At 40.8% G+C, this 144,179-nt stretch overlaps 1 protein-coding gene across 3 annotated transcripts; it reads right to left on the bottom strand.

The window, feature by feature from the left end:
* Positions 1-2,048: 2,048 nt before the first annotated feature.
* Positions 2,049-67,210, bottom strand: IMP4 (Ribosomal RNA processing Brix domain protein). 3 transcript variants are annotated; one of them, XM_086786377.1, is made up of 10 exons: positions 67,132-67,210; positions 66,909-67,028; positions 66,726-66,809; positions 48,078-48,187; positions 31,002-31,052; positions 21,126-21,269; positions 4,707-4,796; positions 4,494-4,600; positions 4,134-4,218; positions 2,049-2,467 (listed from the first exon to the last, which is right to left on the bottom strand). In XM_086786377.1, exons 1-10 carry the CDS (start codon positions 67,139-67,141, stop codon positions 2,375-2,377), a joined length of 894 nt encoding a protein of 297 aa, XP_086642503.1. In that variant the 5' UTR covers positions 67,142-67,210; the 3' UTR covers positions 2,049-2,374. The 3 variants fall into 3 exon arrangements, with proteins under 3 accessions (XP_086642503.1, XP_086642504.1, XP_086642505.1); XM_086786378.1 differs by lacking the exon at positions 67,132-67,210 and adding an exon at positions 67,112-67,130; XM_086786379.1 differs by lacking the exon at positions 4,134-4,218.
* Between the last annotated feature and the right edge of the window lie 76,969 nt (positions 67,211-144,179).

Here is a 144,179-nt window from a genome sequence, read left to right on the forward strand (position 1 = left end):
AAGGTTTTCTTAACTTGATAAGAGCGTGATTAAGAGACCTAGTGTTAGCTAATGGTAATTATATAAGTAATTAAAATTTTTGATTGTTTTTTTGTTGGTTTTGTATGCTACTAAGCTACTAATTCAAACAATGGATGAAAAAATATAAAATGTATGAATAAAAATTAGCTAGCGCACTCTAATCTACATCTAATGAAGCTTAATGTTTATGTTTTTGGACTGAATTCCGCGTCTAATCACAATTGCTAAGCTATTTATTGACTCAAAGCAATGAAATAAGCCTCTTTTAGCTCCAATTTCAGACTCAAAGCAATGAACTAAGATTTTACCCATCAAATATATGAAACTAGAATACTCTAATGCAATTAAACTTTAAATTAAATCAAAACCAACAAATAAACACATCTAATGACTAAAATCACATGTTCTTTGGAGTGTGCTCTCCTAATCAACATTGAGTAATATTGGTTGATCCCAATAACCTAGAATGTATGGATGGGCGTCGCTCATTCTTAGGCTAGTTCCTAATTGCAATGCCAAAATATGTTCAAGTCAAGATCTACCCTTAACCTTGTCGAAGCATATGTCATTGGATCTTCTCTTAGAGCTATTTGCTTGCACTAGTTTGTCAATTGTGTCCTCACTCTGTTGTCACAATGGAATGCTCCTTCGCCAAAGAGGTAAAGGTAAAACTCTCTATGTCTCTCTCTTACAAAAGGTGGAGGAAGCTAATATGAGAAGACAACATACAATCAAACGTATCTAGCATACATCCATTAAGCAAGAAATCTTTAATGATATACAAGCAAGTACCCTTTTGCCCCTAAATTAACCTAATTTTAGACTCATGTTCAAAGCAACTAAAATGCTATGGTTCATGCCTTGTTCCATTACCACCAATTTTTAAAGTTACAATATTTGGCACTCACAAGTATGTTTTATCTTTTGTAATTACCCTAGAGTAATTGGATTGATAATTTCTCTATACTTTTGAATATATGCCTAAAGGTTTTTAGTCAAGTGTATTTCATAAGCCTCAATAATTTTAAAATTACGTGCAAACATTGGACCTACAACTAAATTAAGGTCTTTCGAAGTTTTAAACTTACGTCAATTTTTTTTTCAATGATCAATTAATTGCATGTACTTTATTAATGCATCAATTGCTATTATTAGTATATAATATAATATTATATTGATTATTATTATAACATATAGAAGTTATCCATATAAAAGTGATTTTCTTTGACCAAACAATATTATTTCATTTATTATTACAATTGTATTAGTAACATACTACAATGCATTGACATTGATAACACATATTATAAATCTAAAACATATTAATATACTTAATCATATTGGTATATAATAAGCTATAATAATCAATTAATATATAAAACATATTAATATGCTTAATCATATTGGTATATAATAAGTGATAATAATCAATTTTCACCATTTATCAAAAAATTTATTAACCAATAATATTATAGCTATTTCTGATTTCAACTCCATTGATTACCTTAGGCTTATCTTTGTTGGACTCTAGATGTATTCTTCTTCGATGACAATGATCATTTTTACCTCGAGCACTTCCACATCATCCTGATGTGTTTGTACTACCAAAATCCCTTTCATCCTAATGTTTAGAGTGATCTATATCAAGGTAGCAAATAATGAAATTTGTTTCGTTATTGCTGGACTCCACTACTCCACTTCCATCTCCACTGTTTTAACAATCCTCACCCACTTCTTGACCTTTTTCTACTGTCCTCCCTTGATATAGCTTTTCTTCTCTCTTATCAAGGCACAAATTAGGAGTCAAGATAAAGACAGCTTTCCACAGCAACCGGTATTTTGCAAATCCAACCCTTTACATAAACAGAGAATAGAAATTGCATTTCTCTCTGTCTCACACAGAGGTTCATGCGCACCAAGAGTGAAGAGAAAGCTTTGAAAAAGGTTGGGGAAGTCAAGATATAAGTTGTAGGTGGGGGTAGCAATGAGAGAGGGCCCTTCTCTCAGGAAAATTGCTATATGTTGTATGTAAATAAGGTTGAGGAGTTGATGATTGCACCTCTAGGTTGTTTTAACTGTAGAGATTAGGGCTGAGCTTCGAGAATAGTGTTAACAACTCCAAGACAGAAAAGTAGACTATGCTGAGTACCAAAGGGCACACCTTTTACAAGTCATCTAGACCTGAGACTAACACACACATGCTGTGGCACCAACAGTAAATAACATCAAATCACAAACAAAAATTTTGCCTGAAAGCAAATACAGAGATCCAGAGCAGTGTCTATAACTGAATTTTCATTCTCCATACTTGAGAGTAGCAACGCCTCTTGGTATGTCTATCGACAAGCATCGTCTACAGTGTTGTGCGCTTTCGGGCAGTGTTCATGTATGGCCGTATCACCCACTCATTTTGGGCTTCTGTTTGATCCATAGTCCCTAATTTTATCTGCACTCAAAAAGAAACTAAGTGTAAGCCAACTCCAGCAGGCATGTCCCACACATGGAAAGCAAGACCTTTCCGTACAAGAAAATGAATAATAGCCAGCACATAGGGTGCTAGAGACTATGTGAGAATCTTTCATATATTAACAACTGGACTAATAGCTCATTGAAATACCAAATATGAAGTGTGCAATCAGTTTTTAATAGCATGAATATTGAGTAGTTTGGCTGTGGATCTATTAACATGGGGAAATACCTTTTAAGTAGCATTTCAAGGATCAGACAAGGTAAAGGGTTCTGGTTTCAAAGTGGGAAGGCATTGTCCACAGTACAGAGAGCATTAAGCAGGTGATCATGAAAGATGTCTTTGAGAGTAAGATTTGTCTCTAGTGATCAGTGGGGAGATGGGAGCACAAAGAAGGCTAACAAAGATGGGGACATTATCAGCAAAAAAAAAGAGCTGGGAATCGCAAGACATAAGGTCTAGTGTGACCTCTCAACACTCTAGAATAGCCAATGTCATATGTGAAAATGACCGTCTTAAAAGAACCATCACCAGCTGGCCACAATACTTGACCAAGGATTAGCATCTACCCTTAACCAACCATTAGTTGGCAGGCTGCAGCAGCTCTAATGAATATGGGTCTGCAGTCATCAGAAGGACTTGTTGGCCTATTCTAGGGTGCTCGTGGTCCCATGCCCCATCCTATTTGGGAACCTGTCTTTAGAGGTGTGAGCTACCAATGGGAGCTACCGGGGGACCTGTCTTCGGAGTTATAGTGCCATGCATGGAGCCCTTACAGATGTGTGCCACCAATGGGAGATCGACTATTTGAGACAAGCAAGTGTGGGACGTTCTTAAATCTCACTTCAGGTTCAACTCCATGCTGAAAAAATGGAATGATCTATATTCGGGGAAAAAAAAACTGGAAAAATATGAACTTTCAACAACTTGTAGCTTTTCAATCTGAAATGTGCTTGTACAAATGCTAAAAAAAGCAAAGAAACTTCTTTCATCAAAGGGAACTTGCTCTCTTGGTATTGACAGAGCAGCCTAGCAGCCACACTATGCAGAGAAGACAACACAAGACTTACTCAAAACGCAAGCCTAGCCTGCCCATCCAGCCAATAACGACCTCTTTTTGGGGCTGTTCCAGCAAGCTGCCTTGTCAAGCCAGCCTTGTTTGTGTACCTTGCCTTCAACCCCATCTTGCATTCAACCCCTATCTCCGCTGCCCCCCCCCCCCCCCACAACACGGCACCCACAATGCTGTGTTTTTTTAATTTAAAGGTGTGCGCACAATGGCTGGTGTGTGCACATGCTGCTGGCCTGTCTGCCATGGTGACCTCCCACTTGGGTGAACATTTGGCAGCCCGCCCCTAGCAGAGACTGACCACCACCTCCATTCTTCCTGCCATCTAATCTCATCCACCTGCCTGACAACAAATGTCTGATTTTGCACTCTGAGAGGTGATGTGTTCAATAGACATTTACTCTTTGCGTGCGTTTATCTTCTGCCCTGGTTCTCCTTGTAGGTAATGTGTGATATTCCTTACCAATCTCTTTTTGGCCACTTTACTCACTTCATCCCCCAAAAGTATCATCAATTCCTCTACTCCTCTAAACCATACTAACTACATAGCTTCTAAATGAGGAGAACTTGCAATACCTGATAAAGCCGGAGTTCAAACCTAGGGCCCACTTCTTTCAACTCTATTGACTTAACCCCTGCCGGCTTCTCATAAACATGGTGCCTGCAAAACATAAATTAATTTTCTTCGAAAACTCTAAAAAAAACCCTATACCACTGTATTATCCAGCACACAAGGGAACAAGTAAAGCTTCAAGCATCTATCACCCGTAAGTAGTGAGGCGAAATCAACCAGCTTTCACACCAATTGGAAACAAGTGTATGTAAGCATAATGGCAAATGGACCTATTAACAAAACTCGTAAAAAAGCAGGAGCCGCCCCCGCCCCGCCCCCCCCCCCCCCCCCCCCCCCCCCCCAACCCAAACCCACAATGCTACCTGAATGAGATGTAATCTGCCTGATTCGCAAACGTTATGATTCGCTTTGAATCGGGCTTTGGAACTGGAAATAAATGTTTTAATATGTTTGCTGTCCTTGAACCTAGCTAGAAAGTCAAATACATTGGATAAAATCAATAATGATTAAGCTTAAATACATACATATATTCTTGGTGTAAAGAGAAATGTATACTCTAGGATAGATGTCCTTACCTTGGTATTAAAATTGTTCAAGATAAGATGTGGATATGCCTCTGACATAGTTCCAAGTGCCTTCTTATCCTTTATGTCATGTCTTGTGACCTGCAAAGATCATCAGCACATACACTATACACAAGGGACCTGCCTTTGTTGGCAGAAAGAGAGGAAACATGAACGTCCTACAAAAGACCATAAAGGTCTATGAGACCAGCGTGAAACAGCAAGAGGGTATCTATCATGCAAATTTATGACATGTAAAGAAAAAAAAAACTAATTGACTTTTACTTAGTACAAGCTGAAAATGGTTGACTATAAAAGCTAGATTTAAAGATGGCATGAAACAAATGCACATGGCTTTGTGAGAGAAGACCTAAAAATACCCATGTAGCAATTCATGTGCACGAACATTTCCGTGCAAGGACAGCTTCAAGTCATCCACAAAAATGCTCCACCTGCTCCGAAGACTCAAGAGTCTTATGGAGAACAAGTAGCACATTACAGAGGCTGATTGGCACTTGGGGACTTGTACCTAGTGGTAAGGCCAAATAAAAAGTTTATAGAATTCTGGTGGACTATTCTTCTTCTCGAGTTTTGGTGAAAGACCCAAAACATAGACAAATACAAGAGGACTTGATCCCGACTGTCCTCCATGATGTGTGATCTGAGTATCCACCGAGAGTGCACCTAGTAGAGTCTGCAATTGTTGAGTGTTACCAATGGAGCTCTAGGGCATCAAATGAGGGAGAGATGCTTTCTTCACTGTTGGATATGCCTAATAGTGAAATAACTACCAATATCTATTCAGAGTTACACAGTTCCTAGATTTTTTGATTATGAATCTAAATAGGGTCGATGTTATACTCGGTAAAGCATGGTTTTACATCCATCAAATCCATGTAGATTGGAAGGGTCATATTTTGTCTTTGTAATGGAAGATGCTCTAGTCTATTTGAAGGGCGATTTTACGGTCCCATCCTATATTTTGTAAACTTGGCAAGATGTTTTGGGAACATTGGATTAGGAAGCATCAGTGCAAGGTTTCATAGACGTTTTCTTGTTGAGTTAGTTTGTGGTCTTCTAGCTGGATGGTTGGTTGATCAGAGGATTGTTTGGATCCCAAGGTCTCATCTTGTGAGTATTGCATCTTATAGGATGAGCCATTTGGGGGAGGACAGATTGCCTAACAGTAGTCGGACTAGAATTGGGACAAACCACATGGTATATTTCCCTATGGAAGCTCCATTAGGACAAGAGTTATTGAATGTGTGGACATGTGTGAATTATTTCAATGTTTCTTCTAGTGGTTTACATGTAGGGTGAACCATGACATGGGGTGGAGCTGTAGTGCACCAAGAATTAGTTGGGAAAGGATCACCCTGACCTGGCTTTTGAAGTCTCAAGGAAATTTTACATGGTGTGTATCCTAATGGTATGGGACACTAGGTCTGCAGCATTTACAATTTCTCGGTGTATCTATATTTTCTAACCTGGCTATGTCCTATCCTTATGGGGGTTAGTTAGCCTACGGGGTAGACAGAGTTTATACAAGACTTGACAAGAAAATCAGAAGGAAAATTTGGATGGGGTTGCTAGGATTGGGAGGGTGAATCTTTCACCTAGTTTAGTCTTGACTTATATGATTCCGTGAGAGGGCTATGTCGGGCAAATGGGCATTTCATTCGGTATTGGCAGTAGGTCTAAACGGGGAGCTCCATTGATTTAGACTAGGCCTTAGTGATTATTCCACTTGTTAGGGTGGAAAGTAGTTAGTACCTTTTTCAGAATTGGTTGTTGTTCCGTAAGGACACAGTTTGTATTGTGCTAAGATTAGGGGAGGAATCTCATATGATTGTTGCAACATTGCTTCAGCAAGGTCATCCGGAGATTCGACGAGCTTATGTTTTTCTCATCATCCTGAGTCTGATAAAGAGTGGAATCAAGTTGGCTATGCTTTGTGGATACGGCTCCAGGTGTACCATCCCTATGGCCAAGTTCTAGCATAGCTAGATTGTGTTTGGTAGTAATTGGGTAAAAACCCACATTCCTTGAGACTTTGATAGCTTGAAGGAGACACAATTGTGGTGCCTGATAGTTTTAAGAGTTTTTGAGAGGGAGGTATGATATCCCCTAGGTATGAGGATTTACCATATCTTGAAAAGGATGGGTATTATGTTACAGCTAGTAGATAGTTGTCTCGACGATTTCACGCTTCAAGGACATGAGAAGGTTCTGTTGTTTGGTCTTGTTTCCACGGTCATATGCCAGAGGAACAACAACCTCAATTGAGTTGGTTCCTTGATACGTTGCTATGTGGATTTGATAGCTAGGTATAAACCTGATTTCGGAGACAATTGATGCAGCTAGCTAGATTAACCCTCATTTATTTCAAAGTCCTAAGTGGGGAGAAATGTTATGAACCTAGCACTAACCCTTGGGGTTAGGGACTCATCTAGCACGATTAGAGGAGCCCTGGGATTAGGAAAAGCAGATGGATTCAAGTGGCTAAGGTTCAGATTTAATAAATCTAAGGTTATTGGCTATTTATGATTGGATTGTTATTTATAGCAACAACAAGCACTATATAAGTGAGTCTTGGATTATTATTGAATCATTGTGGGTAGAACCTCGATCAAGAGGCTTACTCCTCCCATGGACATGGTGGATCATGATTAATCATGCCGAGGGCCCTTGTGGACAGATGGTATGGGATGCCAGGGCTGACTGGCATGGACTGGTGGGAGTGGGACCTTAGTCCCTAGCTCACGGGAGGTTTGCGAACGTGAACCTACAGTTGGGTGGTGAGCTTGCCTACACCCTTCGTTGTTTGTACGAATCTTGTTAATGCATGTGTATTAGGTGAACCTTGGGAGGAGTCTCTTACAATTGAAGCGACCTAGAGGGAGGCGATATATACCTAGATGAATCCAGGAACATGCCCAAATTCACCTTATAAGAAAGTGCAATTTATAAAACCATGTTAGTCATCCACAAGACAATAAACCATCAACTCCATTATGCATAGTATGGACTGGTACTACGACATCCCCACAACATCATCAGTGCCCAATAGTGGGTGTAGAATTTGGTATCAATATATGCTCCCACACACACACCCCCCACGCGCGCACACACACACACACACATGCACATAAGAGCATACATTCATACAAAGGCTTGTGTACTGAGTTTCTATCAGAGCTCCGGAGATACATGGCAGACTCAACCATGATGAAACCTAGAACTAAGGATCATAACAAATAGAAAGAATTATTACAACAAAAAGGTAATTGATAGGGCATATGCACCACTAAAGATAGAAAGAATTAACACAATATCACCTGGCTACAACTTAGATGAAAAGTTCACAATGTGAAATTACATGTCTGCTAATTCAGCATAAAGATATACCTAGATGAATCCAAGAACATGCCCAAATGCACCTTATAAGAAAGTGCAATTTATAATCTCATGGTAGTACAATAAAACATCAACTCCATCATGCATAGTATAGACTAGATACTACGACATCCACACTAACGTCCTCAGTGCCAATCGTGGGTGTTGAACTACCAATAGAGGGAGGCGAGGCTACTAGAGTATGAGTGGTGCCGAGTCAATGTCGCAGCTAATCTGATAGTCTGGCCAGCCTCTCCTAATGTGGGGGGGAGAGAGGCAACTCACGAAAGTCTAACCCTAGGCTATGATTTTGATTGTAAAACTACTAGTCCAATGAAGATGTAAATAGAGATGGGTGCACATAGGAAGACTTACAACACACACTAGTATCCTACCTTGAAACTTTTTATTAGAGCAAATAATAAATGTATGACTGAATGTTGATCAATCTCTGCTAATATCAACCCAAGTTACAGTAGGCCGGCTGGTCCTAAGCAAACATTGGTTGTAGATCTTTTCCCTTGCTCTTCCAATCGCCTATGGTCTCCTCGTTGAAGAGGTAAGGGGTCTGGGGCGCCTATTTTAAGGGTCCCATGGAGCTGGTTGGCCTGTTTATTGGGATCATTCTATTGCCAAGCGGCCTACCCCACAAGCTGGCCCTATCCGACCTGCCCATCCTGCCCAACTGGTGTACACTCAGCCCTGTCCATCCTGGGCTCCCTAACCTGTATAGCTTGGCTACCCATGTGGCTGCCTGCACCTTGGGTTGATTTGCACCTTGTGCCTGCATGTGGAACCGAGAGTTTGCTACAGAGTAGGAGTGTATTGTGTGTCGTCCAAGGAAGCCTAGCAAGCGCTAGGTGTCACGTGCCCAGGCATGGCACCACGTCAACGTGCTTTCCCATTCCAATAGGTGTCTTGGCAAGATAAGAGGCCAGATATGGGAAAATTGGATTGGTTTTGGCGGCCCAAATGGTCCCTGGATGTGCCCTGGACTGCCCATGGATGGGACAGATTTGGGACTCAATATGAACATGTTTTATGAAGTTTTTGATGATGTTTTTTCGACTTACAAGTGCTGGCCGACCTGAAAATGACCAGCAATCAGCCAAGTATGAACCCTAAATAAAGCAGGTTAGACATCTCTCACGTGTTGGCAAGAACCTCCGCATAGAGGCAGCCCGAGGGAAGAACGCAAGCATTTAGAGAGTACGACTAAGCTTTGGACACAACAAGACATTTTTTATATGCACAATAGGATTACCATGCATGAACCCGATCTAAGTCTAGATCCAAGAACCATTGTATATATGAGCATTCAGCAATATACATTAGATTAGGGTTAGATCTCTCGTCTTCTGTGTGTTTCCAATTTAAGTAGGATTAGAGTTGCTTATGCACAAGACAGTGGGCTCTCACTTAACCTTGGTAAGACCAAGGTTATGGTGTTTAACACTACAGCTCAGTGGGTCTGGAGATCAACGCCTATTTTCACATATGGGCAGGAGACAGTGGAGTATGTTGACTCATACACATATCTTGGAGTGGTGTTCACTGGGCCCACATTTTCCATGAGGGGGGCAGCAGAGGCCAGATTGACTAGAGGATGTGCTCACAGGTACAGTTTTAGGAGCCACGCACTAAGCTGTGGCTTTTTGACACGCTGGTCACAGCGGCTATGCTATATGGAGTACAGATCTGGCGGCCTAGCCTAGATCGTCACAGTCGATCAGGACACACATACGATGGATGGAGATCGATGGAGAGACCACTTGTGTCCATGATCTCCAAGATGATTCGGGCTAAGGCCTCGGTACCCCATGAGATTATCAGAGCCGAGATGGGAGCACCACCGATCGTAGTCAATGCCAGATCAGTGTACCTTCGTTCATAGCACCTGGGAACTTCCCTGACACCGGTATGCACGACTTGCTTTAGAGTCCTCTCATCAGCTAGCCATGGAGGGAGACACTTCATGTTGGTATGCGCAAATAGCATCCTTGTTTGAGCTCCACGGGTTCAGTTTAGACAGACTTCCACCCTTCCAGTACTCTCTGGAGGCACCCTCTCTCACCTTGACACATTCTGAGACTAGTAGAGTCATTAGACAGGACCTCATTCAATTGGACACTAGGAGGACATGGCTAGAGCCCTCACAGGAGTTGGGGACGAAGATGGCTTTCTATAGAGACCATCTTCTCCGCACCACTGAGGATGGCTTTATACTTAGACCGAGCTACATGGATACCCATCTGACTCATGGATTGAGGTGCGCCATTGGGCAGATCCGCACCTCTTCACATCTGTTAGAGATAGAGACAGGCAGATTTAGAGGCATACCTCCAGGGGACACGATTTGTCAGATTTGTTGGATAGAGCCAGAGACGGAGGAGCACTACATCTGTCGCTGCACAGCATATTGTGAGATTCGAGGGCGCTACCATTGCATTTTCAGAGAGGGATTTGGACCACTGGCTAGAGTCATGCTATTGTGATCAGCGATGCTTGGGTTTTTATCTCCTGGAGATCCGCAGGCTCAGAGAGTCCATTATCAGGGGCAGACGCCCCACTAGCAGGGAGTCCACACAGAGATAGATTACTGACTTCTTTAGAGAGACTACCCGAGAGGGGACACAGCTGACAGCCCACCAGTGGGCACCCCATGGGACTCTAGTTGAGAGAGCTATCTTGGCAGATCCAAACGCCCAAGGGTTCGCGGATCCTCACATCGGAGACGGTGCCTACACCAGAGGATTCAGAGCATCATTGCGAGGCATCGGGCTCATCCGACCAGGCATCTCACTATGGCAGATATCCAGGCCATCCGGCAGAGACCCATGCTAGAGCTCCTAGGATGATTACGACTCTAGCCATATACTGTTGTACTCACTGCCACTTTTGTACTCCCCCATATTCATGTATTCATGTATCCATGTACTCATGTACCCCATTTTGACTAGTAGCATTAGCTTCCCACTCTCCCTTTGCTGCTTCAGGATGCTCCCTCCTAAGTATTGTAGGGCTAGATACTTACCTTCAGTTCTTTCTTTTCTTTTCCAGACAGTGTATCAAATGTCACATGGTTGTAACTTTGGTCTCATAGGTCACTTTGGCCTTTTGAAGACATTAATATAACATTTCATTTCATTTCTTGCTTAGTGTTAATCAAGATCACGCTTCTGCAATGCATGTAACAATGGTATCACAACATAGGTCAACCTGTTACCTAGGGCAATCTTCAGGTAGAGGTGGTGCATGCTGAATGAGGGTTTTTGAAACTAGGGTTTGCGGTTTACGCTTTGCATGTAGCATATATTGCATGCAGACTAGGACCAACAAAGGTCTTAGCCTAGGTCTAACCTAGGTAGGAAATAGCTTCTTTCGGATACTTCCTCGACAAGAACCTCAACCCGTGTAACATGCACTTGATTGCAGAAGTGTTTTATTGATAGAGAATGATGCATAAACACTACTGAGTTTAGGGTTGAGAGAAGTACACAAGAACACCAAATTGAGTCCCAACTAATCCTCTCAAGGGCCCCCACTATATTGGAAAGATGAATGCGATACAAAGACTTACTTGATGTCCACTGTATGGGAAAAATTCTGGACCTGTTGTAGGTTGATTTGGGCCAAAGAGGTGTGTTTGCTGTCCAAACAGCCGCCCTACCGCCCTGCATTTGGCCGCCTATGAGTGATACATTAACATGCACACGAGCTGCCCCTTGATGCATTCACAGGCTAGCTGCAAACTGGTTGTGTTTGATGCCCTTATGGACACCTTTCGCTGTGCATTAACCTCTCCTTGGCTGCCCTTGACTTGCTGACCTGGTTGCCCTTATGCAATGTGTTTCCTCTCCTTGATGCCCTATGGCTGAGAGTATATGCACCACAGATTGGCTATGACAAGATGGAGACCTCAACCCCCCAAGCCCCTTATATATAGGCTACATGGATGGCAAGGGTTGGCAACAAGCACCCTCATGAGAAAGGTGTGCCAAGGGCACACTTTCACATGGCACTTTATGCCCCCTAGAGATGGGTACCCACTTTTGATAACCCCAAATCCCAACTTGTCTGGACATTACCCAATGCCCCTTTTTTTGTCCTTGACTCACAGGTGCCCATGGGCTGTCCACAACCACCATGGCTCCAAACTGACCATTACTAGTGACCGCAGGACAATGAGGATTTCCCACATCGCATGACACATTTTCCTGAGACTTGGACAAAGACTTGACACTAGATTGTCCCATACACTCCACCATAGTTCTAATACGACTCGGACCCACTGCGTGAGGGGACCCGCTTTGGGGGGGGGGGGGGCAACACCATCTTCGAGTGTCCACTTAAAACGGGTGGGCTGTCCATTGGGGCCCACCTCCAATGTGAGTACCATGAAGCTGCATGACAAGCCAAAGACTACTATTGGTACTCTTGTCCTGGAGAATAAAGCCATCCAAGCAGCATTGGGGGAGCCTTCAACTGAAGAGAATCTTGATGATCGAGTGCTAAAAAAAACCATCTAAGAAGGGAAAATGGTGCCAAGTGAGGAAAGGCTAAATTGATGTCTAGGCTCATGGATGAGGCTCCCCTCAAGCCCTGCAGGTGCACCGATTGGATCTGCTTTGGAAGTCAGCAAAAGCTCTACTGGCAGTAGCTTTGAAACCCGTTTCAGACCGCACGTACGAAATGGACCGAAACGTTTCGTTTATTGAAAAACGTTTTTTTATCAAAATCCCCCCCCCCAAAAAAAAACGTTTTTTTATCAAAATCCCCCCCCCCCAAAATAAAAAATAAAAAAAAATAAATCCATCTTATGGCTATGCTTATTTTCCGTTTTGTGGCACACATTTCGAGGCACTCCTTTTGCATGAGGATGAGGCATTTGAGGACTTAGCCAGTGGTAGTGAGAGTGAGGATGAGCGTGATGGAGAGGATGATGAGGATGATGGGCAGGAGGATGAGTCTTGAACTCAATGAGCCTTGATTCATTTACCTATGTACTTTTTTGGATTTGGCGGGACATTGTGCGATTGTCATGACTCTTGGCAGTCATCATGATTTATCTTTATTAAAATGTTTGTTATCTTTGTGTTATGTGAAGTACCAGACTCTTGGCTGCCCAGTATCATGTATGGAATGTGGATTCTAGAGAGATGAATATGGGAATCATTGTTTACTTTGAATAATAATGAATCCAATGTGTTTTCTCATGAGTCACGTTTTTCAAGTATTCTTCTTGCAAAAATAGGCCAAGGCCTAAACACTTATTTCTTGTCCTCTTGTACATTCTATATTAAATACATACATACATGTGTATATATATATATATATATATATATAGCATTTTTGTTGGATTTTTTTTTGTCATTTCAAAAAAATATGAAACTTTTGAAATGTTTTTGAAACCCGTTTCAAATCAGGCGTTTTTGAAACTCTTGGTAACTATGATGGGCAGGTCCGGCACAGAGCATGCCCCAGGGGAAATGAGATCGGGCCCCCACCAAGTATCCTAACAGTTTGTGAAAAGCCAGGCTTGCCACTCATGATCCTCCTCCAATGTTGGGCAGGGTTGAATCAGGGCTGGTGAGGCATCCTCAAAGTGCGAAAATGGCTGGCGACAAACATGTCCTCAAGAGAGGGGCTGAACTCATGGACGAGAGCCTCAGAGAAGATCCAGTGTATGTTAGGGGATCCAAGGGCCACGACGGGAAGGCGGCCTCAAGGAGATGCGGCTGATGAGGAAATCCTTCCAGTGCTCTACTCCTTGCTGAAGACTGCGCACTATCAGCTTGCCCATAAGGGCTCTGCTCTGCCAAGTCAATCAAGTTAAGGCCTTCTTCATGTCAAGTCTAAATAAGCACACACCACGCTACCTTTGCCCGTGTATGTCAACCATCTCCTCCTGACCAAAGAATGTTCCGGATCAGCCTCTAGACCTATCCAATACAAGAGCAGTAGAAGGCCCACCAAGAAGCAATGTACCACCCGCTAGGGAAAGCCGAGTTGTGCTTCATTAAAGGAGCTTCCTACGAATGCTGATGAGGAGAGGGGCTATATGTACTAATATGTCAACACCCACATCGCATTCAAGGTATCGCACCAATGTGCCCACTGGAATCAATTGAAAATCATGTGTGGGCTGCCAACCCAGAAGCGGATATGGCTGGTTTTCCAAGCTAATCCTTGATTAGGCAGCACATGAACATAGGGTTTGGGTAATAGCAACCTTAGGAGCAAGCCAAGAACCTGTCGTCAGTAGGGGATGCTCATATGTGTAAAGGTGCCTCATTAAATGCTGATTATGCAAGTCATAAGCAGTCCGACAGCCTGAAGGGAAGACCGACCAGCATATGTTGGGCCTATAAAAGGCAAGGTTTTGTCCATTGGTAGTTCATCTTACCCCCTTTTGAGGAAAGTCAAGAGTTAGGGCTTTCAGGTCTCAGTTTACCTCTTTTGGAAGGCCAAAGGCCAAAGAGATTTGTGCAGTCCTATGGACAGTTTTACGTACTCTGTAACATACTGAAAATACAGCTCTCTCTCTCTCTTCTCTCTGTGTCTTTGTTGGTGATTTGCATCAAGGTTCCTATTCAGTTACTTAGGGCTGAAAGAAGACACACAGAGCTTCCAAACATGTGACATTGGTATCAGAGCATCCAGCTCAGCAAGGCTAAGTGCTGAGAGTGTCCTAGGAAGGTGCACAGGTCCAAGGAGAGTAACACAGCCAAGGTAGAAATCCCATGGGGCTGGTTAGTGTCAGCAAAACCCAAGCGAATGGGAGCCTTCAGGGTTGGATGCCGTTTGGGGCATACCAAGGAAGGCTTTCAAGAAAACGGTTCCAAGGGGGTGCATCAAGGATGCCATGATCAACCTCCAGATAGAGATGCACATAGCTTACGCACATGTGACAAGATGTTCCAATCTTGGATAAAGCGACCGTCTGGGTTGCAAACTTGCATGGATCAAGTCAAAGAGAGGGCTGGCAAAGACTGAAATCCACTTGGCATGGATCTTATAGGCCGTGCCCTATGAGGGGTGATGGATCTCCAAGCGATCACCACCCTCTTTCTGGATGAGGCAAATGAGACCCTCTTCCAGGCACTTGGGAAGGGAGCCAGTCCCCATGATCATCTTGTCACAGCCCAGCGGCGGCTGGTGCACCCAGCTGTGAGATGGTGCTCCTAGATCATGAGAGCTTCTATGTCACCCCCAACAAGGGCATGCTCTTGAACACCTAGCAACCCCATCTGGTTGTTATTGTATCACTTTGGTCTCATAGGCCCATTGGGTCTTTAGTAGACGCTTAATATATCTTTCTTTCTTTTTACATAGGCTTCTTGAAGACCACAGACATTCCATGAGACAATCCTCATGGTTGGAAGGTGGGGAGATGGGCCACGGCGAGACTCTACCATAGTTGTCTGCAGGACGCGTACCGTAGCACCGGTATGTAAAGTACGGGACGGGGAGAAACAACCGGAGTGAAACGCTGGCGAAACGATTTTCTGGCTGACGGATGTTTCGCTGAACCGAAACGAAACGAAATGGTCGTTTCGTACCGTACGGTACAGTACGGATGCAAAATGGTCCTGAAAACAAACCCGACCATTTATGACCGTTTTTTATCGTTTTTTTTTGCACTTGTTTTTTCTCTTGTTTCTTTCGCCCGTTTGTTGGCCCTTGGGCATGTGCCATGGCCTTGGATCCCTTTAGGCTTTCACCTCCATGCTTGTAAGTTGTATAAGAGCTCTCAAGGTCTCTCCCTCTCTCATCATTCAAGCTCAAGCTCTCTCTCTCTCTCTCTCTCTCAAGGCTCAAGCTCTCTATCTCTCTCTCTCAAGGCTTAAGCCTTAAAGGCTCAAGCCTCAAGCTCTCTCTCTCTCTCTCGAGGCTCAAGGCTCAAGCTCAAGAGTCAAGGCTCAAGCTCTCTCGCTCTCTCTCTCTCTCTCTCTCTCTCCTACCTCTCCCTCTCCCGAGCCCCGCTCTCTAGGGCCTACTACCTAGTACCTAGAGGCTAGGCTCTAGCCTCTCTCCCTCTAGGCTCTCTCTCTCTCTCTCTCTCTCTCTCTCTCTCTCTCTCTCAAGCTCTCTACCTATCGGTAATTTGGGGTCATGGAAATGGACGTGTAACTTTTGCGGGAATGGTTACACAAGTAGCGTCACAAGGCTCCTTGCACATGTGTCTAAGCTTGGTGGGGAAGTGATGCCGTGCAAGGAGATTCCCCAAGAAACTGCGGATGGTATAGTGAAGAAGTACTCGCTCATCCGCAACCAAGGCAAAGGTGGACGTGGGGGAGCTTCCATGTCCAGTACCTCCGCATCCGTGACTCCTTCGCCCGTCCCATCCGGCTCTAGCTCCGCCTCGGGCGGTTCCAACTTCCAACCAAAGAGGCCAAGGAAGGAGAGCTCTCCGGTAATGAGGCAAACCGCCATCGGTGCAAACATTAACAACCTCACCTATGTGAAGGCAAAGATGAAAGCTACAAATCAGGATATTGCATGCATGGTGTTAGACTGCAATCTTTCCTTCCATGTGCTCAAGGTTTCACAATGGCACAAAATAGTGAAGGCCATTGCGGAGGTGGGGCCATCCCATGCTGAATGGCATGGTATCACCTACCATTAGATGTGTACCACCCCGCTTGATGACGAGAGGCAAAGGATCAATGACAAACTCACACCCGTGCGGGAAGGATGGGTGAAGTATGGTTGCTCTATCCTCTCCGATGGATGGAGTGATCGAAATAAGAGAGGTATCATGAACATCCTTGTTTCATGCGCTCTCGGCGCATACTTCTTACGCACCGTGGATACCGGAAAGGCAAGGCAAAAAACATCGGGGGACTATCTATCGTCACATCTGGCAAGCCATCATAGAGGTTTTCGTCGCATGGCTAAGAGAGGAGTTGGTGACTAGTGCAGACGAGGCCCGAGCCGTTCAACGGCTATGCATGAGAGAGTCCTTTTGGCGTGAGGTGCGTGCCATTGTCATTGCGGTGACTCTCTTCTATAGGGTTTTGTGCATGGCCGACATGGAGGGCTCCACATTAGGGCTACTCACCCACTTCATGCGAGAGGCTCTAGCAGAGATTCGTGCGACCACCGTGCTTGATGAGGAGGACCCGACATTCCTATGGAGGGGATTAGGTAAACCCATGTCCCATGTTTTCACATCTCTCTCTCTTCCTTAAAGACTTAACCTTAAAGTGAAATTTTTGCATTCTAGGGATCCCACCGAGCCTCCACCCACTTCGCGACGCGATTCGATTGTGGCGCTTGTGGAGAGGAGGTGGCGATGGATGCATAGACCTATCCATGGTCTTGCGGCCTTGTTGCATCCCGCCTACAAAGTACCAAGGCTCTTCGCCGATGAGGAGCTACTTTTCGATCGGGAAAGAGACTTCCTCCAAGAGCTCATTCGGTATAATGATCAGAGGGGAGCGGCTTTCACGAACCCACTTTGCTCGAGTAAGGAGTCAATGGTCCGGCCACTTTTTTGGTGGGAGTCATTTGGTTATCAAATGGCTCACGTACAAAAAGTGGCTTTGAGAGTCTTGTCACAGGTGACTATTAAATATAGAGTGTATACTCTAGAGTCGTAACTACTAAGTTACTAACTAGTTCTTACATTCTAATTTAGTGGCTTTGAGAGTCTTGTTACACGTGACTATTAAATATAGAGTGTATACTCTAGAGTCGTAACTACTAAGTTACTAACTAGTTCTTACATTCTAATTTCTAACTCTTATTTTTCATAGGATTGCTCTTCGGGGGCATGTGAGAGGAATTGGAGTTCCTACTCACCCATACACACAGATACGAAACCGTCTCAGCACCATGCAGCTAGATGTCTAGAGTTCTAACATGCGCTAACATGCTAACATGCACATGGTGGAGAAGATGTATGACATGGAGATCTCCAAATAGGTAGAGATCTCTAGAGTTCAAAGGTCAACTCATAAATAATGATTTATAAATGCATGACTAAAGTCTAATAATTTATAAATGTTTGAACTTTGCTTTCAGGTGAATGTCGACAAGTTCAAGTTGACAGCAGACACTCTTAAGAGTGTCCACAAGGAGCGAGATCCAGATGAGGAGGCCATATATGCCGATCTCTATAGGGAGCTAGAGGAGATTGACCATTAAGTTTCTCATACTCGTAGAGGTTGCGCAGCTAGAGGTGGCACATGAGGAGGAGGCCGCGGATGCACTGTTTGGTGCCCTACTTCGACCCCGGTGGCTACATATGTGAGGCGTGGCTCCGGCTCGACTTCGAGGAGCACTTTAGCACCTGTTGTTCAAGAAGAGGATGCTCCTATTGCAAGCATCAGAGAACCTGAGTACGATGACAAGAGCAATGTCCTTAGCGAGGGCAGTTTTGGGTTGGCCTCTGATGATGGAAGCACCTCTAGCGAGGGCATTCTTTCCCCTAGTGATTTTTCTGGGAGGAGGACTAGAGTCTAGACTTTGGACATTTTTGTACTTAGTGTTGTGACTAGTCACAACACACTTTTTTGTATTTCCTATTGTAGGCCGTGGGCCACGACTCTTATTTATGGCATGTTCAGTGATCATTGTTCATGACTCTTGAGTTTTTGTACTAGTTTATGACAAATTACAACCTCTCTAGACTTTGCATCTCTAAATGTGTACAAATATCTTTTTTTCAAGTGTTTTTTAAAGCGGATCGTACCTCAATCAGACTTATTTTCAAAATTTAAAAGTCCTGTACCGGTACCGTTTTTTCGTACCTTTGTTTCGTACTTGACAACTATGGACTCTACATGGGAAGATTCTGGTCTTTCTACCTTATTTCAACTCACACGCGTGGGCGGGCTCTCCCTCCATCCCCTTACAATATTTGCGGCCAAGCCAATTGATGTCATGCTCAAAGGAGGCTCCTCTGCCAAGGGCTACCATTTGCACTACGGAGCTGGGTCAGCCAATTGTGCTCTTAATTGGGCTTGGGCTCTCAAAATTAATACTAGATTAGCATAGACTTCTAGGGTATGATTATGTTGTGCACTTCTACCACTGTTCATTTTTCTGTTTTCACACCAGCAGTCTTACATAAGATCAATCTGCACATTTTCTATGCATTTCTGTACTACCGATTTTTCCATGTGCATAGTTGTTACATTGGCTTTCGACTCTGTGATCTTTCTACATATTTTAGAAAACTATTTTTAAGCATAAGGAGAATATCCCTCCCTGCAATACCAAAGCTGGTTTCTAATTTTGTTCCCCCCAATTTCTTGAAGGCATCTTGTGTGTGTGTGTGTGTGTGTGTGTGTGTGTGTGTGTGTGTGAGAGAGAGAGAGAGAGAGAGAGAGATGTTATTAACTGAGCATCAAAGAGGACAGCATTCCTCATCGTCTAGTTATGCCATAAACCCCAGAATCTCATGAAATCAAAGAGCATGCCGAAGTGTTGAGGATGGTGGCCGTTTTGCTCCCCAAAAACCCACTGATGTGGAGTCAGTGTAGAAGATCTCATGGATCTCAATACTCACTGACGTGGAGTCAGTGTAGTAGATCTCATAGATCTCCAGATAGCTGAAAGATATGCCCGGCCACTGAACACACAAGGAACCTATGGCGACTATTCTCCGGGGCGGTAGTGCAGAAGAAGCATGTACCATCAGAGATGTGTTGCTTTCCTCTTTGATGCCCAGCATGGAGTTCATGGCCATGTAGTCCGTCTGCGAGTGCTGCTTTTATGGCAGATTTCATCTTTGGTGTCGGCCGGTCATCTCACTCATCCAAAGAGGCCCATTAAGTGTTGGATACACTCTTCGGAGCTCAGGGTAAGAACTCTAAAGTTTCATCATAGATAGAGTTCTAAGTTCTATGGTCTCATCTTGCAACCACATGAAATGCTCATGTGAACAAAATGAAGTCTCGCATGAACCAGCTTGTTGCACTCAAAGCGAAAGTGAAGGAAGATATGATATGGACATAGTTGTGCTGATAAAGTCAATGCCAGACAAGCTTTACGGGAACCTCATCACCACCTTGAAGAACTTGCCCAGTCTTACCTTGGAAGGGGTCATAACCTCCTTCAAGGAAGAGGAGAAGAAGATGAAGAACAGAGAAGCAGGGGAGGCATCTCCTTCTTCACCAAGAAGAACTACAAAGGTATCAAATGTTCCCTTTGTGGTAAGAACAACCACGAAGAGAAGGACAATTACTCAAAGAAGCCATACAAACATTGTGGGAAAAACAACCACGATGAAAAGTATTGCTTAAGAGGCCAACACCATTGAAAAGATAGAGCTTTCCATAGAGGAAGCAAACTATTGTTTGGCATGAGAAACCTTGAGCCTAGATTTATCCTAGACATAGTATGAGGTAATCCTTTGAGGGGTAGATTGTTGGAAATCAAGGTCTTACCTATGCATGTGAACCACCTCTTAGAGTGGTCACAATAGTATCTAGATGTTTGTGTGTGATGTGACATAGGAAATGATGTCAAGAGAAGAACCTTTGGGCCTATAAAGGTCTTGTAATTTCATTGAAATAAACACACAACTATCCCATCATTGACACGTGCAAGTCTCTCTCTCTAGAGTGTATTCTAACACTCCGTCTCTTTAAGCTTTCACTGTCTATGCTTTAGCTTCAACCATGTTTGTTTATCAACCTCCATAGTCTGCAACTCAAGCTCCACCATATTAAACAACTATAGGATGTCACTGATCTAGAGCTAGAGGGAGGAGGGTCCATATTTAAGGCTCTCTCTCTCTCTCTCTCTCTCTCTCTCTCTCTCTCTCTCTCAAAAATTCATTATTTATAAATCTTCTAAGACTTTACCTTGTACCAAGGGAAAGGAAAAGGTAGAAAAAACAAAGGAGATAAAAAAGAGCAAGGAAGAGTAACTCGCAAAAATTCCTATTTCCAACACATTACTAAGGCCTTCCTTTTACAAATGCGGGCCAAAAGATGTGGCCATTACTTTTTGTAGAAGAACCCAAATAGAGAAAATCACAATTAGCAAGAAAATAATGGCAGAAGATTAGTGGGTAATTACCACATTGAGAAGTCCAAAGTAAGCAGTAGGTCCAAATGGCAAGTGACAAACAATCAAGCCATCTGGCTCACCACGATGCTCATGCACCATCACAATGTCAGTGAAGTCATTGGCCCGACATGCCTCAACAATCTCTGATATGACCTGAAACACAAGTAAATAAACACCTGAATTCCAAATGCTTAACAATTGTATGCTGCATACATTAACTATTGAAGCTACAGACACATGCATAAAAAGAGAGCCGAAGTATGGCTATAATGCCAAAAGAAAGACTGAGAGGAGTAAAGAAGAGCTTTAATATAAGTGAATGGTGGGAGCCAGAAGCAAGAAAGTTTTCCTGTTAAGATGGTACATAGATGTCTTACAATGAAAAAGAGAGGTAGAATCCAAAAGCTTGCAATCCAACATGCAGATCGGGATGAGGAGAAGCAACATTTTTTGTTGTCATAGACTCCATAGGTATAAAGGATTGTGCACATGACATATCCAGTGTCGTACAAAATTGGCCCTTGCCCCTACCATATCGAGCATCATACAAATTTTCATTTCCGTACTTGACAAGAAACCATTTTTCACCATCTTGCTTTCACCCAAACTATATTCTGTTTCTAGTAGCCTTTGGAGAGAAAAATGGAATGTATGGGGGTAGCTACATCTTTGAAATACTTGCCCAGAAGCTCTTATAGCCTTTGGAAATAAGTGCCCATGTGCCATCACGAGAGAGAGAGAGAGAGAGAGAGAGAGAGAGAGAGAGAGAGAGAGAAATGAAATGAAATGTTATATTAACGTCTTCAAAAGGCCATAATGACCTATGAGACCAAAAGTTACATCATGGTGGATCTGATACAATGTCTGGATTAAAAAAACCCAGAAAATGAAAAATAAAGATGATACTACTGGCACCTAGAAAATGAAACTGGAACTGGAATATAGTGAGGGGGGGGTACGCTATGGAGGTGAGTGGAATATAGTGAGAGGATACAATATCATGTGGGACGGAGGGGTACACTATGGAGGTGCCTCCATCTCATAATATGTGCCACATCGGACACTGGCGGATCTCCTAAATATCCTCTGTGGTCAGCACCCTGACTGGGTGTCCCGCATGCCTCGCAAGAATAATCCGAATCTGCCGCTGCAACCTCCGTCTATGCTGGGATGCCCCCCTCCGTAGTCGTGGGCGTCTGGACCACCCAGGCTCAATCGCCCGATCAATCAGTGTACCCCTGGTGTGGGCGGTATCCATGTCCTGCTGCTGCTGTGGTCCCTCTGGCGCAGTGATGGCTGGACTAAAGAAATCTGTAATGTGCCTCTGAGTCTGGCTCTCTGTGCGCCTAAGCAGGCTATCTCTATGTCTCCGCAGCTCAAGCAAGAACAATCCCAAACACCTCTGGTCCTGGTATCCCATGACTCTGGAAAGTGGTCCAAAACCCTCTCTGAATAAACAGTGGAAACGACCACGTATCTCATAGTATGCAGTACAATGGCATATATAATGCAGCTCTGTCTCTGGCTCCCCATGGCATACTCGGCATATCCTGGCCTCAGCTGGTATACCTCTATATCGGCCAATCTCAATCTCAAGCTGGTGTGAGGATGTGCGAATCTGACCAATAGCACATCGTACTGCATGAGACAAGTGTACATCCATGTAACTGGGTCTGATCACAAAACCATCTGCTGTGAGCTGAAGAAAATGCTCTCTGTAGAAAGCCATCTTCGTGCCCAGCTCCTCAGTCGGCTGTATCCATGTCCTCCTAATGTCCAGCTGAACTAAATCCTGACAGATGAGTCTGGTAATCTCTGTCCGTGTGAGAGTGAGAGAGGGTGCCTCCAGAGAATACTGGAAGGGAGGCAATCTGTCCATGCTAAAACCATGTGCCTGGAACCAAGATGTCATCTGTCCATACCAACAAGCCGTGTCTCCCTGTAAAGCTAACTGTCGGGAGGACTCCAGGGCGAGGCGTGCATATCTGTCTCGGGGGAGATCCCACAAGCCATGTATGTAGGAGACTGATCTCGTAAGAGCCTCAATCACCAGAGGGGCAGCCGCCAGCTCTGCTCGAATAATCTCATGAGGTACCACGGCCTTGGCTCTAATAATCCTAGCAATCATAGATACCAAAGGCCTCTCCATACCTCTCCACCCGCCTGCGCTGTGATGGCCCACTGAAGGTCCCCATATCTGCACTCCATAAAGCATAGCTGATGTCACTAGAGTGTCAAAAAGCCAAAGTTTCGTTCGAGGTTCCTGAAACTAAACCTGCGAACACATCCTCTCCAAACCACCCAGGGCTGCATGTGCTCTAGTCAATCTAGTCTCTGCTGCTCTCCTCATCGAAAACACTGGCCCACTGAATACTACCCCAAGATATGTATATGCATCTGTATACTCCACAATCTCTTGCCCATATGTAAATGTGGAAGCTGATCGCCTAACCCACTGTGGCGTGGTGTTAAACACCATAACCTTGGTTTTGCCAAGGTTGACAGACAATCCACTATCATGTGCAAACTCATGTAAAGCATCCAGATGACGCTGCATACCCTCAGGGGAATCAGAGATCAACACAATATCATCAGCATATAACAATAGTGGGATCCATGTACCTGCTAGCTGGGCTCCTCTGTCCCCCAATCTCTCAATGTAGTCAGAAGCCTCATCCACATACATACCAAAGAGAGAGAGAGAGAGAGTACAAAAAATAAAAGAAAGGAACAAGACTTGAAATGCCAAAGCTGATCCCAATTCAAAGAGCATTAAGCTCTCACATCACCCTAAAATATCTTGCATAGGGCGCTACATCATGGTACCCAATGTTGTAGAGTTGAGCCGGCAGGAGAAAGCCCTATGGTGGTGGGAAATGATGCTTTGATCCTCTTGTGGTAACGCGAGTGTGGGCGCGGGGCATGGGGTTGCGAGCGTTAGGCTCTGCATAGCTCGATGGCTTTGTCTAGTGTCACTCCTCTCGACCAGGCTCCTGCATCAACTTGGACGTCGAGTGGGTGGATCTGCTCTCCGAGCTCTAGTATGGCAGAAGTCAGCGAGAGCTCTCTGTGCTGGTTTGGGCCGCAATAAGGACTCCCTATGTTTGCAAAGCTCCAAAATGAAGAGCCCCAAGCATCTTTGGTCTAGAAAATTCATGATCCTCGGGCAGGTGTAGCTAGTCTAGGCCGCAATAAGGACTCCTTGTGCCTGCGGAGCTCCAAAAGGAAGATCCTTAAGCATCTCTGGTTTGGTAAATCCATGATCCTGGAAAGTGGTCCAAATCCGTCTCGAAAGATGCAATAAGCTGGCATATCTTGCCCTCTGGGTAGCTCCCCCCGGCCCATATCTAGCTCAACTGATGAGATGAGGTGCGGATCTATCCAATCGCACATCGCACCCCAAATGACAGATGTGTGTCCATGTAGCATGGGCGTATGATGAAACTGTAGTTTGTCAAGTGAAGAAGATGATCTTTGTAGAAGGCCACCTTCGTCCCCAGGGGCTGAAGGGGTGAATGCCAAGTCCTCTAAGTATCCAGTCTCACAATGTCCTCCTGATGACCCTATTCAGCTCTATGCGGTTGAGAGCAAAGGAGGGGGCCTCTATGTTGTACTCAAATGAGGGGAGCTCCCCCATCTGCATGCCATGTATACCAAACCAAGTGCTCACAACCTCTGCATACTAGCATTGCGTGTCTCCATCTAGTGCAAGCTATCTCGAGGACTCTAGGGCGAGCCGCAGGTATCTATCTGGTAAGAGCTACCATAATTTGTGCCAGCATGTCACTGTCTAGAATAGAGCCTCTGTCACGGTCGGTACAGCCCCCATCTCCACTCGCACAATCTCATGTGGCACTAAAGGCTTACTCCTAATCATGTGCGAGATCATCGTCCTAAAGGGCCTCTCCATCGGCTTCCACCCATCATATTCCTCTTCTGTGTCTCTCAACTGGCTCCCCCCTTCATCTCTCCTCATGGTACAAATTGGGACCCCAAATGGGAGCTCCATACAATAGTGCAACTGTGACTAGTGTGTCAAATAGCCAGAGCTTTGTCCTCGGCTCATGAAACTGCTCAGACCATGTGAGGTCTTGGGCTCCTATCGGCCAGGAGAGGCAGCCAGCCAACCAGCCAATTAATCAAACAACAGCCAAGCAAATGATTGCAGCAGCCGACTAGCATTAAATGCTAGTCGTGAGCAGTTTGCTGCAGCCGACTGGCATTTAACACTAGTCATGAGCATTTTCTGCCAGCCGACCAGCAGTTGGAGCAGCCGACTGGCTTCCCTTGGTCATATAAAAAGGCAGGTACAGTTCAGTCCCAAAATATTCAGTCAGAAAATTCAGAGATCAACATCAGCACTCAAGCATGTATGCTTAGGCTTGTGCCTGTGCATACTTTCAGCCTACTTGTGCTCTCAGCCCAAGGCATAGAAGCTCATTCTCTTCAGGAGTTTGCAGCACACCTTCCATTAGTCCTCGGGCAGGTGTTTTACTCTCGAAGATAGCTTCACAGACGCCTAAAGCCTATGCACAGTTCTACCCAGCGTTTGGTCGCTTTGTCCTTGCGTTTGGCGGTCAGTCAGTCAGTTTGTCCTCTTAGTCTTGTGGACACAGTTCAGCTTGTTTACAGTTCTCCAGAAGAAGAAATAAAGCAAATACTTTTGCTTGCCCCGCCGCGGGGGGGGGGGGGGGGGGGGGGGGGGGGGGTGCATTCGGGACCCCATCTGGTGTCGACTCTACTACATCTATTTTCAGTTTCATGTATGTTATTTTAAAGGATTGCTAAACTCACTAAACTCAGGTTTAAAGAAAAGGCCCCGTTGTTTCACATGGTCCTAGCTCAACGCATGCTACAAGATGGTTATTTAAGGCGACAGTTCTCATTATATAAGTGAGGCCATGGGTTACTATTGTTATTGACTACTGTTCGTTTGAGCCTGGACCAAAGTACTTACTCCTGTCATGGACATGGCGAATCACAAGCAGTCTTGCCGGGGGTCCTTTGGTGGTATGGGACACTAGGGCTGATTGGCTTGGCTTGTGGGAGTGGAACTTTAGCCCTTGGCTCAAGGGTGATTGTAGATGGGACTAGTGAGCTTGCTTGCACCCTTCTTTGTTGTTTGTACTAACCTTGTTTATGCATGTGTATTAGGTGATCCTTCTAGAGGAGTCCTTACAATTGGTATTAGAGCTAACATAATCGCAGGAGCAGAGAAAGCAAGGTTTGTGTGTGTCTAGCAAAAGAATGTAGCAAGGTAGCAAATGGAGTGGTCTACAATAGGCGAAGCTAGAGGAAGCATTCCTAAGGGTATGTACACATAACCAGTACATCATTGAGCTCTCATATCAGTTCCAAAAGCCAAGCAACAAGCATGATCAGTTCCGGCAGGTAACCCACCCTTGTGTTCAGAGTAAAGGAAAAGCACGCATGGGGACAATAGTGGAACAGATGCTCAGTTCTTAAGCAAGACTTGGAAGTGAAGATCAGAAGTGAAAGGTGTTCAGACCAAAAATATCAAAGTCAGTGTCAAAGTAGAAGTTTAAGGTTAGTGGCATTAGTCCAGGGAGGAAGGATGACAGAGTGTCCACCCCATCATTAAGTTTAGCAAGAGGGGATGTTATGTGCACGCTTGTGCCATGGCTAAACTCCAGCATGAACAACCTTAATCCCTAATTAATCATCAATTAGGACAACAATTAGGTCATTGCCACCATCTTCATCACGATCATCGTCAACAGTAGCAGCATTAACATCAGTAGCATCAGCATCATCATTAGCCTCATCATAATCATCATCACCATCTTCATCATCACCACCAAAGGGGTATGGTCTCTCTTCTCTCTCCTCCGTCGTAATCATGTTTATTTAACATCTTGTTCTTAATCAGGCTTAGGGCTATGGATCAGTACAGCAAGACTTCCACACATGCAACATTGGTATCAGAGCATTCAGGCTCAGCCCACTAAGCATGGTCCCAAGAAAGGTGCACAGATCTAGCAGAAGAATGCAACAGGGTAGCAGGTGGCGTGGTCTGCAACTAGAGGAAGCATTCCCAAGGGTATGTACGCATAAGCAGTACATCATTAAGCTATCAGATCAATTCCAAAAGCCTTGCAATAGGCATGATCAGTTTCGGCAGATGACCCACCCCTGTGTTAAGGGTAAGGGAAAAGCACACAAGGGGACAATAGTGGAACAGATGCTCAGTTCAGCTGCAAGACTTGGAAGTGGAGATCACAAGTGGAAGGTGTGCAGACCAAAAATATCAAAGTCAATGTCAAAGTAGAAGTTTAAATTCAGTAGCAATAGTCGAGGGAGGAAGAATGACATAGTGTCCACCTCGTCATCAAGTTTAGCAAGAGGGGATGTCACATGCACACCCATGCAATGGCTAACCTCTAGCATGAACAACCTTAATCCTTGATTAATAATCAATTAGGACAGTAGTTAGGTCATCACGATCAACATCGACAGTAGCAACATTAACATCAATAGCATCAGCATCATCATTAGCCTCATAATCATCACCATCATCATCATCAACAACATCAACATCACCACCATACGGGGTTTGGATGACCTGTCGGCAACTGGCAGCACTTAGTCGGTAGCCAGTGTCATGGCCCTGTGAAAATGGAGCAGGACAAGTGTGTGCATGGTGGTTGCAAAGTCAGAATATTTTATGATTCACATGGGGGGTGCCCGGACAGAGTTTATGATGTGTGGATATCCCTAGGTGTGAAGGGGGGAACTAGAAACATTAAGTTTTAATGTTTATTGGAGTTTGCCCCTAGGCCTTAGTGGCCCTAGGAACTTATTAAAGTTTGGGGCCCTAGGGATTAAATTGGGGAGGAGTTTTCTCTCTCCTCTCTCTCTCTCTTCCCTTTTTGGGGAATCGTGTAGCAAAAGTGGGGGTTCCCTCATGCGCATGAGATACTAGCGTGGAAAAGCTCAAGAGGAGGAAAGGCGGCTGTTTTTCTGTGTGCTGCAGGCTGCAGCTGATTTTCTGAGTGTAGATCAGCCGTACAGCACTGTACGGCCAGATCTGTGTAAGCACTCTCTTTCTCTCTCTAGTACAGGCGGCGGGTTTTCTTCTCTCTGCTGGATTCTCTGCGCACAGGGTCTGGACAGACTGTACCAGCAGGTACAACAGCCAGTACAACACTGTACGGCTGCCGTACAGTGTACGGACAGCCAGGTACAGCAGGTACACTTGCTGCAGGCTGCTGCAGGTGGTGCAAACAGGTGCTGGACAGACTGTTTACTCTGATTCAGGCAGGTACAAGAGTGGACAGCCGGCTGTTTGTGCAAGTACAACTCCTGGCACGTATCCCGAGGCGGTACAGACGGGTACTGTGCTGATTTTCAGATCTGTACTTTCAAGGACAGCATAGGAGTGAGCATCAGGAGGAGGATACAGGCAAGTGCAAGCACACGTGTGAAGCAGGGTTGTGGATTCAAGTGCCTGCAAGCACAGATTGGTGCTGTTGCTTCCTCCAGTGTTGTTTTACGAGCTGAACTTGGTAAGCTCTGTTTCTGTTCATCTATCTCTCTTTCTACTGCTTGATGTCTGTTGCAGATATGTGTTATCTGGCCCCTTGTGAGAGGAGGGGTATGGCAGATTGACAAGGGATTAAGACAGAGATTGGACAGCACATGTATGTTTGAGCTGAGAAGATGTATCATGCACTTGAGTTATGCCAGATGTATGCCCATGGCTGGCCTGCTTAGTGATATTGGCTGATCAGAGGGAGGCACAGTGTGTTGTTTGAAGACACAGATCTGTGTGCATAGATCCTCTGTGCTGAGAAGGATTTGTGGGCCGTCGGATTGGACTTACAGGTGTAAACTCTTGGCTGGTCTTTGTGTTGTACTCAGCCATACATATTATTTTTAATTGAATAAAGAAATACCGCAAGGGGCGCCAAGCTTTGGGGCCAACAGGTGTCGCTGTGTTTTCAGATTTGGGCACTCTAGCTCCAATCTGTGTTTTGTTTCTCATCTAGACTACAAGTGGACGGGTGATTGCTCCTACCGCACTCTGGTTTTTCTATCAGAGGCCGGTTTCAGCCAGCAATAAGTCTAGATTGCAGGCGGTTGGGCATTAGCATGAAGGACAGCACGTCTGGGCATAAAGGGAAGTAAGCGCAACAAAGAAGGGATTTATTCCTTATTTTATGCCCAAGAGCAGGCCGACCGGCAACCTTTGCAAGCATATAAGCCAATAGCCATCAGTTGCAAGAATCAAGTAGTTCATTCATCAATTCAGTCATTCAATAGTTTCATCATTATAGAAAGTCTAGCCATCAGTAAAAGTCATGTAAGGGGCTAGAGATCACTCCTTCGGGACTTACCAAGGACCTAATCATGTACATACATTCAACAATCTTTTTGTACCATGTAATACAAAGAAAACCCTAACACTAATCTCTCTCTCTTCTTCTCTCTCCTTTGTCTTAATGATGTTTATTCAACATCTTGTTCTTAATCAAGCTTAGAGAGAGATGTGGATCAGTACAGCAAGACTTCCGCGCATGCAACAATTGCTTTCTATTAATTAATAATCTAATAGCCAATTTGAACTTCTAGATGATAATCTGGAGTGATGGTGTTTAGTGATGGTCCAGACATATGAATACATTGTTGATTCCCTAGCAAAGTTGTAGAGACTAGGCACTTTTCATCTTTTAGCATGTTGTTGACTGTGGATGGCTCTTGACATCGATTATGGCTGATTTATTATCCATTATTTCCTTTGGATTTTGTATTAGAGCTTTGTACGCTTTGTACGCCATTTTATGTTGATTGCAAAGGATAGGCCAATGGGCCATATGTGGAAATGTAATGTCATGCTCCTTTTTCTTGATATTTGTAAACGTAGATCAGGAATGATAAATCTTCCAATGTTATATGTTTAAAAAAACATGAACGTACTTAATGTACCTTATCTTGATACCTGCTTATGTACCCTACATACCGTACCTAAAGTTTCTATCCACCTTGTCTCTTTTTCCCTTCGCGCCTCTTAGTAGACAAATGTTCATAGGTAAACCATCAAATTGAGTTTCTATAACTTCTCCACAAGTGAAGGGCATACTTAGTCAAGATGAAGGCTAGCAATAAAGAGAACAGGCACACACACACGTACACGATAGCTGGTTGGGTGATTTCCCCACTTTGGATATAAGGAAATAATAAAAACCAAATGGTTGCAACTTGAGCGAAGAGTTCAAAGGAAAATTGTATGCCCGCTAATAAGGCGGGAAGATATACCAATACCCACATGAAAGAGCCTTGTCTACTTTCAAATCAACCTTGAGAAGAAGAATGAATTTTCCCAATCTTACCCCTCATATTGAAATTTTTCTTTAAGAAATAGTTTAACTAACCTACTTTCACACAAATTGTGAGATTAAAGAAGTGCAAGCACCAAAAAGAATCCCATTAGAGAAAAAGAAAAACATCAACAATAGAAAATAGCTTCTTTAACAACAAAGAAATCTAATAAAAGTTTCGAAGTAAGGCACATCCTGTTGGATTAGGGTTGCACATAAAACAGAGACAAAGAGATGCACACAGCAACAAGACACTCAAGAGTGAGTGAGATGGTGATAGATGCTCAAAGAAAGATGAGATACAAATGTGTGGAGCAAAGAGAGTCGACTCCACAATATCAAAAGACCATACATGTGGTGTCCTTTCACACCTAATATCCAAGGGGAAAAACCCAAAGGGAGAAAAGTGCCCTTGGTTAGCCCATGTTCACATGTGGCACTACTTATATCATATGTGGCATAACTCATGTGTACGAAAAAAAAAAAAAAGGTGCTTGTTTCTCAAATGAACATGGAAATGAACTATAAGTTGTAATCCTAAAAGTACCTGGCCACCTCGATTGATCCTTTGTGCATTTGGAAAAACAATCTTCAGCTCCTGAAACATACATGAAAGCATACTCACATAAAAGGTGGTTTGACAACAGTCAACAAACCCTCGATAGCATAAACGTTTAATCTCTAATCCAACCACATAAAATTTCACAGAATACATTGTTTAGTTTAAGTGCTTGTCGCCAGTGGGTGTGGGTTGGCAGCTATTGAACCCCAAGTCCTTACCCTAAAAGGCAAAACCCTTTACAACCAAGCTACACCCCTCATGAATCCTACTAGCCTAATGGTAGAGTCACTAGCAACTGAGATCAAGGTCACAGGTTCAATCTCTTCCTAAAGCTATCAAGTAAAAAATATTGACACTTACAAACAATAAAAACAAATAACTTCAAACTTGGTTTCTATTCTTTCGCCTGATGTTTCCTAGCTCCACTAGACTATAGTTTGAAGACAGCCTTAGGTTATATTGCACCAGTCTGACCCATACATTTTTGCCAAGCTTGTCCTAGCGGAATAAAGAAAGCTTTCCAGTGTGTTAACGAAAAATAGACAGAAATTGGCGCTCCAAAGAAAGCACTACATGGGGAGTTTCCACACCCAAATCAGCACAATTAGGGGACTGCAACTAGCAATGCAAGTGAACTAAGACACAAGTACAATTTTTTAGTGCAAGAAGAGTCCTTAACTCGCTATCAGATGAGGCTTCCCAAAAACATTTTTTTTTTAATCAAATGGAAAAAATTAGTTTGAAATGAAATGTTTCATATATTTCAAAACTCGGAAGCATGCCTAGCAAACTCCAAGAATTTGAAGAGGAGTTTGGCACAAAAACAAGCTCTTTTTTTTGGCTGTGACACTCAATTATATTATGGGTGAGAAGGTTATTAGTTCCACACCTCGTATTTAAAGGATTACACTCTTTTAAAAAATGGCCATCCAATTTCTAATGTGATGTCAAACAAATTACACAAGAAGGTGGACATTTTGAATATTTTGCACACAACTGGGGCAAGTGTGTATGCATTAGCTTAACAAGTGGCATAATGAGGTGTGGACACACATTTGGGGCAAGTGTGTGTAACCCCTATATTTGGCAACTCCTCCTTTAGGAAAAGCTCTCTCTCCATGGATGGGCCCTCTACACACTCCTACAGTCTGAACACTAAAAACCAGCCCTCTAACTATCACCATTTGACCACCCAAATGATCCTCTCAAGTTTCATGTCATTTTGAGGGGGCCAGACAAACTTGGCGCCATCTATATTGAGGAAAACATGGGTTTGAAATTTGAAATTTGAAATTACCTCTACACACTCCTACAGGTTGAACACTAAAAATCAGCCCTCTACCTATCACCATTTGACCACCCAAATGATCCTCTCAAGTTTCATGCCATTTTGCGCACATGGCGCCACCTATATTGAGGAAAACATGGATTTGAAATTTGAAATTACCTCGGAGTTCTTCAAGGTTCACCACAAATCTTTTTTGTAGTGTAGATTCAAGTGTTTGGAATCCCAGTTTTTGATCTTGTTTTGTGGCCAATATGAGGACTGAGTGCTCGAGATCCCAATTCCCCGCTTTCTCATGTGCCAAACTTGTGCTCGGAATTGCAAGAAGTATACATGTTTCATAACTGGTAGATTTGCTCATAACAAAGTGCACATACACAAATGTTAGCATGCTTGAAATCGTTTTCATAATTGCTTGCTATGAATGTCGAGTTCACACGCCTGGAATGCCTACCCGTGAACTGTGTGAATGCCTTGTAGTCTAATGTGTTTTGTGGCATGTGAATAAGTGGTAAGTGCACTCTAAACCTTTATTTTAATTTGTTATCGCTGCCGTCTGCCTCCCATTGTTGCCGTTTGAGAGCCCGCCACTGCCGGCCAAACGGGTGGTGCTACTTCCTAGCGAACCTCACTGCCGGCCAGCGCGACCGGAGCAACTGCAGCCAGCGCCGTTGCCACCTCTCTATCTAGTGCCTACGGCCACCGCCGCCTCTCAGTCTATGCCCACCGCCGTCGCTGCGCTGCTCAACTCCATCCTCGTGCGCCGCCTCTAAAGACCAACGCAGCTCACTCAACCCACTGTCTTGGGTATCTGCCTTGCCCACGGGTTCTCCTCGGCTCTCAGCTTCGGCTTGGCTTGATTGTCCCTTGTGTGTTTAAGGGAAAAAGGGAAGAAGAGGATCAACTCCAACAACATCTTGTTCACAAAGGTACACGCAATTTTTTGGGGCTTTCTTTTTCATATGCTTTTTGTCAAGGTCAAAGCCTCTGCGCTACATATTTGGGGATTCTTAGGGGAAGTTGTGTAAAGTGGAAGCTTCCGTAGGCACTCTTGCTCCTGTACAATATTCCTAGAGTCTTGTGTTGGCTCATTCAAGTATACACCTTGTTTTTGGTATACTTCAACAATCGCACCTTCAATCCCGTCATATCCTGGTGCCTTGTGTGCACACTCCCGTAACTCTCTTTTTCTTGTATTTTCCCAAGAGCTCACATCACCGCGGGGCGGGGGGGGGGGGGGGATTTCTAGTTTCTAATTGTGATATGCAGCGGAAGTCTTTGTGTTGGAAGGATCCTGTTACACAAATGCTCACACCGTCTTCTGTATCCTGAGTTTTGCGTGAGTTTAGCAATCCACTTTAATACTTCAAACTTTAAAGAGATATGAGAGAGAGAGATATGAGAACTGTACACCAGATTGGGTCCTGAATTACCCACTAAAGGGCCCTCTATCCCGATAACGAGCTAGTATTTGCTTTATTACTTTAGAGAGAATGACTGTGGACTATAGATAAGCCAAATGCAAGATCTCGGAGGATCTGAAGCCTGGCTGAACTGTACACGGCTATAGAAACACCTCAATGAATTGATCTCGAGCCTATGCACTCTTCCCAAGGACATGAGGAAGGGCTGCACACCTGAGGCTGAGAAAAGAAGGCGGTGGACTGTTCTAAGCTATGTTAGAATGCTGTAAATGCTTATGAATGATAGAATACCTTTACCAGATGACTCGTGTATGCCTGGATGATGCACTGAATGCTGGATACTGATGTAGACTGATGAATCAAAGCTGAAACTGCTGGGAATCTGCAAACGCAGGTCTGTAGGGCTGTTGTAGGGCTGTAATGCAGATCTACACCTGTTGTATGACTGAAACGCAAGTAAACAAGGCTGGATATCTGCAAACGCAGGGCTGTACTGGTCTGTGTACCTGCTGGTTATGCTGTATGCACAAACGCAGAGGTTGATGCTGATCTGAGGCCTGCAAGAGTGCTGACTGCAGGCGCCTATGGACTGTATGCTGCGCCTAGGTCTGCAGGGGATTGAAGAGCTGAACTACTGCGTTAAAAGGACTGTTGGCTGCTGGCTGAAGGGGTCTGATGGCTGTGCCTAGGGCTACTAGATGGGCTTCAAGAAGGGCTGCAAGAAGACACCAACTACCAAGGAGCAGGAGTTCAATCTAGGCTGAAGGCAAGGGTACTCCTAGGGCTGAGGAGGAAAGCTCTTAGCACACTAAAGACTGAATGAAGAACTAAGCCCTATGCAAGCCTATTTATACTAGATAGGGGTTGGTCAAGTTGGCTGGTCATAATTTAATAAACTTTATGTTTATAAATGACAATAAATGCTTAAATAAATGCCATAAAATATGGAAAAAATACCAAATAAATCCTAGTAAATTTCCTAAGGCTTCTGGGATGTTCTAAATGATGCACAGGCATATGAATGCATATTATGCAAGATGCAGAGTGCTTTCTGATGCAAATCCTAAGGCTTCTACTGACTCTACATGTATGAATGATTCTCTTCAAGTGGGTTAAGGGACTTGACTAACTGACTGACCTACTAAGGTTGAGGAATGACCTACGTAGCTCGTGCCTGACTTATCCTGGACTGAGGATATACAATGGGGTCACGGCGTACGACAAATATCATCCTACTGGGTTCTAATAATGTACAAATGTTGCACTGCTGATGATGAGCCAGTTTGTCACCATGCACTGAGTGCAGAGTGCATGTGACACTAATTGTCTCTCTAGCTTTGGGAAATTTTGTACTAGTGTGAGGATGTCTCAAAGAGCTGCTTCCACTAAACTTTCCGGGTTTGGTGCATTCACAACAACTGAAGATCGACTTGACGGTCCCAACTACTCATTATGGAGTTTCATGCTGAAGAGTCTGTTAATTGCCAACGGGCTATGGGAGATTGTCACGGGGCAAGAACCTCATCCTGCTACACCGACCCTTGGCACCTCAACACAAAGGGCGACTCAAACTATGATACAAGTTGTGTCACGCATTACACCACCGCCTCCTGGATCCACTGAAGATCAAAGACAATGGGATGCCCGTGATACTCAAGCAATGGCCATGATTGCTCTTTCAGCCAAGCGCTCAATTGTACCTCACATCCAATCCTACAGCTCTGCAAGGACTGCCTGGGTGGTCCTCGTGACCATGTTCCAGTCCCGAAATGAAGCACGAGTCATCTACGAGTTGGAACAATACATTTAAGCATAAGAGATTAACATTAATTCATCAAAACAACATAAATCAATAAGGGCATGGTTTTAAGAAGAAACCATGAATTAGAATGCTTCCCAAGCATATAGAGAGGTTGGGAAGAAGATTACCATATCCAAGAAGAGAGTAAAACATCATTGTTTTAGGCTTACCCTTGGTTTTTGGCTTGATTCTTTAAGGAGATGTGTAGCCCTCAAAGAAGAAGCTTGGCCACCAAGAAGAAGAGGGTAATCTCCAAGAGAAGAAGAGGATTAGTGAAGCTCCAAAGCTTCACAATGGAGAGGCAAGGTAGAGGGATAATGGAATTACACTAAATTGAAAATTACACTAGCATGTAAATACTCTAAGATGAAAATCAAGGAATGGTGTTCTATTTATAGAAGAGGGAGGCTACTACCCAAGTCCAACCCTTCACTATGAACGAAGGTGATTCCATTGCAGATCATCTTACCAAGGTAACAGACCTAAAAGAACAGCTATAGAATATAGATGAGATAGTTGATAACAGAAAATTGGTCACCACCATTCTTAACTCCTTACTTGAGTCTTATCAGAGTTTCCATACTTCTCTGAATCTCTCTATGAGAGAAGGAGGAAATCCTATATCCTTTGAGGAGCTAGTTGGATTACTTCTCCAAGAGGAATAGACAAGGAAGAACAAATCCAGGGCTGATACAAGCAAAGGAGACCGAGCTTTACTTCTCCAGGGACAAAGGCAAAGTGAACTCGTCACAGGGTGACACCAAGAAGAAGAAAGGAAAGTGTCACTACTGCCACAAGCCAAGCCACTACATCGAAGAGTGTCAGAAGAGACTTACAAAGCTGAAAGGTGATGAAAACTGCAAATTCCACTTCTTCTACCTCCGACAACAAGAAGCAGCAGCCAGAAACATAGTCCAAGATGATTGGGCTTTCCAGCCACATTATCACCTATGGGGGGGAATGTTAAATATTAATAGTGATTAATGTGGAAATAAACAAGTGCTAGGTGATAAGAGTGAACTAGCACTGAATGTAGACCTTAAATAAAGTGGTTCCAATGTGTGTGAACATTTGCTTGTCTGTACAAGTCTCTTGTGTGGGAACAGCCTCTTAAAAGGCATATGTGGTGGCATCATATTTGGAATATGTAGTAGCATCATACTGTGGAATTATATTCACATCTAGCATATGCTTTAGAATATGTAATGAGGGCTCTCCTATAAAAAGGACCTACTTCTATAATGAATTCATGCTTTCCACTACATCTTGTACTCCCACAATCCCTTTAATATTGTGTTGATTAGCTTGTTGATCATCGTCTCTCTCTCCTCCCCACTAGTGTGTGGTTGCACTCAAAGCACTAGTCAACATGGAATAATAGACCTTTTGATAGAAAGGGCTATCAAGGACATGGCATGTGCATCCTTGGAATCCCATCTGAAGGGATGGATATGGGATGGGGGTTACCCCGCTTTCAATGTTGCGGGCCTCCCCCCCTATCCTATTAGGTTAGGGAGGCCCGCATGACGGGCTATTAGCTCAGCGGTAGAGCGCGCCCCTGATAATCGTGCCGTTGCGCCTGGGCTGTGAAGGCTTTTATACACACGGGTAGTCTAATGTGCCCATCGGCGCCTGACCCGAAGATGCGTATCATCCAAGGAACGTTAGCATGGCGTACTCTTTCCATTCTTGACTAGACTGGGTCTCAGGACCAAACTACTCTTCAAGGGTGGCCAAATGGTGACATCCCCCCTCCCCAGCTTCTAAACAGTTGTCCGCAAAACTGAAAAGCATCCAAATATGTTTGAAGCACATGCAGGCAATCTCTGAAGAACTCTTCATCTACCATCAATGGGACGATAGTTCTTAAACTTCACAAGGTAATGCCTGACAACTTTGCCTGCAGCAAGCTTGCGTTCCTTGTGATACACAATTTGCTCTGGCTACAAGATCTCCTCAAGCTCATCCACTTCTGGTGGATCCTCAATGACCGTCTCACTGGGCTCCAGCCCTACATACTTGCGAAGGAGACTCACATGAAAAGCATTGTGTATGTGTCAATGACTAGGTAATGCCAATCTGAAAGCCACTTCATTGATCTTCTCGATCACTTGAAAAGGCCCATAGTACCTGGTTGCAAGCTTAGGATATGCACCCTCTTTGCCATGCCTCTTTGCAAGTCTTGCTTTCTCAAATTTCAGCAATACCCAATCATTCTCTATAACATCCAACTGGCTTCTATGCTTGTCGGCAGCCTTTTTATACTTGCGAAGGAGACTCACATGAAAAGCATTGTGTATGTGTCAATGACTAGGTAATGCCAATCTGAAAGCCACTTCATTGATCTTCTTGATCACTTGAAAAGGCCCATAGTACCTGGTTGCAAGCTTAGGATATGTACCCTCTTTGCTAGGCCTCTTTGCAAGTCTTGCTTTCTCAAATTTCAGCAATACCCAATCATTCTCTATAACATCCAACTGCCTTCTATGCTTGTCGGCAGCCTTTTTATACTTGTCTTGTGACCTTGCAATGGCTGTCCGTACCTGAGCAAAAGCAATATCCAAGTCTCTTACATACTCATCAGCTGCAAATATCTGATCCTTTGTGCGAAGGTGGCAAAAACACCTTACCATAAACAATCTCAAACGGGGCCTTTCCCGTAGATGCATGCACCGTGTTGTTGTATGCAAATTCCACAAGTACTTCTCCCACGAAGACTTCTGATCCGCCACATAACATTTCAAGAGATCCAACACGGCTGAATTTGCAGCCTCACTTTGCCCATCCGTTTGAGGGTGATAAGCTGATGAGAAGTCCAATTTGGTGCCCATATTATCAAATAAGGCCCGCCAAAAGAGACTTGTAGTCCTCGGATCTCTATCTCCCACAATGGACTTCAGCATTCCATGATGCTTGAACACTTGTGCAAGATATATTTTAACCATATGCTCAACTTTGATAGTCTTTTTGACCGGCAAGAAATGAGCTTGCTTACTAAACCTGTCCACAATTGTCCAAATTGCATCATTACCCCGTTGGGTGATGGCAAGTCCATAATGAAACCCATTGTAATACTTTCCCATGGCTGCGTGGGAATAAGCAATGGCTGAAGCAAACCTAGTGCCTTTTGCCTATCAAATTTCACCTTTTGACAGGTGATACATGCACGTACATGTGCCTCTATGTCCTTCCGCATACCTGGCCAAAAGAAATACCGCTCAATCATGTGCGTAGTAGGCATTATGCCTCTATGACCAGCATATGGAGGAGCATGGCACATAACCGGTAGTAGACTTCCGGTTATCTGGATGACCGGCATAATCCGAATCCGTGTAACCATGCACTAATGCATCCTGTTTGCCAAAACAAATGCACATATCCTGTGTGCCCTTCAGGTATCTCATGACACCTTTCACTGCTTCCCAATGCTTCTTGCCAAGGTTGGCCATGTATCTAGAAACCACTCCCACTGCAAATGCAATGTCCGGCCTAGTAGCAACCATGGCATACATGAGACTGCCACAAGCTGAAGCATACGGAATCTTGGCCATATCAGCCCTGCCACTATCTGACTGTGGGCTGTCCATAGCACTGAGTTTCACATATGGAGGCAAAGGAGTACTAGTCTTCTTCCCCCCGTCCATATTGAACCTCTGCAAAACTTTGCCAATGTATTCCTTCTGAGACAAATACAACACATGCTGATTTCTGTCCCGAAGTATCCGCATACCCAAAATGTGATTTGCATCACCCAAATCCTTCATATCAAAGGTTTGATGCAGCCTCTTCTTCAAGGCATCCATCTCTTTACGAGATTTCCCGGCAATCAACATATCATCAACATACAAGATGAGGATCAATAGACTGCCATCCAAAGCTTTCTTGGTGCATAAGCAGTGATCTATGTCACTCCTCCTGAAATTCTGTGATTTCATGAATGTATCAAATTTGTGATACCATTCCCTTGGTGTCTGTTTGAGTCCATAAAGACTCTTTTTCAGCTTACATACAAGCTTCTCCTTTCCATTCACTGCATAACCCTCTGGCTGTTGCATATATATCTCCTCATGGAGATCACCGTGAAAAAAAGCAGTCTTCACATCCATCTGAATCAAATCCAGATCATCATGAGCAACCAAAGCTAATACAGCTCTAAGTGTGGTCATTTTGACCACTGGAGAGAAGATCTCATCAAAGTCCACACCATATTCCTGCTTGAAGCCCTTAGCCACTAACCTGGCTTTGTATCTTGGCTTTGCATCTGGTGCAACTTTGAGCCTGTAAACCCACTTGCATGGCAAAACCTTCTTGCCTGCAGGTAAATGCACCAACTTCCATGTTCCATTTTTGTGAAGAGAATCCATCTCTGACTTCATGGCACGCTCCCAAAGAGCCTTGTCTAACCTCTGTAAAGCCTCCTTATAACATGAGGGCTCCCCACAGTCAGTAAGCATCAAGTAGTCAACCCCTGGAACAAACCTGTCAGGGGCTCTGGAGGGTCTTGTGGACCTCCGTACCCAATGACCATCATTTGCAGGTTGCTGTCCAGCCTGCATATCACCTATTGGTGGCTCCTGTTCCATGCCATAAGGCTGAAAAATCATGCCCGGTATCTCCTCTAACTGTGGGATATCCATAGGGATATCTTCTACCATCTCTGGCTGTCCATTTGGACCATTTTCAGCACCATTTAAGGGCTGGTTTTGCTGCTGTAATGGCTGATTTACAGCCCTTGGTGGTTGTCCATGATGTCCATCATCATCAAAGATGACTCTGCTAGGCTCCTGTTGCCTTGCAGGCTCCTTATACATGCATGTCTCATCAAAAATGACATCATTGCTGCGTATAATCTTTCTATTCACGGGATCCCAAAGTCTATACCCCATTTCACCTCTGTCACCATATCCTAGGAATATGCATTTGTGAGACTTAGGATCAAGTTTGGTGCGCATTTCCCTGCGTATGTGCAGTACACAACGCAACCAAACACTCTCAAGTGCTTGTATGACGGAGGCTTCCCTGTCCATACTTCCTCTGGCACTTTCCCACCAAGCCTCGTGTTAGGTGACCTGTTTATAAGATGAACGGCTGTCATAACAGCTTCAGCCCAAAAACCATGAGGTAACGCAGCATGTGACAACATAGAACGGACCTTCTCCTGAATGGTCCTGTTCATCCTCTCTGCTGTCCCGTTTTGTGGAGGATCATAAGGAGTAGAGAGCTCCCTCTTGATGCCTTTAGCATCACAAAAGTCCTGAAACTGTTTGGACATATACTCTCCACCATTGTCGGAACGCAAAGCCTTCAGTGTTTTGCCAGTTTGATTCTCAACAAGAGCAACAAACTTCTCAAGCACTGAGAATGTATCACTCTTCAAACGAAGAGGATAGACCCACACCTTGCGTGTGGCATCATCAATAAAAGACACAAAATATTTTGCCCCTCCCAAAGAAAGCAGAGGCATCTCACATACATCTGTATGCACAAGCTCTAACTGAGCATCTTTCTGTCCAAGAGCTTTCTTGTGGGGGCACTGGAGTTGCCTGCCATATATACAATGCTCACAAAACTGAAAACTTGAAAACTTTAGAGAAGGCAAGTAACCAAAACGAGACAATTGCTCCATTCCTTTGACACTCATGTGTCCCAACCGGCTATGCCACATAGAGATTTCCGGCAGCTCGGTTGCATTTACATTAGCACCACGACCAAATGTGGTAACATAATCAGCATCATCAAGCTGTCCAGTAGAAAGCAGGTTCTTCTTGATCTCAGGCACATGCCTGACATCATGAAGCATAAGCTGTGAGCCATCTGAAAACACAAGCCTCACATCACCTCTGCCAAGAATCTTGCATGCATGGTTATCACCCAAATAAACTACTCCTTCATTGCCAGCAGTATACCTAACAAACAAGTCTCTGCAACCTATGACATGAAAGGAGACACCTGAATCAATGATCCATGAGTGCATACCATGACCATCTCCTGTAAGAAGTGAATGGGCATCAAGTGAAGACGTGAATAGAACCTCATCCTCACTGTCACCTGCATGTGACACATTGATTTCTTCAATCTTGACTCCACTTTTGCCCTTTGGCTTTACATCTTTGGCTTCATCTTTGTCTTTGTCTTTGCCTTTTCCCTTTTCCTTTTGATCATTTTTCCATTTGTAGCATTGCTTTTTGATATGTCCCTTCTTGCCACAATAATGGCATTCCAAGTCCTTTTTGGAGCGAGACTTGCTCCTTCCCCGTTCTTGGCTTTTTCCCCTTTGCTGGGATCTCCCACGTGCATTCATTGCATTGGACTTTCCAACAGAATTGTTCTTCCTGTTCATCTCTTCTTGAAGAAGAGCACCCTCAACATCTGCATATGACAGCATAGCATTCGAATTGCTAGTGGCTGTCCTGAATGTGTCCCAACTCACTGGCAAAGTGCATAAGAGAAAAGTGGCTTTGAACTCATCGTCCATTGCCAACTTTTGATTAATGACCTGGCTGACAATACCATTAAACTCATTTAGATGGGCTGACATAGACGCCCCTTCCTTCATCTGAAGACCTATGAGTTTCTTCAACCAATACACTTTGCTTGAAGCACTTTGCTGGGCATACAAGTCCTGCAATCTCTGCCACATTCCCCAAGCTGTCTTCTCTTCACGAATGCTGAAAAGTAAAGTGTCTAACACAGACAACATGATGGTAGATCTTGCCAGCTCATCCATATCTTCCCACTCTTCAGCAGTAAGAGAAGCGGGCTTTACACCCCTTTCTTTGATAGGCTTGTGCTGCTTCTTCTGGAGCAACACATTATAGCACTGGGTTTGCCAAATATCATAGTTATGTGAGCCTTCAAGCTTCTTGATGTGAGGCAATGAAGAGCTCTCACCTGTGGTTGCCATAGCAATATGCAACCTGTCAATGCCTGACTCCCTACAAAATGTGCAAACACTGTACCAAAAGCACACAAAGTGCTCACAGTTGTTCTCCCCCACTGTATGTGATGAAATCACCAAAATCTGGTTGCTGCAGATTTAGGACAGCACCTTAAATGTGCTCTGTTCCCCTTCCAAAGTACTGTACAGCAGTACTAAGTGCTCACCAATGATGTACCAAACCTGTACCGGCAAGTACAGCAGCTGAAATTGAGATTTTTGCTCACTCAAATCAATGTGCAGCCATGCCAAAACTTGTACAAAGCTGTACCAAATCTGTACCAACAGGTACAGTAGCAATAAATGCTCTCCTGGCTGTCCAAATGAGTGAAAATCAGACTTTTACAGTCCCGATCACTGCATACAACAGTCCCAAACAGAAATTGGGCAAAAGCCCCTTGACTGCAAGCTGATTTCTGAGGATTCAAGGCATAAAAGTCTTGCCTGCTGCTTTGCCAAGCTCAACAAGCATAAAATCTTGAAAAGCCCCTTGATTTAAGATCAATTTCTGATCATACATGGTACATTAGCGCACATGAGGGCATCCAGAGTCTTCACAGTGCTTCCCCCTGGCCACATATACATCCAGTACATAAAAGCCCTTTGATTTACAGGCACATTGAGTGCTTGACAAGCATCAACACATTGCCCAAAGCATCAAATGCGAGTGCCTGCATGCAAATCAACCCAATCGGCACAAAAGTCCCTTGATTTGCACTGCAATTTGCTGCAATTTTGCCCGAATGTGCGATTTCTCACATCATACAGCATGTATGAATGCCCAATTGCACAAATACATCAAAAGCCCCAAATTTTGACATCCAATTTCCTGCAAATTGATCCTGATTGTGACCAATGTCACCCAATTTTGCCAATTTTGCTCAAAAATTGAGCAATTCAGCACCTGACCTGCTCAATTGATGATTGTACCTGCTCAATTGCAAATTGGACATGCAAATTCCAAAAAATTGAAGCAAATACCTCAAGTAATTTTTTGATTTTTTTTGTTGCAGGAAAGGGGGGTTTGCTGATGCTACTGCAAAAAGAATTGTGCTGATGAAGGACTCCTCACACTTACCAGTTGTACGGATAGCTGGCTGCTGTTGCTATGAAGCGCTGGCTGCGCCTGGTTGGCTGGGCAGCCCTCTGCGCTGCCTGGTTGGGCAGCGTGGCTGCTGCTGGGCAGCAGCTGAGCAGCCCACGTCTGCTGACTGCCTACGCCCAGCTGCTGATGGGCAAGCGAGGGATCAGACGGCGCTAATAAAAACCAACGCCTCCTTCATTCGCACCGCTTGTCGCCTACGTGCGAAGAGAAAAAAAAACGAAGAAGTTGCCGCCGTTTTCGCCTAGAGGTGGCGGGTTGTACTCGCCCAGCGATAATACGCCTGCGCTTCGACGGCTCGCTTGTAGGCGTGTTCGCCTCGTGGGACTCAACTCGTCTAACGCCCAATGCTTGTTGCAACAATTCTCACGCGACCTACGACTAATTCGCTACCTGCTGTGCAGCGCTTTGCTGCGCTGCCTGTCATGGCAGCTGCTGACACCTGCAACACCCAAGCTAGCCGCTATCTGTAAGCACCTGCTCCACAGCCTGAAATGCAGCTTCAAACTGTTCGCATGGAACAGCCTCACAATTTGGATAAGCTCTACTTGCCGCTGGGAGAGGATCAAGACAGCTACCTAAGCTCTGATACCAGTTGAATGGGAGAATAAATTAGGGTTAGGTTTTCATGTGGGAGACATACACAGAGAAGAAGGGAGAGAGAGAGAGAGAGAGAGAGAAAGAAAGAAAGAAAGAAAGATTTTATTAACGTCTTCCAAAAGACCGAACTCGGCCTATGAGACAAATCGGAGTACCTGTATGGGGTATCCTCTGTCATCCCAACAAAATGAAAAAGTACTGAACAAAAAAAAGCTGAATCTGGGTGTGCAGGGGATGGAGCTCTACTACTAGGAGAATGCAAAGCTATATGCATGGAGTATACAATCATGATATGCAACCTAGCTAGCTCCATCCTGTGGGATAAGTCAACTCAAGCATAGAGTGTGTGACTCCCCTATCACACATGTATATTGCACTAGTACACATAGTGCACTTAGTACATTAAAAGTACTAAGTGTACTATGTACTATAACTTATGGGCTTGTACACACTATAAGGGTGGGCATAATGCCTTTACCCCAACAACCACCTGGGAGTACCATGACCAGGTATGTCCCTCCTCAGCAAGTTGTCTGGATGCCTCAAAAGCAGCCCGAGATACCCGATTTAGTGGGAGCTCCCGCATCCTGTGTATAAAAGATATAGTCTGGAACATGGCCTCTACTAACATAGGTGGTACAACAAACTCCGCCGAAGGATATCATGTGGTACTGAAGGTTTGCTGCGGATCATCCGTGAGCATCAAAATCTGAGGGCGCTCTATCTGTGTCCATGAAGATGTAGCCAAACTTGGTGCCCATACTGCTGCTCCATACATCAATGCTGGAGTAACTAGTGTATCAAATAGCCACCCCTTAGTACGGGGCTCCTGGAAGTGTGCCTGGTGACACTGGCGTTCCAAAATTGCTAGTGCTGCGTACCCTCGTGTCACTCTGTCTCTGGCTGCCTGTGCCATAGAGAATCTCCCTGATGAGCTGGTAAATGTGACCCCAAGGTATACATATGAGCCCACCACCTCTAATTGAGCCTCCTCATATGTGCGTCGCTTACGGCGTGTAAGAGACCGCATCTGTCTACTGGCCTGCTGCTGTGTTATTTCCCCTTTCGCTATCTAGGCTTGGAGATGTCGATGAAGCTCTCTGCACTCATTATCATACCATCTATTCTGGGGCATGTCCCCGGATCTAGGTGGCTTCCCTGTCTGGAGATGGTGTGGAAAGCTGTGGCTAGCTGCTGTGTGCAGTATGTGTGAAAGCTGGGCCGTCAGTACATCGATGGGTGCTGTAGGGTCCATACCAAAGAGGCCATCATGTACTTTTGAATCATAAACGTCTGCAAGCTCCCGGGTAAAGTGGAAGATGGTACGAGATGCCTGAGTGGTCGGGGGTGGCAGATCAAGAGAGCTCCTAAGAGAAAAAGCCAAATAAGTATGGTCCGCACCAATGGGGCATGTCGGGATAGTGAAAGAGTCTATCAGGTCTGTGCTCTCCCGCGAGCCCAATATGTAGTCCACAGTGCTGCTACCTCCCGATTCTGGCCATTGTGACATCCCGTTATAAATAACGAGATGATGTCTAGCTCCCAGGTCCAGAAGGACAAAAACTGAGCACGAGGGAAGCCCATAAGTGATGTACAATGGTAAGAAGCAGAAGCAGCTACTAATGACCTCAACAAGATGTAAAAGAATGAGATAAAAAGGGGGAAACGGGGGTCAGCCCTTAAATACTCCCCCATAGTGTTGGTCGGCCAGTAGTAGCAGGCCGATAGCAGACCAGTAGCATAAAATGATAAAAATGCCTAAAAATGGTAGAAAAATGTTGAATAATATCTACTAAAATATGTCAATGCAGGGTCTCATAAAATGATCAGTACAAGCATAAAAAGGTGATATAGACCCTCTGGAGATAATATAATCCAACACAGAGAACCCATGACTCACACATAGAACACCTCAAAAGGCCCAATCATAATCTTCCTCGTTGAGAGAAAGATTATCCATTGTATCTTCCTCGTTGAGAGAAAGATTATCCATTGTCGTGAATGCTTTGTCTTCTTTTGATGTGTAAGCTTCTACTACGTCTTCATCTTCTTCTTCTTGCACAAGGTTGGCCTGTGTCTTTTCTTGTTCTTTGGCCATTCTTTTGAAGCATTTGTCTTCTATGTGTCCAAGCTTCTTACAAAAGTTGAACCTAGTTGTTTTCCCTTCGCCAATCCTTTGTGAACATGGCATTCTCTGGCTGGAATGCAGCTTTTGCTTGTTTTGTGAGACGGAGGTGTTCAACCATAAGGACGGTTACCATTTCATCATGACATTTCCAAAGCCACCCTCAGTACAGTCAGGGTTTCAAAGAATTAAGGGAGGTGTTCTCCTAGGGTAGTGCTTTCATTCATTTTCAATAGAAAATTTTTTACTTGAGAAACACCTTCGAGTTATTAATTTTGTTACCAAACAAATTCTCATCCAGTACCTCCGTGGCTGACTTGTCAAAGTTCACATGGTGGATGAGACTGTCTACAAGACTGAGACCAATGAGGATGAGACCTTTGTCATCTTTGTCATGCCAAGCTTGAACTTTGTCAGCACCTTGATTTTCTCTAGATTCCATGTCAGTGCCTTTGACCACATTCCACACTCCATACCTCATCAAGAGAAGCAGATCTTTGTTTTCCACGTAGGAAAGTTCACCTTTTCTCTGAAAAAAACCTAATTTTGATGTTGTGGCATTTGCAGGTACAGCTGTTGTGAATGGCATCGACGGAGCACTGAACGGCTACGGCGATGAAGTGGTTGGAGCTGAGCAGGCGGCACATGCAAGCTAATAGCAGCGGATGGGTTGTGACGGATGACGTGCTACTCAGGGCAGCGCAGAAGGCAGCAGTGGCACTGATGTTTGCAGGTAGCTACTATTGGGCGGTGCACAGGTGATGGCGTGTCGGCAGTTGCAACAACAGTAATGGCACTTAGAAGTGTCGAGCAGCTGGTGATGATGGCAGCGTGGGCAGCTAGGCGAACAGCTGACGCAGCAGGAGCAACAAATGCTGATGATGATGGGCAGCAACTAGCAGTGCAACAAGGTGGACTGCACGCTGTACTGTGGCACTGATGATGGCAACTGCAGAAACCCTAGAGTCATTAGAAACCCTAGCTCTGATACCAAATGTTGACTTAGGGTTAGGGTTTACACACGTACACCTAAGGTAAGGTGAATAGAAGATTACCATAGTGTGTGTGTATGTGTAGAGAGAGAGAAAGAGAGAACAAAATTCAAAATTCTGGAGAGAGTGATTGCACGACTCAATGATGATTTGATTGATTCATGTGTTGATGCTTCACCAAGTACAAGCTTTTATAGCCTTAGAGGCTCGTTTGAATGACATCACTGCTTATGTCAAACAAGTATAACATCTAGATATTTATTCTAACCACTCTAAGAGTGGGTTCATGCATACTCACCTACACACAAATGTGAGTGTTCACACACACACATACACAAACAGGGATTCACACAAACGTGAGACTCCGAATCCCAACAGTTACATACATCTGTGTCTTGAACCTTCTAAAAAGGGAAAAATGACCTACATAAAACACAAATTAGCCAATGAGGTGATAGCCCAAGTGGTGTAGGTGTTTGCCTAGAACCAAGAGGTCCTAGGTTCAAAACCTCCCAAGGTGCTTCCTCAGTGGCATCACCTATGGGTGGATAAAAAGCACCTATACAAGCGGTGAAAAATGGTAACTACAGGACGATCTTGGGCCTAAGGCTAGTCAGGAAAAAAAATACACACACACACACACACACACAAATCAAAAACAGGTTCATAACCAAACATTTAATTTCATGACTAGCAAATCCAACCCAATTAAAAAGATAGAGCACAACTCATTTTCCTATACATAAACTAGTTAAAGAAAGCAAAATAGATTCTAGCCATGGTACTCAAGCATACCTTAACAAACTGTGAAAGACGACTGCTTGGTTCTCTTGATGTAGTTAGCAATATTTTTGGATCTCTATCACTCGCATGTGCATACTCATCGTCAATATGGCTTCCAAGATCTAGCAAAAAACAATCATCACACTTGCTGAACTCTCTCTCTCTCTCTCTCTCTCTCGCTCTCTCTCTCCATGATGAGATTCTCTTGTACTAGTGCTTATATATCCCATGTACTCCCACATGATCATAGTTGCTAGGCGTTCCATGAAACGCATTTCATAAACACTTCTTTCAAAGCCCAGACGTTTCAAAAACGTTTCATACAAAACAAGGAGGGGGGGGGATTACAAGCCCCAAAATTTATATATAAGTTTATAATGTGTCAAAAATATGTTGCCTTCCCTGCAAAACAATATTAAACATGCATCATTTACACATTAAAACATGTTTTCAAGTTAAAACTAAAGAATCTGGGTAAAAAATGCTTAAATCGTACAATTCCCAGGTGGACACGAATGAAACGCGTTTCATTCGTATGAAACGTTAAAGAAACGTTTCATTTCATTCAAACTAAACGAAACGCGTTTCATTGCAACTATGCACATGATGACTATTGCATCAACCTCTACTTTCAGAAAGTTATGTTAGGTACACTTGTTTGTTTTCCTTTTCCATGATGAGACATGCCAGGGATAGCATTGTATCACTTTGGTCTCATAGACCCATTGGGTCTTTAGAGGACGTCTAATATAACTCTCTTTCTTTCTTTCTTTCTCTAGCATGCAGCCCATATGATCATGTAACGCACAACAGGACCTTCTTTATACCTTTAGGTTAATGAGCATGAAGCAATCCACTTTATGTTGGTGTAGGTCCCATCTCTCTCTCTCTCTCTCTCTCTCTCTCTCTCTCTCTCTATATATATATATATATATATATATATATATATATAGAGAGAGAGAGAGAGAGAGAGAGAGAGATGGGACCTACACTATATATATATATATATATATATATATATATATATAGAGAGAGAGAGAGAGAGAGAGAGAGAGAGAGAGGGAGAGATGGGACCTACACCAACATAAAGAGAGAGAGAGAGAGAGAGAGAGAGAGAGAGAGAAAAGAAAGAAAGAAAGAAAGATATATTAAGCGTCTACTAAAGACCCAATGGGCCTATGAGACCAAAGTGGTACAATAATGTCCATGGCATATCTCATCATGGAATGGAAAATAAAACAGAATGAAAACATAAATATAGCTATCTCATCAGGGTGATACAAAACTGTCCATGGAAACTCATCATGGAAAACTAAGAACATAAAAACATGGGAGCAACATCAGCTCCGAGTAGATGGTATACCACTCTCCAAAATGTCAAGCATGGGGTTGATGAGTATGGCCGAGAGGTCTCCCTCAGCTATGTCACGTGGAACGGTAGCTCGATGGCGGTGGAGCATGTCCTAGATCTGGAGCTGAAGATACAACTACACACGAAGAGGATCAATGGAGAAACACCAAAAGTTGTGAAGCTGGGAAAATCATAATTTCTATTAATGTAGAATCCTCCTTTTATTATTACAAGAGATGGTCTTTGGCCGATATAGCAACTAATACATGTAGCAAGTAAATGCTCTTATGCCATGTGTACATCTAGGTGTGCACTTATGTGTACCTATACTAATATAAGTGCTATGTGCTAGACTAAGGTCTACAACCATTCATTAATCCTAACACCTAATGTGCCCCTAGCACTTATTAATGTAACATTATGTGATTGATGTAGTGTCCGCCCCTGTGACAATAGTGATATTTCCCTTTCTTCTTCTTAGATGTATCACCCAGTGATCCAAAATCCACCTTGCCTTCAGAGAGAAAAGCATGTTGTCACATGCACTGTGCACTATAGTGCATGGTGACAAGATGGCTCATCATCATCAATGCAACATTGTATATTATTAGTACCTTTTAGGATGATATTTGTCGTCCGCCGTGACCCCATTGTAATCCTCAGTCCAGGATAAGTCAGGCACAAGCTACGTAGGTCATTCTCTGCCTTAGACAGTCAGTCAGTCAATCCAAGTCCCTTAACCCACTTGAAGAGATGCATTCATGCATGTAGTGTCAGTAGAAGTCTTAGGGTTTGCATTAGAAAGCACTCCGCATAATGCATAGCATTCATCCACTGCATTTAGACCATGGCAGAAGCCTTCAGATACCATCTAGCATTCATCAGAATTTATCCAGTATTATTCCCATAATTTACAGCACTTATTGGGCATTTTTACATCATTTGTATATTTTTGCCAAGACAGATGCAGTCGGCCAGCCCTTCAGCCAACCGACCAGCATCTAGAGATAATATAAATAGGTGAGCTTTGCATCATTCCATTCATTCATATCTCATTCAGCCTTGAAGCACTCAACGCTTGGAGCCTTCAGCACACGGAGCAAAAGCGATTGCGGAATTCAGCACATCAGCCTGCATACAGTGTACACTTTCTCTCTCTCTCTCTCTCTCTCTCTCTCTCTCTCTCTCTCTCTCTCTCTCTAATCTCTTAAAGTTTGAAGTCTTAAAGTGGATTGCTAAACTCGCAAAACTCAGGATACAGAAGACGGTGTGAGCATTTGTGTGACAGGATCCTCAAATTACGAATACTTTTGCTGCATGTTACATTGGTGTCAGAGCCAACTTGTCCACACACACCGTATCCTAACGTGAGGGCATCCTTGGATGGTCAGATTGCATTCTGGCATGACCAACGACTTCAGCATCATGTCTACAGAGGAGAGTACCCAGCAGCCAGAAGACGTCTCCCCCGAAGGAGACCTTGCTCTTCTGACTACAGTAGACACCACAGCTCTACTCAAAGCTCAGAACCAGCTTCTCACGGAGCGCCTCCAACTCTTGGAGGCAACAGCAACACGTCCTCCTTTGCCTCCAACAACCCCCGACTACATCTCCCTCTTCTTTCAGATGGAACAACAAAGAAGAGAAGACAAGGCTAGAGGGAGAGAAGAAAAAGCAAAAGCTGACGCAAGAAAGCAGCACGAAAAAGCTGAAGCTGAAGTAAGAAAGCAGCAAGAAAAAGCAGATAGACAGGACTATGAGGAAGCCCAACGCAGGATCGAAGAAGACCGGCGTCAGGCTGAACTCTGTAGGGTTTGAGCTGTTAGGGTTAGGGTTTAGAAGGCACTTCAACAAGAGGCGTGAGAGTCAGAGAGAGGAACACGACTGCTCATGTATTGAGTGTTGATAAAAATGAAGTACAATAGCCACATAAAGATGTGACCTAAAAGGTGTGTTCACATGGTCCGGCCATAAAGTGTGCCAGGTGGACCAAATCACTTATAAATCATTATAAGTGAAACTAAGCTAAAACTGGGGGAAAAAACCTCCACTAACTGAAGTAAAAAGTGCCCCAGTAACCTACTGATGATCACTAGCACTCCCCTGGGTGCATACACAGCATAAAACCCAACCATAGTTTCCACGAGTTTCGAAAACGGGAGTGCGGAGCACGGCGGGAAACGGAGTTTCGGAGTTTCGGCCTTCGGAAAGAAACGGGGAAACGGAGTTTCAGTTTTAGGGTTTAATACATACATATATAATTAATAAAAACATTACAAAAGCTTGAAAAATACATCTTTGCTCAAGTTCAATGTCAAAGACTCAAATGATAGATCAAAATTCAGAAATGACAACTGTAGGCTCAAGGCTCAAGCCTCAAAAGAGTCAACACAAAACAAGATCCATCATCCATAATCCATATGTATAGACTATAGTAAATACAAAACATGATCAAAAAATATCCATGTGGCTGGCAGCAACTGTTGGCATGACAAAATCCTAGAGCTAAGTGCTCCAAAAATCACTCATCAAGATCATCCATGGAGGAGTCATCCTCCGACTCATGAGAGTCAGGCTCACATGAAGAAATGGTAGGATCGTGGTCCTCTGCCTCTGCTAAAGTGGAAGCGATGGATCCCCCCCTCTGCCTCTGAGAATGGGTGGTGCAGCGGGTGTTGTAGCTCGGCTTTGTCAGCTCCTCATAAAGCAAGGTGTACATATCACGCTCATTCCGTGGGGTCTCTGGAATGAACCTCTCCCTCCTGATGTCGATCTTATCCACATTCACCTGCGAAGGCTCCGGATGTGCAGGCATTCCTCTCAAGGAGCTGGAGGTTGCAATGACAAAACAACAACCGCTCTAGCTGAGCGGTACTCAGCCTATTCCTCTTCTTTGTATGGAAGAGGGCCCTAGTGCTCCAATTCCTCTCACATGGACCCGAACTGCAATCCTGTGAGAGCACTCGAATGGCGATGCGTTTCTGTTATTGAAATGCACATACAATTAGAAATTAGAACTAAGTGGAAACAAGAAAGATGCATATTGTACAGTGTACTATGTAAACTGTAGTTAAGGGTAGTGAATTACCAGCGTGGGAGCACAATTTCCATACTTCTCCCACCATGAGACAGGCTGTAGCTGAGTCTCTCGAAGCTTTGCAGTCTCTCGACCAAAGCTCCCTGTCTGGTTGCGAAAGGCCAAGAGATCATCCTCTATACATTTCAGCATGTGCATATTACCAGATGTCAAGTTCGTGATGTATGTCATGAAGCCTTCTTCTAGCTCCTCGTTCTCGTATTGCTCCTCATCTCGCCACAAAGGATGCAATACATGTGATACTGCATGAATCGGCCTGTGAAACCAATCCCATCCCCGATTCCACACAGGCTTGATTTCATCAACCCTTTAGAGATCAAACCATAAGATAAAAAAGGACAAAAAACAAGAGTCAAGAGTCGAGACCAATGTAAAGACTCAAGAGTAAAATAAAGATAAGAAGTAAAGCAAGGGTAGCCATGACCGAGGAGACTTATTGCTCTGCTCTCAAGTAGTTTTGCTTGTTGATAGCCTCCCCACTCTTGTCCATGTACTCGTATAAAAGGCCTAGAGTACTGCCCTCCATGTCTGTAATGCGTAACACTGTGTAGATGGGGTTGAGAGTTTTGATCAACCCCTCAACCTCTACCCACCACTCCTCTCTCATGACATCACGCACAAAAGCTCTTGCCTTGGAGCTCTCTCTCTCATCCCACTCTAGCCATTCATTTGAGTAGACAGTGCGTACCAACTCTCTGCGGACTCGTAGGAGTCTCTCAAGCACAATGAACATGTATGCAAATCCGGTGGCTGCAGGCTGCAATAGCTCAAGAGTGCTGTAGGCCCGATACATGCTCAAGACTTTTGGCCTCTTCTTCACAAACTTCACCATGCTTCGTCCGGTGCGAAAGATGGCTTCAACCCATTGTATTTGACCTATGTCCTCAATCAATAAGTCGAGGCTATGTGATGCACAAGGGGTCCACACAATGGCTGGAAATTCATCCTCTAGCATAGAGCCCATCGACTTACAATTACTTCCATTATCTGTCACCACCTGCACAACATTCTCAGGCCCAACTTGCTCTATAGCCTCCCTTATATGTGTCCAAATAAATGCACCTGTAACTGTGAGACCTGGGAGGGAGGCATCAATGGCTTTCAAAAACATAGTGCCTTTGCAGCATGACACCAAAACATTGTATACATTTCTCCTGCGTACATCTGACCACCCATCACACAATACAGTGCAGCCATCCTTTTTCCATGTTTCCTTCAAGGGCTGTAGCTGCACTTCTATGCATGATTTTTCCCGCTTTAGCTCTCGTGTCCGCAGAGCCTCAGATGTAGGGCCATCCCACTCGCATCCAATGCGGCTGATGGCCCTCATGGTCTTCCTCCATTGATTTGTCTTGGCCACATGAAAGGGAATGGCACACCGTATGAACATCCGGGTGAGCTCCCTAGTTGCCTCTGCAATTGCTTGCTTTTGAAATCCTGCTTGGATGCTAGCCCTTTGTACAGTATTTATTGGAGGGGTGTCTTGTGAATGTGATACATCACCTGGCAAAGGAGTCCTCCTTGCATGCACACCCGACACTGAGGTAGAGGAGAAATCTGATCCTGTGTCTCTGCCTCTGGCCCTCTTTGCTGCTGCTGCTTGACTTGAACCAGCTTCATGCTCTTGACCACCCATTGCTGTAGATACTTCCTCTTCGGGAATGGCCAAACGCTTTCGCCTCCACATTTCAAGGCTTTTCCGAACATCTAGAGGAACAGAGGGGCATGGCCCTACATCTTTGTTTGGAACATGAGCAAGATGGTCCTTCACACGGGTGACACTCCCCGTTTTGACCAACCCACAATATCTACATCTCCATTTCCTGGAGCCACCAGATCCTGCATAACCCCCCACTTCTCCACATGCTGCCACCTCCACATTTCAAGGCTTTTCCGAACATCTAGAGGAACAGAGGGGCATGGCCCTACATCTTTGTTTGGAACATGAGCAAGATGGTCCTTCACACGGGTGACACTCCCCGTTTTGACCAACCCACAATATCTACATCTCCATTTCCTGGAGCCACCAGATCCTGCATAACCCCCCACTTCTCCACATGCTGCCAAAAAGGATCCGGAGTCCGAGCCATGTTACTTAACTTACTTGTGCGGTTCAAGGTCGGGAGACTCGGAGAGATTCGAGAAGTGGAGGCTGTTTTTCTGATCCTGCAGGCTGCGAGCAAGGTGCGACCCCTTCTTGCTTGGTAGAGCTTAGATGGCAAAGGTGGAGGCCCCAAGTAGAGGTAGAGGGCGTGGTAGAGGGCTGATGTGGAGGTAGAGGGGTAGAGGGCAAGGTAGATGGGTAGAGCAGCTCCAAACAGGCGGCGGAAACAAGCGCACAAAATGGCGGCGAAAAACAGCACGTGGGTTTCTAAACCCTGGAAAAATAACGCCTTGGAAACGTCGTTTCTGGAAACTGGGAACCCAACAAACCCCCCTGGAGTGATATGTGATCACTGTACATCATTCACCAAAAGGAAACAAATTCAAAGCAGTGCGGAATGCTTCGAATTTCGGACGTGGTAATGCCTTGGTGAAGATGTCTGCCACATTCTGATCTGTAGGGCAGTAGATCAGACTGATATGACCTGCCTGGAGTCTCTCCCGAACAAAATGATAGTGAATCTCAATGTGTTTCGTGCGAGCATGAAACACAAGATTCCTGACACGGCAATGGCACTCTAACTATCAGTATAGATAGGTGTAGGCTCCTCCACTGAAACATCCATATCAGTCATGAGACAACGCAGCCCGACACACTCAACGGTAGTAGTGTACGCTGCTCTGTACTCTGCCTCACAAGACGAAGTGGCCACTGTGGTCTGTTTCTTGCTTAGCCAAGAAATACATGAAGAGCCAAGAAAGAAACAATTTCCACTAGTGGAATGTCTGGTATCAAAATCACCAGCCCAATCTGAATCGCTGTAAGCATATAACTGCATGTCACCCCCCTCAGGATAAAGCAATCCAAGAGACAAGGTACCCTGCAAATACCGAAATACACGCTTCACAGCTTGCCAATGTGACAATCGCGGGCTGTGCATGAATTTGCTCAACTGAGATACGGCATACTGAATATCTGGTCGTGTAGTACACAAGTAAATAAGGCACCCAACAGCCTGAGCATATGTAGTGGCATCAAATAAAATACTGTCATCCTGTAGTGACACTTTCATCCCAGGCTCCATAGGAGTGCTAATAGGCTTGCAATCCTGAAATTTAAACTTCTCCAGAAGTTTAGCAACATACCGAGATTGCAACAACCCTATGCCTCTGTTATCCTGCACGTATGCCTGATCCCATGAGCAAAAGATCATCTACATAAAGACTGATGACCAGCAGATCTTTCTCTTCTTTCTTTACATACAAAGTGGCTTCTGATGGATTGTTCACAAAGCCTTGAGTGAGCAGGAAAGCATCTATCTTTGCATACCAAGCTCGTGGAGCTTGTTTCAAACCATACAAGGCCTTTTTCAGCGTGCATACTTTCCCTTCATGACCATGTTCTGCAAAACCTATGGGCTGATGTACATAAACTTCCTCCTCGAGGTCCCCATGTAGGAAAGCAGTCTTGATGTCCAACTGATGAACAACCCAACCACGATGTGCAGCCAATGCAAATGACACACCTAAGTGTCAACATACGGGATGTAGGAGCAAATGTCTCCTCATAATCAATGCCCTTCTTCTGTGCATAGCCCTTTGCAACTAGACGGGCTTTGTACCTGTCAATGGATCCATCTGCATGTCTTTTCAACTTATAGACCCACTTAGTACCAATGGCTTTCTTGCCTTTGGGCAGATCAACCAAATCCCATGTTTGATTCCTTCTAATAGAATCAAGTTCATCCTGCATGGCTTTGTTCTAATGCACATTGTCTCGTGCATCCACAAATGAATCAGGCTCATCATCATCCTGTAAACTGGCTGCCATAACCATATTTAAATCCATGATGTGTGCATGCTCATTGGTCCGTGTCTCCCTACGAGTACGACCAGCAAGAGGACCCTCTAGATGGCTGTCCTGTAATGTCCTCAAGTACCATCTAGGTATGTGTCTGACCTGTGGAGCCTGTTGCCCCATATGTGGCTCAACTTCTGGCTCAATTTGCTGCTGAATTTCTGCACCACCTTCATGATTGGCTGGCTGTCTTGCACCCTCATGGGTTGGATCACCAACTGTGGAATGAAACTCCATAGGTAGTAGACCTTCAAACACATCATTTCAGCCTGATTTGCATCATAACCAACCATGGATATTTCTGATTTTTTATCAAAAATCACATCCCGACTAGTAAATATCTTCTTGGACAGTGGGTTATATAACCGGTAGCCCTTGCTCTCACGGCTATACCCAACAAAAATACATTTTGTGGCTCTATCATCCAACTTCCTCCTCAACTCTTTGGGTATGTGTGCATATGCAAGACACCCAAAAGTACGAGAATGTGATACCGAAGGCTTGCAGCCATGCCAAGCCTCAAAAGGAGTAATGGAAACCAATGCCTTTGTGGGACATCGATTCAAAATATGACAAGCACACCTAACAGCTTCCACCCAAAAGATATGTGGTAGCTTCTTTGCCTTTAACATACATCTGGCCATCTCCATGAGTGACCGATTCTTCCTTTCTACAACCCCATTCTGCTGTGGAGTACAAGGAGTAGTATACTGATGCTTAATACCTCTACTCTCAAGAAAGGAATTCAACATGTGTGACACATATTCCCCCCCTCGGTCAGAACGGAGAGTCTTAACCTTGCGTCCTGACTCTGTTTCAGCAAGTGCTACAAAGGCCAAAAATGCATCATATACCTGTGATTTCTGTGTCAACGGATAGACCCAGCATATACAAGAAAAGTCATCAATAAATGTAGCAAAATAGAAGCAACCTCCTAATGACTTCGTCTGCATGGGACCACAAAGATCACTGTGTATAAGCTGCAACTTTGCAGTTGCTCGTAGAGCCTGATCACGTGGGAAGGAAAACCGATGCATTTTTCCCAAAATACATCCTTCACATATGTGATCTGGAGGCTTCTCCATAAGAGGTAGGTCTGTGAACATGTTATGTCGCTGAATAAGCATAAGACTACCAAAATTTACATGCCCCATGCGAGCATGCCATAACTCCGCATCAACCATAGCTGGAGTAAGAGTGAATGCAAACTGATCCACTGGCTGAAATGCATCCAACTGATAAAGTCCATGACATAATGTACCAGTAAGCATCAAGGTCAAAGCATTAGTTTTGTCTCTGACCATGCATTTGTCATCATCAAAGTTGACTTGCATACCACACTGTGCTAAAGAAGAAATGGACAACTGATTCTTCTTTATCCCTAGTACATATAAGGCATCTGTAAGGCGAAGAATAGAGTCATCAATGGTTGTGAGCTGAATCTCCCCAATGCCACGAACCGGATATGAAGCATTATTGGCACACTGAACAGTTTTGCCAACAGGGACAGGGCATACATTACAAAACAAATCCCTGCGAGATGTGATATGCTTTGAAGCACCACTATCAAAATACCAAGTACATGCATGCTCAGTCACACTGAGTTCCTGTGAAGACCAAGAGGCATCATGACTGCATGTGTAGAAACAGTAATCCCTGTCTTCAACAAAAGAAGCAGTCTCCGGAGGAGCTTTAGAGGCATCATTTACAGACATCCCAGATTCCTTTGCCTTCTCTTTGGCAATCCTCTTCCTACACTCTGTGATGTAGTGACCTAGCTTCTTACAATAATGGCATTTGCCCTTCTTCTTGGGCTGTCCATCACCTTTCTTGGTGTCCTGAGATGAACCACCATCACCTGAATTCTGATTTGAACTCTTTGGCTGAGATTTGCCTTTCCCTTTTTGACCTGTCGTAAATGCTTGTTCAGCACTTGCGTTCATGTTCATATTCTTCCTGATTTGCTCTTCCTCTAACAAGAGAGCAACAAGTTCCTGATACTTAAGGGGCTCAACAGCATTCCTCATGCTAAGGTTCAAAGAGGTATGAAAAGCCAAGTAGGATCTTGGCAAAGAGTTTAAGATGGTGGACACAAGCTGTGTCTCAGGAATAATCTCATCCACATTGATGAGTTGCTCTCTCAAATCCTGCAGCTTGTTCAAGTGGCTAGACATATCATCTCCTTCATGCATCTTCTGATTTTCCAGATCTCTTTTCAAAAATGAGATCCGTGCCTCATTACGAGCAACATACATTTGCTCCAAAGTCACCCATGCATTCCTTGAAGAGCCAACTGAACAAATATGAGGTATGATAGACCTCTGTACTGACAATGCAATAAGTGATAAGGCTTGTGCATCTCTGGCATCCCATGTCTTCTGAGCATTTGTTCTTTGAACAGGCAGTGGCTGACCTGGTGCCTGTGCTTGTCCTCTTCCACGAGCACCCCCTTGGGGAGGAGTCTCTGGAGCCAATGGACCTGGACGTGGTTCATCACCACTAACAAAATCCCAAAGACCTTTTGCCACGAGCGCGTTTCTCAGCATAAAACTCCACTCAAGCCATCCAACTTGTCTTCCTTAGACAAGTACGTAAACACATCACTCTGCTGTTGATTTGCCATTATGCCAATGCACAATCTTGTACCTGTGTATCAAAAAACCCAAAAGCAACAACCCTGAAAGCAACTGTACTCCACTCAATACAGCTTACCCAAATATGCCTGCACTCTCAATCCTCTGAATGTGCAACAAAATGCACCACTGACTGAGTAGAGCAATGAAAATGGCTCACACAGTGCCAAAATGCCCAAAAATGCCCAAAATTACTGCACCCAAAACCTTGCAAAAGACCTGTAGAGATTTCTTTGCAAGAAAACCTCCCTGTATCTGCCAGAAAATTTTCACAAAGAAAATGCCTAAATTTCAAAACATGTATGATGTAAGGCTTACCAAAATGTGACTTTGCAGGTACGGAACATTAGCTGGTCGACTGTACGGAGTAGACTGTCCAGAACAGAGTACTGGTCAACTGTACGGCGGCTGTACAGAGCTGCAGGTACACGCAGGCAGGTGCTGGTCGCCTGCTGTTTGCTGTACAGAGCACAACAGGAGCCTGTACAGACAGTTGGTGGCGCTCCTGTACGGGCAGCTGGTGGCGAACCTGCACGGACTGCTTGTGGCGAACTGGTTTGTACAAGCGACTGTGTACGGAGCAGCTGCAGGGTACGGAACAAAACAGGTCACCTGCAGGTACTGTACCTGGGCGTGCAGCTGATGGCGAATGGCTAGGCGACGAACTGAGCAGGCTGGTCAACCAATGTACGGAGCAGAGTACGGAACAGGACAGGCGCCTGTAGGGAGTGTACGGCTGAAGGCGACTGCCTGTTCATGGCTGCAGCTGAAGGCAACTAACTGTACAGGCAGTTGATGACGACTGACTGAGTGGCTGCAGCTGAACTGAAAACAGGCGAACTGATGGCTATGGCCTGTACGGACAGCTAGGCTAACCTGCTCTGATACCAAATGTAGGGTTTGAGCTGTTAGGGTTAGGGTTTAGAAGGCACTTCAGCAAGAGGCGTGAGAGTCAGAGAGAGGAACACAACTGCTCATGTATTGAGTGTTGATAAAAATGAAGTACAATAGCCACATAAAGATGTGACCTAAAAGGTGTGTTCACATGGTCCGGCCATAAAGTGTGCCAGGTGGACCAAATCATTTATAAATCATTATAAGTGAAACTAAGCTAAAACTGGGGAAAAAACCTCCACTAACTGAAGTAAAAAGTGCCCCAGTAACCTACTGATAATCACTAGCACTCCCCTGGGTACATACACAGCATAAAACCCAACAAACTCGCCGCTCGGAAGCACCAACGAGAGCTCGATCAAGAACGTATGTTACTCGAGCACCAAAGAGAAAGGGAGGCCATGCATCTTAGATACCAACACCTCTCTTCAGTTTCCCTAGCCTCAGGTGCCACCGGCCACCAACCCGCGACATCGACTACCGTCATTCGAAGTCAACTGAATTTTAGTAAGTATGATGGTAAGTGTGATCATTTAGCAGTTAATCAGTTTATTCATCAATTTACTGCTCATTTTCCATTAGCTAGGATTACAGATCCTCAGGACAAAGTGCACATAGCGGCTCCCCACCTTACGGGTGAGACAGTCACTTGGTGGCAACATTGGTCTAGTCTTCATACAGACCAGACCACAGGTGTCACAACTTTTAGCTGGGATACATTTGTTCATGACCTTAAGACCAGATTCCTCCCGCCCCAGTATATGACTGGCCTGGCAGATGAGTTCTATGGACTCACACAGAACGCGTCTCCAGCGCTTAAGTTTTTCGGAAAGGTTATCACTTTAGCACAACAGTTAGGACTATCTGAGCGGGCCAAGATGGATCAATTCATTCATGGATTAGATCCCAACATCCGGTTCACAGTTCGCAACTTTGAACCCAGTACATATGACCGGGCTTTGGCTCTTGCTCAAAATGAAGAAATGAAGATTAACGGAGGCAAGCCCAAGCAGTCATCACAGTCCAATACCAAACCCCAACAGCAGCCATCTACTGCGCAGCCAAGGAAAGGTAATGCATCTTCTAAAGATGCTAAGAAGGACAGCAGTAATAGCTCTAGTTCAGGGAGTAAAAAGGATAAAGAATCCAAGCCTAAGAAAACCCCTGAGGAAAAGGCTAAAGCAGGCATCACTAGAGGTTATCTTCCTCCAAAGGAGCAAAGGAAATACCAGTCAGAAAACAAATGCTTCTTCTGTCATATCATAGGGCATGGTAAGAAGGATTGCCACAAATGGCAAGTGGAGCAAGCCTCCAAAGCACCTTCTGCCGCAGTTGCCACAGTATCTCCAGCTCCTCCAGCCCCACCTACTACCACAAATGTGGTTCAGCTTTTACCTCCTATGCATCCTATGCCATTCGTGGTATTTGATGCTAAGCGGGAGGGTGAGAGCGATGCTACACAGAAAAGCCTCATCCGAGCTTATGGCTCTGCCAAGGGCCGGCAGTTTGTAGTCCTGTTTGACATGGGCAATTTCGAAGACGCCATCTCTCCCCAGTTGGCTAACAAGATAAGCTGCACATTAGTACCATATCATTTGGATGTGGACGGGTTCACACCTGGTCTTTGCATCCACATATCTCAAAAGGCACAGCAATTTGCCTTTCAATTTTAGAAAGCCTCATTCCAACGAGATTTCATTGTCTCGCCTCTTTTGGGGTGTGACATGATCTTAGGAATCCAGTGGTTTCGTCAATATGAGCCTATTCCCGATTGGGGACAGGACACTTTTACTATTTGTAAAGGTTTTCCTGAGCCCGTCATGATTCGTGGGGATAAAAGCATTCTTGGCATCCCATTGATTTCGCATCTCCAGGCCCGACGAGCTATCCGCAAGGGAGCGGAAGGAGCACTACTTTATGTTTGTGCTCAAACAGCCTCTACCTCATCGGTAGCCCCTATCTCATCTTCAATCCCACAGTTAGCAGACCTCCTGTCCAGACATCAGGACATTATGCTTAGGGACGATCTTCCACCCAGTCTCCCTCCATCATGTCCTGAGGACCATCATATCGATTTGGTCCCTGGATCAGAACCTCCTAGCAGGTTCCCCTATCATCTTTCCAAGGCTTTAGAGAGCGAGCTGGAAAGACGCTTATCTGAGCTCCTCTGAGCCGGATTCGTTCGGCCTTCTTCCTCACCATTTACTGCACCCATCCTATTTGTGCAAAATAAGGACAAGTCTGCACGCCTTTATATAGACTACAAAGCATTGAATAAACTCACCATTAAGAATAAGTTTCCTATGCCAGGGATTGAGTACATTTTGGAGCGTTTAGACAGTGCAAAATTTTTCACTAAGATCGCCCTCAAGAGTGGGTACCGTCAGGTCCGCATTTTTGAAGTTAACAATCCAAAAACAACTTTCCGAACACAGCGTGGTCACTACAACTTCATAGTCATGCCTTTTGGGCTTACAAATGCACCCGCAACCTTCAATAAAATGATGTCCAGGATTTTCGCAGTCCTCATTGGTAAGTGTGTCTTCATCTTTCTTGATCACATACTTGTATTCTCAGCCACTACGGAGCAGCATGAGAAAGATGTGGATAAAGTCTTGCAACTTTTGCAAGATAATGGGCTCTGCATAAACACCAAAAAGTCTATCTTCGGCGTTAAAGAGGTTCAATACTTGGGCTATATCATCAGTTCCGATGGGATTCGATTAGACCCCTCAAAGGTTCAAGAGATCTTAGATTGGGACATCCCTCAGACCGCCCGAGAGATCCGTTCTTTCGTAGGTCTTTGTCAAGCCTACAGCACCCATGTTCATCAGTTTTCCAACCTTGCAACACCTCTCACCGACTTACTCAAGGGGGTGAAGACTCGTAAACAAAAAGTCTCAATCACAACCAAGGCGCTTGATGCATTCCGTGCACTCTAGAAAGCTGTCTCAGAAGCGCCTGTTTTAAAGTTAGCTTCTTGGGATGAACCGTTTGAGGTCATTACCGATGCAAGCAATGTAGCCATAAGTGCAGTTCTCCAGCAGGACAATTTGGACCTCACTTCTGAGCATGGCCATTATTCACTACAGAACAGTTGGTTGGTCTTCAAGAACCGCCTCTGTGTCATTCGGGAAAAGCGATTAGCTCTTCTCCATGATGCCCATGACTCCTTAGTTGGAGAACATAGAGGTATCAACAATACCCTTGAGAAATTAGAACGGTCTTTTTATTGGCCAAAAATGAGACGTGATGTATATTCACATGTTCAAGCCTATAAGATTTGTCTGAAAGTTAAGGTTCCACATACAAAGAAGGCTGGGTTACTTCAACCTTTGCCTATCCCCAACGGACCTTTCATCGACATCTCTATGGACTTTGTAGGGCCTCTACCAGCATCCACCGGATCCCGTAACACTCAGTGTTTCACTATTGTGGATCACTTCAGTAAGTTCGGCATGCTCCTCTCATGCAAGCATATGGCCACAGCTGAGGACGTAGCCCGTCTTTTTCTCAAACATTGGTACCCAATTTGTGGTTTGCCTAGCACCATTACATTAAACAGAGATTCCAAGTTTACCTCGCATTTCTGGAGGGCATTATTCGAAAACTTTGGAACTAAGTTACAGTTGTCTAGTGCATTCCATCCACAGACAGACGGCAAGACAGAAATCTATAACCAATTGGCCTTTGATGTTCTCAAGTCATATTGTCATGACCAGCAGTCCAAATGGGAACATTATCTTCCATTGGTTCAAGCCATCTTGAACGATACTCATTCATCCAGTGTCGGACGAACTCCGTATTTTCTGAAATCATTGAGTCAGTTAAAGACCGTTTAACCAAAGCACCAGGAAGCTTATAGCAGACAGGCAAATAAGTATAGACGACATGTCTACTTCAAGGAAGGGGATTGGGTCTATATGCGCATCATGAAACAGAGATTGAAACAAGTGGTCAAACATTGTCCCAAGCTTTCATTCCATAGTTTTGGACCTTTCTCGATAGTTAAAAAAATAAGTGATGTCTCCATGAAGTTAAAGTTGCCTAACAGTTGGACGATGCATGATGTTTTCCATGTTTCTTGGCTAAAACCATATATTGGACCAAAAGTGTTTGATGTTTCAGCAGTCAGACATGGTAGACAAAGCAGAAGTCATCGAGCCTGAGTAGATCCTTCTTCAGCGTTGGAAGCATGGTTCCGATCGACGTATACGTCAGTTCTATACAAAGTTCCGAGATCGAGGTATCCACGAAGCCATTTGGCTAGACAAGGAGTTCTTTCAAGAGTACCCCCAGTTGTTGGCGGACTACTTGGAAGCCATGAACCTGCCGCCAAGCTAAGCAGGAGGAAATGTCACATGCACTGTGCACTGTAGTGCATGGTGACAAGATGGCTCATCATCATCAGTGCAACATTGTACATTATTAGTACCTTTTAGGATGATATTTGTTGTACGTTGTGACCCCATTGTAATCCTCAGTCCAGGATAAGTCAAACACGAGCTACGTAGGTCATTCTCTGCCTTAGACAGTCAGTCAGTCAGTCCAAGTCTCTTAACCCACTTGAAGAGATGCATTCATGCATGTAGAGTCAGTAGAAGCCTTAGGGTTTGCATTAGAAAGCACTCCGCATAATGCATAGCATTCATCCACTCCATTTAGACCATGGCAGAAGCCTTCAGATACCATCTAGCATTCATCAGAATTTATCCAGTATTATTCCCATAATTTATGGCATTTATTAGACATTTTTACATCATTTATATATATTTTGCCAAGACAGATGCAATCGGCCAGCCCTTCAGCCAACCGACCAGCATCTAGAGATCATATAAATAGTTGAGCTTTGCATCATTCATATCTCATTTAGCCTTGAGGCACTCAACGCTTGGAGCCTTCAGCACAAGAAGCAAAAGCGATTGCGGAATTCAGCACATCAGCCTTCAGCGTTTTTCTCATCAGCATCTAGGAGCATCAACGCTTGAGCAATTCATCCCCCCTTCAATAAAACGCAGCATCTACAGCATTCAGCCATGATAGAAGAAATTTCAGCTTGCATAGCTTGCAACCAATGCTCATTCTCATGTGCTTCGTCGTAAGAAGAAGGCTCTTCTGAATCAAAGAGAGACAGCGACATATCTTCGCCAAATATTCTACATCTGGACTACACCGACTAGTCCATACCTACCCACTCCACTTAGCGTATTCACATTATGGACCGCTTGTATATATTCTAGTATGTGTGTTAGTCACTTTATCTCTTTTGTAGAACTTTCATCTTGTGTGTTCTCTTCTAGGGTTTGTAAGAGTGTGTGCTTGCAAGAGCTCAAGCTCCCTTCAACCCTGCATCTTTTCAAATATAGCATGCAACCGGTATGATCTAACACACAACAAGACCTTCTTTAAACCTTTAGGTTAATAAACATGAAGCAATCCACTTTAATCTTTATTCGTTGGAGATAGAGCTCCAAAGAGAGAGAGAGAGAGAGAGAGTGTAGGTAGAGACAACACTTGATTGGATCCCAATCTATCCACTTAAGGGTCCCATCCTACAAACAAGCTTGCTTAGAGAACTTCTTTACAATACAAGAAACTTTATGAAGATGGTTGGCCAAGGATTACCAAACGAAAGGACAATGTAGACCAAACCTCGACTGAATCAACAAACAGATTGAAATCAAGTGTGAAGCCAATTCGGAAAGCCCTATGCACGCCCAAATCTACTAAGGGAGATGCAAGAATGAAGGCTAAATGCTGAAGATAGCTTCGGAATGCCTTGGACTATAGCACAATGAGTGCTTGGTTGAGATGCTGGTCGGTTCATCTAGACTAATGTCGGCCAGTTATTATATGCTCACAGCTGCTGATATTTAGCATTAAATGTCATTTTTTCATCATCGTTTCACACGTGTCCTGCATGATGGCCGACTGTACTTGATGCTGCCGACTAGCTGCCTGAGCCATTGTAAGGCTGCCAACTAGGCATAGGACACTTGTATGTCCATTTTGGTGTGCCCATGGTGGCCCACAAGCAAGGCTCGTAGGGCTGGCCATAGGGCTGTCCTAGAGCCTTGACTCTCTTTTTGCTAAACAACTTCTACATGCTTCTATATGCTTGCTATGCTAGGGTAACCTACATAAACTAATTGTTCTCCAAGTGGGTTAGGTGACACACTCCTAAGGCTTGGAAAGAGTTACGTAGCTCGTGCCTGACATGTCCTTGGCCTAGGGCTCACAATGGGGTCACGATGTACAACAAATAATTCTAAAAAAGGTACTAATATTGTACTCAGTACAAGTATGGCACTGATGATGATGATGAGCCAGTGTGTCACATGGTGGTGCATGTGACTCTCTCTCTCTCTCTCTCTCTGTGCTAGAGTTATATTGACATCTAGAGGATCTATGAGTCAATCACAAAACATCCATCATGCACATTGGCATGCCAATACACTTTACGAATAGAGAATCTGAATTGAAGATCCAAATCCCAGAGAACATGAGATTCAAGTTTAAAAAGGTAAAAATGAACCAACTACTGAAATGGTGGGTTGAGAGTTTATTGAGGTGAGTATCACAAAACGCGAGCAGGGTTTAGGGCTTATAGGGCTCAGCCAGGTTTTGGGTCTACTGCAGTTGGCAGGCAACATATAGGTTTAAAGTTTTGTGAGCTACGAATCAGTTACTGCAATAATTTTAGGGTTTATAGAGCTTAACGTACCAGCAGTTTGCTCGTCTTCAAGGTCTACCTCGTTTCTCAAGGCAGCCTCTTCATTGCGGAGCTCTGTGGGGATGGGCTTCCCCTCTGACACAGAAAAAAAAACCTAGGTGAGCTGTAGGACCCAAAAAAACACAGAGACGAAACCATAGTTGAGCTACAAGAAGCTCCGAGCTTCTTTTGTACCTTCGAGGGCCTGTCGGATCTTGCGCTTCTTCTCGTAGAGGGCGCGCTCTTTACCTTCCAAGCTCTTGCGGTAGAGATACTCACGCCGAAGGCGTATGTTCCTCTTCAGCATCGTGTTGTCTGCGAAGAAATTGTAAAATGGGTTAAACAGGCTGTTTTTTAAGATAAATATTAACTAATTTCCACAGAAAAGATTTTTGGACCATTTTTCGCGTTGGCAGACCTCGTGGCATACAAGTAGCGGAACGGGGTTACGCAGAAGGCAACTTCACGATGTTATGTCTCCCAAAAAAAAAAAAAGAACTTCAAGTGCTCAACCGGAATTGGGCTGTAAACAATAACTGGTTACGATGTGAACCCACATGTGGTGTGGGCACTCGTGTCATATTTATATTTTCCACGGTCGGAAGCTATACCAATCCTAGAGAATTTATTCAGTGTACTTGTAGCCCGATATGACAAAATCGAAGCCTTTAGAATCTGTCATCTCTCTCTCTCTCTCTCTCTCTCTCCTTCTCATAGGACATTAGAAGTGGCCCAGACTCGCCTTCAACGAGCTGGTTGCCCCTCTCTCTCTCTCTCTCTCTCTCTCTCTCTCTAACTCTCTCAATCTCTCTAACTTTCTCTATTAGTCTCTCTGACTCCCTCAACAAACTTTCTCTCTAAGACACTCTCTCTATCTAATTCTCTCTTTCTAACTCTCTATCTCTCTTTAACTCTCTCAATTTCTCTTATTTTCTTTGTTTCTCTTGAATTGGCAAACTCTCTCTCTCTCTCTCTCTCTCTCTCTCTCTCTCTCTACCTTCCTATAACTCACTAAGTCTCTCTTTTAAACTCTCTATAACTCTCAAGCTCCTTTGCTCTCTTTATTTCTCTCGAACTGGCCAACTCTCTCTCTCTCTCTCTCTCTCTCTCTCTCTCTCTCTCTCTCTCTCTCTCTCTCTATATATATATATATATATATATATATACACACACACACGCTAACTTTTCCTCTCTCTAACTCACTCTCTTTATCTTTCTCTAACTCACTCTTTCTCTCTCTTTAACTATATGTAACTCTTTCTCTACCTCGCTCTCTCTTTAACTCTCTCTCTCTAACTCTGTAACTCTCTCTTTATCTTACTCTCTCTAAATCTATCTATATCTTACCCTCTCTAACTATCTCTCTACCTCACTCTCACCCATTCTCTCTTTTTAACTCTCTCTCTCTCTCTCTCTCTCTCTCTCTCTCTCTCTCTCTCTCTCTCTCTTACTCTCTCTAATTATCTCTCTTTCTCTCGAACTAGCCAACTCTCTCTCTCTAACTCTAGCACTCACTGTCTCTCTCTAACTTGCTCTCTCTTTCTAGCTCTCTCTCTCTCTCTTCTTCACTCGCTTAATCTCTCTTACTCTCTCTAACTCTATATCTCTCGAACTAGCCAACTCTCTCTCTCTCTCTCTCTCTCTCTCTCTCTCTCTCTCTCTCTCTAACCTACTCTCTTTACCTTTCTCTAACTCTCTATCTCTCTCTTTCACACTCCCTTAGTCTCTCTAACCTTCTCTATTTCTCTTGAATTGGCCAACTCTCTCCCTCTAACATAGTCTCTATTTCTTAAACTAGCCAACTCTCGAACTCTAACATACTCTCTCTACTTCACTCTCTCTCTCTCTCTCTCTCTCTCTCTCTCTCTCTCTCTCTCTCTCTCTCTCTCTCTCTACTAAGGAGTTTTATCCTGGGAAACATGCAATCAGAAGAACCACATCTCCAGGAAACAAGCATGGACTCCCAACTAGAGAGAACCATCATGTCCCCCGATAGATCCAAGACCGAAGGTGGGACTGAGTCTAGGTAACCTAGTCCAACCTGATCCAATAGTTTAGGGAGCTATACCATGTTGGCAAATTTGTTTCAAGAACCCAAACCAAAACTAGGCCTAGGTAAAGAACTAGCTAACCTAGACCTAGAAACTTCATATCGAGGAGGGAGACTCCACCCAAAGCACCCCAGCCAACAAACAATACCCATGTATAGTAATTACACACCTCGAGGATTATATCCCAGATACTATACATATCCCTATGGAGTACACACTGGGACATGATCCACGGATAGGATATTACCCTCTGGGCTTTGCTTTCCCATCTACATACCTCCACCTGCACCAGCTCCGGTTGTTGCAAGGTTGACCCCTGAAATGTTGAGATTAGCAATGGAAATAGGGAAGGGGTAGCTTTGAGGATTCTACCACCACTACCCATGCAATCGATGCTAATGTTGAGACCAGAGAGGAATAAATCGGCCCACATCTCCAAACTTATTACCAAATTTGATGGATCAGGGGATCCCATTCCTCAGTTGGAGATGTTTAATCAAATTTGTGAAGCATTTAGTCGTGTGGAAGATCAAGTTAAGGTGAGCGCCTTTGGCCTCACACTTGATGGTAAAGCAAGTCAATGGTTTTGATCACTAAAAATAGAAGACAAGGCCACCTTTAATGCTTTGAAAGAGGCCTTCAAAGTATGATAATCAAGACAAGGAACTCGATGGAGTCATATCAACGAGCAATTGATGTGAGGCAAGAGGAAGGAGAATCCATCTGAGACTAAATCAATTGGGTGAGATATCTTCACTCTTGCTGTAATGATAGGGACAAGTTCTCTAAAAGAAAGACTAATTGTTCAGTTCCTAGAGGGAATTGAAGATGTGGCCTTACATAACTCCTTGTATGCTTGAGGACACACATCCTTTGAGCAATGTTGTAGAATTGCCATGGACTTTGAAGATAATTTCAAGGGAACCCGTTCTTGGGAATTGCATGCAGGTATTTTTTAATCTTTCCTTAAAACCACAAGCCTGAATGAAAAGGGAAGGAACCCTCTTTAGGGAAATAGGTAGAGTATTGGTAGTGGAGATCTTTAAGGGGATTTTGAAGATGACAATAAAGTTCTTATGGACATAGAGTTTGAGGTGTCCATTTTCAAATTTTTTGGATTCCAAAATGATTCTATGGTTTATGGGATTTGGGCATTCACTTTTGGATGCATTCCTTGTCATATGAGATGCATGGTGCAAGACTATGTTGCACGCCATGGTTTTGGTGTATTACCCAAATGATGGAAATACTCTTGCACATGGTATATATTACATTTATGCTCCGGATTGATGGATATACTGATATGCTTTCCTTTCGACCCTGGTATAAGTGGTAGCCAAGTTATGTGGGTTGGAAATTATAGTAGTTATCCTTTTGATCCAGATGTAAATTATAGCAGTTATCCTTTGCATTGGGCTTTGGATCTCAAGAGATTTTCTCAAGATTTGTGATTCATCATGATGGATTCTAGCATTGTTGCCTCATTTCAACAACAAAGCCATGCTAGTATTATGATAAAAACCTTGTTGGATGGCAACCTCGGCCATGTTGAGGTGCTCGAAGATATCATCATGTTGGCTACAGGTCCTTTAAGTAAGTGTTACTATAAATCAAATGGTTCCACGCAGAGTGTCATAGACACAATGCAAGATTTAGAATGGATATAAATGGATTACATGCCATCAACTCATCAAAATTATTACATCAAAGAATTGATCCATCATTCATCTTCCCAAAGCATTGTGAAGAAACATTCTTTTACCTAGATGCACACAATGGGGTAATGGTTGTATGTTATCCATGTGTCTCCTCACAGTAGAGGCATATATTTCAAGAAAGGCCAAGTGAAGGGGATGAGATTATAGACTAAGATAGCAATGAGCAAGGGGAGAACATCTTGGATGCAAAGCAAGGATCGAAACCTATAGAGAGCAACTTAAAAATTGATGTAGATGATGAAGACACTTAACTCATACATGACATTAAGAATAACTTACCAAAAGTTGATGAAGACACTAAAGTACTTGATTAAGAAATTAGGCTTGTAACTCATACATGACATTAAGAATAACTTACCAAAAGTTGATGAAGACACTAAAGTACTTGATTAAGAAATTAGGCTTGTATGTTTTTCTTTCCATTGAAGCATTTGAGGCTTCACTTGATGAGAATGAAAACTGTCAGGTAAATTGATTCCAGCCCTCTTTCATTATTCAAGGTTAGAGCTCAGACACCTGGCATAATTAATTATGGCCCAGTGCCGGGACGAGTCATCGGTGTACTATTCATAGTTAGTCTCATGCACAATCATTCATAACCCTCATGTATGATGTAATGTGGACTCCGAGTCATCCTATAGTCTCCCCATATAATTTGAATATAAGGTTAGAGTTTGGATACCAACCTCTAGTCTCATGAGAGTATTATGCCAACAAAGTCAGTCTCATGCACAATTAGTCTAGTCGGTCCAACTACTTTATACAATAATATAAACAAATACAACGTAAGCTAGGGGTGCTTTTGAGGGTTATTGGAGACCCAATTTGGTGTTTACTCTCTACTCTCTCTTGTCTTTCTATCTTTGTCCTGAATGTCACACCCTTTTAAGTGCTATAATTGAGTTTTAATCAAATGCTAATACACTCAAGAAGTTTCTACATTATTACAAAGAATAACACTTTGAGACAGACTTTGATATAAACTTAAGGTCCTAATGATTTACACCACCACTTTGATTATAACATGCCTTATAACTAAACTTCAAATTTTGATTATTATACATAGCATTATCACGCCTATGTCTAACTAACCCATGCATCTCTCTCATCATGATCATCTTTTTCGACTAGCCACCTCTAAACTCAAACTCCGACTGTGTGAGTACTTTGTTTTTCTCCCCTAGATCTTGTTTCGTACATTAAAATCCAATGTTAGAATATAGCTATAACATGTCCATATCATCAATTAAATAATCCTAGATCTAAATTTTAAAATATACTTATGCCCATGAAATATGCACTTGTATAGTAGGTAGAGTGGCACCAACTCTCATAATTGTGCCACAAAAGCTCAACCCACAACATCATAAGTGAGCTACCTTGTAGGTGTGTGTATATGGACATTGGGTGGTAGACTGACATGTGGTGGTATGGGTGTAATAGATGGTGTAATGAAAATGGGTGTGGTAGAAGGTGGTGGTGTGGATATAATAGGTGGTGTGAGTAAAATGGGTGTGGTAGAAGGTGATGCTTTACAAGATTGGCTTTATAAACCGAGTGAGCATGCCATGACCATAATCAACATGTGAGCTTATATAAGAGTCTCAACAACCTAAGGAAACTGCTCATGGAAGGTGGAACATATTTGGGATGATGGAGAAGTCTGACAATGGCTTCTTATGCTACAATCGAGAGAGTCATAGGCAAGGCTGTGGAAGAACAAGTGGCAGATAGGGGATTGTGGAGGCAAACAACAGCTACAAATAAGAAGTTTAATAATGCTTGTTGAATATGCTTCAATTGAGAGAGTTATAGGAAAGGTAGTGGAAGAACAAGTGATAGATAAGGGGTTTTTGGGGACTCAATCAACAAATGAGCAAAAGAATAAGTAGATAGGGGTTTCTAGGGGCTTAATTAGAGGCAAATAATGGGCAACAAAAGTAGGGGTGAGTTATCCATCCAAAGGACCACTCTCATGCCAGTCATCGCGACGAGGTCTAGCCTACCCCTTTCTCTTGTATATTTTTGGTTTTTAGCAAGCTTCATGATGTTGCACATGTGATCAATTATGATCTTTCCAGTGTGACATTGAAAGGTATGCACATCACATTGGAAGAATGGGGTGTGCTAAGAGGATGGGGATGGCTATTTGATTCTTCAATGACAAGAACATCTCACTTCAAAACCTCTACTTGAGCTAATGGAGAAATTAAAATAAGAAGTCCGACAATGGGTCCAATAATGGCTTATTGAATAGGCTACAATCAAGAGTCATGGAAAATGTGGTGGAAGAAAAAGTGGTCGATAGGGGTTTTGGGGGATTGAATTAGAGGCAAAAAGTAGTCAAGGGGTTGACTTTCCCAATCTCAAGCAATCTTGAGACGAGGTCCATTTCTTAGCCCAAATAAGGTGCATAATAGCCTCAAGTAGTCAATCAGTTCCATTTCTCAACCCATCGTTCTCAACCCAGCGAAGGTCCATAATAGTCCACACATATGGGACATCTTGTGAATGTTGTATCTTCATTACATCTTTTGGCAATATACAAGTAAGTACTCCTAGAAAAAAGTGGGGACCCTTGAGAGGGTTGGTTGAGAGCCAATGACAATGTTCTTCTCTACTTCTTTTCCTTTCTCTTCTATGTTCTTGGTTTTTAGAAAGCTAGCTATGTAATATTACATAATGATCTTTTCAATAAAATTGAAAGGTATGTGCATCGCATTGGAAGAATGGGATGTGCTAGGAGGATGGGGATGGTGGCCACTAGATTTTTCACCGACAAGACCATCTCACTTCAAACCTCTACTTGAGATAATGAAGAAATCCAAATAAGAAGCCTTTCAATAGCTTGTTGAATATATGCTACAGTCGAGAGTCATGTGCAAGGTGGTGGAAGAAGAAGTATACAATCGGCCTAGAGTCATTGGCAAGGTTATGGAGGGAGAAGTATATGGACTTCTAATCTAATCGATTACTAATAATCGGTTAGACTTGTTGCAATGAAAACTTGTTAGCTCACAAGAATGCGGGCTTCCTAGCTTACAACCTTAAAGACTAGTCGGTTAGCTTACAAGAATGTGGGCTTCTTGGCTTGCAAACTTAAAGACTAGCTAGTTGTACTTCTTGCAAGTGAGGTGAGGTGCAAGCTTATGGGTTAACTTCCCATCAAGCTTGTAGCTTTTGGGGCTTCCAAGTTTTATGGTTAGTCCATAACCATTCACTTTTGCAAGCCCATAAGCTTGTAATTTTTCAAGCCATGAAGCCTACAATGTTGAGATCTCCGCAAGCCTTTTAGCTTGGACTTGGAAGTCTAATAGCTGGTGGGAAGTCCATAAAGCTTACAAGCCAAAAAGTTTGTAAGACGATAAGCTTGTGAGCCGGGGAGCCCAGGACTCAGCTAGTCAGGAAATTTACAAGACAAGAAGTCCACAAGCATGTAACACAAGTAGTTGGGAAGTTTGCAAGATAGGAAGGTAATTAGTTGGGAAGCTCGTAAGCATACAAGCCACGAAGCCTTCAAGCCAAGAAGCCCCCACAATCCTTATCATATGGCTTATAAGTTTACATGATCATAAGTTCACAAGTTGAGAGGAGTACAACATGGTTATTTGGGAATTCGGCAAGCCAAAAGTTTGTAAACAAGCAAGCTTAGTAAATAAGTTTAAAATCTATACAACCCATAAACCAAGAAGAATAGTTGTTAAGAATACGAATTTCAAAACATGAACATGGCTAGTGGAAGAAACGGGAATGAATATCCTTGGGGAGAAATGGAAACATGAAAACTACATGTGTTGATTTAAAAAAACATAGCAAACAAGAGATGTGCCTAAGAAAATAGTAAACATCAAGCTAGAGAGTTTAAGTACAAGTTGATGTTCTTATCCATCTCACATGCATTGAAACCCAAGCAAGACACGTCATTGAAGTATGGGTTCTTTCATACAAAGAACACATCATGGTAGCCTCCAACCTAGCAATCCAACTACTACTCATATGCTAATAACTATTATTAAAAAATGTTACCATTACATGAGATAATTTATTAATATCCAAATCATAACAAACCCATTGGTGTGGCTATTTCAAAAAATAAGCTAACTTAAATTTTGTCCCTAATAATTTTAAAACTAACAAAGAGCATGCTAATAATCCATTTTAAAGTAAGGTTAGTAAATATTTTTTTAAATAAAAAAAGTTCATTCTAAGTGGAATATATTACCATTGTTGAAGCAATGAAAATAACCTCTACTTTGCATGCAAAACCAAACCTAATATTGTGTTCTTCAAATGATTAGTTGCCATGTTATTCACAAAAGTGTTGTTTTATTGAGATATCATTGTTCGAAAGTTATAACTAAGGATCATGACCTTTTAATTTGGAATGAAAGTGTATATTAAGGAACTTAGACAATGCTGCCAACTACAAAGGACTCTTGGTAAGTCTTCAATGCAAAAAACTAAGTCTCAAAACTTTTAACATCAATATTTGTCTTGTTATATCAGCACTCCCTTCGTTATTGCCTAGCTAAACTGGTAGGCAAAGTCCAAGTTGTAATAGATTTCTAAAAAATGTAAGGTATTTTTTAAAATAAAAAATAGATTCGAGATTAAGAGTGTATGGTATTACAAGTGATGCAAGGGGCACATAAGGCTTCAATAGGGAAACTTTATAAGTTAGCCATGCCTTTGTAACACAATTAAAAGGTCTTATGTCCATTTTGGGCCCAAGGCCAAGGGATTGAGTGTACGTGAAAGGGGATTGATTGAGTGTACGTGAAAGGGGCCAAAGGCTAGGAAGCAGGTTGGCCATGCCCATGGACACTTTTAAGTATAGTGTGAAAGGATGGTCATATATATAAGTGAAAAGAAGTCTAATGAGGAGGCTAATTACCATAATAATCATAATTTATAGCTTTCTCTCTAATCTTGGCTATGGTGACATTTCCCACTTGAGAAGAGTGTGCTCTCCTCTATTGAGTACAAACTTTGGTTCATAGATGTCCTAGTTTCTTTCAGTAGTATTAAAGCTTGATCTTTGATTTTGGTTTGTAATCATGAAAACGCCAATTTCATGAGTGTTCTAGTTTCTTTCAATGGTATCAGAGCTTGATCTTTGATCTTGATCTAGATTTAGGGTTTTGTGTGAGCACCAGGTTACACTATCCCTCTCCCACAATGCTTATCTTAACACCTCATGGGGAACTTGCTGGTATCTAAGCTCGTATCTTTGAAGACTCAAAACTATGCTAGTGGTGGCTAGCTCCACTCCTTTGCCTCCTCCTCAAGTTATCACCAAATGAGGTTGTCTTTCTTCATATAAAGACACTCACTCCTCTCTACCCTCACACTCATGAACACAAGCATAAGAGGAACATACACCAATAATTAAGCTCCCTCCTTTCAACTTTCTCTCTCTCACCATAGACACAAGAGAGTAAGGAGTTAAGACTAAACTCAATTAACACAAAGGGGGATTGTGTCTTGCATTATTAGAATGTTCTTAATTATACAACTAGCCCTTATTCACACTTGGGCACCTAAAACTTAATGATGAAATATGAACTAAAAGATTACAAGATACATAGTTTTGTGGCATTGCCAGACATTCTCATAATTTTAATGTTTATAGTGCTGTTTCATGGCACTTATTAGGTTATCTCTCTTATGTAATAGAGAGATGCTAGGTTAACCGCAAAATGGGGTTAATGTCTTCCCCTACCTGATGGAGAATTCTTCCTTGAAATTTATTGTTGTAGGGCCTGCTACCCTAGATATTTTTTATAGCAGCTCTTTCTGGTCTATGAAGGGTTCTTCGAAGAAAATAGAGTGACCGTCATAAGTTTGTTTCAATCATATCCTCAAAGGTTGTACAAATTTATGAGGGTAGACAGCATAGGTAGTGTAGCCGATGTACATTATACCATTATTGGGGAAAGCCCTTTGTTAAGGTCAAAGTGCATCCCCTCGCATTTATAGTTGTGGAAATAATCATCTTAAATATCAATTAGAAAGATTATTAGGTTGAAGAACCAAAGTGTGGGAACTATCGCAGGATCGGCTAGGATCTCCTTCCATGCATTTAGGATAGTTAGCATGAACTACCATTGTTGGTTTAGAGTATCTAAGAGGTTGTTCTCAAAGTAAGGGAAGTTGTCAATGAAGTGTGAATCACGAGCACGCCCTTCGTGGAATTCATTGGTAGTAAACCTTCATTTTTTATTGGCGTAAATAGTGAGTCAACACAAAGGTGGCGTGAAGATGCTTATATATATTTTAGCATATTCCTTGATGGTAATAAGGAAAGGAAATCTCTAGGCTCACTGGATACCAAAGCTATCAACCTAGCCCTTAGCATATGTAGGTATTTTCTCATAACCGCCTCGTGACTCGATTGAATGCTCCCGCCTCCATCGCTTGTAAGCATGGGCGATCATGAATGTGACTATACATATTTCAAGAAAGTCAGTGAGCCACGTGTTGGAAACCTATGAGCCTTTTGCCACATTATACCATAGTGTTTTTGGGTGGTCCATCTGCCCTAGTTCTCGACCACTTGTTGGCTTGTCCCCATTAAAGGGTATGGTAAAGTAGTTAGTTATGCCCTTGTTGCATAAGCTTGTGCCTATATTATTAAAGTGGTGGGATCAAATGGAGTAATTTACAAGAGGGCTTCGCACATAAGATGAGGCTTAAGTAGCAGATTATCACTTATGATAAGTTGCTCATACTCGGGGATCGAGAGATCTAGAATTGGATTGTGGGTGGAACTCATTGTGTCAGGTCCTTGTTACCTATGAAGTGGGGGTTGTGGCCTCTAGCTGGCCGTCTAGCGGTTCCTCGGGTTCGAGAGTGTTAGTTGGGAATTTGAAGGAAGAAGAAAGAAAATCACTCTTTGTTAATGTGGCAATAGTATCATCCTTAGTCTTATTATCATAAATGTTGGATAAATAAGAGGTTATCAGTCTAAACATCGGGTATGTGTTGTCCTCTTCTTTGTCTCTTCTATCCATATTCCCCTCATAGAAAGGTGGTTGTGGTTTCTTAGTGATAAAGGATTCATGAAGCTCATGTAAGTCTTCTTCCTCAGGGAATGAGGGGTATTGAATGTGCACTTGGTCAAATCATAGACTACAAATCATAGACTAATGTTGATAATAAGTTATGTATATGTGTATAGATAAGATCAAAAAGTTTTAGGATACCATAAGGATGATATATTTTGCTATTACGGAGTAGTAGGTGTTGGGCATCCAATTCAAGCTGTTTTGTATTTTAGGGTGTTATGGGCTACCACACCTCCAAGAGGGAACTCAATGCATTCACCTAAAAGAAGAGCAATAGAACACAACTCTCGTAGGGCACTTATCAATGCTTCGAACTTGAGTCCCTTGAGGCCTCCAAGCTCACTTGTTAAGCTATAAACCTCCAAGCTCCACCTCCACATTGTTACCACGTAGAGTCGCTCACACCGTCACATAAGGCAATCACTCTCTCTCTCTCTCCCATACAAGCATGAAACATACAAGCATAGAAGAGGCACAAATACTAGAATGCTATCTCTCAGTCTCTCTCAAGACACAAAGAAGAGCTCTTAATAACACAAAGGGGGATTATGTCTTTTCATTATGAGAAAATGCCATATATACTTTTTGCCCTTATTCACACTTAGGCACCCAAAACTTACTTTACTAAGACCTTGGATGGCCAATATCTCATAATCTATAACTTTTATAGTGCCTTTTCATGACACTTATTATGTCCTCAATTGGAGGAGCATACTTGTTAATCCAAAATGAGATTAACACATCCTCTCCCTACTTGATTTAGGTTTTGTTCTCAGAACGTGTTATCGAGGTCGAAAAACCTGGTCACCGAGCTTATGACGGTAAAAGTTTCGGCGTGATTGAAGCTTTTTGAGGGTTCTTTTGAATGCTAAGTGTGATCGCCAAAACCCTGTGTCCACCATGTCCTTCAATATGACATGCATGTAGGCAGGAAAACATCGTAGGCGATAATAGTACATCATCATGCCCTTGTCAGATGGACCTTGATTCATGTTGAATTGCATTTGTTCAGCTTCATATCCATCATAGGGCTCTTTGGGTTGATCAATCAAGACCACGAGCAATTTTAAGAATCTAACACTGGCCACTATTGCTGGGTCCAGGATACAACGCCATGCCTGTATCCAAGTGAGCATCTGTTTTCTTTGTTTCCATATGTTTGTAAAAGGTTGCTGGCATGAAGATTGGAAAGTTATAACAGACATGCAGGTAACATTGCTTGGCCTCTTGAAACTTTGGTGGCATAATGGGAATTCTGCGGGGAGATATAGTATTAACTAATCCACGGGATATTTACTTTTATCCATTACACCCTATTGTGTTAAACCTTCATAGTTGGTGTTGGGTACTATAAAACGCTGAAATCCTAGACAGGAGTGTCTAAAAATTAGACCTATTTGTTCTAGATAATATTCCCAAAATACCGGCCAACTACGAGGTGGTAGCACAAAGTTATCAATGGATTATAAGCCATGGGTGGCTAGAAGTCTACAATACTCACCAGCACTTAAACTTATGTGAGTCTTCTTTATATCACCCTTTCGGTATTCTAAAACTATACCATAATATCTACAAACATTTAGAATCCATGTTAACCAGTGTACTTTACACTTTTGATGCCACCCATATTGAATATCCTAACATAAATCCTGAGGATGTCCCTGAACTTCAAGATTTTATGAAATCTCACAAACTTGGCCACCCACCCCCCCAGCTCAGGTCATGGTCAGGAAGAGACACCATCTTCATCTTCCATCTCCACTTACCTAGTAGATTCTAATGTCGCTAGTAAACTACTTAATCCATATCCTAATGCTCCACCTACTAACAAGTCTTAAGCCGACTGCATCTTTTCTACTCTCATTCCTCAACATATGGATTTTCCCACTAACCCTCTCCCCCCGAGGAGATACTGGCACCTCACCTGTCTCCCCCACGACAACCTCAAGAGGTACGCCATACTCTCCCCCAAGACAATATTGAAGCTTTTACTGATGACACAGTTTTGGAGTCATTATCTGCTGCTGCAGAGTATGAAGGCTTCATTCGAGCGGGCAATCCACTAATAAAGACAAAGCTAATTTTCAAGGTGTTAATGCAAATAACACCATTTGAGTCAACTCAAAGGTTTCTACCCAAAATCTACTCCGAGGTCATGCCAAAAAAACAACATTATGTACCACACCCTCTACGAGCACCTCGCCCAGATTTAGAAGAACTACTCCCTTTGGCTGAAGAGGGTACATTGTGGTCTAACGTGGCATGGTAAACAAAATAAGCCAATCCACAATTGGCCAACCTACTGGAAATCCGAGTAGTTATATTCAAGATCAGTTATTGCTTTCATAGGTGGAGGAAAGCTCACCTAGTCCACACACGAGGGGGCTATGCAACAATCATCACAGATGATGCACATCCCAAGTTAGAGGATTTTGGAATACAAACGGAATGGAGAAAGGAATTCTTAACAATTCCCATTACACCAGCTGGTGTATGAAAAGATGAAATTTGATTCTTGACATTCTTTTCCTCTTGCCTTGTCAACCTCCATAGTGCCTTTGGTAAAACCACCTTGTCATTGACTACCCTTGGCCATGCATTTTCTATGCGTCCGATATCCTTTAGGTCATCCCTTATTGCATGGTGTCTTTTTTACCAATTAGATGCTCCCAAATCATTGATGCCACATTTTTTAAAATGTGCATTGGATCCAAAAGATGATTTATTCTTAACTTTGTCCAATATGGTAGATGATAGAAGATTACCTTTTCATGCTCGCGGGTGCTGTGATGGGAGTCACCCTTCTTCATCTCTCATCCCACTCTCCATCTCTCCACCTTCCCTCCAATGGCATTGTAGGAGGCAAATGCTACATGGCCTCCCACTGATGGAGCATAATTTGGGTGGTTTGAAGGAAGAAATCGATGATGTTCATCATACACCACTTTCTTTAGTGCATGTGCTTGTTTGGAAATAAGTGATGGACCACAAATTGGACATGCATTATATCCTGCAATTGTGAGACCTACGAAATTGGTAGGCAAGAATTGAAAGTTAATAGACATTACAATACATTAGAGTTATAAATGAATCATTTGTGCATGCTTAGATAAGAATCAATTTAAAGTATGACATACCTGAGTAGTCCGTATAGCCTGAAAAATCATGCATAGTCCACATTAAGATACCCTTGACCATTGCATTGCGGCATGAAATTGGACGAGAAATATCATGCACCCTTATACCTCTCCATAATTTCTCAAGCTCATAAATCAAGGGCTCAAGATACACATCCATATTTTTTACCTTTTGTTCTTCTCGGGCGGCACAAGAAGTGCAAGCATCACATGACCCTTCTTGATGGACATCCATGGAGGAATATTGTAATTCACAACAACAATGGGCCATGTGGACCATGATGTAGACCTCAATCCAAATGGGTTCACCCCATCCATACCCAATCCAAGCCGTAAACTATGGGGCTCATCTTTGAACTCTGGCCATCCATCCCTCAATGTGAGCCTAGGCTGGTGAGTCGACGGGAATCCTCATCATGCCATCGGTTGAACGATGATTCACATGCCATGTCATTAACTCAGCGAGATGGTTTGACATCGAAACATATGTTTAATGCAAGGTATAATAAGAAAGTGTCTCGATACCTTTTGTAGAATTTTCGCACCCTGTAAATCCTTCTTGTAATGATATTTTCCCTTATTTGCCCCCAAAAAATATTTTGCAATGCTTGCTGAGTGGTGGAAACAGCGACACAAACATTTTTTATCAGCGTCGATGAGTGGCAAAAATAGTGACGCTGATTTTTTTATCAGCACCACTGAGCAGCGTAAATAGCAACGTTGATGTTTTTAACAATACTGTTGGGCGACAAAAATAGTGACGCTGATGTTTTTGACAGCGTTGTTGAGCAACAAAAATAGGGGATATAGCGACGATTATAACATGGGATATAGTGGTGGTTATAGCGTTGAAAAAGTAGCAACGTTTATAGCAGTGCTTACACCCAGACACTTTCCCAGATCCTTTTATAAGAGCCACACTATAATCGTCTCGCTAACCTCTCTTTTTGTTGTAGTGTTGAATTCTTGGCTAGTTCCCTTCTCATTTGCGAGACGTGTTCTAGTGTGAGCACCTCGGGTTCTTCGGGATGGCCTTCCTAAAATGGAATCCCTGTAGCATGGCTCAAAACTTGTGTAAGGATATAGGGATTCACCACCTTGTTGCCATGCTTATTGAGGTAATGTGTGAAATCCCTATGGATCATGCTTGCCCAATCATCCCTTTTCCCCTTATGCGATTATCTATAGACTTTGTGCATGCCCACCCTATTATACCAGTCTGTTGGCTTAACTTGCATAATCATGGAGGAAACTCTACGGGCCTTCTCTAGCTTGGGATCCTTGAGAGTAGCAAACTCGGCTCCATTACTGTTGACCTTATTGGGTGGGTAGATCTTGGAGAAATCCAACATTTTAGAGAAGGGTGTGGGTTTGGTTCTGAAGGGAAAGTGGAGAGAATCTCTAATAACCTTCTCTGTGATCAGAATGGGCTTCTTCGTGGCTCTGTCAGTACTTGCTATAGACCATGCCTTTCTTGGAGCCCTGTTGGGTATGATGCTAGAAACGTGACACAGAGCTTTGTGTTGACCCTACATTGCACTGCCTCTGCCAGATTCTCAAGCCCTATTTGGTCCAGCTTCTCCTTTACCTTGGTGTAATTCTCACTAACTACATGCATCGGGGTAAATGATACTGAAAGTAAACCTTCTTGTTATCCATTGTCTATATAGCTCTATGCCTTGTTCTACCATAGACCTTTATGCATACATAGAGCTATGCATGCATACATAGAAACTTGTAGCTCTATGTATGCATACATAGATCTATGCTCTATGCAAAGCTCTATATATAGCTCTATGCATGCATAAGTAGAGCCTTGTAGCTCTACGTATGAATGCATTGAGCTATATAAAGAGCAATGCATAGAGCATAGCTCTATGTATGCATACATAAATAGGGCTATGTATGCATGAATACATAGAGCTACAAGGCTCTATGTATGCATAGAGCTTTATGCATGAGATCTAGCCTTTTAGCGGACCGGCTTTGTCTTTCTTTTGGGCTGCTTTCTTGGGGGTTATGTCATCTCCTCCCAAGGAAATTGGTGATCCCTGGTCTTTGTACAATGGGTTAGAGGGGACATCCTTTCCTACCATGACAGCAAAATAGAGAGTATTTTATGAATACATTGATTGGTAGGAGCATTATATTCCCTTATTAGAGGTCAAATGTTGAATGTTGTGTTACCATAGAAATGTGTGGGGTAGTGGGAAATGAGTTGCAGCTCTCTGTATTTGCAGCCACGATAGTGATTCAGTAGAATGTAGAATCATGGTCTGACACTTTCATGATTTTACCCTCTTTTAGAGCAGTAGAACATTGGAGAAGGATCAAGGGTGAAGGATTAGTTTTGTGCATGAAGAATAAATTTTTATGATTGTCAGTTAACAGCTCATAACCTAATTGTGCTGAGATGACTTGGAAAATCATGGTCGTGATTCAACAACTGTGATTGGTGATGTGGCAATGTGATTAGTGACATGGCACAAGAGGTGTGATTAATGATGTGGCATGGTGACTAGTGATGTGGCACAAGAGACGCAATTGGTGATCATGCAGCGTGATTCCGTAAGTTGAAGAATCACAGTTGCACATCAATTTCATTGATCATGAAGGGGAGCCATTGGCATCTTGAATGTCACTGTGGAAGGGTTAATTTTTATTTTTGAAGTGTTGCATGGATTGTGATTATGCAATCACATTAGTTGGGGCCGTGATTACGTAGACTGAATAATCTCATAGGTTTTGAGAAACACAAGTTTTGAGATGTGAGGGATGGGGAGAGTGTTAAGAGATTGTACAGTTAAGGATGTGCATCCATATAAAGAAAAGTTTTCAAGCAAAAGATGGAAAAAGAATATTATGCATGTTAACCTACTTGACTTACTCAGTTGACCTTTATAATTTAGGGATCAATCAAGAGAAATAAGAAAAAGGAGTAAGGATCATGATGTTACACATGGTGTAGATGTGCTCATGGAGGCAAAATGTAAAAGCAACAGCAAGCATAGGTATACCCAATTGCGAGTGGATTGAAAGCTTGAAAATTGAAAAAACAAATGAAAATAAAAGAGACAATCACCTATTTATAACCAGGAAGGATCACGACGCAATGACGATAGCTTGAAGTTAATGCATATAAAAAATGGCACCATATTATTGGCCTTGGAATGCAAGTCGTGATCATGCTAACGATTTGACATGATCACGTCAACAATGGCCATGATCACATCTGTGAACAATGGTACATGCATGTTAGATATGAGAAGATTAAAATCATGGAATCCCAATTTATCAGTCACAACACGTCTTGAAGACTTAGTTTAGATTAGTTTTGGCTCTTCTTTATGGCGTGATTTTGCAAGTGTCAAAATCACGGTCGTGATTTGACCATAATCATGGTGATAGGACACTACGGTTATGACCATGTTAGGGTCTAGATTGGATCATGATGTATTGCAAGAGTGATTTTGGGCTTCCACAATGAATTTGGGTAGACAATGTGTGATGAGCATATCTTGGAGACAATTGTCTATCCCTGCCTAATCTTAGGTTGCTATTATTTCTCTCCACTCTCAAACAAGACTAACTTTCCTCTCCTTGAACACTCACTAGCTCTTTTCTTATCATGGTAGCTATTTTGATGATCTTGAGTTCTAAGACCATATTAAGGAGCTTAGGAAAATCCCTTTACTTTGGGAATCCCAAACGGTGAATCTATGTACTAGAGTATCTTAAGCACACCAACTCTAAATTTGTTGGAGATTGTATATTTAGAGCATACATAGAGCTTTCTAACGATATGTCATGTGAAGAGGTTTTGACAAAAGATTAATAGGGTTTATTGTGCTCCCCATTTGTGAATCTTTGCAAAGTGAAAATTGGGAATTTCCCAAACTCCCTAGTATTGTCTTTCTTTCATCATTCTCCATCTTTTCCTACAACTACTTGGATATTTATACTCTATTTATTGGGTCAAAAAAGTTGATAAGAGGTTTATACTAATTTTATCCATAAAGAAGATGAACTATTCCAAGAACTATTGTAGGTAAAATTTACTACTGGTAAGAGTTTAATCCAATTGATTTGTTTTTTGTTCATATACATCCTAACCAAGTCTTCTAAAACACGGTTCACTCTCCTAATCTCTCCATTAGTTTTAGGGTGAAAAGTTATGCTCATTTGCAATTTTGTTCCAATTTCTTTAAATGCAGCCTACCACAAATGAAAAGTAAAAAACAAACCTACAATCTCTATTACCAAAAATGATGTTCTACATGAAGCTTAAATATCTCCTTTACAAAAAGTCTAGACAAATATACGGCTCCATTACTCTTCTTCATGGGGAAACATGAGCCATCTGTGTGAGTCTTTGGACCACAAAGATTGTGCCACATCGACCTCTAAGCTAGGTGCTATGATTTAGGTAAAATAAGGATACTCTAAATGTAAAATATCTAAATGCTCCCATGAAGCCTCTTTCATGGATGTAGATCCCATTCAACTAAAACATCTACTATGTCTCTATTTTTAAGAAGCCACTACAACAAGATGAGGGCTTATAGCGACGCTTATTCAGGGACGATTTATGTTTCGTTGATATAAGTGTCACTGAGCGATGTTTACATTTTGCTGCTCTATAAGTGTAATTATAAGCACTTGTGAACGGTTAAGCATCGATGGGTGGCACTATTGAAAAAAATAGAGTACTAAAAATTAAGTCCACAAAAACATCTAGTAAAAAATTATCACATAAATTTGTCAAACACAATTTTCTAAGAATAAAGAATTAAAAACCATTAAAATATTATAACCCAATTAATATAGAAATGTATATAATGATTATATCTTTGCATAGTACCATCATCAATGCGATCTTGCAATAAATCCATACATGTCAATTAGTCTATCTCTAAGTCCATCATTTCTATGTCCCCGATATCAATGTCCCCGATATCAATGTAAAGTTCTATTTCACTACTTGAAGAATATGTAAATGTATTATCATCATCATTATTGGAGATTGGCTCATTGATTTCATTTGATGAAATCAAAGGTAGAAGATCTTCATTTGTGGTGCATTAAAACTAAATAATTTTGCTCTACCTCTTTGTTCTCATTGTTTGCATATTCCTCATACATTTCTTTTAGATCTTGAAATATACACTTGGATTGAGAAGCAACTTGTAGTACGTACCCCCAATTGGGATCTCTTTGGCTAGGATGGGGCTAGGATGAAACACAACCTAAAAAGAAAAAACACACAAAAGTGCATAAAAATATATATCTAAGAATTTCATTTTAAGTATTAAAAGTCATCTCAATTTTATAAAAAGTATAAACCTGTTCACAATGTTGTGGTAGAATGTATGTGTCTCTCAGATCTTGCCATAACTTGGTTGAGTCAGCTACAAAAAAACCACTTAGATACTTTTTCATGGTTGCTTGAGTACCACTATACACCACTTTGAACCACTTAACATAAAAAATGAATAGTTTGAATGCTCTAAATCCAATCTCCAAGATGTCTTGAATTATTTCACAATAGTCAAGTTTCTCATCTATATATAATGTTATTATCTCTTGTACTAGCTCGATCCAAGGCTCAAAACTTGCCATTACACCATAATCATATGTGATTCTTTTAGAATCCACAAGTTGGGTGTGAAAATGTCAACTTTTGGACCACATTGCATTATATACTTTATACTACAACACAAACAAAACACTATGTTAGTAAAAATGACTTTATAAACTTTATCAAAACACTATATATATTAGTAAAATAAAACATCTTTACTTACATGGTAGCCACATCCCCTTGCATACTCCCATTCTTCTCTTCTAATCTTGTCTCCCACCTTCTTAGCTTGCTCTAGGGTATCTCTAAGCCATTCAATATTGCAATCCTTTGGAAGATCCTCTAGGTCAGGTGGGCATGCCATGTGGCTATGTGTTGATCTCTTAAAGGCTCTTCTCTATGCTATCCTTCTCTTTCTCATATCCCCATGTCAATCCACTTATCCATCACCAAATTATTAAGAAGTTAAAATGTAATGACCTTCTATGCATGGACTCATTCATCTTCCGAATGCATGCTTTTCCATGTGGTACACATCCATTCATCCTCATCGTTGTGCATGAATCTTGGCATGGATGGATCTGTTTATTTCAAATATTCTGAGAGATATATGAGAGATTATTGCACCAAAACAAACCCTCTACCATGCTTCTCTTTGGCTCTGCCCTTTATCTCACAAATCTCTTTAAGGTTTCTATAAAGTGTTTAAGAAAGAACATCCATTAGGCACATATAGCACCTCATCTTCTAGATGTACCACAACATGCAATTGACTTATGAGTATACTTTGAGAAAAATAAATAAAAAAGAAATAGAAAATTATAAATATATATTTTATAAGACCATCAATCTATAGCTTTAACTAGATCTCACCTTACCACTCCACTTAATTTATAGATGACATTCCAAACTTCCTTATCTCCACACCCACCACCAATTGATATTGGAAGTATGAACTATATTTAAATTATGAAAATTGATTAATAGAAGAGAATTAATAGTCTCTAGTTTCAATATGAAATCACTAAACATATATGTTCTATATCATCTTCTTGTGCCAATCATGTGATTTAAGACCATACAATTGACCCTTCTTCCTTGGGCTTGTAAATGAACCTTTAATGAGTATAGTACACCAGTTACTAGTGTACAAAAAGACTCTTTTTGATTCTTGACATTATTTTCCTCTTGCTTTGACAACCTTCATGGCACTTTGAGGTTTTGTTTCCTCTTGAGAGCCATAAGACATAAACAATCCATAGAGACATACGTAGGGCTATACATGCATACATAGAGCCTTGTATCTCTATTATGCATGCATACAAGGCTATATGTATGTATGCATACAAGGCTATATGTATGTATGCATAGAGCTTTATGCATAAATAGGGAATTGTAGCTCTATGTATGCATGCATAGATCTATGTATGCATAGAGATCATGCATAAAGATCTATGCATAGAGCAACACATAAAGCAATGTATAGTGCCATACATAATGCATAAAGCAATATATAGAGTCTTGTAGGCCATCAACAATGCATAGAGCCATACAAAGAGCTATGCATGCATATATAGCAACAAGTATGCATGCATATATAGAGCTAAGAATAGCTCTATTATGTATGCATACATAACTCTATGTATGCATACAAGGCTCTATGTATTCATGCAATGCTCTATGCATGCATAAATAGAGAATTATAGCTCTATGTATGCATGCATACATAGAGATATGAATACATGCATACATAGAGCTTCAAGGCTCTATGCATGCCTGCATAGATCTAAGTATGCATAGATATCATGCATAAATCTCTATGCATAGAGCAACACATAAAGCAGTGTATAGTGTTATACATAAATCAACACATAAAGAAATACATAGACCCTTGTAGCTCTATGTATGCATGCATAATAGATTTGCTTGCATAGCTCTATGTGTGGCTTTATGCATTGCTTTATGGATTTCTCTATGTATGCATGCATATAATAGTTCTATGTATGCATGCATAATAGAGCTACTACAAGGCTGTATGTATGCATACATAGCTATATGCATAGCTCTATGTATGGCTTTATGCGTTGGTCTATGAAAAAGAGATTTATGCATGAGCTCTATGTATACATAGAGTTATGCAGAGAGCTCTATGTATACATAGAGTTTTGCATGTATACATAGATCCTTGTAGCTCTATGTATGTATGCATACAAAGAGCCTTATAGCTCCATGTACCCATTCTCTATCCATCTATAATACCTCTATGTATGCATACATAATAGCTCTATGTATACATGCATAAAAGAGTTACAAGTCTCTATGTATGGTTCTATGCATTATTTTGTGTGTTTCTCTACACATAGATCCTTATTCATGAGTTCTATGCATACACAGAGTTATGCATGTATACATAGATCCTTGTAGCTCTATGTATACATCCATAATAGCTTTACGTATAAATGCATAAAACTCTTATATTCATTGCATTCTTATGGTCATTTTACTTTTAGATAGAACTACCTTGGCATCATCAAGGATCTCGACTTGGAGCATCTCTCTCACAATTGGCTGCAACTCTGTCACATCGCTTTGGTAGAGAGAGTGTGTGGAATATCTTTGCTCCACCCTCGATCCATAATATAGTTAATTCTACTCCTACTAGTGATACTCCCATGGTGGTGCTACCCCTAGGTTACAAACTCCAATTCCCATTACATTGCTGGTGGCCTTAGTCCCTTCTTGTATGCCCATCTTGTGCTGGCTGTAGTTCTCCTACTCCCCATTATTCTCATGCACTTACTTCATGACATCATAGTACCTCCTCAAGTGATTCTCATTGTCATCGAGATTTGAGGGCAAGGGGGAGGTTGCGGGTTGTGTTGGGGGTGGAAATAGATCCTCATCAGCATCTCCCAAACAAGGAATCATACCCAATCAGTCTCTATTTCTACACCATCACAAGTGGATGACATATGATCCCACTCATCTTCCTTACTATGTAAGTATATCCAATGGGAGCACCATTGAGGATCACAAGGAGAAGTAGGTGATAGCATGCATGCATCACCTACTAATAAACCTTGAGTTCATGCATATTTGGGACATTGATTGGTGTGAGTATGAGATAATTTCAAAAAGGAGTATATTTTGAGTGTATTGAAGACAGTTTCCTATGCCACATAAAGGCTTACAAATTAATGAGCAAAAGATGCCTGATCACATGCAAGGGCATGTGAGACATAGGAAGGCACAAATTACTAAAGTCATGTATGGTAAATCAAAGCTGGCTAGTTGGTTGAACTCCGATTGGAATAAGGAAAATAAGATGTATTGGGACAATCCCAAGGTATTCAAGCAACAAAAAGAAGCAACCACCATAGTATAAGCAAAATGAGGGGCTTCGCACCTTAGATCTGGTGAGAGGGCATCGTTTCTTGCATCCTTTGTATTAAAACCCTTCACCTTTTCTATAGTGAGAAAATTTGGTATTTAAAGAAAATATGTTAATATATTTTTTTCCTTCAATTTTATATGTATTTAAATATGGGAAAACATGGTAGGTCAATCTCCTACTTGTGAGGAGTATGACTACGCTTATTACCACACGATCTTGGCGATGTGGGATTGGTTATGTCAATAGCATGTCCGGTTAAACTATGATGCCATCATTCCTATAGTAGGTATCTTGTTTAAGTTGGAATTTTGAATTTGTAATTTATTAATCATTCACTTCATATTGCATTGTGTTCATATTTTAACTATCTTACTTAATCTTGTGTGATATAGGAAGATGATAAAGAGAATGAAGATTAAGAGGATGAAAATGAAGAGGACATGGAGGAGGGGATGATGATGATGATGATGATAATGATGAATAGTAGAGGCCTTCCCCACCCTTTATGCATCCACTTTATAATGTGCTACTTTTGTAACTTAATGTAACTTGGCTTCAATGGCTTTTTTGAAATAATTAGTTTTTAGATTTTGGTAATTATAACTTGCCTTCCATGGCTGTTTTGAATTAATACAAATAAGTTTATCCATTTTTGGTTCCCATAAGATTGTTTTACCATGTTTCATTCAATTACACCCCCTAATTTTCCCCTATGTTTTTGTTTTGTTTCCTAGTGCTGATGTGAGTGTCATTTATAGTGGCACTTAAGGGATGGTATAATCACTCATAAAATGCCATTGAGCAGCAATGCTTATATCTCACTAATAGTGGTGCCTTGACCCTGGCACCGACCTATTTTTATATATCATAAAAGCGATGATATAAGTATCACTAAGCCCCCCTCTATTGTAGTGTGTCTAATTCTCATATCTAAGATCCTTTTAGTTAATTTTTTAGAGTGCCATCATTCTCCATTGCAATCATATACTACAAGATATGACCAAGGCTAGCAACATACATTTTGAGAAAGCTCACATTGTAGAAAATAGGTAAGTCTTTCATATCTTTGAAGAATTTTATATGGTGTAGCACATTTTTAAGATAACTATCTACCCTTGCCTAATGTTTGTTTGCTGCACTTTATATTTGTAAGATTCCTCCCTCCAGCTTTTGAGGTGTAAAGTTGTAAGAACCTCCCCTTATGTTCTTGTAATTATTCCCCTCTCTAAAATAGGAGAAAGATCTTGTTTTACCCTGTTTTGGCCTAGAGAGAGAAAATATCTAAAGAGAGGTAATCCAAAATTAAGATATCTTTGGATATAAAAATCCTCCTAGTGTCTAAAATGGATTCCCCTGAAATAGAAGTTCAAAATGAACTTTCCAATGTGCATTAGGAATCAATTAAAAATGATATAAGAGACCTTAGCCTAAGGGTCTAGATTTTCAGAAATTTCTGGATTATGGTCCAATTAAGGTTCCTATGGGCCAATAGGATTAATCCAAGTGTTGGCATGAGATAAATCCAAAGAATAAAAGAAAATACCCAAAAATGAGTAAATGCTCACATAAGATGAAGAGTTGACTGAGTACAAGGTTTATTAGTTAAAAATTAAGAGATATAAAAAAATGAGATATTTTGGAGAAATGATGAATTTTTGACACCTTGGTAAGGAGGGGGAGACCTTTGAGGTAGGTGCCTCCTTCACATGTGTGGAAAGGTTTTTTAATTCAAAAAAATTGTGATATTTTTATCTCTCCTCTCTCCTGGATCAAACTGGATCAAAATGGGAGCTAAACTGGTTCAAATCTTGTCCAAATTCAGCCAAACCGAAGCTGAAAAATTCTAGAACTTAGTTGGACTCAGTTAGTGGCCTCCCTCACCTATAAATAGACCCTCATTATTTTGTATTCTCATCTGTGAACTATACCATGTCAGTATTACATTAAAATAATAATATTTTCTATTATCCCTTAAAAATCCTCTACTTTTGGAGAGATTGGAGCTTCTCTCTCTCTTCAACGATCCTTGGAGCTTTCTTCTCAACATACTAAACCAGTTAATTGGTTGGGGGCTTCCTTCTAAGATAAAGAAGCAAGTCAAATCTAGAGGTAAGAAGTAATTTCATGGTTTTCATTAATATTCTCAAAAGATTTTACTTCTCAACCCCTCTCAACCCCTCTCAAGCTTGAGAAGTTTCAAATTAATTGTTTTCAATGCAAATCAAGCTTTCTATAAGAATTCTAATGATTAATCACAAAAAGTTAATCTTTATGCTTAATTGATAAATTCTTAATTCAAAATCAATCTCTAAGCTTGTTAAGCTAGAGGTTAAGAAAATGGCTTTTTATGCTTTTATGTTAATAAAATTATGGTAAACTTATGATTTAATTCCATAAATTGGATTTAAGTTCAAGGATAGTTCTTCTATCACAATTGTATTACAAAGTCTTATTCTTTCTAGAAATATTAAAAATTATCAGTAATAGTAGCGAGGCTATGGTAAAATTTTTAGAAAATAATACATATCTTATTTTTATGCATAATGCTAAAAGAGGACTTCGTACCATATTCTAGGATTGGACATCCTATGCTAAAAGAATGATTTTCATCAAATTCATGGGAAACAAAATTTTAGTGTTTATGGATAAATAACTAATTAAAAAAAGAGAAATTTTATATAAATTTATTTTATGTATGAGAAAATTTAAATCATAAAAGAGGAATTTCCATGACATTTGGAATTCAATCATTTAAATGGTAAAGTGAAATTCTTGGCATATTTGAATTAATGGATATTTTTATTTAAATTTAAAGAGAAAATTTAGATAAATTTATTTTATGCATGACAAATTTTTAAATGATAAAAGAGGAATTTTCATGACATTTGGAATTCAATCATTTAAATGGTAAAAGTGGAATTCTTGACATATTTGAAATAATGGATATTTTTATTAAAGAAAAGAGAAATTTTAGATAAATTTAGTTTATGATAAAAGAGGAATTCCCATGACATTTGGAATTCAATCAATTAAATGCAAAAACAGGAATTCCCATGATATTTGAGATCCAAGAAATTAAATGAAAAAAGAGAAAATTTTAGCATAATTCAAATTATGAGTATTTATCAAAAGTGAAATTTTGAGCATTATTAATTTTATTGGGAAATATGGGTTTGAATTGATTTTTGTAAATCCCATGAATCTTTTACTCAAAAGAAGAATATTGAATATATTTCACTTGAGAAATTTGAGAGAATATGAAAATATCCGTCGAGAAAAAGTACCTTTAACTAGGCCAAGCAATTGGCAGAAATTTAGAAAAAGTCCCATCATCGGTATCGAAGTAGAAAAAGCTACTAAATGTGATTATGATGTGAATGCGACGTGATAAGATGTGAGTGGATGTGATAATATGTGAATGTGATGTAAATGGATGTGGATGTGAAGAGATGTGGATGGGATGTAAATGGATGTGATGTGAAGAGATGTGGATGGGATGTGATGTGATGTAAATGGATGTGGATGGGATGTGATGTGATGTAAATGGATTTGGATGTGGATGTGAAGAGATGTGGATGGGATGTGATGTGATGTAAATGGATGTGGATGTGAATGTGATGAGATGAGATTGAGATGTGATGATATGTGAAAGGAAGTGATGTGATGTAAATGGATGAGAATGATGTGAATGGATGTGATGTGATGTGAATGGATGTGATGTGATGTGATGTGAAACGGGTTAGATGTGAATGAATGAGATGTGATGTGATGTGAATCGAGATAGATCTGAATGGATGAGATGTGATGTGAAATGGATGTGATGTGAATCGAGATAGATGTGAATGGATGAGATGCAATGTGAATGGATGTGATGTGATATGATATGGATATGGGTAGATGCGAATGGATGAGATGTGATGAGGATAGATGTGATAAGATGTAATATGATGTGACTAGATGAGAATGGATGGACGATGGGAATACATATGATTGGATGTGGATGAAGCAATGTGAATTGATGTAGAAAATGTGGAATAATGAGAAATGATGTGGAACAATGTGGAAAGATGAGAGTTCGTTAGAAACTGTATTTATTATGACCTGTTTTTAAATGACTGTTTTATGTCAAGAATGCTGGGGAAGCATTTTGACCACCTTGTGAATGAGGTCGTGGAGACCTATGTGATAAAGTTGCAAACAATAGCTAACAGAGAGTCAACAGGGGGACGTCTCATATAGCAAGGTCGACCGAGGTCTTGACCAACCTCAGTTCGATTTAAATGGTGAGCTTCCGGTACGGTGGATGAGGGACCAAGGAAGCGGCCTATGAGTGAAGCGCTAGGTGACTTGCAAAGGAGCCTAGAGAGTGCTCACCATACGGTGCTCGGGCTCTGGGTCGCCAAAGATACCCACGCGTACATCGAAGAAGAAAATGGAATAAGGTGTTAGAGTTGTTTTCTAAGCTTGGGCATGGATCTGGTTGATTGTCCTTGGTGGTCCTCAATGGATCTGGTTGATTGTCCTTGCTGGTTCTCAATGGATCTGCAATGGATCTGGTTCATTGTCCTTGTTGGTCCTCAATGGATGAGTCCATGGCTCTTTATATGGATTTGTTGGTTGATCTTACTGATCTTCAACGGAGATTCCATCTGGATTTTCTTATGTGACTATATTGCCAGGTACTATGAGCTAGGAACTATTAAAAAGGCCCCTGAGTGAACAGGTGAGCATTCTGGTTGCCAATGATGCCATAAGTACACCGATGAAGGAATGATTGGAAATTAGAATTCAAGCTAGATATTTTGGAGGATTATGATCAGTGATACTATGGTGTCATTAAAAGATTGTTTTAAAGATAGCTGAATCTTTGAAAAAGGCAATTTCATATTGGGTGTGTAAGTGGTGTGACTATCTTGAACTTTGCTTGAAGTGCCGGCTAGGGGGCCTGGGAACTCTTTTCCCTGGTACCCGAGGAAAAATATAACCAAATTCCTAAATGGATCCTATCACTATAGTGGTTGACCCATGGGACTCGATGGGGTTAGGCTGGATTGATGGATCCCTAAAATGAGACTCAATTCTGTTATGGTACGATAGATGAAGTAAATCCCATATAGTCTTTGTTCTATGGAAAAGAATCAATGGATGTGCCTCTCGATGAGGAAAAAAGCGTTGGTCTCTATGATCCAAGTGCAAGTCTTTTCCTTGATTTGATCATGTGACTTATGGGTTCAGTCGGATCAGTTTGGTTAGTTAAGGCTCTTGACTACGTTAGAATAAAAATATCCTGGAGGAATCGCCCGTGCTTTTTGGGCGACGATGAGGGAAGTTTTTCCGGGTTCGGTTTTGGAAGAACCGAGAGATTAGTCTCTTGTCCGGATATCCGTGGTGGGCGAGGCCCCGAGTGAGAGGCTCTGCCCTGCGTAAGAAGTACTACTTCCGCTGCTAGTACCCCCAATTTCATTGCGTGGAGGGAGCAGGGATCTTTCAATATTGCATTACAGATGTGTCCCCCTTCATGAGGAGCCAAAATTGAAGCGGTTTTGAGTGTCCTATAAGTGCTTCTTACCCATCACAAAGGTAACCATCACAATATCTCTTGAAGTTGGGGACTTCTGTAAGCAAGAAGGGTGCTAAAGAGGAAGTTGAATTAGTCCTTAAGGTATTTGTTATGGCTCACCCCCAAACAAGAAGGTTACCTCATGAACCGTAACTGTCATGGGGATCTTTCCAATGGCCAAGCTCGTAACCCTTGGGGTCTCCAAGCTCCACCACTCCTTGAGTAGCAATTCCAACATAGCCTCCTACGTGCATTGTCACACCGCCGCATTGCACTAAGTGCACTCATCCCCTCCTCTCACCTCACTTCACTAACACACACTCACTAGCATGGATTAGAGAGAGATTAGCAAGAGCAAGACTCTATTGCACAATGGGAGAGGTTTTTGTATTATGAGAGATTTTCACTTATATACATGGCCATAAGTGTTCACACTCACTTAAATTATGGCCATCCAGGAACTTTAGGCTCATAAGAAGGCTAATGCTATTACAATGACTACTATTATAATATATTATGAAGTACATCACTTGGGACTTCATCCTAACTTCTATCACATGCTCTTGAAGTGGTTATCGCCATAATACTCTGTTAGACCATTACGGGCACCCGTCCAAGTTGTAGATTTGGACACCATTGCTTCATATCTTAAATGTATGATCCTTTGGTGTGTCCAACTTGACTCCTTGATATAAGATAATGGTAGTAGCTCTTGTTAACCCTAGAAATGGGTTAACATCCTTCCTTTCTTGATACCAATCGCGTCCTTGTCTCGGTGATCGCGTTGAAGACCTTTGTGTGAGAAGAATTGAAGCATTATTGATGGCTTTTGATCTTGAGTGATGTTCAATGGTCCTTGTTCCTTTGAAAGGAATGAGAAAGGTTAGTAAATGGAAGGTTAGTGATGAGAAGAATTCCTAACGGGGTGGGGGTTTTGCGAGTGATTGCATTTTTCTATTTCTGTGAGTCTTTTTTTTATTTTTATGGCTAAAGATTTTGCTCACTTTGTTTCTGGCAATCATAAGGAGAGTTACATGTTATTTATGTTAGTTAGTAAACTAAGAGATGTTAATAATGGGGGAGAGAAGGAAGGATCCGAAGGAATGTAGACAAAATCATCAGAACATGTTATTTATGTTAGTTGGTAAACTAAGAGATGTTAATAATGGGGGAGAGAAGGAAGGATCCGAAGGAACGTAGACAAAATCATCAGAACAAGATTATGATTCTCAGTTCCTCATCTGATTCATTGAAGCGACATTCATCACTTGAAGAATTGGGCCTTTGATGATGTCCCTTTGTGTGGCAGGATTCTTGTCATGAATAGGACTGGTTCCTATGTGCTTCTTCCCTTGTGCTTTTGATATATTTAAGTACTCTATGAAGTAGATAATCATAAAGTGCATTAAATGAGTCAAATAGACTCTTATTGAGTTACTGCTTGTTGACATACCACTTGTTGGTGAGGTATGAAAGAATTACGTCGACTTGTGAGACTTATATAGACTTCTTCACGAAGGATTAGAGATCAATGTGTTGTGAAGACTTAAGTTTTCATTTGGAGAGGTCTGCAATTTGGAAGAAAATTCCAAATTGCTATCGATTATACCATTGACCAGGCTTTCACCCACCATGCCCCCCCATCCAGAGATGTACTTTTAGAAAGATGTCGATGGTGAGGCTCTAGGTGAAAATGTTCTCCAGTGCATGAGTATGGATATGTACTCATGGAGTAAGTACCACATTAACTTAGCCAAAATAATATTAAGCTATAAGCTTAATAAAAATGTATTGGCTATTGAAGATGGTTGGGAGTTTCTTTGATTATCTACCATTTTTAGGTAGGCCTTTTGTGTAACTCCCTTGTGTTTTTGTTTTTTTCTTTTCTTTTCTTTGGTTTTTTTTTTTGTTACCACCTTGAGCAATAGGTTCTTGTGGCTAGTCTCCTTTTGGAGAGAGTAGGTTCTTATGCCTGCACTCATGCTTCTCATCGAGAGGGGTGAAAAGAGTAGTATTCTTGGATATGGTCATAAGTCTGTATTGTAGACGTGGGGATTGGTTCTTGAATTTTTGGCCCAAGTGTTGTCGAGGCACTAGGTACAGCTTTTGGTTGGTTGCCATTGGTATGACTGACCACGCAAGCTCTTGTGTATGTGTTGTATGCATGAGAGGGGTTGAGTGGCTTGCTTAGTGTTGCTTGGGCCTCCATTCTTGTAAAACTTCAGGTGAAGTTGATGAGGTTGATGGTGTTGGTGAGGCATTCTTCCCTTTGTTCGATTTTGGCATATGATGGGATTTCCATCCTAATATCCTTGTTCTTGAAGCACATACATACGCACCCATCTTTCATGAACATTATGAACTGGTGGGTGAGGTATCGTCCTCTGTGCAGGCATGTTTTCATGTAGAGGAGCTTTCGAGAAAAAAAAAAGAGGCTTGTAGCTTTTTGCATTAAACATCATAGAAATCCCCTAGGCTTGGATCCTTAACATTGTAGTGTGGTATTGTTAGCTCTGTGTCATTGAACATCATGATGACCTTATCACTAGCAAAGCAGAGTGGTGCTAGGGCAGCAATAGTCCATTTACACCCCAAGATCACATATGATTTTAACACATACTCAAACACAAAACATTTACACGTAAGGGGGTTAGATTCTATGTACATTGTTTGTTCAGAGTACCCCAAACATGGAATTTTTATGTCTTTTGTGAATGGAATTCTTTCAAGATGAGCCTTCAGTGTTGGTTGACCTAACAAATCCCATAACTCCAGGCTCATGAGATTGTGTTCTCATTGTTTGTGGATAAAGTTGTGCTTGGATTGTGGTGATTTTTTTGTAAAGTTCAAATCTAACCATAATTCTTGGGATATTCTGAGTCATATATGTTGGGAGTTTCAACTCCCAACATATGTTGGGAGCTGATATGTTGGGAGTTTCAGATATGTTGGGAGTTTTAGCTCCTTCAAGGTTTCTTCTTGTAAGAACAGTGTCAAAATACTTGTAAGAGTGGTTAAGGTGACCGTTTTCATGGATTCATCAATCGAATAATACTGTGAGTCACACACCCAAGTTCCACCAAGGATGACATCATACTCAAGGGGATTTGGGATAACATGGAATCTAAATTTCACATTTCCACCGATTGTTTGAGTAGAATGTCTAAAGAAACCGGGAACTTCAATGTTTTTTCCATTAGCACCTCTTGCAAGACCATTGTCTTTAGGGATGATTCTAGGTTGTCCTAATGACACCAGTGTCTATTGTCATGATGTTATGACTAGATCGAGGGCTAGTAAATGCGCGTTTGTGCTTAACATCATTGCCCATAGGAAAATCTAAAGATACAATGATATAATCTTCAAGTGGAACTATGGGTGTCCCTGTATCCAAATAAGCTTCCTCAAGGGGGTCACTCATAAATATGTAAGCATAGCACGTGGGTTCAATAGAAGGGATTTTTTAAATTCATTTTTTACACATTTTTTACATACAGAAGGGTACCATTTAAAGGGGGTATTCAGAGGTTGAATAGAAAAAGGTTATGTTTTATTCATGAAAAATTCACAGATAAGGGATTTTTAAAATAGACCTTGAATGCACACGTGATACAAAGACTTTACTTATAGTGAACCCCACGAGTTAGCTTCAATGCCCATTTCGAATTCATTTTCACATTCACTTTCTTCCTCTTCTTGGCTTTTGGCTTTTTTAAGAGTGCCCAATGTGTACAATGGTACCCTTGGTCTATTGACCACCATTAGGGCCAAAAATGAAAAAAAAGGGCCATGTAAGGATTGGATTAACTTTCTTAATCAAAGTGATTTGACTAAAATAGTAGAGACAAATAGCTATATTAAATACGTCTCTTTTACCTATATTTAGAGGAGAGTGTCTTTAATATGCCATCCATCACGTATCTCTAGTCTTTAATTCACCTATCCTTTTTGCGGCCCTCTTACCTACTTTCGTACACGTTTTTTAAAATAAAATAATTTCAAATATTTGAATACATAACATACTTCTCTCTTCTATAAGTCATGACACGAGTTTTTCCCTCTCTTTTCTTTCTATTGTCTTTTTTGTTTTCTCTTTGATCATTTTTATTGTTATTGCGACTCCAAGAGTTGATCCACACTTAAGGAAAAGACACCATATCAACTTAGTACTCGACAAAGAATATTGCACATGAAGAAGTATTCTTCACAAAGCTCTACATGAATGATGAGGCTGAAGCTCAAAGGCTATGTGCAAGAAGGAAAGAAGCATGTAGATTTATGGGTTCAAGGAGGTCTATACCCGCTTGACCCATCAACTGGTAAGCCTCCATCATTTAGCACCTTGTATGATCTTGTTTGATTCATTGGGGATGGTAAAAAAGGCTTATTTGGATATTGCTCAAGATTGAATAATCAAGCTACTATTTTCAAGCAAACTATACTTGGTGTGTACAAACAATCTGTTAAAGGAATAGAAGATATCATGATCTCACAAACTCAACGTGTAAATGAGTTGGAAATGCTACTTTAGTCATCTCAGGAAGAGGTAACAAAGCTTAGACAAACTAACTAAAAATTGGAGGAACATGCACTCCAAAAAAACCCAACTAAAAAGCACTCCTTTTGGGTTAAGAGTGATATCTAGATAGTTTAAAAGTGTTACATGCCTAGCTGCACATGGGGGTGCTAAGAATGGATGAGGCTTGCTCGAAGCTCATGAATAGTGTGGGAGGTTTCTACTTGGATAATCCTCTAGATAAAATTTCTATAATCAAATCTTCTATAAAAAACAATGACATGATTGAAATGCTCAAGCTCTCGTAGTGTGTAGGGCTTTGAACGAAGGTAGTCAAGGAAGTTTGCAATGACTTTTGTGACTTGGTCAAGCCTGATGAGGTGGTGGAGGTATGTGACAAGGTTTCAATAAGCAAAAAGGGATATATAGCCATATCAAAGCTACTCATCCAAGGTATGAAGCCTCATTGTTTTTGTGTGTTCGGCTTACCCCGACCACATATAGTAGAAATGGCATGGCACCAACAAAATTTAGCTATTCCAGGGTTCATAGGTGAATACAAACACATTGACAATTTAATGACTGTAGAGAAGCCAACAAAGAAAGAAAGAAATATTTAACTACGACATGTATAATAACATATTTACAGATGCTAGAAGGGTCCAATCAGCCATGGTGAAGTTCTATCAATGCATAATAGAGGACTATGAGGGTAATCTTATTTTTGTTATTAAGATTGATGAGGCACGAATTCTCAAACATCAAAAAATGAAAAGAATCAATATAGGGCTGATGAACAAAGCTTTAAATTATGCCCAAGGTAAGGAAGATCAGCCATTACATAGCGCATAGTTAGAGATGGAACTATGGTACATAGGGGTAGCTACAGTGCCAGATGAGAGTCATGATAATCTCAAATGATTGTTTTGGCACATAGAAATTCCAAGAATCATTGAAGCTTAGAATAACTAAGAGATACTTGTGGTGGATGGGGTAGGAAACTTTACAGTTGAGTGGCACATGAGTGCCGACTTGAAAGCATTAAAGTGCATGTATGGGGTGTGGTGGTCCTAGATGTGTAAACCCATGCCTCTATTGTATGGCAGGAATGAACAATTCAGGTTGGTACAACCCTATAATGGATTGTACAAAGTCTCTATCTACAGACAAGACAAAGCAAGTAACTGGTGTGATAAAGACGAGACCAAGGCTAAAGGGAAATCAAAGACTAGGAGCAAGGGAAAGTCAACAAAAATATATGAATTCAAGGGTGAACCATGTATTGTGCTTGAGGATCCCAATTGGGATCCCATACTTCCTATAAAGCTAGAGAGAGTTCACATTTGTAGTTTACATGTAGAAATTAGAATACTAGATAAGCTATTAAAGCTTCTTCTTGACTATGCTCATTCCATTTCGCCATCAGAGCTATTGGATGCATGTTAAGAGCAATGTGAGATTTTATTCTCTAACATGGGCTTTCATGGTGGACGTGTACAACTTAAAAAGGATGAGAAGAAATCAGGTACCACTGGTGATGTTCTGGTAGATGTGTCAATGGGAGGAGCCAAAGCTAGGAGGTTCTTGTCAAACTATGAAAACAAAAAAGTTACAACAGTATGGGAATGCTGGATGCGACCACACAACTAACCAACAAGGATGACAAAGCTTTGTATGAGGGTTTGGATATAGCTTAATAATTTTATAAAACTCTTAGGTAAGCAAATGACTGAAGGCAATTATGCAAGTTAGTTTGAAACAACAACCAAGACACTTGTGGAAACAATTGTAGCTACCTGGGGGAACAAGGACATAACCTTCTACCTAAAAAGAGTTTTTGCTTCATGTAATTCGTACATTGACTAATTAATATGATATAAAATGATTATTAATATGTTTTTTTATATGTGAAGCATATTTTGTTTCCACATGGCCCATACTTTGTGAGGAACACAAAAACAAATGCAGTACAAGAGCTTTTCAACACATTCTACCGAAGGCAAATGCAACGATACAATGATACAAAGGCATTCAAGGATTGGAATCAGGGTGCAACAAAAGTCATGTATTGGCTTTCAATTAGTGTCACAGACACTACGATAGGACACATACAGGATGCAAACGCTCCAGCAATTGCATGGCAGAATCTGGTTTAGATGTTCTAGACTAACACAAAGGCAAGGAAATTGCAGTTAAAGCAAGAGTTGCATACTGTGGAAAAGAAAAGCATGTCCATCAATAAACATGCCTTAAAGATCAAGGGAATTGTTAAATCCCTTGGGTCTAGCAATGTATCAGTGGAGGATGATGATTTGGTGAGTGTCTGTCTGAATGGGCTTGGCAAAGAGTACAAGCCATTCAAGACCTCCATTGCAGTTAGGGAGAATACTCCAAACTTTCGGGACTTGATATCTATGCTAATCACATAGAAGAAAAGGCTTTAGGTGAGGATTCTTCTTCACAAAGCAAGAACACATCAGAACAGGCCTTCTACTCTAATTCAGGTAGAGGTAGAGGTAGAGGCCGTGGTCAAGGCCAAGGTGGTGGCTGACAAGGAAATCAAAATTCTTGACAACAATAGTCCAATGATTCACATCAATCATACACAGGTGGAAAAGGCCAGTCTAGAGGCAAGGGGAACCAAAGAGCCGAGGTGATTGGAAAAGAAATCAGAATTCTGGACAACAATAGTTCAGTGATTCACATCAATCATACACAGGTGGAAAAGGCCAGTCTCTAGAGGTAGGGGGAACCAAAGAGGCCGAGGTGGTTGGAAAAGAAATCAAAATGCAAATAGCATAGAGTGATATTATTGTGGCAAACTAGGCAAAGGACTGCTACAAAAAGCAGAATGACATTAAAAGTGAAAAGTTGCAGCAAGGCAACTATGCATTATCTAGCAAACATGGAGGTGATGAGTGACAGAAGTGAGCAGTTGTTTGTGATGCAACACATGCTTAGTTCCAACAGGGGATGTGTCAGGATCTCAAGATATATGATATATGGATTCGGGTGCCTCTAACCACATGACCAGTCATGCTGAGTGGTTTAGAGATATGTAGAAAATGGAAAAACTAGGCTATATAGAAACAAGTGATGATACTGCGCATCCCATTGCGCATGTTGGTAAAGTGCCATTGTCTATGCAGGATGGAAAAATGAAGTGCTTGGTTGATGTACTTCATGTTCCGAATATTACAAAAAACCTGGTTTCTGGTGGACAGATGGTTGAGCAGGGTCTGCAAACAAGTGAGGTTTAATCCTCAAGGATGTTTTGTGAAGGACTTCAAAAATAACTGTCGCTTGGTTGCAAAGGATAACAGAAATGGCAGGATGTTTACTTTGGATGTGAACATGCCTGAGATAAAGGCAGCCATGTTTGCGCATGGAAGAGGTGTCATTGCAAATATTGACATATGGCACAAGCGTATTGGTCATGTGAATGTACAATGACTGAAGTCTATGTAGGCCCAAAATATTGTTGCAGGTTTGCCAAAGTTTAAGGTTGACGGTATGCATAAGGTATGTGAAGCATGCCAACTTGGTAAGCAGGCCAAACATGATTTCCCACATGAAAAGCATGTCAGTGTGCAAGGCCATTGGATGTCATACATTCAGATGTATGGGGATCGACCAAGACTGCAACAATTGTAGGTTGCAGGTACTATGTTACATTCATTGATGACCACACTAGGAAAGTGTGGGTTTATTTCATGAAGGAGAAAAGTGAAAGATGGGTAGCAAATCTCGTTTTATATCATCCCGATTTTTTCCCACTAATGCCATCATAGATGATTCAATTCTTAGGGCAAGGAGACCAAGATCATCAGTGTTTGCTATACTTGTATCCAACTCTCTCAATGCGCAAAATCAGTGGACTACTGAAGTGCTAATCACCAAGGGCACATGGGTCCTTATGCAGTCAAGGAAGAGAAGAAAGACAAGTAACAAGAATACCTTTAGGGCGTCATAGAAAGGAAGAGTAAAAGACTTCAAGATAGAGGCTAGAAGGACAACCATCAAGGAAGTCCTAGTGCAGCATATATATATGCATAATGAGCTTGTGCTTGAGAATCCAGATGACATAAAATTACCCTCGCATAGACCAAATTGTAAGTTAATCTATCGCTTTGTCAATCTTTCATTTTCTCATAATGGTCTAATGAACTGTGTAAACTATCCACATCTATGGTTGTAGATGTGTACCCCTCATCATATGAGGAGTGGGAGCTAGTTCAGTGCATCATTGGAATTATGAATGTGGTTCATGCACACATTGAGGGAAGAAGCAACAAAAGCCTTGTAGATGCAGGAATTTTTTTCTATGATCATTTCTACTGTCTTCTAAACAAGAAACACAATCGTGGCTGCTTGGAAGAGCTACCTTTGTAAACTGAGTGGAACTATATGGATTGGCCTATCCCAAACCCCTCAGTAATGGAGTCAGCAAAGAGCAAGCTTTTCAAGGATGTGCAACGCTCTCTACGAGGGAGAATTCCAACTCGTGTAGTAAAAATTATTGTTTATCTACCAATTACTGTGTTCATGAAACTTTTTAGCTTATTTCAGGTGAAGATAGCGAGAACCATGCTTGTTTGGAAAGATTTGGACACATTCCTCTTAGCAAGACTTCTTGATGAGGGATGACCGAGTAAAGTTTTTGACAATATCCATTGTAACATTGCACTAGAGACAGTAGTTGCAAAGTACATGATTGCAACTAAAACTTTTATCTTGTCCTTCTGGTATAGCAGGTCTCGTTACATCAATGGAGAGTTGGTACCAATGGATTAGGAAGCCGCAAGTGCAATGGATGACAAAGTCATAGACATTGAAGTGATTGATGAAGCTTCAACACTAGTGATAATTGTTTCTATACGAGAGAAATGCAATCTACAATAGCTAAGGAAGGATATTGTCGAAGAATCCTTGCAAGACACGCCGACACACTTTAATTTCATTCACAATGGAAGAAAGGTCCTCCTTAGAAGGGAGCGACTAATACAATGTAAAGAATTGGGTAACACAGCCAAGATCATTCCTACTTGACAATACCCACTCCAATGTACTCTTCTGACATAATTAATCAAGTCTATCTTGTTAATGACACTCCTACTTGTTGACATTACAAATTTGAATGTACTCTTTTAACATATTCAAAGTGGACCAGTGTGGTCTAGTATTGCCAGTGCTGCCAGAATTCGTTCTTGATAACAAACGTTATGTACTGTTGGCTGACATTCAGAATACTTTTAGCCTTAGGGAAGATTTTGCTTTATGTGCTATTTTCAATTTTTAGAAAAAGGGTAGTGGTTTTGTCTTGGAAGATGATCCAGAGATGACTTAGCATTGGAGGAAAATTACAATAGTAAAGAGTGTCTCAGTATTTGTTTGGGCAAAGCATAGAAATTCAAAGAGGATGGATTTGTGCCAGATGATGAAACCTTCATGGAGCTGCAAGCCAAATATGGCTTTGGATTCTCATTAATCTTAACATGCAACTCAAGGTTTTCAAATCTTGCCACTTACTCGATTTGCTAATCAACTCTCAAGCCTTGCATACAATGTTAGATAATCCTTAGACAAAGGGACTCTATAAAATTTATGAACTCAAAGAAAGTTTTTTGCGTACAATATAAACCCTTTAAAGCAATCTACATACATTTTTAAAAGCTATGTAGGTAGCTTCTACACACATCTTTAAACTAACCTTTAAAAGCTATGTAGGTAACTTCTATCAAAACACTCACTCTTTCTTATCATTCCCATGTTTATAGGTTCTTATCGTTTTGAACTCCAAACTTATGAAACACTGCTATCCTTTTGAAAACACTACAACATAAAGCACACATAGTTGCGGCGGCGGCTACATAGACGTGCAAGTTATGGGGGCATCTATACTAGGGTCTATGCTCGCGTCTACTATAAGAGTGTCTACTTCATTGAAACTAGACGCGTAATTTATGTTTGCGTGTATGCTTGCGTCTATAAGCGCGTCTAATTCCTTTGAAATTAGACGTGCTTATAGACGTGATTACAGACGTGCTTATAGATGCAGTATGCTTATAGACGTGATTACAGACACGCTTATAGACGCAGTATGCAACAATTTCCTATGCAAATGCAATTGTGGACCTTGCAAAGAAAAACAGAATCTTCAATCCCCAAAAATATCATTTTCTAAACTATGTGCACAAGATTTTGATAATATGCATGATTTTTTGGTGCATTTATATACAAATGAATCTCTAGAAAGCATATTTGCAAGGAAAAATATGCTAAGGAAAGAGAAAAGAAATAGGTATAAATTGAGTAATGTGGTGAAAGGGATGGATACATTCAAAGGCTTAGGTATATCAAGTAATGCCATGAAAAACAATTCAAAGGATAATGATTCAATCCCCACATCTTTTCATCAAAGAAGTTTTTTTTTAAAATCTTGCACCTTCATGAAAAGTAGTCCAAAGATGAATGATTAAGTAATGCCACGAAAAGCAACATATCACAATAAATCTATACATGTAATCTTAAAAAGGCATGAATCTATACATGTAATCTTAAAAAGGCACTAATCTATACCAAAAGGAAGACCAATATAACCATACTAAAAGTACAATGAAAGAACAGAGTTCAACCTCATCTTCAATGAGGTCGACCCTTGCTAAAGTATCTATCTCAATGTCCATGCCTGTATCCAAATCTACAAAGAGATCCATCATCCCACTACTAGAATCATCACTATGAGAGGCAATATCATCATCTGCAATAGCATGATCATCATCTCCAATGGCACGATCATCATCAATGTTTTCCAAGCTATCTCCCTCCATAGTTAAGTTGACATGCTCCTCTATATGCTCAATGTGGGTGAATGTACTATAAATGGCTCTTGAATGTGGTGAGATTGGGATTATATGCCACCATCTCTTATTGTCAATTATTGGTTGATACACAACCTATTCAAGCATAAAGGTACATCATATAAAAAAACTACATCTCTACTATCTGTCAGTGGTTTTGCCCTGGGAGGTGCACTCATGCAGGAAGGTCATGCACTGGCCTATGAATCCCAAAAACTTGGAACACATGAGAGAAATTATGCTATCCACGACATGGAGCTACTTTCAATAGTCTATGCCCTGAAGTTGTGAAGACATTACATACTAGGTCAAAGATTCACTTTGATTGACAGATCATCAGAGCTTAAAGTGGATCTTCACTTAGAAGGATCTCAACATGTGCCAAAGAAGGTGGATGCAGACCCTGGAGGAATTTGATTTTGAAATCAAGTACCGCCCAAGCAAAAAAAATGTGGTAGCAGATGCCCTCAGCAGAAAAGCCTCCTTGCTTGCAATCACAGTGGTGTCAAATTCATTTGATTAATGAAGCAAGAGAGAAGATCATGTAGGATAGATTCTTTGGTCCTATTGTTACCCTACTGATACAGGAAAGCAAAACTCCTCTCAGGAGTTGAACTGAGTTCAAGGGTACAACCTGGATGAAGGAATTATGTATTATAATAGCAGGCTGTGCATTCCCAATGATGAGGGAACTAAGGGTCAAATTCTGAATGAAGCCCATGATAGCCTTATAGCAGGACATCCTGGTTTCATCAAGACCTACATGTCTGTAAAGAAAAGCTTCTTTTGGCCTGGACTAAAAAAGGATGTACTTAATCATGTACGTCAATGCCTGATATGTCAGAAAGTCAAAGCCAAGAGAGTAAAAATGCTTGGGAAGGTACATTCATTAGACATCCCCCAGATAAAGTGGGAATGTATGAGTATGGATTTTATTACTAAACTACCTTCAGTGCAATCAGGTTACAACTCCATCTTAGTGGTAGTTAAGACTAACCAAAGTTGCCCATCTGATTCCAGTAAAAGAAACCTACACTGCAGTGGATGTGGCCAGAGTGTTCCTCAAGGAAATCTTCAGATTGCATGGCCTACCCAGGAGAATAGGAAGTGATCAAGATCCCAAATTCATGTCAAGATTCTGGACTCCATTCTTCGAAGCAGTAGGAACTTTCTTGGTCGTAGCACATCTTACCACCCCGAGATCGATGGGGTCAAATAGAAAGGGTGAACGAAGTAATCGAGGATATACTTCAGTCATGCTGTGGCAGGGAACCCAAGAAGTGGCTAAGCTATTTGCACCTAGTCGAATTTGCCTACAATGCTTCTTATCATCGAAGTATCGGGATGAGCCATTAACTTGGTCCGACCCATACGGGCCATTGATTAGGGTCGAGATGTCGAGACAGATGCTTGACGACATGGTGTAGGAGAGATGCAGTTAATCCGTAAAGATATAAAAGCTGCCAAGGATAGACAGAAGCAGTATGCAGATAAGAAGAGGTTAGGCAGAAATTTCAAAGAAGCAGATATGGTCTTCATTTGAGTACGCCCCAAAAGAAGTTCTCTATCTCTTGGGAAGTACAAGAAATTATCCCCCAGATAGTGTGGGCCATATCTGATTACAAAGAAAGAAGGTGACTTAGCCTAAGAACTTCTTCTGCCTCCTTATCTCAAAGTACATAATATATTTCATGTCAGTCTACTTAAGAAGTATGTACCGAGCCTAAATCATGTGCTTAATGATGATGAACTCTTAACTTCTTCAACAACCCAAGGGCACATGGAACTCGTGAAGGTCACGGAAGGAAATGGTTCCATTGTGACGGTGAATGTCAGCTTAATTTTTATGGAGCCATGCAAGGATTCGGTCAAAAACTCCCAAAGGTAAGACTCTGAATTGGTAGTCAGTTACATTCCCATTGGTACTCCCAAAGGTAAGACTCTGAATTGGTAGTCAGTTACATTCCCATCTACATTAAACTGAACACGATCTGTCTCATGGTGAGTGAAAAGAATCTTCCCACTGGCCAATTCAACTTGCATAGGTTGCCCTGATTTCTGTTCTAAGACTAGCTTACGCAAGCATCTTGGGGAAATAAATGAATGAGTACTGCCTGAGTCAATCAAAAGCTTAAATGGCTTACCCCTTATACTCAGTTGGAGCATGGATGATAGAGAATTGATAATTTTGGCCCTTGGTTTTCAATCGCGGCATAAATCTAACCTCTTTTCTCTTCCACTACTTCTGCTATCGTAACTGCTCTGGCTGGTGCAGATTGGGGCAGAACTCTTTCTCTTTGGTTACCCCAGTTCTGGGAGGGAGTTCTGAGATTACTCTGAATAGAGGTAGATGGTTGAGCTAGAGTCCTCCTGGGATTGCCCTGATTTTGGCAAGATTGACTGATACGAAGGGGCTGGTCTGGCAGGGAGAATTTACAGGATGTTGAGGAGTTTTTGTTAACAGGGATGATTCGTAATGGTATTGATAACATTTACTCTAACAACAATCAATCGTGGAAACCCTTTGCACTGATTCAACAGACACATAAAAACTACAAGTTATTGGTGCTTTCTCCTTTGGAATTCTATTTATGAAAGTGTAGATTCTTTTTTTAATGTTGGGGCATTATTAACCACTATTGGAAACTCATTAGAGGTCTGTTCTTCGTCAACTTGCATGGCCTCAATGGCTACATAGCATTGTAATGGGCTGTTCTCTAGCATTGTAGTCTGTTTAATGAGCCACTTAACTAAGTTGATGCTACCACATCACGTATAGTTCTGCTTAATGTACGCTCATGTTGTTTGGAAACATATACAAGATCAACAACTTCTACATCATCTGAGTCTTTCTCTCATCTCATAAAAGGACGTGTTTGTTCAAGTCCAAGACCCGAATATTTAGGTCATTCTCTAAAGATGTTAATGGTATTGCATCTACAATTGGAGGTTCTATAAGATCGGTTTGTTCATCTTCACTTTCAATAGGCCATCCAAACCTCACAAAGTCACCAAAAGGCCTTAACAACATCTTAGGCCACCAGGAGACGGTACTTTAGATTGCACCTCTTAGCCCACTTGTATCCATTGTAGGAACTCGTGGCGTGTCCCGTCGCGACAGTTGGAGCTATGCACTTTATATGTACACATATACATTTTGAAATTTTATTAACACTTCATTTTATTTTAAAAAAAATAAAATATGAGTGTATTAGTTTGCGGTGGTATAGGCAAAGTCGAACTCGTGTAGGTGCGCAAATTCAGTTGTGCAAAGCATGCTGACAATATTTTTGCCCAATTTTTCTTTGGAGTCACCAGATGTGCACAGCGCCTCAAAATCTCTGAACCCTTGAAGCAAGCGAGGCAAAATTAGCAACATGCGATTTAAAATGAATAGTCGACTCGACTCGACGACGTGAGTAGTCTCGTCAAAAGAAGAGTATTCACTTATTTTTTTTGATAAATGTTTAATTGATGGAAAACAGATCCGAGTTGTGTTATTCAATTATTCCTAATAAGTAATATATGAATAATACGTCAGAGGTACAAAATTCGTCCGTGCTTGAAAGCTGAGCAGTTGAAGCCATGCAGGCAACAAAACTCGGGTGGCGTCTTGACGTTACTACCGCCGTTGTTGGCCAAAACGGTGTCGGAACGACGACACTTCGACGGAGAGTCGATAGCAACGGCAATGGCTTTTGCTTTTGCTGTTGGGGAAGGGGTGGATTCTAGGGTTAGAGCTAATGGCGACGCCATGTCAGTGCAAAGGAAATGTTTATATGGCCTGCAGAGGATGATGACGATGATGCAGGCGTTGAGAGCGGATTGTTGTAACTATTAAATCTTTAAAAAAGAACTATAGGTAATCTATAAAAGGATAGTCATCTATTCTTTCAACATGTGTAAGGTCCTATAATTCTAGAAATTTGAAAAATATTAAGTGTGGAATTATATATGTGCGAAGTACGGGTTAGTCCACTAGTATTATCTTAAGTGTAAGATTCCTGTCCCCACCGCGCAACAATTTCAGAGGTGCTAGCAGCGGAAGTAGCACTTCTTGCACGGGGCAGGGTCTCACACTCGGGGCCTCGCCTCCACGGATATCTGGACAAGAGACTAATCCATCGAATTTTTTAAAATCGATCCCGGAAAAACTTCCTTTGCCCGGAAAGCACGGGCGATTCCACCAGGATAACTTTTTCCTAACGTAGGACTTCAAAAGCCTTAACTAACTGAGCTCATCTGACCGAACCCGTAAGTCCCATAGTCAGATCAGGGAAAAAGACTGTACTTGGATCATAGAGAATAACGCTTTTTTCCTCATTGAAAGGCACAGCCTTTGATTCTTTTCCATAGAACAATTTTTGTTCGGAATTTACTTCATCTGTCGAACTAAACAGAAATTGAGTCTCGATTTATGGATCCATCAGTCCAACCTAATCCCATCCAGTCCCATGGGTTAGCCAACCGTCCAACCACTGTAGTGATGGGATCCAATTAAGAATTTGGTTAGGCTTTGTCCCGGGTACTAGGGAAAAGAGTTCCCAGGTCCCCTAGCCGGATGTTCATGCAAACATAAAGCTAGTCACACCACTTACACACTCAATATGAAATTGCCTTTTTCTTAGCATCAGCTATCTTTAAAACAGTCATTTACAAACAGGTCATAAATACAGTTTCTATAATGAACTCTCGTCTTTCCACATTATCCCTCATCAGTCCACATTACTTATTCCACATTCCATTCATATGTGTACTCATTCTCATTCAATCACATCATTTTCCATCTCATCACCTCAGATTCATTCACATCACATCCCAATTCACATGTCATCACATCTCATCCATTCACTCATATCGACGTCACATCATTTCACATACACATTCGCATTCATTATTCTACATACACATCCACATTCGTACATCCACATCATACATCCACTTCCACATCCGCATTCATACATACACATCCATATCCACATCCATACATCCACATCCACATTCATACATCCACATCCACATCCATACATCCATTTCCACATCCTCATCCACATCCATACATCCATATCCATATCCACATCCACATTCATATTCATACATCCATATCCATATCCATATCCACATCCACATTCATACATCCACATCCACATCCCCATCCACATCCACATTCATACATCCACATCCACATCCCCATTCACATTCATATATCCACATCCACATTCACATTCATACATCCACATCCACATTCACATTCATACATCCACATCCCCATCCACATCCACATTCACATTCATACATCCACATCTACATTCATACATCCACGCATCTATTTTCACATCCACATTCATACATCCACATCCACATTCACATTCATATATCCACATCCACATCTACATTCATACATCCACGCATCTATTTTCACATCCACATTCATACATCCATTTTCACATCCACATCCACATCCACATCCACATTCACATTCATACATCCACATCCACATCTACATTCATACATCCACACATCCATTTCCACATCCATACATCCACATCCACATCCACATCCACATCCACATCCATACATTCATCCATCTACATCAACCCACATCATTCACACATCAAATCACATCATCCATACATCAATCTACATTAATCTACATTATTCACACATCAAACCACATCATCCATTCTTCTATCTACATCAATCCACATCATTCACACATCAAACCACATCATCCATACATCAATCTACATTAATCTATATCATTCACACATCAAACACCTCATCATCCATTCATCCATTTACATCAATTCACATCATTCACACATCAAACCACATCATCCATTCACATCCGATTCACATGCCGATTCATTCACATCCGATTCACATGCCGATTCATTCACATCCGATTCATATGCCGATTCATTCACATCCGATTCACATGCCGTCATTCATTCACATCCCTTATCATTCATTCATATCATGATTCACATTCCTTCACATCCTATACCATTCATTCACATCCTAATTCACATGACATCACATCCATTCATCCATTTTCATTTATCTGATTCATATCACTTCCATCCATTTTTATTTAATTGATTCATATCACTTCCATCCATCCATTTACATCTATCTGATTCCTATCACATCTCATCACATCTATTTATAGAATGTAAGAGAATTCTAATTTTTTGATATAAAGATTCTTTACGCATCTAATTAGGCATAAAGACAACTTCAGTAGAAATAACACTTTTATAAAAATCTTTTTATGCATCTATTTAGGCATAAATTCAATTTTAAGAAAAATAACACTTTCGAATTAAAAATAAACCTTTTATGCATTTTACTATGCATAAATTTCATTTTTATGAGAATAACACTTCAAAATAAAAATAAATCTTTTATGCATTTTACTATGCATAAATTCCATTTTAATGAGAATAACACTTTCAAAATAAAAATCTTTTATGCATTTTACTATGCATAAATTTCATTTTAATGAGAATAACACTTTCAAAATAAAAATCAATCTTTTATACATCTTCCTATGCATAAATTCATTTTAAATGAGAATGACACTTTTGAATTAAAAATCACCTATGCATAAAATTAAAATTGATGAAAATAACTCTTTTGAACTAAAAATAGATTTCTTTATGCATCATTCTATGCATAAAATCAAAATTGATGAAAATAACTCTTTTGAACTAAAAATAGATTTCTTTATACATCTTTCTATGCATAAAATCAAAATTGATGAAAATAACTCTTTTGAACTAAAAATAGATTTCTTTATATATCTTTATGCATCATTCTATGCATAAAATCAAAATTGATGAAAACAACTCTTTTGAACTAAAAATAGATTTCTTTATACATCTTTCTATGCATAAAATCAAAATTGATGAGAATAACACTTTTGGATTAAAATAAATTCTTTATGCATCTTTCCATGCATAAATCCAATTTAGTAGAATTACACTTTTAGAATAAAAGAATTTCTCTTATGCATCTAATTTATGCATAAAATCCATTTATGATGAAAATCACACTTTTAATATAAAAAAATCTTTTATGCATATGTTTATGCATACAAATCATTTATGATAAAAATCATTCTTTTAATATAAAAGAATTTCTTTTATGTACCTAATTTATGCATAAAATCCATTTATGATAAAAATCACGCTTTTAATATAAAAAAATCTTTTATGCATACAAATCATTTATGATGAAAATCACTCTTTTAATATAAAAGAATTTCTTTTATGCATCCATTTATGCATAAAAATCATTTATGATAAAAATCACACTTTTAATATAAAAAAATATCTTTTATGCATATGTTTATGCATACAAATTATTTATGATGAAGATCACTCTTTTAACACTAGTTCTGTAATTGGACACTTAAGTGTCCTGAGGACACTAAAGTGTCCTGAAATTTAGCATTTTTCTTGAATTTTTGTGGGAAATCTTTTAAGAGTTTTGAAATGCTTAACATCCACAGATGTTCCTCAAGACCCAAAAAATCCTTGAGATTTTTTAAATTTCACTTTTCTTAGCTTTTGCAAGGCAATATTTTAATTTTCTTAGACACATGCTGATAAAACGCATGATTTTTGCTGTTTTCAAAATAGTAGTAATTTGGACATAACTTTTAGAAGGGACATAGTTTGATCATGAAACTTGGCTTGATGGAAAGCCCATGATGTAAACTAAATCTTGGAATCATCAAACGATAATTATTGGATAAATTTTTGACTCGCTAATATTAAAATGACGTTTTTTATACAGGTGGAGCATGAATTTTTCTCCTTCCATATGCAAGCTAATAATGTAAAACTTGAGGTGCACCCATGTTATATAGGGTAAATACTACTTTGTTTTGAATTTTCCAAAACTTTACAGCCACTTTTTGGGCCTCTTCTCATACATGACCTTTTGCACAACCTGTTTTTAATACATAAAATGTCTAATTATGAGCCTAATTTTGATTTTCATCAAAGGAAAAAGCTGTGTAAGTGCATTATTTGTTGTAACTATAGGTGTAGACTACTTGTGCAAGCATAGTTATGATTAGTTTTTGATAAAAGATGATTAAATTTTATATTTTTATTTTTTACAGTTTTTTTAGAACTAGGCGATAAGAACCTACTTAAGTGGAGGCTAAGTTAGTGTCATACACATCAAATTATGGCTTATTTATCTTATCTCAAGCATGAAAACCAATAATCAACATTCTCATTGATAGGGCTACATTTTGTTTTAGTGGCGTGATTGAGTTTTGATAATACGCGTTACTTTTGCTGATTTTATGCAACTTTTTTGGAAAAAATTCTAGGAAAGAAAAATGATTTTTTTGGTGAACTTCTACCTTCTTCTATCAAAATATCTTGGGAAAAATGCTATTGATATCATTGGAGTTTTTTTTGAGAGAATGATGCTTGCATATTTGGAAAAATCCTAAAAAATATTCATTTTCAAGACATATGCTACTTTGTTGCTTATGTACTTCCAAATAAAAAGGTATTTTATATGTTTAGCATTTTTTACATAAGCATAGGGTTATGTTCTACATGCCCAATGAAGCATTTTTGTTTTTAAAGCCTACATTAGGAGTTTGATTTTTTTTTTTGGCAACCCGCAAAAAAGGACACTCAAGTGTCCTGTTTTGGTACCAAACTAGTGTTAATATAAAAGGATTTCTTTTATGCATCCATTTATGCATAAAAATCATTTATGATGAAAATCACACTTTTATAATCAAAATAAAAATTTCAATATGCTTCCTTCTATGCATAGAATTTAATTCTAAAGAAGTAATACTTTTTTAATAAAATATTTTTAGTATGCATTTTCTTATACCTAGGATGAAAATTAACACTTTAAGAATACATATACGATGGGAATTACTCTTTTTGAATACTAAAAAAAAAGTAAAACTTATTTTACATAATTTTAAATTTTTTTTCCATAACCTCCTTTGTATGGCTGACCATTTTTTAATTTTTAATTCTCTAAAATTAATTAGAAGTTCACCAAGAGTATTTAAATCATTCTAAAGTAAATATTTTCTACTTATCAAAGAGAAACATTATGAAAAACTTGATTTTATCCATTAATCATTCACCTAGGATAAAGAATGGTTGGATTTACTAAAGAAGAGAGGGGAATGCCTTTTTTCAATGAGGCATAACATAATAATCATTTTAGAGAAGACAAAATCATAAAAACCATTAAAATTTAGCATAAATGAGAATTTATGTATTTCCTTACTACCATTCATCAATTAAATTCAATAGCATTAAAAAGCCATTCCAATTAAGCTTCTCAAGCTTGAGAGGGGTTGAGAAGAGAGAAACATTGAGAAATTATAGAAAAAGATCGAAATTCACCCTTTACCTTACAAATTACTTGATTCCTTGATCATGGTAGAGGCCGCCAACCAATCAATTGGTTTGGTATGTTGATGGAGCCACCAATGGAGATTGAAGAAGGAGGGAAGCTCCAATTTCTTCAAATTGGAGAGAATTTTAGAGAATAGTAAAAATTATCATTATTTCAGCATAATTCTAGCATAGTATAATTCTTCTATTTTTTTTACAAAGGGCTCAGGTTCTATTTATAGGAGAGGGAGGCTCTAACCAAGAACAACTGATTCTTAGAATTTTCTAGATTCAGTTTGGTTGAATTTGGACCAGATTTGGACCTAGTTGGGTTCCTTTTTGATTCGGTTTGATCCAAGAGAGAGGAGAGATAAAAATATCACATTATTTTTGAGTTTGAAACTCATTCAAGCATGTGAAGTAGGTGCCTCCTTGAAAGGACTCCCCTTACTTACACACGTGTCAAAATGGAATCATTATACCCAAAATATCTCATTTTTTAGTAATACTCATAGTTTTTTACTAATAACCCTTGTACATAGTCAACTCTTCATCTTATGTGAGCATTTACTCATTTTTGGGTATTTTTCTTTTATAAATTGGATGTATCTCCTCCCCACATATGGATTGATCTTATTGGCCCATAGGAACCTTAATTTAAAATTTTAAAAAAATCTTGACCCCTAGGATAAGGCCTCTTGAACAGATTATACTTGATTTCTAATGCACCTTCTGAAAATCTTTTTGAACTTCTGTTTCGGGGGAACTTATTTTAATAAGAAGAGATATTTTTCCATCCAAAAATATTTAAAAACTGAATTATCACTCTCTAGAAGATTTTCTCTCTCTATGCCAAAACAGAGGGATTTGACTACAGGGAAAGATACTGGACATCCTGAGAGGCTGGGGAGGAATCTTACATTAAGGAAGAGTTTCACAAAGCTACCACCACATGGCAAGAATTTGGAGGTTCGGGAAAGGGAGGAGATTTGGGTAAAATTTGATTTTGAAAGCCTCAAAAGACGTGCGAAGCACGGGTTCCCAACTAGTTATATATTATAAAAGAAAAGATGTGCATCCTTCACACAACACATACACATTCCCTTGCTCAATCTCTCTACCGCTGTAGAATCAAATTGGATCTACTCGAGCTGAAATTCAACCTTGTGAATTATGAAGTTATTTTGTTGAAGTGTGAGCGCATCAAAGTTTCAAGCCGCAGTCCGTCGCCCTCATCACCGTTCAACCCTGTGACGTCATTTTGTCGAGTGTGAGTGCATCAAATCGCGTGTTGAAGAAGTGGCATGCAAAAAAGTAGGTTAGGCTCTGCCTTTCCTCCTTTCCTCCTGCTCCTCTCTCTCTCTCTCTCTCTCACACACACACACACACACACACACACACACACACACACACACACACACACACACACACACAGGCTCCGGTTCCGTACAATGTCTAAAGCTCTCTGGTGGTCACTGCTCTCGAGTATAGAACGAATCTAGACACAGATTCATGGCATCCATGATGAGTACTAGTATTTCTGGAGGAAGGATAGTTTAGTCTCAACCCCGTTAGAAAATTCATTAAGAAAATAAAAAAGGTGGAATCGTCCCCGTTTTTCGGGCAAGGAAAATTTTCCCAGTTTTGGTTTCAGAATGATCAGCAGATTAGTCTCATGTCTGGACATTCAAGGGCAAAGCCCCGAGTGGGAAACCCTTCCCCGCGCAAGAGGAAGCTACTTCCACTGCTAGCAACCAGGAATCCGGTGCACAGAGGGGGCAGAGGGGTCTCACAGCTGGTATTAGAGCGTTGTTGTAAACTTACAAAACAGCAGGAGAAATTGCCTAAATTTTTAAAGTAAACCTGGGAAATAATATTGTCACTTGTTAAGATTATGTTTAAAATGAACTTCATAAATTGAAAACTCATAAATTGAACTGGATTTTTAGATGGATACCCCAAATCTGTCTAGCATTCTTGGACTCTCCCAGAGTTGGTGGGATATGATTGCCTTTGTCTTTGAAAATCTCATCAACTCCACTACAACCCGAGAAAGCAGAGTAAGACTCATTCGTCACTTTGAGGATCTATACTTTCATGATCCAGTAGAGCAACATCAGCATATGTGGTTCTCTGGAGGGCGAAGTATTCGCATCAATACCAATCAACAAAAGAGACTCACACAGAATATCTTGCTAGCCCCATGATCTTGATAAGGCTAGGAGTTGTTCATTATATACAAATCTATAATTGTTCACCCCGAAATTTTAGAATTTCTTGCCGTATTTTTAGACTTCTTAGCTACTTTATTCCTAGGAGAAGAATAACAACACCATTATCAGTGATGAATCGTGTATATCATAGCATGTCTCCATCGTAGTATCACCTTTTTATGCGTACACGCAAATGAGGCGATGACTTTTGGAGCTGAGAGGCTCTATGTATATATCAAAAACTTTTGATAATAAATGATGTTTTGCAAAAGATTCCAAATTGTTTTTGTGGTTGTGAATATTGGTTAATAAAATTATTAGAGTGAATCTTGTTTTCAAGAATTATGATGGAATATTTATTTGTTTAAGAAATAAATCTCAAAAATTAAATATTCATAAATCTGATGACAAAGTTAAGTTGACAAAAATATCGTTTTGTCAGAATCGTGAGGTGCGCGAGCCGTGGTGTAGGCAACCGTGATGATGAAGAGTTAGATCCGGACATTCATAAAGCCCTGCACCGATCGCAACCTGGTCCCTTCTTCAAGGGTGAAGGGGAGCAGTTAGGAGAAGTAATGGAAAAATGGATCGAGGTAATGGAAGAGTTTTTTGATATAACCGGTTATAACAAGAAGAGCAAGATGGTCCTCGCCAGATTGAAAATTGTGGAAATGGCCAGGGTCGCATGGAGGAACCATTGCGAGACAAACCATCTCGATCGAAATACCGAGACCTGGTCAGATCTTCATTAGGAAGTGAATGGGGTCTTCTTGGGCCCTTTAATTTGCCCAAGCCTAATCAAGGTGATTAAGGAATAGCCAAATGGGGGGTTGCCATGTGGACTGAAATGTTGGGTTTTTAAGAGAGGTGTAAGAGTGGTCAAAGGGTGCACTTTTCCTCCCAAAAAGGGGAGGGGGCAATTTGACAATTTTCGGACCTCCATAACTTCTACATACAAGCTCCGATTTGAGCGGAGATTATAGATCCGTGATCTATGCATCAAGAGCTTTTCATAGATATGTTACATGATATGGTTTGATCCGCTACATTTTAAATTCTATTTTCTCCCCAAAATTCAAATTCGAATAAAGTAGCCGTTTTGAAGCTTCTAATTAGAAAACGTTTCTTCTTAAGAGAAAAGCTTTGACTCCCTTAAACTGCCAAATAAAAGGGCCCAAGAAGACTCCATTGAGGTCCTAATGAAAGCTTACCTTAGGAAGAGGTTCAGTCCTTCGGGCTTCCTGGAAACCAAAATGAATGATTTCTTGGGACTGAAGCAGGATAGTCAGACGACTAAAGAATACCATCACACATTTGCCCTTCTCCTCAAATATTCTTCACTTTTGGATGAAGAGCAGCTGATGGCCAGATTCATTCGAGGGATGAACGAGCCATTGGACACTTTAGTGAAAAATGCCAAACCAGTCTCAATGGCAGAAGCTATCAGAATGGCAAAGGACTTTGCCAAAGCATTTGTTGTTAAGGTCCCGGCCGAAGCCTGCACCCTCAAACTTTAAAAGGTTCCAAACCCTGGGAAGTTCTTCAAACTTTCCACCCCCAAAGAGGCAACAAGGCCCTAATCAGAATTAAGATGCTGGGAAATTCAGAAGTTAAGGAAGACCCTTCCTTCAGAACACTTTCTCAGGAGCCCCACCTCTTTTTCAAGGATTCAGAGGGATGAGCTTAGAAGTGAGAACAAGTGTTTTGGGTGTCAGGGTTTTGGTCACCAGCTTAAAGACTGCCTGACTCCTGCCATGTCAAAAGGTTTGGGAAGTCAAACCTAGAGTGTAGAGACCAGCCCCTTCGTATTAGTCAATCTTGCCAAAATCAGGGCAATCCCAGGAGGACTCTAGCTCAACCATCTGCCTCTATTCAGAGTAATCTCAGAACTCCCTCCCAGAACTGGGGTAACCAAAGAGAAAGAGTTCTGCCCCAATCTGCACCAGCCAGAGCAGTTATGATAGCAGAAGTAGTGGAAGAGAAAAGAGGTCAGATTTATGCCGCGATTGAAAACCAAGGGCCAAAATTGTCAATTCTCTATCATCCATGCTCCAACTGAGTATAAGGGGTAAGCCATTTAAGCTTTTGATTGACTCAGGCAGTACTCATTCATTTATTTCCCCAAGATGCTTGCGTAAGCTAGTCTTAGAACAGAAATCAGGGCAACCTATGCAAGTAGAATTGGCTAGTGGGAAGATTCTTTTCACTCACCATGAGACAGATTGTATTCAGTTTAATGTAGATGGGAATGTAACTGACTCTTAATTCAGAGTCTTACCTTTGGGAGTTTTCGACCAAATCCTTGCATGGCTCCATAAAAATCAAGCTGACATTCACTGTCACAATGGAACCATTTCCTTCCGTGACCTTCACGGGAACAAAGTTCAAGGAATTGGAATTTCCAGATCCCTAGATCTGCAATTAGTAAAAGCTTCTAGGTTATTGAAAGGACTTAGAAAGAAGTAGCTCATTTATGTTGTCAAAATGAACCCGATAGACACAAAGTTAAAGGCTAAAGAACCAGAATGGTTAAGTGAGTATGATGATTTATTCCCAGCAGAGCTAACTGAGATGCCTCTGATTCGGGAAGTAGATCATGAGATAGAATTGAACTCCGGAGCTCAGCAGTAGTCCAACGCACGTACAATATGCTAGTCCTTGAAGCCATTGAACTCAAGGAATAGCTTAGGTAGCTGTTAGAACAAGGGTTTGTAAGACCCAGTGGTTCACCTTGGGGAGCGCCAGTTCTCTTTCAAAAAAAGAAGGATGGAATGTTAAGACTCTGTGTGGATTACAAAGGTCTCAATCAGCAAGAATAAGTATCCCCAAAATTGATGAGCTTCTGGATAGGCTAAATGGAGCCTAGATCTCACAAAGATAGATTTCAAATTAGGGTATTACCAGATCAAGATATCCCAAAGATAGCCATCAATACTCGCTATGGGCACTATGAATTTACTGTCATGCCGTTTGGGTTGACAAATGCCCCACCTACATTCAATCACCTAATGCAGGACATTCTCAGAGAATACTTGGATGATTTTGTTCTTGTTTTCTTTGATGATATTCTGATTTACTCAAAGAATGCAGCTGACCATGAAGCTCATGTCCGTAAAGTTCTTGAGATTCTAAGGAAGCACCAACTCTTTGCAAAAAAGAGCAAATGCACTTTCTCTGTTGACCATGTTGAATACTAGGGCTTTTTGGTATCCAAAGACGGAATTTCTCCAGATTTTGCAAAAGTCCAAGCAGTCATAAATTGGCCTAAACCAAAGACAGTGAAAGAAGTTAGGGGATTCTTGGGATTAACTGGCTGGTATAGAATTTTTATACCTAAGTATGCTCTCATAGCTTCCCCCCTAACTAATCTTCTCAGAAGAATACCCCGTTTTAATGGTCTGCCCACGAGCACTTTTGATAAGGTGAAGACCGCCTTGGTAACTAATCCGGTTCTAAAGTTGCCAAATCCCTCTCTACCCTTTAAGGTAGTAAAATTGATGCCAGTGGTTTTGCCCTGGGAGGTGCAGGAAGGTCATGCACTGGCCTATGAATCCCAAAAACTTGGAACACATGAGAGAAATTATGCTGTCCACGACCTGGAGCTACTTTCAGCAGTCTATGCCCTGAAGTTGTGAAGACATTACATACTGGGTCAAAGATTCAATTTGATTGACAGATCATCAGAGCTTAAAGTGGATCTTCACTCAGAAGGATCTCAACGTGTGTCAAAGAAGGTGGATGCAGACCCTGGAGGAATTTGATTTTGAAATCAAGTACCGCCCAAGTAAAAAAAATGTGGTAGCAGATGCCCTCAGCAGAAAAGCCTCCTTGCTTGCAATCACAGTGGTGTCAAATTCATTTGATTAATGAAGCAAGAGAGAAGATCATGCAGGATAGATTCTTTGGCCCTATTGCTACCCTACTGATACAGGAATGCAAAACTCCTCAGGAGTTGAACCGAGTTCAAGGGTACAACTTGGATTAAGGAATTATGTATTATAATAGCAAGCTGTGCATTCCCAATGATGAGGGAACTAAGGATCAAATTATGAATGAAGCCCATGATAGCCTTATAGCAGGACATCCTAGTTTCATCAAGACCTACATGTCTGTAAAGAAAAGCTTCTTTTGGCCTGGACTAAAAAAGGATGTACTTAATCATGTATGTCAATGCCTGATATGTCAGAAAGTCAAAGCCAAGAGAGTAAAAAATGCTTGGGAAGTTACATCCAAGTGGGAATGTATCAGTATGGATTTTATTACTAGACTACCTTCAGTGCAATCAGGTTACAACTCCATCTTAGTGGTAGTTGACAGACTAACCAAAGTTGCCCATCTGATTCCAGTAAAAGAAACCTACACTGCAGTAGATGTGGCCAGAGTGTTCCTCAAGGAAATCTTCAGATTGCATGGCCTACCCACCCACCAGGAGAATAGGAAGTGATCAAGATCCCAAATTCATGTCAAGATTTTGGACTCCATTCTTCGAAGCAGTAGGAACTTTCTTGGTCGTAGCACATCTTACCACCCCGGGACCGATGGGGTCAAACAAAAAGGGTGAACCAAGTAATCGAGGATATACTTCAGTCATGCTGTGTGGCAGGGAACCCAAGAAGTGGCTAAGCTATCTGCACCTAGTCGAATTCACCTACAATGCTTCTTATCATCGAAGTATCGGGATGAGCCATTAACTTGGTCCGACCCATTGATTAGGGGCCAGATGTCGAGACAGATGCTTGACGACATAGTGTAGGAGAGATGCAATTAATCCGCAAGGATATAACAGTTGCCAAGGATAGAAAGAAGCAGTATGCAGATAAGAAGAGGTTAGGCAGAAAATTCAAAGAAGCAGATATGGTCTTCATTTGAGTACGCCCCAAAAGAAGTTCTCTATCTCTTGGGAAGTACAAGAAATTATCCCCCAGATAGTGTGGGCCATATCTGATTACAAAGAAAGAAGGTGACTTAGCCTATGAACTTCTTCTGCCTCCTCATCTCAAAGTACATAATGTATTTCATGTTAGTCTACTTAAGAAGTATGTACCGAGCCCAAATCATGTGCTTAATGATGATGAACTCTTAACTTCTTCAACAACCCAAGGGCACATGGAACTCCAACGTGAAGAAATCCTTGATGTTCGAGAGAAGGTTCTCAGGAATAGAATTTTGCGAGAATTATTAGTCAAATGGAAGTTCTATCCTTTTGAAAAAGCCACCTGGGAGAGAAAGAAGCTGAATTGATGCGGGATTACCCCCACTTTGCGAGATGAGGACATCTCACGTTTTTCAAGTGGGAGAGGATGTAAGATTCCTCCCTAGCCCCTCAAGATGTCCAGTTTCTTCCCCTGTAATCAATCCCCTTTTCAGAATAATAAAAGATCTTGTTTCTACCTGTTTTGGCCTAGAGAGAGAAAATATTCTAGAGAGAGATAATTCAGTTTTTAGATATCTTTGGATGGAAAAATATCCCTTCTTATTAAAATAAATTTCCCCAAAACAGAAGTTTAAAAAGAAATTCCTAAGGTGCATTAAAAATAAATTATAATGTGCACAAAAAAGACCTTAGCCTACGGGTCAAGATTTTCAAAAAATTTTGGATTATGGTCCAATTAAGGTTTCTATGGACCAATAAGATTAATCCAAATGTAGGGAGGAGATAAATTGAAGAATAAAATAAAAACCCCCCAAAAATGAGTAAATGCTCACATAAGATGAATAGTGGACTAAGGACCAAAGAAAAGAATTAAAAAACTGAATTTGACACCTTAGTGTGGGGATCTCCCCTCATGAATTAGGCACCTTTTTCTCATCATTACCCCCAATTTTTAATCAATAAATTGAGATATTTTCATCTCTCCTCTCTCCTGTTTCAAAACTAGATCAAAAAAGTAAGCTGAACTGACCCAAAAATGGTCAAAAATTGACCAAACTGATCTGGAAAATTCTAGAATCGGTTTGCTTGGTTAGAGGCTCACTTCTTTCTATAAATAGAAGCCTCCCCCTTTGTAAAAGCTTAATGGTGTTTATGCACTGTTACTCTACTCCTGTCGTCCTGAGCCATCTACATTGAATTTTTTAATAATTCAATTGTTTTTGGCCTAATCCTCTCCAAAGTGAATTGGTGGCCACTATTGCTTCAAACAATAGTAGAACCGTCAATCCCTCAAGCCAAAGGAGAGCTTACAAGCTCCTTATAAGCTAATTTTCTTACTTTATTTACAAATTTTAATAAAAAATCCATGGTTTTCTTGATTTTTTATGTTTTGCAAATGTTTGAATTAAATTCAAATGCTATGCCTTTGATGAAAAGGCCACCCCCTTCTCTTCTTTACGTTCCAACCTTTCTCAATCCTAGAAAGATTAGGTAAGTGACTATTTAAACTCCTCTTATTATTTACTCTATTGAATTTAGAAAATTGTGTAGATTAGAGTTCTATAATTCTAAATTGGGTTAATTAAGTTAAATAAAGAAAGATAAAAATGAGAAATGGTTAGCCATACAAAGGAGGTTATGGCAAAATTTTTCAAAATTTTATGAAAAAGAAAGTTTGTTTTTATGTCATTCGAAAAGAGTAATTCCCAGCATTTTTGCATCTAAAAGAAATATTCTAATTGCTCCATGTACATATTCACCTATGAATATGCATGGATATCACTAATATTAATTATTAAATTTGATTTCTATGCATAGAAAGATGCATAAAGAAATTTTTTATTACAAAAGTGTTATTCTTATTAAAATTGATTTCTATGCATAAAAAGATGCATAAAGGGATTTTTTTATTACAAAAGTGTTATTCTTATTAAAATTGATTTCTATGCATAGAAAGATGCATAAAAGAATTTTTTTATTACAAAAGTGTTTTTCTTATTAAATTTGATTTCTATGCATAGAAAGATGCATAAAGGAGTTTTTTTTATTACAAAAGTATTATTCTTATTAAATTTGATTTTTATGCATAGAAAGATGCATAAAGGATTTTTTAAATTACAAGTGTTATTATTATTGAATTTGATTTTTATGCATAGAAAGATGCATAATTTTTTTTAAAATTACAAAAGCGTTATTCTTAATAAATTTGATTTTTATGCATAGAAAGATGCATAAAGGAATTTTTTTTATTACAAAAGTGTTATTCTTATTAAATTTGATTTTTATGCATAGAAAGATGCATAAAGGAAATTTTTTTAATTATAAAAGGGTTATTCTTATAAAATTTAAATTTTATGCATAAATAGATGCATAAAGAAATTTATTTTATTTTAAAAGTGTTATTTCTATTAAATTTGATTTTATGCATAAATAGATGCATAAAAGGATTTTTTTAAAAATAAAAGTGGTATTCTGAGTGAAGTTGAGTTTTATGCATGAATAGATGCATAAAGAATTTTTATATCAAAATTAGAATTCTCTTAAATTCTATGTTTAAATTCTATGAGTATTTGATAAATTAATAATTAAATACTCTAAGAGAGAAATTTCTATCGTTTTATATTCACATGGACTATAAAAAGAAAAATTAACAAATCTATCTAGATCAAAATATTCTGATAAATGATTAATTTTTTCCTCATTGGAGTTCGTAACTAATTTAGAAATCAGGTAAGTGAATATTCAAAGAAAGAAATTCGGTAAAATAGTAACTGAATTACCAAACCTTTTCGAGAGAAAGATAGTTCAGGAAAAATCTTATCCGACTCGAACCTTGAATCAGACTATGACCAAGACCAAACTCTCTCGTCAGTTTTCGAGAACGAGAAAAGAAGGTGTGACCAGTTTAGAAAAATACACTCAAAACTCCTACCAAATCTGATACGTGGATCAAGGTTATAGAATTCGAGGAATTCTAGTATGAAATTCAGAATTTCGATCAAAAAGTTTTGGGATACAGATTCAATAAATACTCCTTGTATTTAAAAGAAAATCAAACTGAAAACTTACATAGAAACCGTGTTTTCTTAAAGGACTGTCTTACGCTAGAATGCTGGAGGGAGCGTTTGGTATATGTTTTTCTTAGGAAAGTTTGGTTGCAACAGCTCGCGAGAGGAGTGTTCAAAGGACGGCTCACGCGACAAAGCGTGCCCAAGTCTTGACCAGCCTCGGTATGGTTGAAAAATGGTGCGCTTCCGGTACGATGGGCAAGGGCCGACGAAGCGGTCCCTGAGTGAAGTGCCAGGACACCTAAGGAGGATCTTGGAGGGTTCTGACCTGGCGATGCACGGGCTCGCGGTGCCTAGGACATCCATGCGTACGTCATGGAAGATATGTATAATGGATGAAATGATTATTGTAATCTGTTTTATTGGATCTAGTTTGCTGACCAGTTGGTCTCAACGGAGAGTCCAGCATGATACTATTTTTTGAGAAACAAGGGACTGAATGGAAATTTTGAGTTATGACATCTGTAACCAATAACTGTTTATCAATGGATTATTTAATGTGTTAAAGTTTTAAAGAGGAGTGTGCGCATATCTGTATTCGAAAGCAAAAGTTAAGAAAGGCATTCGATTATGGGTGGGTGAGTAATTGTCTGGTTCTACCGATTCCTGTGGTGGTTGGGTGGTGGCTGGCTAACCCATGGGCCGGATGCGTTGGAATCAGTGGAGTTTTAATAATTAAATTGAAATAATAGAAATACGCTTAGAATTCGAGTAGTTAAAGAAAAACCTAAAGAATATCTCAAATGAGTAGATCGATGGCTATCCCTGACTTTGGTTAGGAAAAAAGCGTTGGTTTTGGAATTACCACCAGATTAGTCTCATGTTCGGACATTTGAGGGTGAGGCCCCGAGTGGGAAACCCTACCCCACGCAAGAGGAAGCTACTTCCGCGAATCCGGTGCGCGGAGGGGGCAGAGGGGTCTCATAGAACGCTGTTGTAAACTTACGAAATAGCAATAGAAATTGCCTAAATTTTTAAAGTAAGCTTGGGAAAAATGTCTTCACTTGTTAATATTATGTTTAAAATGAACTTCATAAATTGAACTAGATTTTTAGATGGATACCCCAAATTTGTCTAGCATTCCTGGACTCTCCCAGAGTTAGGATATGATCGTCTTTGCCTTTGAAAACCTCATCAACTCCGCTACAACCCGAGAAAGCAGAGTGAGACTCGTTCGTCACATTGAGGATCTATACTTTCCTGATCCAGTTATTCCTGATCCAGTAGAGCGACGTCAGCATATGTGGTTCTCTGGAGGGCGAGGTATTCGCATCAATACCAATCAACGACAGAGACTCAGACAAAATAACTCGCTAGCCATAATCTTGATAAGGCTAGGAGTTGCTCATTATGTACAACTTTATAATCGTTCACCCCAGAATTTTAAAATTTCTTGCCATATTTTTAGACTTCTTAGCCACTTTATTCCTAGGAGAAGAATAACAACACCATTATCAATGATGAATCGTGTATATCATAGCATGTCTCCATCGCAGTATCGCCTTTTTATGCGTACGCAAATGAGGCGGTGACTTTTGGAGCCGAGACACACTATGTATATATCAAAAACTTTTGATAATAAATGATGTTTTGCAAAAGATTCTAAATTGTTTTCATGGTTGTGAATATTGGTTAATAAAATGGTCAGATTGACTCTTGTTTTCAAGAATTATGATGGAATATTTATTTGTTTAAATCTCAAAAATTAAATAGTCATAAATCTGATGACAAAGTTAAGTTGACAGAAATATCGTTTTGTCAGAATCATGAGGCGCACGGGCTGTGGTAGGCAACCGGATCCTCTTACCGATGATGAAGAGTAAGATCCGGACGTTCGTAAAGCCCTGCACTGATCCCAACCTAGTTTCTACAAGGGTGAAGGGGAACAGTTAGGAGAAGTAATGGAAAAATGGATTGAGGTAATGGAAGAGTATTTTGATGTAATTGGTTATAACGAGAAGAGCAAGACGGCCCTCGCCAGATTGCAAATTGTGGAAATGGCCAAGGTCGCATGGAGAAACCATTGCGAGACAAACCATCTCGATTGAAATACCCAGACCTGTTTACCTTAGGAAGAGGTTCTGTCCTTCGGGATTCCTAGAAATCAAAATGAATGAGTTCTTGGAACTGAAGCAAGATAGCCAGACGATTGAAGAATACCATTAGGCATTTGCCCTTCTCCTCATATATTCTCCACTTTTGGATGAAGAGCAGCTGATGGCCAGATTCATTCGAGGGATGAACGCGCCATTGGACACTTTAGTGAAAAATGCCAAACCAGTCTCAATGGCAGAAGCTGTTGTCAAAATGGCAAAGGACTTTGCCATAGCATTTGTTAAGGTCCCGTCTCGAAGCCTACACCCTCAAACTTTAAAACGTTCTAAACCCCGGGAAGTGCTTCAAATTTCCTCCCCAAACAGGCAGCAAGGCCGTAATCAGAATCAAGATGCTGGGAAATTCAAAAGTTAAGGAAGACCCTTCCCTCAGAAGACTTTCTCTCACGAGCCCCACCTCTTTCAAGGATTCACAAGGATGAGCTTAGAAGTGAGAACAGGTGTTTTGGGTGTTAGGGTTTGGGTCACCAACTTAAAGACGGCCTGACTTCTGCCATGTCAAGAGGACAGGGAAGTCAAGGACCCAGAGTGCAGAGACTAGTCCCTTCGTATCAGTCAAGGGTTTGTCTTGCCAAAATTAAGGCAATCCTAGAAGGACTCTAGCTCAACCATTTGCCTCTGTTCAGAGTAATCTCAGAACTCCCTCCCAAAACTAGGGTAACCAAAGAGAAAGAGTTTCACCCCAATCTGCACAGCAGTAGCAGCCAGAGCAGTTACGACAGCAGAAGTAGTGGAAGAGGAAAGAGGTTAGATTTATGCCGCGATTGAAAACCAAGGGCCAAAATCGTCAATTCTCTATCATCCATGCTCCAGCTGAGTATAAGAGTAAGCCATTTAAGCTTTTGATTGACTCAGGTAGTACTCATTCATTTATTTCCCCAGGATGCTTGCATAAGCTAGTCTTAGAACAGAAATCAAGGAAACCTAATCAAGTTGAATTGGCCAGTGGTGGGAAGATTCTTTTCACTCACCACCATGAGACAGATTGTATTCAGTTTAATCTAGATGGGAATGTAACTGACTATACCAATTCAGAGTCTTACCTTTGGGAGTTTTTGATGGAATACTTGGAATGGATTGGCTCCACAAAAATCAACCTGACATTCACTGTCACAATGGAATCATTTCCTTCCGTGACCTTCACGGGAACAAAGTTCAAGGAACTGAAATTTCCAGATCCCCAGATCTGCAATTAGTAAAGCTTCTAGGTTACTGAAAGGACTTAGAAAGAAACATCTCATTTATGTTGTTAAAATGAGTCCGCTAGAAACAAAGTTAAAGGCTAAAGAACCAAAATGGTTAAGTGAGTATGATGATTTATTCCCAGCAGAGCTAACTGAGATGCCTCTGATTCGGGAAGTAGATCATGAGATAGAATTGAACTCCGGAGCTCAGCAGTAGCCCAGCGCACGTACAATATGCTAGTCCCTGAAGCCATTGAACTCAAGGAATAGCTTAGGTAGCTGTTAGAACAAGGGTTTGTAAGACCCAGTGTTTCACCTTGGGGAGCGCCAGTTCTCTTTTTCAGAAAAAGAAGGATGGAACGTTAAGACTCTTTGTGGATTACAGAGGTCTCAATCAGCTGACACTTAAGAATAAGTATCCTATCCGCAAAATTGATGAGCTTCTAGACAGGCTAAATGGAGCCTAGATCTTCACATAAATAGATCTCAAATTAGGGTATTACCAGATCAGGATTAATGATCAAGATATCCCAAAGACAACCATCAATACTCGCTACTATGAGCACTATGAATTTACTGTCATGCCGTTTGGGTTGACAAATTCCCCAGCTATATTCAATTGCCTAATGCAGGACATTATCAGACAATCCTTGCATGATTTTGTTCTTGTTTTCTTTGATGATATTCCGATTTACTCAAAGAATGCAGCTGACCACCATGAAGCTCACATCCGTAAAGTTCTTGAGATTCTAAGGAAGCACCAACTCTTTGCAAAAAAGAGCAAATGCACTTTCACTGTCGACCATGTTGAATACTTGGGCTTTCTAGTATCCAAAGACAAAATTTCTCTAGATTCCGCAAAAGTCCAAGCAGTCATAGATTGGCTTGAACCAAAGATAGTGAAAGAAGTCAGGGGATTCTTGGGATTAACTGGTTGGTATAGAATTTTATACCTAAGTATGCTCTCATAGCTTCCCTCCCTTACTAATCTTCTCAAGAAGAATACCCCGTTTCAATGGTCTTCCAAGTGTTAGAGCGCTTTTGATAAGCTGAAGACTGCCTTGGTAACCAATCCCGTTCTGAAGTTGCCAAATTTCTCTATACCCTTTGAGGTAGTAACTGATGCCATTGGTTTTGCCCTGGGAGGCGCGCTCATGTAGGAAGATCATGCAATGGCCTATGAATCCCAAAAACTCAGAACGCATGAGAGAAATTATGCTGTCCATGACCTGGAGCTACTTTCAATAGTCTATGCCCTGAAGTTGTGGAGACATTACCTACTTGGTCAAAGATTCACTTTGATGACAGATCATCAGAGCTTAAAGTGGATCTTCACTAGGAAGGATCTCAACATGCGCCAAACAAGGTGGATGCAGACCCTGGAGGAATTTGATTTTGAAATCAAGTACCGCCCAAGCAAAGAAAATGTGGTAGCAGATGCCCTCAGCAGAGCAGAAAAGCCTCCTTGCTTGCAATCACAGGGGTGTCAAATTCTTTGGTCCTATTGCTACCCTACTTATGTAGGATAGATTCTTTGGTCCTATTGCTACCCTACTTATGCAGGAAAGCAAAACTCCTCAGGAGAGGAACCAAGTTCAAGGATACAACCTAGATGAAGGAATTATGTATTATAATAGCAGGATATGCATTCCCAATGATGAGGGAACTAAGGGTCAAATTCTGAATGAAGCCCATGATAGCCTTATAGCAGGACATCCAGGTTTCATCAAGACCTACATGCCTGTAAAGAAAAGCTTCTTTTGGTTTGGACTAAATTGGTTTGGACTAAAAAAGGATGTACTTAATCATGTACGTCAATGCCTGATATGTCAGAAAGTCAAAGCCGAGAGAGTAAAAATTCTTGGGAAGTTACATCCATTAGACATCCCCCAGATGAAGTGGAAATGTATCAGTATGGATTTTATTACTGGACTACCTTCAGTGCAATCAGGTTACAACTCCATCTTAGTGGTAGTTGATAGACTAACCAAAGTTGCCCATCTGATTCCAGTAAAAGAAACCTACACTGTAGTGGATGTGGCTAGAGTGTTCCTCAAAAAAATCTTCAGATTGCATGGCCTACCCAGGAGAATAGTAAGTGATCGAGATCCCAAATTCACGTCAAGATTCTGGACTGCATTCTTCGAAGCAGTAGGAACTTTTTTGGTCTTAGCACATCTTACCACCCCGAGACCGAGGGTCAAACAGAAAGGGTGAACCAAGTATTCGAGGATATACTTCGGTCATGCTGTAGTCGAATTCGCTTACAATGCTTCTTATCACACCGAAGTATCGGGATGAGCCCTTTTAAAGCTCTATATGGACAAGATTACCACACCATTAGCTTGGTCCGACCCATTGATTAGGGTCGAGATGTCCAGACAGATGCTTGACGACATGGAGGAGCAGTAGATGCAGTCAATCCGCAAGGATATAAAAGCTTCCTACTAGGATTGACAGAAGTAGTATGCAGATAAGAAGAGGCCAGGTAGAAAATTCGAAGAAGCAGATATGGTCTTCCGATTCGAGTACGCCCCAAAAGAAGTTCTCTATCTCTTGGGAAGTACAAGAAGTTATCCCCCAGATATACTATGGGCCATATCTAATTACAAAGAAAGTAGGTGACTTAGCCTATGAACTTCTTCTGCCTCCTCATCTCAAAGTACATAATGTATTTCATGTCAGCCTACTTAAGAATCATGTACCGAGCGCATGTACCGAGCGCACGAATCATGTGCTTAATGATAAACTCTTAACTTCTTCAACCACCCAAGGGCAGATGGAACTCCAACTTGAAGAAATCCTTGATGTTTGAGAGAAGGTTCTCAGGAACAGAATTCTGAGAGAATTATTAGTCAAATGGAAGTTCTATCCTTTTGAAAAAGACACCTGGGAGAAAGAAGCTGAACTGATGTGGGATTACCCCCACTTTGCGAGATGAGGACATCTCACGTTTTTCAAGTGGGAGAGGATGTAAGATTCCTCCCTAGCCCCTCAAGATGTCCAGTTTCTTCCCCTGTAATCAATCCCCTTTTCAGAATAATAAAGGATCTTGTTTCTACTTGGTTTTGGTCTAGAGAGAGAAAATATTCTAGAGAGAGATAATTCAGTTTTTAGATATCTTTGGATGGAAAAATATCCCTTCTTATTAAAATAAATTCCCTCAAAACAAAAGTTTAAAAAGAAATTCCTAAGGTGCATTAGAAATAAATATTAGAAATAAATTATAATGTGTACAAAAGACCTTAGCCTAAGGATCAAGATTTTCTGAGAATTTTGGATTATGGTCCAATTAAGGTTCCTATGGAGCAATAAGATTAATCCAAATGTAGGGAGGAGATAAATTGAAGAATAAAAGAAAAACACCCCAAAAATGAGTAAATGCTCACATAAGATGAAGAGTGGACTAAGGACCAAAGAAAAGAATAAAAAAATTGAATTTTGACATCTTAGTGTGGGGATCTCCCCTCATGAAGTAGGCGCCTTTTTCTCATCATTACCCCTAATTTTCAATCAATAAATTGAGATATTTTCATCTCTCCTCTCTCTGTTGCAAAACTAGATCCAAAAAGTAAGCTGAACGAACCCAAATTGGTCAAAAATTGACCAAACTGATATGGTAAATTCTAGAATCAGTTTGCTTAGTTAGAGACTCACTTTTTCCTATAAATAGAAGCCTCCCCCTTTGTAAAAGCTTAATGGTGTTTATGCACTGTTACTCTACTCCTGTCCTGAGCCATCTACATTGAATTTTTTAATAATTCAGTTGTTTTTGGCCCAATCCTCTCCAAAGTGAATTGGTGGCCACTATTGCTTCAAACAATAGTAGAACCCTTAATCTCTCAAGCCAAAGGAGAGCTTGCAAGCTCCATGTAAGCTAAATTTCTTACTATGTTTACAAATTTTAATGAAAAATCCATGGTTTTCTTGATTTTTATGTTTTGCAAATGTTTGAATTAAATTTAAATGCTATGCCTTTGATGATGAAAAGGCCACCCCCTTCTCTTCTTTACATTCCAACCTTTCTCAATCCTAGAAAGATTAACTAAGTGACTAATTAAACTCTTCTTATTCTTTATTCTCTTGAATTTTAAAAATTGTGTAGATTAGAGTTCTATAATTCTAAATTGGGTTAATTAAGTTAAATAAAGAAAGATAAAAATGAGAAATGGTCAGCCATACAAAGGAGGTTATGGCAAAATTTTCCAAAATTTTATGAAAAAGAAAGTTTGTTTTTATGTCATTCCAAAAGAGTAATTCCCACCATTTTTGCATCTAAAAGAAATATTCTAATTACTCCATGTACATATTCACCTTTGAATATGCATGGATATCACTGATATTAATTATTAAATTTAATTTCTATACATAGAAAGATGCATAAAGGAAATTTTTTTAATACAAAAGTGTTATTCTTATTAAAATTGATTTCTATGCATAGAAAGATGCATAAAGGAATTTTTTTATTACAAAAGTGTTATTCTTATTAAATTTGATTTTTATGCATAGTAAGATGCATAAAGGAATTTTTTATTACAAAAGTGTTATTCTTATTAAATTTGATTTTTATGCATAAAAAAATGCATAAAGAAATTTTTTTTATTACAAAAGTGTTATTCTTATTAAATTTGATTTTTATGCATAGAAAGATGCATAAAGGAATTTTTTTATCACAAAAGTGTTATTCTTATTAAAATTGGATTTTTATGCATAGAAAGATGCATAAAGGAATTTTTTTAATTACAAAAGTGTTATTCTTATTAAATTTATTTTTTATGCATAGAAAGATGCATAAAGGAATTTTTTAAATTATAAAAGCCTTATTCTTATAAAAATTGATTTTTATGCATAAATAGATGTAGAAAGAAATTCATTTTATTTTAAAAGTGTTATTTCTATTAAATTTGATTTTATGCATAAATAGATGCATAAAAGGTTTTTTTAAAATAAAAGTGTTATTCCCATTAAAGTTGATTTTTATGCATAAATAGATGCATAAAGAATTTTTATATCAAAATTAGAATTCTCTTAAATTCTATGAGTATTTGATAAATGAATAATTAAATACTCTAAGAGATAAATTTCTATCGTTTTATATTCACACGGATTGTAAAAAGAAAAATCAAGAAATCTATCGAGATCAAAATATTTTGATAAATGATTAATTTTTTCCTCATTGGAATTCGTAACTAATTTAGAAATCAGTTAAGTGAATATTCAAAGAAAGAAATTCAATAAAATAGTAACTGAATTACCAAACCTTTTCGAGAAAGATAATTCAAGAAAAATCTTATCCGACTCGAACCTTGAATTAGACTACGACCAAGACCAAACTCTCTCGTCAGTTTCGAGGAAAGAAGGTGTGACCAGTTTAGAAAAATACACTTAAAACTCCCACCAAATCTGAAATTAAGTTTGAGACCCTTCGAATTGATCTGTGGATCAAGGTTATAGAATTCAAGGAATTCTGGTATGAAATTTAGAATTTCGATCAAGAAGTTTTGAATTGCTGATTCAAGAAATACTCCTTGTATTTAAAATAAAATCAAATTGAAAACTTGCATAGAAACCATGTTTTCTTAAAGGGCTATCTTACGCCAGAATGCTGGAGGGAGCATTTGGTATATGTTTTTCTAAGGAAAGTTCGGTTGCAACAGTTGGCGGGGAGTGTTCAAAGGACGGCTCACGCGGCAAAGCCTGCCCAAGTCTTGACCAGCCTCGGTATGGTTGAAAAATGGTGGGCTTCCGGTACGATGGGCCAGGGCTGACGAAGCGGTTCCTGAGTGAAGTGCCAGGACACCTAAGAAGGATCTTGGTGGAGGGTTCTGACCAGGCGATGCACAGGCTCACGATGCCTAGGACACAGGCGATGCACAAGCTCACGATGCCTAGGACACCCATGCATATGTCGTGGAAGATATGTATGATGGACAAAATGATTATTGTAATCTCTTACTGGATCTCGTTGTGCTGACCAGTTGGTCTCAACATGGAGAGTCTAGGGTGATACTATTTTTTGAGAAACACTGGATGAAATTTTTGAGTTATGATAACCAATAACTGTTTGTCAATGGATTATTTTATTAAAGTTTTAAAGAGGAGTGTGCGTATCTGTATTCGAAAGCAAAAGTTAAGAAAGGCATTCAATTATGGGTGGGTGAGTAATTGTCTGGTTCTACCGATTCCAATGGTTGGGTGGTGGCTAATAACCCATGGGCCGGATGGGGTTAGAGGCTGGAATTAGTGGAGTTTTAATAATTAAATTGAAATAATAGAAATACGCTTAGAATTCGAGTAGTTAAATAAAAACACGAAGAATTTCTCAAATGAGTAGATCAATGGCTGTGCTTGACTTCGGTTAGGAAAAAAGCGTTGATTTCCTCAAATGATTAGATTAACGGTTGTGCCTGATTTTGGTTAGGAGATAAGCATCAATTTCTTCAATCTAAGTTAGTGATAGTTTTCCTTCTATCTGGTTTAATCAGGTAAAGGATAGTTTAATCAGGTAAAGGATAGTTTAGTCTCTTGACCCCGTTAGAAAATTCGTTAAGAAAATAAAAAAGGTGGAATCGTCCCCGTTTTTTGGGCAAGGGAAATTTTCTCGGTCTTGGTTTCGGAATGACCACTAGATTAGTCTCGTGTTCAGACATTCAAGGGCGAGGCCCCGAGTGGGAAACCCTGCCCTACACAAGAGGAAGCTACTTCCACTCTGCTACTCCTAGCAACCGGGAATCCGCCGGTGCACGGAGGGGGCAGAGGGGTCTCACACTATGTGTGCGTCTATTTTAGCGTCTATATACGCATCTATATGCACGTATATAATAATATAAATGCATATATAGACTCCAAAATAGACACCTTTATAGCCTCTATTATAAACGCGTATATAGATGCAGATATAGATGTGCTTATAGACGCATAAATTGATGCGCTTATAGACGTGCTTTGGAATTAAAAAAATTTCCAGAGAGCTGCTTGTGCATCTTAGATGTATAGCTGCATTTTCTACACATGCAGTTACATTTTCTGCACAAACAACTCTCTGGTTTAAGGTTTTGCTTGCTTGTACATAGACGAATGAAGATCAGCAAAGATATCAACATAAAAACTTAAATTAAAGATAGATATGCACAAAAAGATCTGTGAACACACTTGATTAAAGAAGATGAGAAATTGCATTTTATATCCAAAACTTTCTCCATACATGATCGTAGCCACATAAGGCTTGAATAAAAACATAGATACATAAAGAAGATGAAAAATTTCATCTTATATCCAAGAAATTGTCCATACATGATGGTAGCCACATGAGGATTGAAAAAGAAACATAGTTGCATGAACCAAAACTATACATGAAGAAAAACTACAAGGAAAACTACTCGGAGGAGTCATCACTCTCCGAGTCATCTTATCCTCCTTGTCCACCTTGTGCCTACACAAAAAGGAAGATATATATAAATAAAAATAGAAAGTATTATAAAGGTCGAAACATGTTTTGTAAATAAAAATAAAAAGTATTACCTGCATTGGTGTTCTCATTGCTCGATTGTATTGTTCGTCCGAAGATGATCCCTTCATCGCGTGAAGATAATCCCATGTATCTCCTCTACTGTGGCGATGATGGTAGCCAGTATCTGCTAGGGTAGGATCTCTACCCACAATGTCATGCTACATCACAAGACAAGCATTATAACACAACTCAAATAGAGAGAATACAAAGAAAAGACATGAAGTTGCACTATACATACAAACTCAACCTCTTATGATGCGCACGACCTCTAGATCTGAGTGCGACGATCCATTTCGCTCCATTTGTATTCGCCGTGCTTCTCATTGTTGCTGGTTCACTACTCCTTCTAGGACCTCCTTCTTGGCTTTCTTCCACTCGCCCTTATGAGCAGTAGATGGCTTGACCGGTATCTATTCGGGCTTTCTCCTCCTTTGCATGTCTCCTTACTAGAGACCTCCTATTCTTAATGTCTCCTTACTAGAAGAGACCTCCTATTCTTAAGTATGTCTTTGATTTTGTGTTGCACCCATCTACTGTTAAAGCTTTGGTTGTGAGGATTAGGATACTTCTTGTGGACAGCTTTAATGCAATTATCCACCACTAGGCTCTTCCTTTGCTTCTTAAAATGTATAAAGCAGTCTTTATAGTGTGCAAAAACTACTTGGCGCAAGTAGTTTACCACCTCCTTCCCACGAGAGTCATCAACTAGGTTGCACACATCTGTGATATCATAATATGATATATCGCCAATGTGGTGGTGACTTTAAAGAACTATCCCCACCCCCAAAGCACTGCCCTAGGCATCCTCTATCTCCTCTACCTCCACTGCTAGTGCGGCATGAGGTACGACCGCCACTATCTCCACGACTACCCTCTCTACCGAACGACGGCTTCCACTCTCATGAGAGCCATGATGACGGCTACCACTCTCATGAGAGCCATGATGACTGTGAGGTGTCACATCTCCTGAAGGTGTAGTGTAGGAGATGATGTAGCACTAACTAGGGCTTACGGCGGATAAGGGGTGAATGTAAAGGCAGGTGAAGTGCCTAGCAAGGGTAAAGTGCCTGGCAAGGGACACTGTTGGGCTATGGACGGCGGACCTGATGGTAAAGGGGTGCATGCTGCATAGGCTGCCAACTGCTCGGGTGTGGGAGTATAGCCAAAGATGCCCTCTACCTCCCTAGCAAACCGTTGTTGAGACTCGATGAGAGCCTCAACAACCTGTGGGTCTGTGGGACAAGAGGACGAGGACCCAAGCCACATCTATACAAATAAAAAATATTAAAAAAATATTATAAAATGAAGACTTCCCAGCTCTTTAAGTCAATTTACCCCGGAAATCATCTCATTAAGAAAGCATGTAAGCCGTTATGCAAGCCGTTATGCAAGCCATTACGCAAGCCTTGCATAAAGCATTATGCATTAGACCTTATGCATAAAGATTATGCATAAGGCCTTATGCATAAAGCACTATGCATAAGGCCTTAAGCATGAGGCCTTATGCATAAAATACTATGCATAAAGCATAAAACATAAAGCATAAAGCATAAAGCATGAGGCCTTAAGCATGAGGCGATATGCATAGTTTATGCATGAGGCCTTATGCATAAAGCTTTATGCATAAAACCTCATGCATAACTATGCATATGGCCTCATGCTTAAGGCCTTAAGCATGAGGCCTTAAGCATGAGACCATATGCATAGTTTATGCATGAGGCCTTATGCATAAAGCTTTATGCATAAGGCCTCATGCATAAAGCTTTATGCATGAGGCCTTATGCATCAAGCTATACATGAGGCCTTAAAGCTTAACATGAGGCTTATGCATAAAGCTTAAAGCATAAGGCATAAAGCTTATGCATATAAGGCATAAGGCATAAAGCATAAAGCTTAAGCATAAGGCCTTAAGCATAAAGCATAAAGCTTATGCATAAGGCTTATGCATAAAAAGTATAAGGCCTTAAGCATAAAGCATAAAGCTTATGCATGAGCATTATGCATAAAGCATGCATGAGCATTATGCATAAAGCTTATGGGTAAACCTACAAAACAAATCCCTAACACCCAAGGGTGCAATAATAATAGAGGAAAGAGAAGAAAGATATGAAAGCACTTACCTCTTTTTCGTGATGTTGAAAGAGAGGATTAGAGGACCTACAAAACCAACAAAAGGGTAAGCAAAAGATTAGTAATACATACATACAAACCAAGAAAATATTAAGAAGAGTAGTAATGCATACATACAAAAGATTAGTAATCAAATATTTAAAAAATATAAGCTTATGCATAAGGCATAAAGCTTATGCATAAGTCATAAAAATTAAGCATAAGGTCTTAAGCATTAAGCATAAAGCTTATGCATAAGGCTTATGCATAAATATTAAAGCATAAGGCATAAAGCTTATGCATAAATCTTAAAGCATAAGGCTTATGCATGGGCTTAAAGCATATGCATAAAGCTTAAAGCATAAGGCTTTTGCATAAGGCATAAAGCTTAAGCATAAGGCTTAAAGCATAAGGCTTAAAGCATAAGACTTAAAGCATAAAGCATAAGGATTATGCATGGGCTTAAAGCATATGCATAAGGCTTATGCATGGGCTTAAAGCATGACTTAAAGCATATGCATAAGGCTTAAAGTATATAAATAAAGCTCAAAGCATAAGGCATAAGGCTTACGCATAAAGCATAAAGCTTAAGCATAAGGCCTTAAGCATGAGGCCTTATGCATAAAGCATGCATGAGCATTATGCATAAAGCATAACGCTTAGGCATAAGTCCTTAAGCATGAGGCATAATGCATAAAGCTTATGGTGGGTAAACCTACAAAGAAAACCCCTAGCACCCAAGGGTGCAACAATAATAGAGGAAAGATATGAAAGCACTTACCTCTTTTTTGTGATGTTGAAATGTGATGTTGAAAGAGAGGATTAGATGACCTACAAAACCAACAAAAGGGTGAGCAAAAGATTAGTAATGCATACATACAAACCAAGAAAATATTAAGAAGATTAGTAATGTATACATACAAAAGATTAGTAATCAAATATTAAGAAAATATAATGAATAAACCAAGAGGCCTACCTTGGTTATTTGTGATTTTTGAGGAAAAAATCTGTAAAATAGTCTAAAAATGAGCTATATAAACACTTGATTAGCTTAAGCACAAAAGAAAAATAGGGTTCAAGAAGAAGAGTAAGAGCAAGAGCAAGAGCAAGAGCAAGAGCAAGAGTAAGAGCAACAAAAAGAACAAAAAGAAAAGGAGCAAGAAGAAAAAGAAGAGAAAGAGACTCACCACCACAGCCTTAAGGTATGTAAAGTAGATTTGTAGCCTAGTGATGAAGCTTGAGAGGGTGATAGAGGCTTGAGAGGGTGAGAGAGGATTAGAAATAGGGTAGGATGCTTTTTGGAAGAACTACGTTTTGTCAAACTACTGGCAAAACACTATCGGGTTCAATTTTTGGTCTTTTTCGTCACAGTACGCGTCTATTTTTGTGTCTATAAATGCGTCTATACATGCATCTAACGCATTTATAGACTCGCTTGTAGATGCGTGTATAGACATGTTTATAGACGTGAAACAGAACAGTTCTTAAACACACATAGAAAGATGAAACTTATTTATTCTTTTTTTGAATATGCAGGATGTCTTCATCAATCAGTTCTTCATGATGAGTCCCTTCCTATTCAAAATTGAGATCGTTCGTTACAACAATAAAAAATAAAATGTATGTGTGATCATTGTCGAGGATGTATGTGTCGACAACGTAGCATTACGATGAATCAGATTTCAATGTATGGAAAATGGGAACCGACGGGGTCAATGGTATGTATACTTTGCTTATATTGTAAGAATTTAATTAAGAAGTAGTATTCAATGGAGACTCACATTGAAATACTCATGTGTAGGATAATGCGCCGCACCCTTCTATGTTAACTCATAGGCGGCATCAAGAGGCCAAGCGTCATAGAGAAATGGCAGAGGCTTCACAAAACGTAGAAGTGGTGGAGGATTGGAATGATGGAGATACAAGATCACCACCCTTTCCTCATGAGATGGTGGAGGGAGAGGTTTTAGAAGATATGGTATGTGCTCGATTTGCCAATGAGCGTAGTGAAAATGAAAAAGCCATGGAAAATGATCACCTTTATAACGTGGCTTCGATCCCACTTTTTGAGGGATGCACATATTCCATTCTACTACACGCTGCTCTCGAGTTGCTCAACTTGCAAACAATCTATGGATGGAGCAATGCAAGTTTGAATGCACTTCTCAAGTGAGTTTTCAACTTTCATAAATTGTCTACTTCCATTATAGATATATGACAAGAAATTATTTTTTATATTAATGTATTTGATTGTTTTGTCAAAGATGCTTCCAAAGGAGAATAAATTGCCAACCTCAAGAGACCAGGCAAGGCACTTTGTGACATCTCTTGGTGGAGGCTTGGATTATACTCGCATCCATGCATGTATCAATGATTGTGTTCTCTTCCGTGGGATACATGCGACGGCTCAAGAGTGTCCTATTTGTGGCGAGTCAAGATATCGAGAGGACCTTAAAGTTCTATATGTGCCGTGTAAGGTGTTGCGATAGTTTTCCATCATTCCTCGCATCCAACACGTGTTCAACAAATGCAAATCTATTGCAGAGCTCATCTCATGGAATTCCTCTCATCGATTCAATGATGGAAAGATGAGAATTCTTGCAGACACTCCTGCATTGAAGCACATAGAGAAAATGTGGCCAAGCTTCAAGGAAGAGCCTAGACATTTGAGACTTGAATTGGGTATGGATGGTGTTAATCCTTTTGGAATAATGAAGAGCACCTCATATAGTATATGGCCAATGGTAGTGGTGAATTACAACATTCCTCCATCCATGGCAATAAAGAAAGGACATGTCATGGTATCCCTTCTCATTTTCCTGGGAAACATAAGGTAAAGAACATGGATATATATCTTGAGCCCTTGATTGATGAGCTTGAGATACTTTGGAGAGGTATCCATGTGCATGACATATGTCGGCCTCCATCTTCATGAGACTTTCTCTTGAAGGCCATCTTGATGTGGAGGATGCACGACTTTCTTGGTTATAGCGAGTGTTCAGGTGAGTTAAATGGGTTTCTATTCATGATGATTCTTTATTATCATTGTATCATTTTTTGACATGCTTGAATGTCTATGTTGTTTAGGTTTCTCCACATCTGGATACCATGCATGTCCTATTTGTGGTCCATCATTGGTGGCATCTAGGCACCAGAGATCTTGAAGAAAGTCATATATGAGAATCATCATCGATTTCTCCCTCATCATCATCCCAAATTTGTTCGTTCTTGGATGTGAGTCTCTCCACATCCACTAAGCATGGGAGATTGGAAGGCATTATGGAATGGAGTGGATAGTCCCCTCCCCCCCGCAGCATGAATAGGTAATATATCTTTGACATAGAATTCCAATACAAGCTTTGGATGAAAAGATAATCCTCTTAATATTTGTTGGTTATTTGATAAGGTGCTCTATCTTCTTTCGCCTACCATATTGGACGAGCCTCAAAATCAACCATCTTCTTGATCCAATGCACATCTTCAAGAATGTCGCCTCTAACATTTGGGAGCACTTGAGAGGAACACGGGACTCCTTGCTTGTAAGAGAGGATCTATAAAGCATAGAGAGGATGCAAAGAGCTTGGCCACAAGAGGGACCAAATGGGAAGACAATTCTACCTCGACACCTTAGATATTGACAAAGGAGGAGAAGTTGGTGAAATATGCCATTGCTATATTCCATACTCCAACGGGGTGCATGAGGTGTTTAAAAGGTGCCATCACAAAGACAAAGAAGAGAGGTGTTGAGCAATTATATGGCTTGAAGACCCATGATTGGCACAAGATGCTTCAAGTAAGTGAAACATTGAAGTTGTTTGTATTTAACTTGTTTAATCATGATGTACCTAATCATGGTGTATAAATGTTTATAGTTCATTCTTCCTACAAGCATTTCCAATTGTGCATCCCACGAAGTGTGAGAGACGATATATAAGATGGGGGAGCTTGTGAGCTTTGTACCCCAAACCCTCATAGCCAATTTTCTACATGTGTTTTTCTCAAAATGATTTGTTTATTGTTTTGCATTGTAGATATGTGAGCTCAAAGGAAATGGATCCATGTACACTTGACTATGCAAGGGTCATGGCGGTGGAGGTGGTTTGTTTGGTGGAGGAGACATTCCCACGGTCCATTCTCACAAGCCAACTACATCTTATGGTTCATTTAATTGATCAGATTGCTATATGTGGCACTGTGCATGCTTGATGGATGTTCTTTCTTGAGCATTTCATGAAGACCTTGAAGGATTTTGTAAGGAAAAATGCAAAGCCAGAAGGTAGTATGGCTGAGGGTTGGTTGGTACAAGAATCACTTGTTTATATCTCAGAATACCTTACCAAAGTGGATCCCTCTCTCCCTTGCCTATGGAGCAATGAAGAACACTTGAGGATGACCTCTCATGTTCCTCAAGGAAAGGGAAAGATCAAAGTCATGGATACAGAGATGCATAGTAAGCTTAATACCTTTTGTGTGCTTAATAGTGATGTGATGAGAAGATGGGTGGCAAAGTATGAGGATGAAAAGGCAAGAAGACAAAGTGAAAGGTCGGCATTCCGTAACTGCCATGGACATAGTGTGCCATACCCCGAGCACCTACGATTACTTCCTAAGGATCTTGATGTAGATTGGCTACATGAGGAGATGGAGAGAGTGGTGCAAGATGAAAACATGCATATCACATTGGAGGAGTGGAAATATGCACGAGAATGCTTCAAAAAGGTAAACAAACTTGTGTTCTCAATCATATTTTAGTATGTTAGACTTGCAAAAAATTATTTTGAGGTATTTATATAATTTTTTGTCTTGGTATAGTGCACAATGTTTAATGCTTTGTGGTCGGAGGGTAAACATTTTCGCACACAAAGGATTGATGAGAAGAGGAACACCCAAGATTGTGGGGTAATTGCAAGCTTTGAAGGAGCCAATGGAGCCATGGATGATTATTGTGGATTGATCCAAAATATCATTAAGCTTGACTTTCGAAGTTTCTTTGTATATATTTTGGATGTCAAGGAAAGAGGTCCTAATGCAACAATCAAGCGTCATGCAAGTGGCTTTGTGAGACCAGTGACTCTACAAAGTTTTGGCAAGGAAAGGATGGGACTCTAATGCTACC

This window comes from Cibotium barometz, chromosome 49, assembly GCF_041138505.1.
Source record: "Cibotium barometz isolate CiBa-2024 chromosome 49, ASM4113850v1, whole genome shotgun sequence".
NCBI classification, from domain to species: Eukaryota; Viridiplantae; Streptophyta; class Polypodiopsida; order Cyatheales; family Cibotiaceae; genus Cibotium; species Cibotium barometz.

Excerpts from the sequence above, each read along its gene's own strand:
- IMP4 (XM_086786377.1), bottom strand. Across the intron at positions 48,188-66,725 it reads TGAAGACGAGCAAACTGCTG|ATCTTGGAAGCCATATTGAC; the intron begins GTACGTTAAGCT and ends GTTTTTTGCTAG. Across the intron at positions 21,270-31,001 it reads GGATCAATCGAGGTGGCCAG|GTCATATCAGAGATTGTTGA; the intron begins GTACTTTTAGGA and ends CTTGTGTTTCAG.